This window comes from Punica granatum, chromosome 5 (genome assembly GCF_007655135.1).
Source record: "Punica granatum isolate Tunisia-2019 chromosome 5, ASM765513v2, whole genome shotgun sequence".
Lineage (NCBI taxonomy): Eukaryota > Viridiplantae > Streptophyta > Magnoliopsida > Myrtales > Lythraceae > Punica > Punica granatum.
This window is the reverse complement of record NC_045131.1, coordinates 28,208,976-28,352,808: the sequence shown is the minus strand read 5'-3', so window position 1 is coordinate 28,352,808 and position 143,833 is coordinate 28,208,976. Positions and strand designations below refer to the sequence as shown.

At 38.2% G+C, this 143,833-nt stretch overlaps 9 protein-coding genes, 1 long non-coding RNA gene and 3 pseudogenes across 15 annotated transcripts; 1 reads left to right on the top strand and 12 right to left on the bottom strand.

Moving 5' to 3' along the window:
* Positions 1-2,425: 2,425 nt before the first annotated feature.
* Positions 2,426-4,910, bottom strand: LOC116208416. Its single transcript, XR_004157067.1, has 2 exons — positions 4,633-4,910; positions 2,426-3,967 (listed from the first exon to the last, which is right to left on the bottom strand). It is a non-coding gene; the product is annotated as an uncharacterized LOC116208416 (long non-coding RNA).
* Positions 4,911-15,583: 10,673 nt separating this feature from the next.
* LOC116208411 (G-type lectin S-receptor-like serine/threonine-protein kinase At1g11410) lies at positions 15,584-19,198 on the bottom strand. Of its 2 annotated transcripts, XM_031541826.1 has the most exons (8): positions 18,935-19,198; positions 17,638-18,737; positions 17,412-17,531; positions 17,128-17,318; positions 16,831-17,041; positions 16,496-16,733; positions 16,225-16,375; positions 15,584-16,115 (listed from the first exon to the last, which is right to left on the bottom strand). In XM_031541826.1, exons 1-8 carry the CDS (start codon positions 19,132-19,134, stop codon positions 15,810-15,812), a joined length of 2,517 nt encoding a protein of 838 aa, XP_031397686.1. In that variant the 5' UTR covers positions 19,135-19,198; the 3' UTR covers positions 15,584-15,809. The 2 variants fall into 2 exon arrangements, with proteins under 2 accessions (XP_031397686.1, XP_031397687.1); XM_031541827.1 differs by lacking the exon at positions 18,935-19,198 and having other exon boundaries at positions 17,718-17,890.
* A 1,255-nt stretch (positions 19,199-20,453) lies between these two features.
* LOC116208414 (G-type lectin S-receptor-like serine/threonine-protein kinase At1g11410) lies at positions 20,454-24,130 on the bottom strand. Of its 3 annotated transcripts, none has more exons than XM_031541831.1 (8): positions 23,694-24,127; positions 22,442-23,535; positions 22,191-22,304; positions 21,882-22,075; positions 21,588-21,798; positions 21,266-21,503; positions 21,039-21,186; positions 20,454-20,955 (listed from the first exon to the last, which is right to left on the bottom strand). In XM_031541831.1, exons 1-8 carry the CDS (start codon positions 23,891-23,893, stop codon positions 20,650-20,652), a joined length of 2,505 nt encoding a protein of 834 aa, XP_031397691.1. In that variant the 5' UTR covers positions 23,894-24,127; the 3' UTR covers positions 20,454-20,649. The 3 variants fall into 3 exon arrangements, with proteins under 3 accessions (XP_031397691.1, XP_031397692.1, XP_031397693.1); XM_031541832.1 differs by having other exon boundaries at positions 20,774-20,955; positions 21,155-21,186; positions 23,694-24,130; XM_031541833.1 differs by lacking the exon at positions 21,039-21,186 and having other exon boundaries at positions 20,814-20,955; positions 23,694-24,130.
* Positions 24,131-47,914: 23,784 nt separating this feature from the next.
* On the top strand, positions 47,915-51,244 carry LOC116207105 (annotated as a pseudogene).
* A 4,713-nt stretch (positions 51,245-55,957) lies between these two features.
* Positions 55,958-59,921, bottom strand: LOC116207111 (annotated as a pseudogene).
* A 12,623-nt stretch (positions 59,922-72,544) lies between these two features.
* On the bottom strand, positions 72,545-75,802 carry LOC116207110 (receptor-like serine/threonine-protein kinase SD1-8). Its single transcript, XM_031539967.1, has 7 exons — positions 74,496-75,802; positions 74,240-74,374; positions 73,987-74,141; positions 73,671-73,881; positions 73,341-73,578; positions 73,091-73,241; positions 72,545-72,991 (listed from the first exon to the last, which is right to left on the bottom strand). Exons 1-7 carry the CDS (start codon positions 75,736-75,738, stop codon positions 72,680-72,682), a joined length of 2,445 nt encoding a protein of 814 aa, XP_031395827.1. The 5' UTR covers positions 75,739-75,802; the 3' UTR covers positions 72,545-72,679.
* A 925-nt stretch (positions 75,803-76,727) lies between these two features.
* LOC116207104 (receptor-like serine/threonine-protein kinase SD1-8) lies at positions 76,728-82,873 on the bottom strand. Its single transcript, XM_031539960.1, has 9 exons — positions 82,227-82,873; positions 81,802-82,144; positions 81,225-81,652; positions 78,760-78,930; positions 78,488-78,678; positions 78,184-78,394; positions 77,859-78,096; positions 77,478-77,628; positions 76,728-77,389 (listed from the first exon to the last, which is right to left on the bottom strand). Exons 1-9 carry the CDS (start codon positions 82,771-82,773, stop codon positions 77,081-77,083), a joined length of 2,589 nt encoding a protein of 862 aa, XP_031395820.1. The 5' UTR covers positions 82,774-82,873; the 3' UTR covers positions 76,728-77,080.
* A 13,331-nt stretch (positions 82,874-96,204) lies between these two features.
* Positions 96,205-99,761, bottom strand: LOC116207106 (G-type lectin S-receptor-like serine/threonine-protein kinase SD1-13). Of its 2 annotated transcripts, none has more exons than XM_031539961.1 (7): positions 98,323-99,761; positions 98,008-98,115; positions 97,724-97,917; positions 97,433-97,643; positions 97,113-97,350; positions 96,859-97,009; positions 96,205-96,651 (listed from the first exon to the last, which is right to left on the bottom strand). In XM_031539961.1, the coding sequence occupies exons 1-7, from the start codon at positions 99,599-99,601 to the stop codon at positions 96,343-96,345; spliced, it is 2,490 nt and encodes an 829-aa protein (XP_031395821.1). In that variant the 5' UTR covers positions 99,602-99,761; the 3' UTR covers positions 96,205-96,342. The 2 variants fall into 2 exon arrangements, with proteins under 2 accessions (XP_031395821.1, XP_031395822.1); XM_031539962.1 differs by having other exon boundaries at positions 97,724-97,914; positions 98,323-99,759.
* Positions 99,762-103,201: 3,440 nt separating this feature from the next.
* LOC116207112 lies at positions 103,202-106,718 on the bottom strand (annotated as a pseudogene).
* An 8,684-nt stretch (positions 106,719-115,402) lies between these two features.
* LOC116207109 (G-type lectin S-receptor-like serine/threonine-protein kinase At1g11330) lies at positions 115,403-118,827 on the bottom strand. The gene is made up of 7 exons (XM_031539965.1): positions 117,395-118,827; positions 117,203-117,310; positions 116,936-117,111; positions 116,614-116,824; positions 116,282-116,519; positions 116,060-116,210; positions 115,403-115,960 (listed from the first exon to the last, which is right to left on the bottom strand). The coding sequence occupies exons 1-7, from the start codon at positions 118,674-118,676 to the stop codon at positions 115,646-115,648; spliced, it is 2,481 nt and encodes an 826-aa protein (XP_031395825.1). The 5' UTR covers positions 118,677-118,827; the 3' UTR covers positions 115,403-115,645.
* Positions 118,828-119,814: 987 nt separating this feature from the next.
* Positions 119,815-123,429, bottom strand: LOC116209133 (G-type lectin S-receptor-like serine/threonine-protein kinase At1g11330). The gene is made up of 7 exons (XM_031542690.1): positions 122,026-123,429; positions 121,827-121,934; positions 121,560-121,735; positions 121,254-121,464; positions 120,922-121,159; positions 120,700-120,850; positions 119,815-120,599 (listed from the first exon to the last, which is right to left on the bottom strand). The coding sequence occupies exons 1-7, from the start codon at positions 123,263-123,265 to the stop codon at positions 120,285-120,287; spliced, it is 2,439 nt and encodes an 812-aa protein (XP_031398550.1). The 5' UTR covers positions 123,266-123,429; the 3' UTR covers positions 119,815-120,284.
* Positions 123,430-131,878: 8,449 nt separating this feature from the next.
* On the bottom strand, positions 131,879-135,260 carry LOC116207108 (G-type lectin S-receptor-like serine/threonine-protein kinase At1g11330). Of its 2 annotated transcripts, none has more exons than XM_031539963.1 (7): positions 133,889-135,260; positions 133,697-133,804; positions 133,430-133,605; positions 133,107-133,317; positions 132,775-133,012; positions 132,553-132,703; positions 131,879-132,452 (listed from the first exon to the last, which is right to left on the bottom strand). In XM_031539963.1, the coding sequence occupies exons 1-7, from the start codon at positions 135,171-135,173 to the stop codon at positions 132,138-132,140; spliced, it is 2,484 nt and encodes an 827-aa protein (XP_031395823.1). In that variant the 5' UTR covers positions 135,174-135,260; the 3' UTR covers positions 131,879-132,137. The 2 variants fall into 2 exon arrangements, with proteins under 2 accessions (XP_031395823.1, XP_031395824.1); XM_031539964.1 differs by having other exon boundaries at positions 132,228-132,382; positions 133,889-135,259.
* A 2,299-nt stretch (positions 135,261-137,559) lies between these two features.
* On the bottom strand, positions 137,560-138,182 carry LOC116208702 (calcium-binding protein KIC-like). The gene has a single exon (XM_031542249.1). The coding sequence runs from the start codon at positions 138,088-138,090 to the stop codon at positions 137,755-137,757; it is 336 nt and encodes a 111-aa protein (XP_031398109.1). The 5' UTR covers positions 138,091-138,182; the 3' UTR covers positions 137,560-137,754.
* Positions 138,183-143,833: the final 5,651 nt, after the last annotated feature.

Below are 143,833 nucleotides of genomic sequence, written 5' to 3'. Positions count from 1 at the left end.
CAGGTTTAATCGTGTATAATCGGGTTACACGAGTTCAACCCGATAAGCCATGCTTATTAATCGTGTTTAAACGGGTTGGACCCGTTTAGACCAATTATAAAAAATGTCCAACCCAAACCCGTTTAACTCCGTGTCGTATCCGTGTCGTGTTATCGTGTCGTGTGAAATATTGCCAGTCATTATTGCAACATAATATTTAAAGATAAGTGTTAATATTTACCAAATTTGTTCCATGAATAATTTTATTAATTAAAAACCACAAAAAACCCATATTTTATTAGATTTGATCAAATCAGCAAAAATAAAATTACTTTTCATCTCTAGCTATCGGTTGAATGGCCTGTTTTGACCCGCCCATTTGCTCATTTGCCCTCTAAACCAATTCTCGTGGACATTAGCCTCCTCAGTTATGGTGAGGGGAAATTGCGTCCCCCACTGATACTGTTTCCGTTCGTTTGTACGGAAATGTCATGTGGAGGGCAGGTGACCAAATGAAAAATAATTATAACTTTTTTGTTAGATAATTATAAAAAATTTTAAAATAATATCATACTAATTGGAGATTCTAAATGCAATTATCGTTGTTGTTTTTATTATAACTATTAGATTTTAATAGTTAAAATCTAGACCGCGTCTATATTTTTTTTTAAATATGAAGATTCCTCACTCATATTTGTACTTTTTATATTTTTAATCGCATCATTTTCATGACCCTCAATCGCACTTGAGGATAAATCGATCTTGACTCATATCATTTTTAAATTGATTGTGCCAGTTCATTTAAACAAAACCATAACTTTTTGCCAAAAATGTTGCAATTTTCAGAATGAAAAATCAACTAAAGACTAATAAAAAACCGACTTAAATACAAACCGATTTCGAGCTTGAGGAACAAAAGCGAAAGCTCAGCTCCGACGAACAAACGAATAAACAGAGGACAGTGAAAGAAAGAAAGGGTAGCGTCTTCTTCTCTCCCTATGTCCGTCTCTTTTCTCTCTCTACCTGTCTGGGTTAGTCTCTCTCTCTATACTATTACTTGGGTATCAAAGTACAATGAGAAGCCGCACGAGATTGAAATCTTGGGTAAAGAGAGAGAATGTAGGGAGGGAATGAACAAGTTCAAACATATCTGTTGCAATGGATTGGGGACGGAGGACAAAGGTTGGTGGAGGGAGAAAAGCTTTCTGGTTTTTATGTGTTTGGAGTTGAGTATTGATTTTAATTGGTTTGTAATGATTGCATTGTTGAATTATGAGAAAAAGTGTGAAAAAATAATAAATAGTTAAAATAATTTAATGATTAAGTAATGATTGTGTTATTGAATTGTGAAAAAGTAATGAATAATTGAGAGAATTTAATATTAAAAATTGACTTGAATAATTAAAAAAATTAAAAAAAATGAAAAAAATAACGATTGTGTTGTTAAATTGAAAATAAGTAGAATTGAATTGAGCAGAGTTGAAATTTTTGAACACATATGTAGGTTGGGGTTTTCTGGTTCAATCTTTAATTTGTTTAGAAAATTATGAAATTATTATTTTATTTTATTGAATCGATTAACTTTGCTTTAATTTCAAGCCAGGTTCAACTTGTATCGGACACGACAAAGTGTTATTGAAAAGATTCGTGATTGAATCTATACAAAAGAAAAGTAGGAGTAGAAAATCTTCGTATTATGGAAATATGAACACGTTTACGATCTATATCTCACCTAATAAAATCGAAAGGGTTAAAATAAAAATAAACACGGTAATTGTTTTTTGGTATCAACTGCTATACCATTAGCCTCATACTAATAAACTAAATCTCTGGTTCATAGAAGATATGTGTCACACTAATAATTTTTCCATTTTTTTTATTTGCCATAAATATAAAAAGAATGGAGTTAGATTCTTTCTTTTTATTTTCAAAAATAAATTAAAACATTTTCTTTCCCTTTTCCTTTCTTTTAAAATTTTTTATTAAATTTAAGTATACAAATATTTTTTTTTCCAGCATATACCACTTAATATTGAGAAATCTATTACATCCGACTAATTTAGATTCGATCGCACTCGACCCACTAAGGAAATAAACCTCTATCGATTTCAAATTTTCTCTAATCTCCAGATTTGCACCCGATTTCAAATTTTCTCTAATCACCATATTTGCACCCAATCCCTTATCTAAGGATAACAAGCGACAACTCACATAAAACCAACCAACATTGATAATGACCTATTTCAATTTGTCACTAATTTAAATAACCACTTTTAATTTATGATTTTTTTATGTATATTATTTGATATTTGAAAGTCCTCTAAGTCCAATTAATGTAGATTCAAGCAAATTCGACCTACTAAAAAATAAACTTCTCCTGATTGTGAATTTTCTCTAACCACAAGACTCACACCGGACTGCTTATATAAGAATAACAAACATCGAATCACCTAAAACCAACCCAAAAGAAAAATAAATAAATAAATAAACCAATTCACCCGCTCCAATCAACATCTTTGAGGTGAGGTCCTACACAAGACAAAATTCCGGCAAAATTGTGACACAACACTATAAATCTCTCGTGAGCCTTCCAATAGAGATTAAATTATATGTAAAGCCGGGATATATATAAAAAAAAAACATTTCGCAGAACAATGCCACTGCCAAACCAGGCTTATCCCTCCGATTCCACCAATACTACATCTCCATCGGGAAGTGCGATTGAAAATGGCTTATTTAATTGCCTTGTACATCCTCTAGAGCACTTGGACACTCCCTGTCATGTGTGAGGATGCTCCTGAATCGAGAATCCACTCTACATTACGAGAAATCGATTCCATACCTGAAAGCTTATTATCAGGTCCTGTCATTTTACTAACAAAATTTAGCAGCTCCTGATATTGTTCGTTCGTTAGACCTGGAATTGTTGACGGAGCTCCAGCCATGGCGAGCGGGCCATTTATCAGGGCTGCCCCTGCAACTTGTGGTTGACAAGTAGCCGGCCCTAACATTTGTAGCTTCGGCTCAGTCCACTGCCAGGCTTGCTTATGCTTCTAAGCTGATTGAGCTAGCTGCGGATTTTGGACTGTCTGTGCTCCCGAAGCTCCCCCTGACCCCCAGCCAATTGGGTTAAATTTCAGGTTCTGCTTCTTCGGGTCCCAATCAGTCGGATACCCATGTAATTGCCAGCACGTACTCCTCCAATGGCCCGTTTTCTGGCAGTGATCACAATGGGGTTTTTCCCCATATTTCCTACCAGTATTTGGACCGGTTATGAATGCTGCAGCCTCTACTTGATCATCTCTTCTTGGAGCCATCTCCCTCTACTCCTTTTGGCTAGCCATGAAAATGCATTGCTTACATTAGGAAGAGGTTCGGTGTTGAGACCTTGTGAATGCACTGTACCATATATATCTGCATCTAATCCCATGAGAAATTGGGACAACTTCTCAACCCCCTCCTTTGCTATCTTGACCGAAGCCCTGCATGTGCACCGCGAAGCCTTGGAGTATTCCTCAAGTTCATCCTACAAAGCTTTCAATTTGGTGCAGTATTTAACGACACAACAGGCTCGCTTTCTTGCTCAAGGTGGCTGATTTCTTTCTTCAACTGGTAAATCCTTTGAGCGTTTCCCTATGAGCTCGTTCAACATCTCACAGGCATCATCGATATAGGCGAGACTCCCTTGGGGACCCTTGTCCAGAGAATTATATATCCATGCCACCACCATGTTATTGCACATGTCCTAGGTGTGATAGCTGTCCGACGACTCATCTGGCTTCTCCAACGAACCATCGAAGAATCCGATTTTGTTCTTTGCACTAAGAGCTCGCTTGATCACTTTCGTCCAAGTCGAGTAATTGTCCCTGTTAATTATGGCCGGAACAATTGTGGCCCAAGACTGTCCGAAGGGCTCAGAAAGAAAGGGGATGACGGATCGATCGGCCTTTTCCCGACCGGCATCGCCTTCTCCTACTCCGGATTTTCACTGGACATATTGAACAGAAAGAATATGAGCCTATGGCTCTGATACCGTATCAAATTGCCAATTTACGAGCAATTCTCTTCTGATTCATTGCTGAATACTGCATCTGTTTATATTACATAGGACTAAACAAGCTATATTAAGCAACCTCTAGCTTTCCTGTCCAACTACTAAATCTGCCAAATATAATACAAAGGAATTAATTACAAAATAATAGAAAATCGTATCCTATCTCCAATAGAATTCATACTTGCTGAAAGAAGTTACGAGCTTCATCTTCCTGCTGCCTACTCTTCTCAACAATATAATCAAAGTGCTCACCAGACTTCACATATTCCATCACAACATAGATATATGAAGGTGTCTTGTGACTTCATAAAGTCGTGTGTTAAGTGGATGCATAAAAAGTCTTAGAATATTAATTTCTCGTCTAACTGCAACGAAAGGGGGAAAGAAAGGGACACCAAATCAGTCAACCTTCCAGTCAAGATGCAATCAGACTCTTAAACACAAATTTTAACACAACCAATCGACACAGCCAACAATGCCGGGAACCCCAAAATTGAGAGAAGAACAACAAAATCAAAGAACCCTTCAGCCAATCTCCGGAAAAGTTCCAATAGCCGAGAAAGTTCGGAACTTGGATCTCCAAATTTCAGACGACTTACTTCTACGAGCTGCAGAGCCCATTCACATACACCAATGCATAGATTGAAAGACCACGAGGGAGCACGGGAGCGAGAGCAAACTCGCCGATGAGAGAGAGATCGGAAAAAATAAGTATATTCTGCCACCGGCTCTGGTGACGAGGAAGGTGCGACGAGGGGCGTCGGCCATGGATTGCAGAGACAGCTCAGGCGAGCTCTTCGAGGGGATTCCTCTTAAAATGGAGAAACGAAGAGTAGTCAGCATATGGTGGGAGATTCTCGAGAGTCCGTTTGGTAACTAATGCCTGGTTTGGATTCAAAGATTAATTTTAAAATTTTATCTATTTTAATTTTACTCATAATAAAATAAAATAATTTATACAAAGTGAAAGGGTGAAATCTATTTATATCACTCTTTTTCAACAACAAAACAAAATAATTCATACAAAGTCAAAAGTGAGTCCCACTTATATCACTCTTTTTTAAAATTAAAATCTAATTTTAAAATATTACTTATAAATCAAACGCAGCATAAAATTTTTCAATTCAACAACATAATATTACTTTTCCATTTTTCTTCAATTTTTTTAACTATTCAATTTAATTTTTAATATTAAATTCTCTCAATTATTCATTATTTTTTTCATAATTCAATAACACAATCATTACTTTCTTTCAACTATTCATTACTTTTTTTCACAATTCAACAATACGATCATTACTTTCTCTCAATTATTTATTACTTTTTCACAATTTTTCTCATAATTCAACAGTACAATAATTACAAACCAATTAAAACCAAAACTCAACTTTAAAACTAAACACATCCTAAAATTTTAAAATTTAAGAATCGTGATTAAGAAAGTGAATATTTGAAATTTTAAGAAAAAAAATTTAAAAATGAGTGAATAGGAAGACCTAAGAGTCGGCAAAGGGGTACCTTGGACCACGTAAAAAAAAAGGGTTCGATAAGATTGAGCTTTGCCGACTCTTCTAAGGGTCAGCATAGGTATGCATTTGCCGACTTTCAAAAAGGGTCGCCAAATGTATACAGAAGCTGACCCATTATAAAAGGAAATTAATTTATGTCGATGCATGATGCTGACCTTTATTTTTGGATAGTGAAAAACCTAACCTCGGTTGACCTTTTTCTAAAGGGTCAGTCTAGGCTAGCCTATGACGAACATTTTGGCCGACGTTTCACAAAGGATCGGCAAAAGCCCTACCTTTGGTGACCCTTTTTTTGGGTTGCCCCAAGTCCAATCTAGCTTACTTTTGGCAACCATTCTTGATGGGTCGGCAAAAAGGATCGGAAAAAGTCTCTTTTCTCATAATGTTTAGAATCGAATCGTAAAATCTTAAGTGTCTATGAATAATGAATATAGTGTTTCGAACATAAGTTTAGACATTGTTGTTAATTATCATCTTATATGAGGAAAAATTGAGAATTATTTTACATTCCTACTAATACTTTGTGAGAGAAACCAAGCATTTATTTTTGTAATACTTTCTAAAACGTTGATTTTGCACAAAAATGACATTATGAAAAATTTTAAGTTAGTTCTCCATTTTCCTAAGCCATAAGAGTTAAAGGGTCAATCGATCCCCTAAAGTTAGGGTGAAAATCATAATAAACTAGCATAGTGTTTGACTCGACATAATCGAGCTTCTTGATTTTACTGAATAAACTCACATTTTTATACTAGTCTACCAAATTTAAGTTTCTATCACAAGTTGAATCGTCATGGAAAGTAAAAACGTAAAATTGTAAGTTTCTAAAAGTAAGAATCGAGTTTTTGACGGTATTAATTAGGATTTCTATTTCATTGTAATAGGCTCAAGGACCTCATTTTTCGATGTGAACCTTGGTATCCGAAAGCCCAATTCATGGTCCTCCTTATGTAACTGAAAAAAAAAAAAGAGTTCCAACTTGTAACTAAAAAGAAGAGAGTTCCATGACATAAATAGAAAGTAAAGTTATAAATTACAAGGACAATTTTAGAGCGGGATGCAAAAAAAAGTCCTACGGTGAATACTTAGTTTTATATTACATATTGATCCTTCAAATATTAAGAGTTATATTTTAATCTACAGATGTTTCAATCAGATGTTTCGATTGTGTTACAAAATCATCGGGCCATATTAAAAAAAAATCAAATTTGTTGAATTGATGATGTGTTGCATGGAGACATCGCCACATGTCATATTCAACCTGACCCTATTAACAATTAATGCCCGAACAATTAAAACCCACCTGATGAACAATTAATTGAGTTTACAGCCGACAAGTTTTTAAAATTGATCGGTTTAATACAAGGCCGGTCACAACTAAATATGTTCTATATTATTGGTTTGGTTAATTCTTCCACTTAGTTTTAACATCGAGTCATTCTCTTGAAACACCATTGCTGGCATGACAGCCAGTCATCGCGGAGAACAGAATGACCGTTTTTAGGTTTTCACTGGAGAGAAACAATAAATAATCCAATGAATCAAATGAAGGAGTATAGTTATCTATGTAGAATTTCATCTACGGTTTACATCTAGCTATGCTCTGACATACTAACTATGGTCATTAGCGGTTGTCATTATTGTGCATGTGGATAGGCTTCAATCGGGCAAACAGAAAATGGTGGCCGCCGCCGTTGATGGAGGTTGCCAGTGAAAGCCTGCCACTTTTTTTCGTCGTCCGCAAAAAATACAAAATTGCATTTTTTCATTTTTTTGGAATGAAATTACGTCCCTAATTTAATTTCCTAAAATTATGGAATGTTAGTCTTTTATTGGGATCACTATTCCCAAAAATAAGGAACAATATATATATATATATTAAAACAAAACACTAGCTGAATTCTCACAATCTCAAATCATCAAAAATAAAAAATAGAGCTCATTCGCTTTGCCACATTATTACTTATGTATTAAGAAAATATTTTATCATTAATTATGTAGTGGAATATATATTATTTGCATATAACCTAAATAATATAATAAGAGAATAAAATATGCATTGGACTATATATATTAGTTGCTATTCAGGAATTTTTTTATATATTGGCAATCAAATTTGTTTATATATATTGGAGTTGGAAAATATATACTTATAATATTAACCACAATCAAATTACCATTTATATAATATTGTGTGTTTATAAAATTGCCGGTGAGTTTATATATATAAATTTTGGAGTGCAGCGCCAACGTTGCAATTGAATTGAGAGACTTCATTTGAGTAGAATAAAGATCCTTATACTTTGATTGTTTGCATGATCTTCTCCAAATATTTATTTTGCATGATCTTCTCCAAATTTTTATTTTTATTGATTGAACTTTGATTTGTTGAATGAATGTTAATTCAAATTGAGCTTGACTATTTCGATTTGATTATTTTGACATGATCTCTATTTTAGTTCCATTATGGATGTCCCTTCAAAAATTGTAAGGATTTTCTAATTTATCTAACTTGAATTTTTTTAATTCTTCTTTCATAATTTAATGAAAATTTTTTTTCCATGAATTTCGAGTTTAATAGTTTTATTTATTTAATTCTTTGGTTGAATTTTGATTCGTAGAATGAGTTTTTTAATCATATTTCAATCTAATTGCATCGATATTGATTTTTCAAAATAAAATTATAAAATTTTATTTCAATTTTACTATGGTTGTTGCTTTAGTAATTGAAATATTTTTCTTTAATTCTTATTTCATAGTTTAATGAAATTTTTTTCTCCATGAACTTCAAGTTCAATTATTTTATTTAATCTTATTCTTTGGTTGAATTTTGATTTGTAAAATGATTTTTTTATCAAATTTTAAATTAATTGCGTAGATATTGATTTTTTTGAAAAAGATTTAGTCTAATTTTACCAGGGAAGAATTTGATGTAAAATTTTTTTCAATGACCCAGATGATGCAATTTGCATAAGTTAAGGACGAAATTGCCAGTTTACTCCTCTTCGGGGTTTTTATTAGGTGGCCTAGATGAAATGACGTGAAGATTGTTAATATTGATAAAAACCCAATGCGATATCTCGAGGCAAATTAATGATCAACCCAAGCATGCTAGTGAAAAAATGTCAAACAAAGATGATTGGCTAAGATTGGATCTACAACCGACTCAGGCTAAGTAATTTATGATGAACATTACTTGCCGCCAAGCTACTCTCAGTGGTCGTGGCATGCAGACAATGTCCAATTTATATTTCTCATAATAAATATATTAAAGCATATAGTACCAAAAATATAAACCTGAGCAGATTGTACTACGCTAGAGTCAACAGTAGACTATTTTAAGCTTATTTCTTTCTCCTGCTAAAATAAATCGCTATTCGGCATTGCTAATTGTTGGATTAGTTTGGGCCCTTGCATTTAAAAATAAATGTATTATTATAATTAGACCAATTTATAAATATAAGCCTGAGCGAATAAGACAAATCAGTTTTAGAAAGAAAGTTTAACTTTAGAACAAAATAAGGTTGGAAAATATCCTTAATTTTAGTGAAGAAAATAAAGAAATCACCGTTGCTTTTAAAAGAAAGAAATTATCGTGCGAGGAACCAAAGATATCGTGCGAGCTATTTCCTGAAGATATCTCTTGATACTAGGGAATAAAATCGGGAAGTTACAACATGGAAAAGAAAAAAAAATGACTGCACTAGCGTGACATAGATATACAAGATTGGCTCGACCTTATAAAAAATCGCCAAGGCCAATAATATGGTGATAATGATACATTCGATTAATTTACTCGTCATCTAGTTTTAGCTTGTGTGCATTATAAACATAGGTCTGAGTAAAAAAGACAAATAAGTTTTAAAATGAAAATCTAACTTTGAAACGAAATAAGGTAAGAAAATATCCTTTATTTTAGAAAAGAATATAAGGAAATCATCGTTACAAAAAAAAAAAAGAAAGCCCTCGACAATGATATATTCAATTAGATATTGCGCTAGCTATTTTGTGAAGATATCCCTTGATTTTAGAGAATAAAATCAGGATGCTACACTGTGGGGAAAAAAATTGATTAACATAGCATGACATAGAAGTACAATAGTGGCTTGAGTTGATCAAAAGAACCGCCAAGACAAATTATACATTGATAATGATACATTCAATTAATCTACTCGTCATCTAGTTTGGAACGAAACAAAATTAGAAATTATCTCTTAATTTTAGAAAATAAAATAAGGAAATCATTGTTGCCGAAAAACAAACCTGATAGGCGGCCAAAATGAAAAAGATCAAAATGGCCAGGCTCCGGCGAACTCTGGACGAATTCTACTACTCAAGGCCATTGAAATTCGCTAGCGTGATCCACGGAAGAATCTGGTGCTAGTGGTTTCACGTTGTCAACAAGACATGTTATGACAATTAATTGGCCATCCTTCAGGTAAACTCTACTGCTCATTGCCGTTGACAAATAGCTCACAAGACCGTCAGGAAGCTTTTGGCAACGGCGATTTGACGACGCGAAGCAAAAGCATCTTGATAGGAATTAGCCATCGACATAGAAACTAGATTCTCGTCGTAAAGGTAGCACTTCCGATAGGGGGCAGCCCAGATGATGAACCAAGATGGCAATCGGATTGAAAATGATAAAATGAACCAATGAAAAACCGAACAAATCGGTTGATAAAAGAAAACCAAACCAGGATTGCAAAAAAGATAGAAAACCAGATTATAGGGTTCGGTTATTGACTTGATTGATTAGGTTCGGATATCGCTCATTACCTGACTATATATTGAATTGCAAGTGAACACGTGTGACAATGTGATTAGGCCACGAGTCATATGAGTGTGGAATGACACAAAATTATGATGGCAAAAATTGCTAAATGAATAGGTGAAGGACTACAATATAAGGGACATAATATGTAAATTATGAATGACTCGTAATAAATATTAGAATATCCAATAGATGGAATTAGTATCCCATCATGGGACATTTTTTGGCGTTCCCCACTAGTATCACTCAAATTAGAATGACGGAAAATGAGATAATTGGCTGATGAAAACTAGAGAACTTACAAAAGAAAAAAAAAATTCTATCAAAGAGGGTGCAGCGCAATGAATCACTTCTTCGCCTAGTAATGAGATTCCGGGTTTAATACTCGTTGAGAACTACATGTGCTCTTCTATTAATTATTAGAATTTTGATGTTATTATACCAGTGTCCAAAAATAAACATGCCCTATATTTTTCATCTAGATTTTCTCTGTCCTTTTCTTGACCAGTCATAAGGGATACTCCAAGGTAACTTTTCCTCTGGCTTCAAAAGTACTTCTCATTTTATGTAGAGGGCTGTCGATGAAATTTCCAAAGTGACATAAATCTCGATTTTTGGTATTCTATGATCGACCAGAAATCAACTAGTATTCCTAGGGGTGGAGCTGACCATAGAAGTTGTTCTTTTCTTCTGATGACACCATAAGTGTAGTTAGCCTATTAGTTGGGACTAATTTAATTTAGGCATCAATTACATTCTTGTCATGTGTTTTCAATGAATTTTGAACTCTGCAGTAGACATAAAAATCACATGTCGTTCTATTTCTAATTACGAGGAATTGGGTCATAGCTTGTCCATCAAAGGCCAGCTCATGGGATGGGCCATCAAAAGAACCACATGTGATCCTAAAGAGCTTGTTTGGATCATGGATTATACTAACTCCACCAGGGGTCTCTCCCGGTCTGTAGAGACGCCATGTGGCGTCTCTAGAGACCGCTATGTTGGGACATCTCCCATGATGCGTCTCCCAAATGGGACTCATTCAGTTGTTGTCACATGGCGGCAATGGGCCCCATGCGGCAACATCTGTGTGTGTGTTTTTTTTAAGAGAATCTGGACATGGGGAATAGCCAAATTTAGCCGTTTGGCCCCAACGGCATGAAATCATGCCATTTATTCATTTAGTAATTATTCGTAATTAATTATATAATTAATATTACCATTAATTAATTAATAATATTGTTACACATTAATTATTAATTAATTTCAATTATTTTGTGTTATAGTTATTAGATGATTATAAATGTGTGTGGGCCCTACCAAATGATACCAAGCTCTGATACCAAATGATGCAAATCGTAGCACGACTTCAAGGGATCCAGTTCAAGTTCCAATTGGACCGATTACACGAGCACGAGCAAAGAAGTTTAAAGATGAACTCAACGGCCTGATTCAAGAGGTTCAAGCTCAAGCAAATTCGTGGAGGCCCATTGGACATGAATCACGTGATCAACAAAAATCCATCAATTTGATTCAAGTTATAGAAGATTCCGGACAAGGCTAAATTCAGCAAGTGTTTGAGGAAGCTTCTAGAATAGTTGATGATCAACAGAAGATAACATCAGATTTGTTTGAAGTTTAAATCTCATAGAGATATTCTAGGAGTATATAGATTTTATATCTTTATAGATTATGTCATATCTCTATCGATATTCTTGGTTTTAATTTCCTTATCTATAGGAGGAGATATGACCAGATTAGGATTACTTTATGTCTATATATATTCATCTTAGTCAATTTTTAATGGAAGGAACATTCAGAAAATTGTGAGAGTATTCTCTTTGGTTCTTGAAGAACTAATCGAACTTATCGGAAGTTTCCGTGGCGTTCATCATCGACTTATCAAACGGCTTTTCACCACCGTTTGTGGCGTCTTCATCGACTTATCAAGCGGTTTTCCATTACCGTTTGTGGCGTCTTCCTATATACCGAGGTTCTTGTTTCGCATTAAACAACGGGTTGAGGTCAGTTATACCAAGGTTCTTGTTTTTGTCGTAAACAACGGGTCGAGGGTTCGTCAATCAAATCTGATCGTGGAACGATCTTGGGTTCCTTTAGTTGTCGGGTCTCGTCATTCTTGGCGGGAATCGCATCATTTGGTATCAGAGCATCAGGCTTCAAATCGGGTTTATCCTATCCTTTTTTGTTTCAATTTGCTGAGTTTCGCTTCATCGAAATTGTTCTTTGTGGATTATTAGTAGAAAAAAAAGGGCTGAAAAAAAAAAATTTCGGCTGAAAAAAAAAAATATACAAAGCTGAAAAAAAAGAGCTGAAAAAAAATCGGCCAAAAAAAAAATACAGAGCTGAGAAAAAAAAAAGATCGAAAGAAAAGAAAGAAGACATCGTTGTCAATTTGATCCAAATTTTTTACATCAGACCATTCTAAAGTTGTTATTTCTCGTTCTTTGTAATCTGCATTGATTCTGATCCCATAATTTCATATAACATTCTGGTTTATTTAATCCTTCATAGTAGTTGCCTTTTCTCTTGCTTCTTTTCTTCCTGAAATTTCCTTTGATCATTAATTTTCCTTGATGAGCTCTTGGTGAATTGTTGCTGGAAAATTTGGAGTTGTTTGTTTAGTTCCAAAGGAACTGAAAGAGAATTGTCGAGTGGAAAAAGGCAAGAGCGGTGAGAATATTAGAGGGTTAAAAGCCACATATTTTGTTGAGTGAAAACACGAGTGTAGAGTGATTCACATTCTTGAGTGTAAACACGTAAGGGAGCGAATTGTGAGGTCCATTCTTTCTAACTTTATTTTGCAGCAATCATGTCTCACAATAGTGCTAAGAGTATTCCCGAAGGTGCAATGGAATTGGCTGATTCGAAAATACTTATAGAGGCCATGATGAGTGAGATGAGGCGTGTGATGCGGTTGGAGTTTGAGCAGGTTCATGAACGGATAGATCTGATAGAGAATAAACGTGTGGAGCAGCCACGAAACGCTCCTAATGCACGTAGGAGGGAAAGAGTTCAACCGAGGGAAGTGAGGGTTGAAGATGAAGAGATTTATGGGGCTGGTTTTGATGAAGATGATCGAGATTCGGTTGTTAGTAATAGGAGACATGGAGGGCGGTTTAGAGAAGATAGGAATCGGGAAGATTATAACTTGGGTAGTATTAAGATGAAAATCCCATCGTTCCAAGGAAAGAGTGATCCCGAAGCATACCTTGAGTGGGAGAAAAAGGTGAAGTTTGTATTTGATTGTTATAGTTATTCCGAGCTGAAGAAAGTCAAATTGGCAGCAATTGAATTCTCGGATTATGCAATTGTTTGGTGGGATCAATTGATGATAAATAGGCGAAGAAATAGAGAGCCACCTATAGCTACGTGGGAGGAAATGAAAAGGGTGATGAGGAAGCGATTTGTTCCTAGTTATTACTACCGGGAGCTGTATAATAAGTTACAAAGTCTTAGGCAAGGTAACTGGAGTGTAGAGGAATATTTTAAGGAGATGGAAGTGGCCATGATTAGAGCTAACATAGAGGAGGATCGAGAGGCTACTATGGCAAGATTTTTGGCTGGATTGAACCGAGAAATTCAAAATGCCGTGGAATTACAACATTATGTGGAGTTGGAGGATATGGTGCACATGGCCATCAAGATTGAGAACCAGTTCAAGAGGAGAGGCAATACACGTGCAAGCCAAAGTCCAAGCACATCCACTTGGAAACCGAATCAGTGGAAGAAAGATGAGAAGCAATCCACGTCGATGTTGAAAACCGAGCAAAAGCGAGAAGCAACCAGCCATGTTCCTCAAGGTAAAACCGACATTTCTACCTCCACGAATCGTGACATTAAGTGTTTTAAATGCCAAGGCAGGGGACACATAGCAAGTCAATGCCCAAACAAGCGGGTCATGGTGATGCGAGACAATGGTGACATTGTGACCGACACTGAAGATTCCGACACCGATGACATGCCCCCATTGGAGGACGTTCCCGAAGAGGAATATTTAGCTCCAGATGCATTGACATTGGTGGCAAGGAGAGCATTAAGCTTGCAAACAAAAGGAGTTGAAGAAGTGCAGCGGGAGAACATCTTTCACACTAGGTGCTACATCAAAGACAAGGTATGTAGTGTGATTATTGATGGTGGTAGTTGTACTAATGTCGCAAGTGCAACAATGGTGGAAAAATTAAGACTGCCCATGGTGAAGCACCCTAGGCCGTACAAGCTGCAATGGTTGAATGATAGTGGTGAGATAAGGGTGAACAATCAGGTGTTAGTTGCATTTCGAATCGGTAAATACGAAGATGAAGACGCCACAAACGGTGGTGGAAAGCCGTTTGATAAGTCGATGATGAACGCCACGGAAACTTCCGATAAGTTCGATTAGTTCTTCAAGAACCAAAGAGAATACTCTCACAATTTTCTGAATGTTCCTTCCATTAAAAATTGACTAAGATGAATATATATAGACATAAAGTAATCCTAATCTGGTCATATCTCCTCCTATAGATAAGGAAATTAAAACCAAGAATATCGATAGAGATATGACATAATCTATAAAGATATAAAATCTATATACCCCTAGAATATCTCTATGAGATTTAAACTTCAAACAAATCTGATGTTATCTTCTGTTGATTATCAACTATTCTAGAAGCTTCCTCAAACACTTGCTGAATTTAGCCTTGTCCGGAATCTTCTATAACTTGAATCAAATTGATGGATTTTTGTTGATCACGTGATTCATGTCCAATGGGCCTCCACGAATTTGCTTGAGCCCGAACCTCTTGAATCAGGCCGTTGAGTTCATCTTTAAACTTCTTTGCTCGTGCTCGTGTAATCGGTCCAATTGGAACTTGAACTGGATCCCTTGAAGTCGTGCTACGATTTGCATCACTACTAGAGATTTAAAATCAAAGATTGTGACTGGAGTGGTGAGTCTCTTTTTTTGTTGAATTTGTCTCTGTACGTGGCGCCTATGTGAGAGTATGGGGTCCAGATCAGAGATTCAAAAGAGAAACCGAGGATGGAGAGAGAGTTAGGACTGGCTATGGAGGGGTGGTTATGAAATATTATTATATATCCTCAAGAACTTGTTTGATTTTTTCCTTTTCCATTCAACATTTTATGTTGATTATAAACTAACACAATTAATCATGTTGCCATTGTCAGCATTCATTTTTTTCTTGAGTGAGCAAAATTTCACTTAATTGAAAGAGAACAGACACCACAGAGTTTTAGGTCCAAAGATTCACTTGCATAAAAAAGCTGCACAAACAGAAACAAACTTCACGAATACAATTCTAGTACAAAAGCGACTTCTTAGATATCATACTATCTAAACATATATTATATACTTGTATTGTTTTCCAAACTTCCTGTACACCGAGAACTCTTCTTAATAGGACCAACTAAGCTAATACATTTGCTTCATGTACCAATCCTAGTAGAAAATTGCATCTCAACGAGCTTCGACAGCAGTAATGGACATGTCGTTTACTGAGTTGGTCCTTTCACCAGAAGAAGAGGTGTCGGCTCTGCCGGGTGTCCTCTTGAAAGCAAAAGCGGGCTGCTTCGGAGAAGGAAGTGTTGCATTGTTCCCCAGCATGAACACAACTGTGGACATAGTTGGTCTATCCAGTGCAAATTCTTGCACGCACAGCAATCCGATCTGGATGCATCTCAGGACTTCTTGCTCAGAATACGCGTCCCCTATTGATTGGTCGACAATGTCCAAGCACGATCCTTCTTTCCATGACTCCCATACCTGTGATAGTGTGATATATATATTCTCAGTGATCAAATTTGAAAATTAAGGTGTGATACACAGCAGATTAATTCCAAGGTCAATAGATCGGTATATATTGCTCCCTTACATGGCCAATCAGGTTGGAAGAAGAATTCCCCTGGTAAAAGCTGCTGTTTCTTTTTCCAGAAATGATCTCCAACAACAAAACTCCGAAGCTGTAAACATCAGATTTTATTGAAAACTGCCCCTCCATAGCGTACTCTGGTGACATGTAACCGCTGTGACAGCACAATGAAAAGTTTAGAGCAACGACTTCAAGTTTGTATTTTGCATGACAAAAGTCTAAGTGATTATCGCTAAAGAAATATCTGGGTGTGGATAAGAACAAAGATACTTACTACGTCCCAACAACTCGTCTAGTATTTCCTTCTACTTGGTCCCCTCCGCATATCCTCGCCATGCCGAAATCAGAGATTTTTGGATTCATGTAAGCGTCGAGCAAGACGTTGCTCGCTTTCAAATCCCTGTGGATGATTCTCAACCTCGAATCCTGGTGTAAGTACAAGATTCCTCGAGCTATCCCGGTAGCAATTTCCAAACGTTTTCTCCAGTCAAGCATAGATCTCTTCTCTTCATCTATACATCGAGTAATCAAAAAGCATCACCCAATTATAGACAAATGCATATAGTGACTACAATGTTCATCGACTAGTTCACTAGGAATAGGATTTACCGAAAAGAAATGAGTCCAAGCTTTTGTTTGGCAAGTATTCATAAATCAACATTTTCTCCTCTCCTTGAATACAGCAGCCAAGAATTTTCACAAGATTTCTATGCTGCAGCCTAGCGATCAATGTGACCTCGGTCTTAAACTCTTCAATCCCTTGTCCCGAGGATTTCGACAATCTCTTAACTGCTATTTCCTTTCCATTATCGAGTACTCCCTGCAAATTAAGTATATCTCAACATTCTGCCAGGGAAAGCAGAGTTCGAAGGAAACATTCAGAATTTTAAGAGCGGGGAAGGATACCTTATAAACGGAGCCGAATCCACCTTGGCCAAGCTTGTTGATGAAAGAGAAATTGTTCGTGGCAGCAGCTATAGTGCTGAGATCAAAGAATGGCAAATCTGATTTTCCACTGTCTTTGAGATCCTGCACGCTCTGAGATTCATCATCATGAAAATATGCAGCACTTGAGGCAGCAGACAGCCTCCTTCTCCCTGATTTTAAAAACAGTACCGTATGATTAGGATAGAACAATGTCCAAGGCTGCTATTTTCACAGAGGAAAGCGAAGAATTACAGCTCTCGTACCTCTCCTCTTCTTCATTATAAACAAGAAGATCGAGAGCAGCAACACCACTATCACGCCAGCAGATATGATTGCCCCCATAGACCACTTCCGATGAGAACCTTTCTTCTCCGTCAAACGAGCTGCACTCAAGAAAGCACTCTTATGAGGGCTCGAGGTATGAGCAGAATGGTTCAGAGCTATCGATATAATGGACAGCAATTTGAACAAAAGTTGGTTCTTAATCACCTAAAACGGCTGCATCAACGCGTATATATAAGTCCTGTCCTACATCAGCAAATGTCCTTATGTCTAAAAGATCATCGTACCATGCCAAGCACCCAAACCCTCCCCTGCTCTCATCAGCGGTCGTATAGGCGGTGCAAGAGCAGTTCTTCAAGCACTCTCGCTCACACTCTTTGAGGCTCATGCTCATGTCAGCTTGGGCCTGAGAAGTGTCTGGGACCTTTACACGGGCCAATTTGATGAACCCTTCTCCACTCTGGCATGTGGAGGCCCCAGGGGACCTCACACATCCGCCAGACCCATCTCTAAGGAACCAATCTGCTGGTGACCTGGGCTCAAATCCAGGGAGGCAAGTGCAAGCAAACTGATCCGTGTTGTAGGGGTTGCAGTTGCTATTAGGTCCACAATCCCCATAATAGTCGCACTGCTCCATGGGGGCAGCCCAGAATTGGGTCCACCGGCCACCCTTGTCATGCCAGGTAGAGCGCTGGATCAGGCCTGATGGGTCCAGCACCATCCTCGAGATGATCGATTCGTTCCTTAACCCATACAAAATCGAGACCTCTTCCTGGTCATTCACAAAGCTGACGTTGAAGATGTAGGGGTTGATCATCTGGGGCACGCCACTCCAACGGAGCCCCGTCCATGGCCCTGCCCTCCAGTGCGGCACCACCCCGCTTTTGTAGAGAAATAGTTGAGGGAAACCCATTGGGTTGATCCTATATGAGAAATTCCCCGGTGCTGGGTCATCCTTGGACTTCCAAGAAGTCAGGAATCGATCCATGCCGGTTCTTCTGTCCAGCCCGAGTTTCATGAAAGGCATCATGGTATCTGTCAGGTAATCAAAGCTCTGCCACAAAACACGATTGCTATTCTTTTCGAGCAGAATAAAGTTGCCTGTGTCTTGAAGCTGAGCACTGGTGGTGGCATTTCCCGAATTTTTTGTTGACATGGTTGTGGACCAAAGGGGTGAGCTTCCATTGCTGCAACAACTGAGAACAAGGTGTCCATGGGAGTTGATTGAGAGAACCCCAGAGGTGTCGTTGATTGGCCTGTCTCTGTTGGCCACCCAGAAAACTGTCTGCTCACTGACCTTGTGGTACCTGTTGAAATCAAAAGCAGGACAATCTGAGCAAATAATGGACACCATAAACAAACGAGTATGAAAAGAACTATTTTGCAAAACCCGAAAAAGGAGCCAGTGCTCTGGTGCCAAGTCTGGCTGCAAATCGTTCTTGTGAGAGATTAAAACTGATGTTTAGTCATTATCAAGGAAAAAACAAGCGTATTTGAATGGTACCAAATTCCAATGAAGCGGCGGGTAGAATTTCCGGGGCTGAAGAACCCGAAGGCGAAGTTCTTGTTCTCAGAGAGCAAAACGTCGCCGTCATGAAGGGGAAGGCTTGGGTTGATTGTGTTGAAGGTTTTGCTGTGGGATCGCTGGAGGAGTAGAAGCAAAGAGTGGAGAAAGAAGAGCAGTAACTGTGTCGAAGCAGCCATGACGATCTTTGTTTCACATGATGCCTGATGGAGGGTATCAGTTAGGATATATGTGTGGTTCTTCTAAGGTAGTAGCTGGAACACGTTGCATGTAGTTGAGGTCCTTTAATTACAGAGGATGCCCACCATTTTGCTGCAATTTAAGAAGTCAGTTGGGGACCCTGACCCCCTGCATTAATTCATGCACTTAACTGAATGACATCGGCAGATCGTACAAGCCAACAGACTGTTCCACGCTCTTACTGTCCGATGTTTTTGTTGGAGGGAAATTGACGGTCCAGCCCACCATCGGTTGTGGGGACTATGTTAAGAGAAAGGACGGCGGGTCTCACTTGAGTCATTAACTGCACTTCGAATCATATCCATCATGCAACAAATTTTAGATCTTCTCAACTAAATATCTTTCATGAAAATGCAAAGAATCCCTTTTGAGTTGCATTTGACAGCTCTTGGATTGGCCTTTGTTTTTGTATTAAAGATAAGACGTTAACGCAAGTGCATCTATTGTATACATTCCTTATGATTGGTATTCATGTCATCTCTCGCTCACCGAACATTGTTGGCTTTTTGAGCAAAAGCGTTGCAGTATGCATTTATTCATGAACCGAGGTCAGAATCAATTTTAATTCGGGGAAAAAATGAAAGGGATTAAAGGCTGATGTGAAGACTTCGGAGCCTGGACATTGTCAAAAAAGGTTGCTTCCACCGGCAATTCCTACTGAACCTTTCATCAACATTGAACATAAAAAAAACAGAACTTCCTCTCGCCCAATGCTCCATCATCTCTGTCCGAATCGCCTTCCCGGGCATCGACCTCACGTCCTTATTGCTCATTCCCCGAAGCCAAAACAAGGCCAGGTTTCTTGTCAGGCTCTCAAACATGATCGCATCCTTGTCCTAGTCCATCAGTAGGCAAAATCCTTTGCCCCAAATTTTCTTGACCATGGTAGGTAAGTAATCAACAAACAGAACCATAGCAGACACTGCAATAGAACTATCACGGGAACTACCATGTGATCAGTTCCTGTCAGAACTAATTACTTACGCATGGTTTCGACATGAGGGAAATGGAGGGGAAAAGAAGGGGACAGGAGAGGAGAGGAGGGAAAGTTGTAGAAACGATTCCGCACACAAATTTTCCTTCCCTCTCCTTCCTCCATCCAACAGAGGGTTAATGTTTTCCATGTCATACAAGGTCCTCAGTACATATAAAATTCTTTTTTATCAAATAAACTACAGTGAGTCGGGGCATTAATCACCACATTCGTTTGATAAATTAATACATTGGTAGCAGTGAAGAAGAAGATGAAGAATCAAGGGAGTGGAATTTTGGATTTGCAGAAATACTGTTAGTTGACAGTACGAATGAATCAATAAAGAATCAAGAAGAAGATAAAAAATCAAGGTTCTCGGTACATATATATCCTCTCAGTAATTTCAAACCCAGCTACTTGAGCACGACCAAATGGTACAAATACATTTGCTTAATGTACCAATCCTAGAAAAAAATTGCACTCAACGAGCTTTGACAACAGTAAGGGACATGTTGTTTACTGAGTTGGATCTTTCATTTGATGAAGAGGTGCCGGCTCTGCCCGGTATCCTTGTAAAAGCAAAAGCAGGCTGCTTCGGAGAAGGAAGCCTCACGTTGTTCTCCAACATGAACACAACTGCAGACATGGTCGGCCTATCCATTGCGAATTCTTGCACGCAAAGCAACCCGATCTGGATGCATCTGAGGACCTCATCGTCAGGATACATATTGCCCATTAATGGGTCAACAATGTCCAAGCACGATCCTTCTTTCCACAACTCCCAAACCTGTAATAGAGTGATATATATATATTCTCAGTGATCAAATTTGAAAATTAAGGTGTGTGATCTCAGCTGATTAGCTCCCTTACACGGCCAATTAGGTTACAAGATGAATTATCCTGATAGCTGCTATTTCTCTTCCCAGAAATGATCTCCAACATCATGACTCCGAAACTGTAAACATCAGATTTTATTGAAAAAAAACCTTGCATCGCGTACTCCGGTGACATGTAACCACTGCGACAGCACAATGAATAGTTTAGGTATAGGAGCCAGTAGGAACATTTTCCGTCATTAACTCATTGAAGATACTTACTACGTCCCCACGACTCTTCTGGTATTTCCTTGGATCTGGTCCCCTCTGCATATCCTAGCCATGCCAAAATCAGAGATTTTTGGGTTCATTGAATCGTCGAGCAGCACGTTACTTGTTTTCAGATCCCGGTGGATGATTCTCAACCTTGAATCCTGGTGTAAGTACAAGATCCCTCGAGCTATTCCAGAAGCGATCGCAAAGCGCTTTCTCCAGTCGAGCAGAGCCTTCTTATCTTCATCTATAGATCCAATAACCAGAAAGCCTCCTCGAATTATATTAGAAAAATACATATATATATAGTTTAGCTACGAAGAGGATTTACCAAAAAGAAATGAGTCCAAGCTTTTATTTGGCAGGTATTCATAAATCAGCATTTTCTCGTCTTCTTGGATACAGCAGCCTAGTATCTTCACGAGATTCCTGTGCTGCAGCCTAGCAATCAACGTGACCTCATTCTTAAACTCTTCGATTCCTTGCCCTGAAGATTTCGACAATCTCTTAACCGCTATTTCCTTTCCATCATCAAGTACTCCCTGCAAATTAAATTTAACTCAGCATTCTGTTCAGGTAAAAAGATTTGTAAAGAAATTCAGAATTTTATGATGAACAGAGATACCTTATAAACGGAACCAAATCCACCTGGCCCGAGCTTGTTGATGAAAGAAAAATTGTTTGTGGCAGTGGCTATGGTGTTTAGATCAAAGAATGGCAAATCCGAGGTTCTGCTGTCATATTTGAGGTCCTGCACATTCCGAGATTCATCAACCCAATAATGTGCAGCGCTTGTTGTAGCTGAAGGCCTTGTTCTCCCTGATTTGAAAACACAGTTAAATCAAATGAACAGAATAGAACAATGCTCAAGTACGGTTAGTTTTTCAGTCTTGGATAATTTTCACGTGGGAAGCAAAGAATTCAATTCACTTACGGTGCCTTTTCTTCATTATAAACAAGACGATGAGCAACACCAGAATCACTCCAGCTGATACAATTACCCCTATTAACCACTTCCCAGGAGATCCATTCTTCTCCGTCAAATGAGCTGGTCAGTTGCGATAGTAATCATATAAGTGCAAGTAGCTTGATTATGTGCGTTTCTGAGATTCTTGCAGAAAGATCCCAAGCTATTGATATAATTAAAGGACAAGAAAGTTTAAGTATATGTTAGTTCATAAGTACCTAAACTGGCTGCATCAACCCGTATATATAAATCCTGCCCAATATTAGAAAATGTCCTTATATCCAGCAGATCACCGTACCATGCCAAGCACCCAAAGCCTCCATTTCTCTCATCAGCGCTTGTGTAGGCTGTGCATGAACAGTTCTTCAGGCACTCCTGCTCGCACTCTTTGAGGCTCAAGTCCATGTCGACATAGGCTCGGGAAGTTTCGGGGACTTTCACAAGGGCCACCTTGACAAATCCTTCTCCGCTCCGGCATGTAGAGGCCCCAGGGGACCTTATGCATCCACCAGACCCATCCCTGAGGAACCAATCTGCCGGCGACCTGGGCTCAAACCCTGGAAGGCAAGTACATCTGAACTGTTCTGCGTTATATGGGTTGCAGTTGCTGTTAGGCCCGCAAGCCATGTAGTAGTCGCAATCTTCCACAGGTGAACTCCATAACTCATTCCACCGGCCATCCCGGGTATGCCAAGTGGACCGCTGGATCGTGCAGCTGGGTTCTATGACCAACCTGGAGAAGATCGAAGCATTCCTCATCCAATAGGAAAATGAGACCTCTTCATGGTCATTCACAAAGCTGAAGTTGAAGATGTAATTGCTGCTCATGCCGAAGAGGCCGCTCCAACGCAGGCCCGTCCATGGCCCTGTCCGCCAAAGTGGAGCCGCATTCTTGTAGAGAAATATTTGCGGGTAACCTGTTGGGTCGAACCTGTATGTGAAATTCCCCGGTCCTGGGTCATCCTTGGACTTCCAAGAGGTCAGGAATCGGTCCTTGCCGGTTCTCCAGTCCAGCCCAAGTTTCATGAAAGGGCTCATGGTATCTGTGGGGTAATCAAAGCTCTGCCACAGGACACGATTGCTTGGCCGTTGGAGCAAAATTAAGTTGCCTGTGTCTTGTAGCTGAGCAGTTGTGGCATTGTCTGAAACTGTCGTCCGCACATTGGTGGACCAAAGGGGTGAGCTTCCGTTGCTGCAGCAGTGGAGGACAAGGTCTCCATGGGAGTCGATTGAGAGAACCCCAGAGGTGTCGTTGATTGGCCTGTCTATGTTAGCAACCCAGAAAACTGTACGTTCACTAACCTTGTTGTACCTGTTGCAATGAAAAAGCAGGACGAATCCCCATAGAATATCTGATTGAAGTATGTGACCAAAAATTGGTACAATTAACAAAACAAGGGCGGAAAACTGAATAAAGCTGATTTTTATTAGTTATCGAGGAAAAAAAATTTATAAATATATGGATTGTACCAAGTGCCAACGAAGCGGCGGGTAGAATTTCCAGGGCTGAAGAACCCAAGTGCGAAGTTCTTGTTGTCAGAGATCAGAATGTCGCCGTCATAAAGGGCAAGGCTCGGGTTGATTGTGGTTAAGGTTTTGCAGTGGGATCGGTGGAGGAGTAGAAGGAAAGTGTGAAGGGAGAAGAGCCATATCAGTGTGGAAGCATCCATGATCTAAGAAGTCTGTTGCAACAATTCCATGCTCTTATCTTATGACTGTGTTGGAAGGAGACAGAAGGATTAGGAAAATGGAGGAGACTACATAGAAAATTTTATGTATGCGCATCATCCAACAAATTTGAACTTTTCTTGTTTCAACTTTCAAATCGCATTCGAGAGTGTTCGTTCTCTTACAGTGGATTTCGAAATCCTGTGTAACGCAGTTAAAATTCACTCATTATCTAACCGTGTATTTTGTTGATTGTACCATGCCTTATGATTATTATGATCAAACCGTTGACTCTTATCGTTTTGGCAAAGAAATGATATGTTGCTCGATTTAATGTGTAATGATCGGTGACTTTGATGGAGAAACCAGATGTTATTTCTTTCTTCGTGGTATTCGATTCCAAATTGGTCACTACTTTGACGGAAATTACCCAAAAATTCAGAGAAGTATCGATTTTCTTTTGGTGTCGCTTTCTAGCCGTCCAATTCTTAACCATAAGAAAGAAGAAGAGAATCTCACCGAAAGAAAGAGGAAAATAGAAACAGCGGACTAGATCAATTACCAAATTGATTTTAGAATTATATGTACTTATATGCAACGTTATCAAAATCACGTTTTTGTTAACAAAAAAAAAACACATTTTTAAATCATAAACTGGCACGTGTCAGCTCACACTGATCAAATTTTATTTTATTTATTTTAATTTAAGCCAGTAAAATAGTATTGTTTTTTTTTATTTAAATGGCCAACTCGTAGTCTGGCGGGCCATTGGGATTTCTCTTCCAACTGGGGCCATTTTATAATCATTTTTGATGCTCCCACTTGTTATATATACTTGACCGGTGTGGCACAATGACTGAGATTTCATCAAATAGCAGAAGTTATATGGGCATCTTACAAATTCTCTGGAAGTATATAACCGAGAGGGTAATAACAACAATACTAATGTCCCCAGTACCTTTCGATGCCAGAAAAAAAAGGACCAAAAATCTAAGAAGCAACATACTTGATTTACCTAGTTGTGAAGTATTAATTGATAGTTAAATAATGAATTTCGCACCTTGAAAAGGGAACTAAGATTTAATAGTTCTTAGTGAAATATAATATAACTAATTATAAGCAATTGGAGAAGAAAGTAGGGCACCTCTGTTCAGTTGCTGATGAAGTCTCCATTCAATTTATAAACATTACTGGGACAGTAATACCCTCATATTTAAGGCCATGGACAAGTGCTGGCCATCCCTAGAGCCTTGCGATCCATACAAATCGTCCTTCTTTCTCTGCGGCTCAAAGTTAAACTATTGCGTGTTTCCAAAAGAGAGTTGCATAAATGTCAACGTTGTGCCATATCATATAAATACACATATCGATAGCTCGGGTAATATATTGATCAAGAAAAGCAAGGAAAACTTACAGATTGTAATACCCAGCACACTAAAGAGATTTGGCAGTGACAAGATGTGAGCTTGCCAGGCACTGACACAGTCATTAGTAAAGTAAGAGCATACGCAGCTTTGCGCAATGTATTCTTCTCAAATTCTTAGGTGTGCATTGCACTACTACTCCACTGCAGTTTCAGAAGACACAAACATATCAGTATTTTTCTCTTGCTAACTTTTCATGGAAACAAAAGAGTCAATTACGAAAAACAGTCCTATTTTGTAGTGTCTGCTTCCTGTCGCTCCTGTCAATGTAGTTTTCAGTTAGCAACATATCTACTCACAGAGAGTCGTTTGTTGAATTCTCCTACAATCGACATAAATCAATCAACGGAAAATCCATTGAACCCTTAACTGTGTGCTGGATGGTTACAAAATGACAAACCACATGAATCCTTTTTTTTTTGTTACAATTCAAAATCATGACATATTCCTAAGCAACCCGAAAGTATGGGAACTTTATGCTAATTTACCAGTAAATGCACCTATAATGGCATTCAATTATCAGGACAGGATTTTCAAAAAATCGGTTGACATAAAGTGAGTGCATTGAAGACCTTTAGGGGCAAAAGGTCGTCAAAGTAAAGAGCTGAAGCTTTCAATAGGATCAGATTCTTCAAGCATCGAAGCCGCCTGGAAGCAGAATCCTGCATCAGCTATATGACCATCCTCTTTATGGACGAAGCCCAAATATTATCAAAGCATTTTGTTGGTGGACATTAACCTCAACGCATCAGCAAATAAGCCTCTTGCAAAGTGCATCGCCAAGGGTCCCGTCTTGCAGAGCACGGCTCCAATCAACAACTTATAGGACACATAGGATAGCCCCAGCAAGAGAGCATTGATGTAATGGAAGCAAGAGCTTCAATAAATCCCCGTCTCTCATGCATCATACCTAATACATGAACAAAGAAAAAAAGAGACACTTTCCAAAATTCTCTCTTGAGGCATGAAGTTGAACATTGCAGCATTGTCAGAGTTATGAATATGCTAATCATGCACTCCTTTGCCGAAGGCCACTCTGGACCTAGCTCGATTTATGTAGGATAATGACCAAGTGTTGCGGAAAATATACGATAGTAGAAGACAATATGAACGAAAAAACAAAAGGGACACATTGAATTGATTACCCAGTTCGTCAGATCTCGATCCGAATTCACAGTACTTCAGGCTCCATAACTCAACAATCTCCCACTTGGAGACTGAACACGAATGTAATTATCTCTTCATCTTCATAGTCAACAAATAACCCATAAATGACGGCGGCGCCAATCCTCGAACTCCTCAAGTTCCGAGGCCAATTGAAGCCATGCATAGCTTCAACCTCTCTAAGGTCACAACCTTAGTTAACATGTCAGCAGGATTCTCGCTTCCACGAATCTTCATCAGTTGCAAAGCCTTCTTTTCCAAGAGATGTCAAATGTAATGATACTTCAACTCAATGTGCTTCGTTCTCGAATGAAAAGCTAGATTCTTAGCTAAGAAAATAGCGCTCTAACTGTCGCTGTAAAGAATACTGTTCTTCTGCTCTTTCCTTAGTTCACACAAGAAATTCTGTAGCCATATCATTTCTTTACTAGCCTCTGTCACTGCTATATACTCCGCTTCGGTAGTAGACAAAGCCACTGTCTTCTGCAACTTAGAAGCCCAAGAAACCGATATACCACCGAAAGTAAACACGTACCCAGTTGTATTCTTCCTTTTATCAAGATCACCTGCCAAGTCAGCATCGACATAACCATTCAAAACCATGTTCTTGCCTTCGAAACATAGAGCCCTCTCTGTGGTACATCGCAAGTATCTGAGGATCCACTTTACTGCTTCCCAATGCTGCTTACCCGGATTACTCATATATCTGCTCACAACTCCCACTGCATGCGCAATATCTGGTCTAGTACACACCATAGCATACATAATACTTCCAACTGCTGAAGCGTAGGGAACTTTCTCCATATTAGCACTCTCTGAATCACTTTTAGGTGAATCTCTTATTGATAGCTTAAAATGGCTACCCATAGGAGTGCTCACTGGCTTTGCTGTATCCATACGGAATCTCTTCAAAACGTTTTCAATGTATTCAGCCTATGAAAGGAACAGCTTTCTTGCCACTTTATCTTGATTAATCCTCATACCTAGGATCTGTTTAGCCTCTCCAAGATCCTTCATTTCAAACTGTTTAGACAATTGCTTCGTCAACTTATACACCTCTTGAGCACAAGAGTCTGCTATCAACATATCATCAACATATAATAGCAAAATAATAAAGCTATTGTCAAACCTCTTGAAGTAGCAACAATGATCAGCATTGCATCTGACAAACTCGATCTCATGCATGAACCCATCACACTTCATATACCACTGTCTCGGGGCTTGTTTCAAACCATACAAACTTTTCTATAGCTTGCACACAAGCTCACTGCTACTTTCGGACAAGTATCCTTCTGGTTGCTTCATATATATGTCTTCGTTAATATCACCATGAAGAAAGGCTGTTTTTACATCCATCAGCTCTAACAATAAATTCTCTGTAGCAATTATGCTCAAAACTAAACTGATAGTAGTTAGCTTCACAACAGGAGAGAATATATATGTATAATCAATACCTTGTTTCTGTTGAAAACCCTTCACAACCAACCTTGTCTTGTAACGCTTGCTTCCATCCGCCTCTTCTTTAATTCTATAAACCCACTTGTTATGCAATACTTTCTTACCCTTTGGAAGTTCAACTAGTTCCCAAGTGCTATTGGACATTAAAGAATTCATTTCATCTTCCATTGCAAGCTCCCACTTGCTCGAGTACTCACTCTGCATAGCCTTTGCATAACATTCTGGCTCACTACTATCAGTCAATAGAAGATAGTGTAAAGAGGGCGAGTACCTTTCCGGTGCGTGATGTTGTCTTTCTGATCTCCTCAACGGAACTACCGGTGTACTTGGTTCTACCTCAACAACCTCCTGGTCATTCTGAATTTTGCTAACACGTGAGTTTGGAATATCCAATTCAACAAACTGAGGGCTTTTAACCTGAGTACCTGAACTATCAATGTCTGGTGCACCCGACCTGTCTTTGTACAGAACATGCTCATTAAATATGACATCTCGACTTCGAATTATTTTCTTATTCTGATCATCCCAAAATCTATAACCAAATTCATCACCGCCATATCCAATAAAAGTACACTTCACAAATTGTGCATCCAGTTTCCTTCTAGTAGTAGCATCAACATGAACATACGAAACACAACCAAAAACTTTGAGAAATGATAGGTTTACCTCTTTACCACTCCAAACCTCCTCTGGTATGTCGTTATTCAAAGGAACTGATGGTCCTCTATTAATTAAGAAAGCAACAATGTTAACTGCATTTGCCCAAAATGTCTTCGGTAACCCACACTTCAATCGCATGCACCTAGCACGTTCATTCAAGGTTCTATACATTCGTTCTGCAACCCCGTTCTGCTGAGGGGTTCCTCTAACAGTTTTCTCCATGCGAATGCCATTCATAGCACAGTACTCTTTGAACTCATCGAGCTCCCATTCTCCACCATTATTAGATTTCAAACATTTCACCTTCAGGCCTGTTTCATTTTCTACCAAAGCTTTCCACTTTCTGAAAGCATCAAAAGCGACAAATTTACGTTTAAGAAAATAAACTCATACCTTCCTCGTGGAGTCGTCAATGAAGGTTATGTAATATGATGCGCCACCAAGAGATGTGGCCAGTGCTGGTCCCCATAAGTCACTATGTACCAGCTCCAATTTCTGCTCCTTCAAAGTTCTACCAGCTTTCAAAAAACTGACTCTTTTCTGCTTCCCGAATACACAATCCTTGCATAATCCAAGCTCAACTGTTTTTAGACCTGGTAGTTTGCCCTTTGAACATAACTGTTTCATCCCCTTCTCACTCATGTGGCCAAGCCTACAATGCCACAAATCTGTATCGCTGTTTGCACTGGCGAGTGCAATGTTATCATGGTTGTTCACGGTCATGTACAGTGTACCCTCCTTCTTACTTCGAGCCACCACCATGGCCCCTTTGATTATTTTGCAGGAACTAGAGCCAAATGACAAGTCATAACCCTCGTCATCCAACTGCCCTACAGAAATCAGATTCCTCTTCAAACAAGGAATCTGCCTCACACCACGCAACTGCCATACGAGTCCATTCGGTGTTTTAATCCAAACATCTCCTTTCCCTGTGATCTCCAAAGGCTCATCATCAACAAGATAAACCTTACCAAAATTACCAGAAGTATAATTCTCCATAATATCGGCATTAGGGCAGGAATGAAACGATGCTCCAGAATCCAAAACCCACGATTCCAACGGACTACTGACACTCAAGATCAATGCGTCACTATTCTCCTCTGTTGCCACGTTCGCTGAGTTGTCGTCTTTCCTTTCCTTTCTCGGTGCCTTACACTGATTCTTGTAATGACCACGTTTCTTACAATTCTAGCACTCAATTGAATTTTTGTCTTGTCCTGACTTAGATTTATTTCTCGACTTCGATATGCCTCAATGTGAATTCCCTGATTCTGATCTGCCTCTATTTTCTGTACTCAAAGCTGATCCTGAAGTTTTCCCTGATTCTTTTCTGCGAATTTCTTCACTAATTATCAGATCTCGAACTTCATCAAACTTTAATTTCGCCTTCCCCGCTGAAGCACTAACAGCTGTGACCATTCCGCTCCAACTTTCTGGTAGAGACGACAATAAAATTAGGGCTCTTACTTCGTCATCAAAATCGATAGCGACTGAGGTCAATTGAGCCGTTATCAAATTGAACTCATTTAGATGTTCGGCAACAGCAGTACTCTCCGACATCTTTAGGTTAAACAGCCGCCGCATCAGATGAACCTTGTTCGCTGCTGATGGCTTTTCGTACATATCGGCTAAAACCTTCAGTATACCTTTGGTGGTTTTCTCCTTCGCTGTATGAAACGCCACGTTCCGCGACAGCGACAAACGAATCACACTCATCGCCTTCCTATTCAACACCTTCCATTCCGCTTTTGTCATCCCGATCGACTTATCCTCTAGAGGTTGCCACAAATCTTTACCGTAAAGATAATCTTCGATCTGCATCCTCCAAAACCCGTAATCCGATCCATCGAACTTTTCGATCATCAATTTTCCTCCGTCCATCGTAGATTGCTCCGATTCAAACCCGAGCTTTGATACCAATTGTTGCGGAAAATATACGATAGTAGAAGACAATATGAACGAAAAAACAAAAGGGACACACGGAATTGATTACCCAGTTCATCAGAAATTCTAACTACGTTTGGGGGCGCCGCCAAGCCAGGTATTCCACTATTTTGAGTTAGGATTACAAGAGATATATACTACTGTTTATAAAGAGAACAAACCCTAATTATATCACCAATGGGCCGAATACAACATGGGATATTCGAACTTGAGGCTCCATAACTCAACACCAAGCCCAAGCAATATTCTAACTTGGCGATGGGCAAACACTTGGTCATCATATCAGCTGGATTATCATCTGTGATAATCTCCTGAACTTGAACATTCCCCATAAGCCACCACATCTCGAACGAAGTGATACCTGATGTCAATGTGCTTCGTCGAATCGTGATGCATTTGATCCTTGGTAAGATGTATAGCACTCTGACTATGGCAATACACAACAATTGCTTCTTTTCCCATAACTAGCTCCCTTAATAAACCTCTCAACCAAATGGCTTACTTCACAGCCTCTGTGACCGCCATATACTCTGCTTATGTAGTCGACAATGCTACCATAGCTTGTAGAGTGATCTTCCAGCTACTAGCATAATCGCTAAAGGCAAACAGATAACCTGTGAGAGATCTTTTTCGGTCTAAATCTCCTGCATAATCAGAGTCTGCATAGCCAACTAGACCCTTCGAACTTCTCCCAAACTCCAAACAAATATCAGAAGTGCCCCTCAAATACCTCAATATCCACTCAACAGCCTGCCAGTGTAACTTCCCAAGCCTAGCCATGTATCTACTTACTACACTAACAACAAGTGAAATATCGGTGTGAGTGCAGACTATTGCGTACATCAAACTACTGATTGCACTGGAGTAGGGAACCTTAGACATGTGCTTTTCTTCCTCCTCTGTCTATGGTGATGCTGAAGACAAAAGCTTAAAGTGTGCAGCTAGGGGAGTATTAGCCGGCTTAGAATCATGCATTGCAAAATGCTCAAGGACCTTCTCGATGTATCTTTGTTGCATTAGAATAAGCTTTCTTGAGCGCATATCTCTCGAAATCTCCATCCCCAAAATCTTCTTGGTTACACCAAGATCCTTCATCTCAAATTTAGAGTTAAGCATGGCCTTCGACCGGTCAATCTCATATGAGTCCTTGGCAGCAATTAACATATCATCCATGTAAAACAACAAATACGTGAAAGACCCATCATCAAGGCGATGCAAATAAATGTAGCTATCATATTTACTTCTAACAAAACCAATGCTTAACATGAAGGAGTCGAATTTTTTATACCACTATCGAGGAGAGTACTTCAGGCCATATAAGGATTTTCCCAAGAGGCAAGCATGATCTTCCTTGCCTTCAACCTTGAAGCCTTTAGGCTGCTGCGTATAGATGGCCTCTTCTAGATTACTTTGTAGAAAAGCAATCTTCACATCTAACTGCACTAACTCAAGGTTGTGTAGTGCAACGAGAATAAGTAATGCCCGAATGGACGTGTGCTTCACCACTTGACAGAAAACATCATGGAAATCAACTCCCTCCACCTAATTGTAGCCCTTCGCAACCAGCCTTTTCTTATATCTAGTGTCTTCAAGACCCCGATCCTTCTTTCTTCTTATACACCCACTTGTAGTCAACAATCTTCTTCCTGGTGGGTGGTTTAAAGCTGTCAAGTCCCGTTTTTCTGTAGGGACTCCATATCCTCTTCCATAGCCACAAGCCACTTGCTAGAATCAAGAGCTTGAATCGCCTCAGAGTAACTAGTTGGATTGGCTAAATCAATGCTCTCGGGGATGCTTAAGGAATGTGCAACCATATTTTCAAAACCAAGCCTTTGAGGTGGATTGATCCGTTGTCTCTCCCTATCTCGAGCTAACATGTAATTCTGTAGTTGAGGGGGAGAAGATGATTGTGAGCTATATGGAGCCTCTGTTTGATCCGGAGTATCCGCAACAATCTCATGCTACTTAGGAGAACTTCCAGCCTCAAGCTCCACCTTGCTTGAAATGCCCTACTTTCCTATGTCAACAAGATTAGGCAACTCCTTTCTCGAGTGAAGCATCATAGATTCATTAAAAGTGACATTTGTACTAACAATAAATTTCTTAGTTTTAGGGCTCCACAATTTATAGCCCTTCATACCGGATGCGAAACCAAGAAATACACATTTAATAGCCCCAGGTTCTAGCTTCCAATCATTAACATGTACATAAGCAGGACAGCAGAACGCTCTCATATGAAAGTAATTAGGAGGAATACCTTACCATAGCTCTTCCAGAGTCATCAACTCCAAAGATCGGTGTGGTAAATAGTTCACCAAAAAGCATGCCAGGTTGACAGCTTTTGCTCAAAACTTCTTTCTTAAGCTTGCATTGGAAAGAATACACCAGGCTCTCTCGAGTAGAGTTTTGTTCATCCTCTCTGTGACATCATTCTGTTGTGGGGTACCAACAACTGTGCAGTGTCGGTCAATTCCCTCTTTATGGTAGTATTCATTAAAATCAGGCCCACAAAACTCGAGACCATTATTAGTCCTCAACCTCTTGACAGTCTTCCTTGTCTGCTTCTCCAGTAGATACTCATTGACCATTGATCGCTCAGATGGTTATCCCCACAATTCTCACAAACCATCACGCAATGCGCTCCATTAATACTCAGGGCTTTGAGTCTCTTATTCATTGTCGCTAGCTGTGCTTGAATAGTTGTCATTGCATCAAGCTCATGCACCCTAGTTACTTGCTGACGAAAAGTTTATTCAGAATGCCAATTTAAACTACTCTTAGCCATTGTCTCTAAGAGTTCTCGGCCTACCTTATAAGACTTCCTCATGAAAGACCCATTTGCTATTGCATCCAGATTACCTTTTGTCTATCCTAACAATCCATTGTAGAATGATTGCAGCTCCATCCAATCCGACAAACCATGGTAAGGGCATCGTATAAATAAATCCTTAAATCTTTCCCAAGCTTTTGCAAGTGACTCGAACTCATGTTGCCTGAAGGTCATGATAGCGTTTCTCATCTTGGCTATCTTTGACGGTGGAAAATACTTAGCCAGCAATGCCTCTTCCATTTCAGCCCAACTGGTGATCGATCCATCCGGCAATAATAAAAAGCCAAGTTCTGGCCTTACCCCTTAGAGAAAGTTGGAATAACTTCAATCGCACTGCGTCCTTAAGAACTCCATTCGGTCTGAATGAATCGCTAATGTCCAACAACCTACTTAGATGCTCGTGTGGATCCTCATTCGACGTTCCCCTAAATGTAACAGAACTCTGAATCATCTGCATAATGAATGGCTTGATTTCAAAAGTACGAGCTTGGATTGCAGGTGACTGGATACTTGACCAATTAGCAAAAGCTCTAGCGATAGCAAAATCTTCCATTGGCCTTTCCGCAGGATCATTCACATTGGCTTGCACCAGTTGGTTCTGTTGATTGTTGTTATTTCCTCTGTTCGCCATATTGCCTGCTTGTGCACGAGCTGCTTCTCGTCGGAGTCTATGGAGTGTCCTCTTGATCTTAGGGTCAAAGGGTACTAGCTCTACACTTCGACTCCGCCGGTTCCATCGCATACACCTGTAGACAACGAAACAAAATGAAAATAAAAATTAAAGCTTGATTGTCAACATATTACTCGCTATCAAAAAGTAGCAAAATTTTTAGAAAATGAGCCCCGGCAACAGCGCCAAAAAAAACTTGCGAATTCAGTTTTTAAAGTTAAATTAAAAGCAAGAAATAACTCAACGAGAAGTTCATTCAATGGACAAGACCTAGGATTATGATTTCCCCCAATACTTCACTAGACTGTCCAATACTCTTTATCATTTATTTATCAAGAACCCGTTTACTAACCTCAATTGCCTTAGTATTTCCTAAGTATGTTCCGAGTTGCTTAGAAAAAATATTTAACTTAACCAACCCCTATATTCTTACGGGAACCGTGACAAAGCTAAATTCATCACGATCTAACTTGAATTGGCTACCTAATGTATGTAAGTGTATTCCTATCTTACCCACTAATCGACTTAAATCCTCAAGATCGAACTTAGGCTATCCTATCTTAGTTCTAAACTAATTAATACTATAGTTAGCTAGACATTTACAAGCATTAAATTCAAGATGGGATAAGTAAACGGAATTGTTGATGCATAAATTCAAAAGAGTATAAAAAATCTAGCTACATGTCGAGTTCCATCATAACCCTAGAACGATGAAGTTAGCTCATGACAATAAAACCAAAAGAGTTCATCCTAAGCATGATTCTAAGAGAGAAGACAGAGAATTCGATGAAAATAGTAAGTTTCTGCCGAGTCTTGATCACGATCCTCTCTCAAAGCTCGAAGAAGTCACGTCCAAGAAGTCTCTCCCCAAAGTGCTGAGCGTCATCCTCTGCTCAGCCGCCGCTCTCAATGCTCCTAAAAACGTCCAAAACAATCCCCCAAGAATCTCTCTTAAAACCTATAATCTTGTTTCCTAATTAGGATTCATAATTTCCTCCATTAAATGTCTAGAGATATCTCACAAAAATAGTCACTAATTCAACCAATAATCTCTCTCCTAATTTCCTTCCTTAACCTTGGGACCCACTAAAAATATTGGAACAAGTGAACAGTGGCCGAATGGGCCGATCTAACACGGTCTAGGGCTTCGATTTCATGACCTGGGCACTCTCAATTCAGTAAAACAATTTCGCGCGCCGAATTTCGATCAACCATATCTTCTTCATCCGGGTTCCAAATCCCGAACCGTTTGAAATGCTTCACTCCTAACTTGATGAGCTTTCTATCCGTAGGCAATTTGCATCAAAAGTTAGAGGTTGCAAGAGATCGATCTACTAAATAACTCCAAAAATCACCTAAAAACAAATAAAAACTCCTAAACTCTTTAAGCATACACATGAATGAAAAATAAACTAAAAACCTACTCAAACTAACCTAAACTCAATGAACTAGCTCCAATTATACCCGTTAGAAGTGCCGAATAACTCTATTTTCATGGAGTTAACAACTAGTCACATTGCACCATGGGGGCCGCCCAGAGCTAGATCCATTGGCCATTCCGGTCATGCCACATAGACCGGCAGATCAGACCTGACAGGTCCATCACCATCCTTGAGAAGATCGACGTGTTCCTTAACCTGTATGATTCTCAGACCTCTTTATGGTCATTCACAAAACTATCGCTCAAGGTTTCGGGGTTAGTGATCTGGGGTATGCCACTCCAGCGTAAGCCGGTCCATGGCCCTGACCTCCAACATGGGTCCCCGTTCTTGAAGAGAAATAACTGCGGATAACCTGTCGGATCCATCCTGTATGTGAAATTCCCTGGTCCTGGGTCATCCTTGGACTTCCAAGAAGTCAGGAACCGGTCCATGCCGTTTGCCCATTCCAACCCAAGTTTCATGAAAGCCATCAAGGTATCTGTCGGGTAATCAAAGCTCTGGTAATCAAAGCTCTGCCACAGGACACGGTTGCTAGTCTTTTCGAGCAGAGTTGGATATGTCTTGAAGCTGAGCAGTGTTGGTGGTATTGTTGGAAATTGTTGTCGACATATTCGTGGACCAAAGGGGTGAGCTTCACTGCTGCAGCAGTGGAGGACAAGGTCTCCATGGGAGTTGATCGAGCGAACCCGTAGGTGTCATTGATTGGCTTGTCTCTGTTAGCCACCCAGAAAACTGTCTGCTCACTAACGTTGTTATACCTGTTGAAATCAAAAGCAGGACGAATCCCCGTAGAATATTTGATTGAAGTGTGTGAGCTAAAATGAATACAATTAACAAAACAAGTGCGGGAAAGAACTCTGTCCAACAGCCGGCTGCGGATTCTCCGGACAGATAAAAAACTGTTTTTTTATTAGTTATCGAGGAAAAAAAAATATATATATATATATGGATTGTTCCAAGTGCCAATGTCGCCGTCATAAAGGGCAAGGCTCGGGATGATTGTGGTTAAGGTTTTGCAGTGGGATCAGTGGAAGAGCAGAAGCAAAGAGTGAAGGGAGAAAAGCCTTATCATTGTGGAAGCATCCATGATCTTATCACAGCAATTTAACAAGGTTTTGGCCATTTAAGAAGAAGTCAGCCCACGGACGATCCCCTCCTTCTCAAGGAAATCTAAGAATTAGTCTGTCGAGGATGCTGATCCTGTACTAATTCAGGTGGATAAGCAACCACATAGCTGCCATGCTCTTTATCTTATGTTTTTGTTGGACGGAAATTGAGGGATTAGGAAAAATGGGGAGACTATATAGAAAATTCTAATTAGAACATTCATTTCCCCTCCAGTGGGCCCTACCTAGAAAATTCTATGTAAGCATCATGCAACAAGTTATGAGTTTTCCTTTTCAACAGCCCCTTTTACATTGCATTTGACAGTGTTTGTGCTCTGTTGACTTCAAAACCGTGACTCGGGTCAGATGGTGCAGGCGTACCAAAGGCAAAGAGGTCCCTCATATGATGCAAATGATATAAAATCTAACTTCTATCAAAAAGACGGGGAGTGTCAATGCGTTGCTATGCCAAAGGACTTAGGATTTATGAAAACTTGAAAGAGATCTGTGAAGTAAGACAAGTGCAATAATTTAAAATGGTGAGAAATTGGATTAAAGATGCTTCACTAAGTAAAAATGAGTATCTACAACTACAAAGAGCTGTACTTTTCGAAACAATGGAAAGAAAGACCAACTGTTAAAATAGAACAAATTAAGTCCTTGTCTGATGTCCTAATTCTAACGATAAACTAGATGAAAACCCGCACATTACGCGAATAATTACTAAGGAATTTAACGATGGAAATATTGAAATATCAAAACTTATTCGTATTGTTAATTAATCTGAATTTTGATCTTAATATATCGGGATTATTACGCCAGATATCCCATGGTATTACCCATTTCTCAAATCTATCTCATGGTTTAAAAATTACCTAGAAAGGCCCATGGTTTACATATGATTCTGAATCTATCATGGCGTTAATTTCTCCGTCAACATTTAACGGTGTTGTTGACGTGGAACGTAAGTGGGCCCATTCTTGCACTGTGGTCATTTACCCGGGATAGATTTGAGAAAAAAATTAAAATGATAGGATAGGTTTGGATCCTACTTATATTTCATTACTGGATAAATTGACGGCATGATAGATTCGGAACAAGATGTAAACCATAGGCATTTTTGGATAATTTTTAAAGCATGGGATAGATTTGAGAAAACGGTAAAATTATCGGATATAGGACATAATAACCCCTAATATATATATATATATATATACATATAATTGTAATAGAGATTATTAGCATATCTTGTATTTTAGGAGTATTCCTAAAATACAAGATATGCTAGTAATCTCTATTATACCTAACTTTACTTTTAGTTAATATTTTAAAATCAAATTTACAAATTTTTTCAATAATGATATATACCAGATATAAAAATTAATTAAGTTTTTAGATACTTTTAAAATGTAATAATAAATAATTACATATATTTCATTTACTATTCTGGTGAACTTTTTCGCTAATATATGGATAGGATATATATATATATATATATAATATTCGGGAAAATGCCACTAATGGTCCTAAAAGTTTGCCATTTTTTGACATTGAGTCTGAAAAAGTTTAACTTCGAAAAATCAATAACTAAAACGTTTGTAAATGGGGCGACAATGGTCCTTTCTATCACTGCCCTTCACCGAGCTGCCTACACGGAACAAATGGCATTAATTTCGTCCTGGTGGCTGTTAAATCAATGACGTGGCACGTAGCCTCCCCGACTGGACCTGAGTGGAAGACCCAACCACCATTTCAACCCCGCTTGAACCCGACCCGACAAGCTAAAAAACTGAGAAAGAGAAAGCACTGTTCTTGTTTAGGTGGAAGGCGCTAAAACATGAGAAACAAGCAAAGGAGGAGAGGAGAAGAGGTAGCAGGAGAATAGTACACGAAGAAGAAGAAGAGGAAAGCTCAGGTACTGTTCATTTACTAGGTAGAGGAGAGGAGGAGAGGAAAGGAGGTTGCGAGTGTGGATTAGCATACTTGACCCGAAGAAGAAGAAGAGGGAAGCTCAGGTAGCAAGATCAACATACCCGACCCGAAGAAGAAGAAGAGGAAAGCTCTAAGCTTTCCTTAGTACTGATCATTTACTAGGTTTCATGTTGAAGGTTTTAGTAGGTACTATTCATTAATTGTTGAATTTTTTGGGCAAACCGTGTTTTAATGAAAGATTGTCAATATTATGATGCTTGTTCTATTACATTGGTCTTGTAGAATGGATGATTTGGACTTTCACAACTTGAACTATCATGGATACACTCTTGAAATACACCATGGCGGGTCCTTTAAGGAAGAAGGAGGAGAACTATTGTACAGTGGGGGTGAGATATTGCGTTGGGATATTGACCCAGACAAAGTGTCTATTACTCATATGGTGAAAGAATTGGAAAATATGGGGTATAAAGGTAATTTAAAGGTGGTCTTGGTAAGGTCCATGGGAAGGGGTTAAAAGAGGGATTATTTGAGGTGTACAAGGCCAGTTTTTTCATTCAAGTCATAGGGCAGCTGTTGGAGCATAAATATTGCCAACTATATGTAAAGCACATAACATGTAAATGTTGAGAATAGATTTTAGTAACCTAAGGTGGCTACTGAGGGAGGTGCTGAGGAGACTTGTCATGGGACTGCATATGGTAGTTTAGGAAAGAAGGGAGTTGATGCTATTGTAGATCCAGCTGTAGAAGAAAGTGAAGAGAACAATAGTGGGAGTGAGAGTGATTTTGCTTATGGGGATGTGCCTGTGGATCTAAGTGAAGAAGATGATCCTGAGCTTCAAGACATCAGATCCCAAGTTCAAATTGTGAAGAAGAAGATAGCTGGAAAGTAGAAGAGTGTGAGGCTACAGAAGGATGCAGAGACTATTATATTGGAAGCAAGACAAAATACGCAGAAAGATAAGGACAAAGAGAAAGGGGGCGCTATTGGTATTGGTGATGCAGCATATGAAGGATATATAACAGATTATCCATCTTCTAATGAAGCCTGTAGCATTAACTTTGGTGAATCAAGTTCAGAGTTTGGGGATGATGAAGACACATTGAGAGAGAAGCAACCCAGATGTTATTTCAGAAAATCATGTACATTTCCTCAATATGAACCGACTTGTGAGTGACATACTTTTACTGTAGGTCAACTGTTTGAAGATGGAAAACAGTTTAAGGATGCAATTTGTTTGGCTTCTATGAAGACCCAAAGGAACCTATACTTAAAAAAAATGCAAAGAGTATATAAGAGTGAGGTGTAAAGAGAGGAACTGTCATTGGAAGATAGTTGCTAAATTCATGAAGAACCTTGGTGCTTACCAAGTGAGGAAAATTTTTGACAATCACACCTGCAATATCACTTAAAAGAATAGTATAGTGAATAGCCAATGGTTGGCTAGACATTATATAGGCACAATCAAGTCACTTCCATCCATCAAGCTAAATGAATTCAAAAAGTTAGTGAATGAGCATCTAGGTGTGGAGGTATCTAGATCCCAGTGTAGGAGGGCAAAGGAAAAGGTCTATGATTTGTTGGTTGGTGATAGTAAAGTAGAGTTTGATGTGGTTTTATGCTGATGAATTGAAGAGAGCAAATAGGGATTCCTCTGTCAGTATGATGGTTCATAGGCCAATACCAGCTGAGCCACCTATTTTTGATAGATTTTACGTGTGCTTTGAGGCTTTGAAGACATGATTTGTAAGGGGCTATAGGCAAATAATTGGTGTTGATGGTTGTTTCCTGAAGATAGTTAAGGGTCAACTGCTAACTGTCATTGGTAGGGATGGGAACAATCAAATATTTCCCATTGCTTGGGCCGTAGTTCAAGTTGTGAGTAGAGATACATGGTTATGGTTTTTTATTCTACTTAAGGAGGATTTAAACATAACTGATGGCTTGGGTTGGTCAATCATATTGGATCAACAAAAGGTAATGTAAATAATAGACATACATATTAATTAATCCCCTCATGTTATTTTTAAAAAGTGCTAATTTTTATGTTTTTTTTAACATAAGATTTGGTACAAGCAGTAGCTCAGTTGTTCTCTTATGTAGAGCATAGAATGTGTGCAAGGCACATTTATGCTAATTTGGGTGGAAGTCCTAAAGAGCCAAAGATACAGAGGCAATTATGGAACATTGCCAGAATGAGGACTTCTTGGAAAGACCAAATCCCAAGCATTGGTGTAAGGCTTTCTTTAATCCCATGATTAAATGTGACATTATTGATAATAATCTATGTGAAGCCTTTACTGGGAAAATACTTGAAGCAAGGTGTAAATCCATTTATTTGATGTTAGAGGACATTAGGAAGTTGGTGATGAAAAGGATCCCTACTCAGAGATCAAACTATGAGAAGTGGACGAATGATTTTGGTCCTAGGATTGAAAAAAAATTGCAAGAAAATCTTAAAGTTAGTAGGTATTATCATGTTACTTGGAATGGTAAAAATGGTTATGAGATTGAGGCTTGGGGCACCAAGTTTGTGGGTGACATCAAGAATATATCATGTGATTGTGCATTGCAATTTTATGGATTTCCTTGTTGTCATGCTGTCTGTACTTTGTTAGACAAGGGTTTGGACATAAGTGATTGTGTTCATAGATTCTATAAGAAGGAGTTGTTTTTAGAAGCTTATGGCAAGGTGATGGTGGAACCTGCGAGGGGCCCCAAGTTTTGAGAGAGAACTAACATGCATGAACCACCTATCCCTCCAAAGTTAAAGAAGAAGAAAGGCATACCAAAGAAACTGAGAAGAAAGATAGTGTTAGAGATTACCATTGGAAAAGATGGGGTTGAACAAATGTCTCGTAAAGGTACAACTAATACATGCAGCCTCTGTAGGCAGCATGGTCATAATAGGAGGATGTGTAATCTAAGAGGCGAAGACAAACACTGAACCAATAAGGTCATTTGAACTTTAATGGATTTATGGATTTCATTATTTGTCTAAGTTCATTTGAACTTTAATGGATTTATGGAATTCATTACTTGTCTGTATGAACTAAATTTGGATTTTGGTTAGTAGGCTATCTGTGGATCTGTAGGCCCTCTTCCTACAATGCAACAAATGTCAACCTAACAAAGCACAATGGTATGTTCGACAATGATATGTATGGTACTACATACTAGATATCCAATATAAGATTCATGATATCATTTTATTTGTCACTTTAAGCATCCATAATAATTAGGGGTAAAAAGAAGTAGAAAAAAATCCAACTCACAGAAGTGGAGATCAGACCTTCAATGATGAACTACAGATATCAGTGCAACTACATATGAAGGCCACGCATCCTCAAGTCATTAGAACTAAATAGAAGCATTGCAGCAACAACCGCAACTATTAATAGAGAATACATTGTAATGAATGTGAGTAAATTACTGTAGTGCAAGTCATCCTCTGATTAATTTTACCATATTATTTGTGGTTTCATACAAAAAGCTATCCTGGAAATAATGGACACATATTTGAATAACACATCTCTATGTAAGTATAGCTTGGAAGTGTAGGAGAATTCTTCGTGACTAGGGAAGCCGATCATTCAAGGCAGACAGTGATAGTCAACCAATGTCAAGCCCAAGCACAAAGGAGATCAAACCATAAAAAGTCAAAGGAAAGCACAAAAATAGGACTGCAATCATCTCAAGGAGTTCATCTGGAAAAAGTGTTTAATGGAATTTGTGTTTGGTTTCTGTTTTTGATTGTTTGTGTTTTTGGTTGTGCTGATGTCTGATGGGAAAAAATCTGTATGTGTTTGGTTTCTGCAACATTATGAGATCTGCATAGTTTTTGTTGTATTTTGAGCTATTAAGATGCAAAGAATTCTTCCAATATTAGTATGGTTATGTATGAACATAGGTTATAGTTATAAATAGATGTTATGCACATATGTCATGTTTGGGATGTTCCTGACATATGTAACATTACAGTGTGTTTTTAGTGTGTTCTTGAACAGAACACTACCTTTGGCAATGCAAAATAGTTAAGTTATTTGGCCAACATTACTTTGTTAAGTTATTTGGCCAACAGTACAGAGAACAAAGAACAATCTGCATAACTATACAGAACAATAACTTTGGCAATGCAGAACAATTAAGTTAATTGGTTCACATTACTTTGTTAAGTTATTTGGCCAACATTACAGAGAACTATACATAACAGTTAACAACATTGGCCAACATTACTTTGTTAATTTATTTGGCCAACATTACAGAGAACAATTAACAAATACGGAATGGTATCCCATATAACAGATAACAAACTGCATAACAGTTCACATATTTGGCCAACATTACAATCTACATAATAGATAACAACTTTGGCAACATTGGGCTACAATCTGCAGACAGTCCATGCATATGGCAACATTGGGTAACAATCTGCCGACAGTCTATGCATATCATTGGCCACACATTTGGCCATTACAATTTGAGCATATCAAGGCAAACAATTCATGCATATCAGTTATCAGAAGCCTACTCATTTGGCCATTGCAACCTGAGCATATCAAGGCAAACAATTCATGCATATCAGTTATCAGAAGCCTACTCATTTGGCCATTGTAACCTGAGCATATCAGGGCAAATAATCCATGCATATAAGTTATTGGGCAACAATCTGTAGACAATCCATGCATATCAGTTATCATTGGCAACATTGGGCAACAATCTGCAGACAGTCCATGCATATCATTGGCCACGCATTTGGCCATTGCAATTTGAGCATATAAGGGCAAACAGTCCACGCATTTGGCCATGACAATATGAGCATATCAGGGAATGTGGTATCACAGTTTGAGGGTTGCGTTAATGTGGTACTGACCCGAACAAGGGAAACACACTACATGAGATTTTGGGGCTCACCGACGATGGAGGCCATGTCTCCTAATTGATCAACAAACTTGTGCCAAATATTACAAAAAATGGAAGAGAGATAGGAACAAGATTGTTCAGGACATGACAGTTTGTATATGGTTATTAGCGCCTTTCCGTTTTAAGAAATAAGTTAACAAACAAATATTAAAATGAGGAAATGATACCGTGCATCACAGTTTAAAAATAATTTTCACAGTGCATCATATTTTCATTGCTAGGTGGAACTCAGATGCTAAGTAAGCAAGGTCACATTGGCATCGTTTGTCCAAATAACGTGCCATGTCAGCTTTCCGTCTATCAATTGACGGAAATGATGCATGGTGAAATTTTTCAAAATTTTTGTGATGTACCATGTTAATTTTTCGAAATATGATGCACTGTGATACTTGTTTTCAAACTATGATGCATGGTGTCATTTTCCCAAATAAATAAGACCAAGAGTTTCTTCTAGCTCCTAACCTCTCTTTATGGGACATTTAGATGAAGACACATGCCATTTTTTTAAATAATCGGAGCTAAGGACTCCTCAAAATATTGTTTCCTTATATATCCTCCCATCAAAAGGATATTCTTTGCAATCCACAAGATATGGAATATCACACTCAAATCACAGAATATATTATGACATGGGAGCCGCCTAATTGAGAGATTATTTCCTTAATTACGTAAATACATAATATATATTCTTACACAGTATTCACGTTTGGAACCGCGAATGGGGCTGGCCTTGTTCTAGGAGGAGATAGGTCCACTACTGGTCGCTTTCCTTTGTCTTGAAACGGGGCTGCTTCTGGGGCATTGTTAGCGGAGGATCTCCCCTCAAAAGCAGCAATCCTTTTTGCGATTATGGTGTCCATCCGCTGCGCGAACTTCTGGCGCAAGTGATGCCAGAATTTGATCGGCATCTGTCCTTGGGATGTTCTCCGGCATTGGTGGATCATTAGCTTGCGACAAACTTGGCTGAAGATTCTCCACAATTTCGCCTTCTGTTGGAGAATTTTCGTTTCTCTCAGTCCTACGTGCTGCACTCCGAAGTTCCCACAAACGGTGCCAAATGATGTCGGATATGCTATGGGGGTGCCTAACCATGTCGTATTCAGACCGAAACCTCCCTCATTTTGAGGGCAGATCGTTCCCATTTATCGAGCATGGAGGGAGATAACTGTTCTTGGATGGACTCGTGGGCTTGTGTTTCGACTGGACTTTCTTTGGGTCGTTATTATATAGATCTTTTCGGGAGCCCCGATAATGAAGCCCATCACTCTCAAATCAGTGGAGTGGCTTCAGATGCATTCTTACTATCTTTAGCAATATAGCAAAATGAAAGGAAACGAATGACGAGGCCAAAAAGAAGATATTACCAAATTAGAAGGACCTGAAAAAAAAAGTGTCTTAACGTATGCAAGTTAAACCAAAAAATGGATAAATATTGGGTTTAGGTTCAATTAATCACAACAAAGAAAAACATTGATGAAGGGCATCAAAGTCCTCGGCATAGATAAAGTTCTTTGTTCTTGTTCGGTGCGAACCCCGGCATCTGGAAACACGAGTCCCAACTAATGCAGTCAAGCCGGATTGACCCACTAAGGAATAAAACTCTCCCAGTGTGAATTTTTTCCATTCACAAAACTCGAGTCTGAGACCTTGCTTAAGGAAACAAATACCGAATCGCTTGAATCAATCCACGTTGGTAGATAAAGTTCTTTTATACGATAAAATTACACTGATTAAGGAGCCTGGATGCATTTGCAGTCCAAAACCAATTTATGAGACACCTAGAAGCAATATACCCTCTCAATGTTAGTGTCTGAGTACAAACCCAGCCATTCTAGTGCAACCGAATGGCATGAATAAACTTGCTTATTGTACCGATCCTAGAGGAAAATTGTAACCAACGAGCTTCAACTGCAGCAAGGGACATGTCGTTTGTTGAGTTACTTCTTTCATTTGATGAAGAGGTGTCTGCGATGCACGGTATCCTCCTGGAAGCAAAAGCAGGCTGCTTCGGAGAAGGAAGCCTCACCTTGTTCCCCAACATGAACACAACATGCAGACTATCGATGGTGAATTCTTGCACACACAGCAACGTAACCGATCTCAGGACCTCATCGTCAGGATACATATTGCCCATTGATGGGTCGACTATGTCCAAGCACGATCCTTCTTTCGACAACTCCCAAGCTGTAAAATACCCACTTGGGCCTACATGGACTTGAGCTCATCTGCAACTCAAAAGCTTAAGCTGATAGGTTACTGGACCCAAGCCACATATAAGCTTGTATTTCTTTCTCAATTTTTCGATGTGGGATAACATATCTCAACACCCGCCCTCACGTGGCAACGTGTGGTCCAACACGTGCCACGTGCCTTAAACACCCGGCCCCTCTTTCGTGCTCGGGAAAGGGGAGACAAATACCAAACTAGCCTCGAGCTCCACACTCGGGCCTAACTAGAGGTGCACCTTTAGCTACCTCGGAACTGGACCGGACCACTCTTGGGCCTAATTAACATGAAGCGCACTCTTGGCTACCTAGAAATCGAATCTGGCATAGTGTGAGCCCACATGAGTGCGCGGAAGCATAACATGCTCTAATACCATGTAAAATATCCACTTGGTCCTACATGGACTTGAACCCATCTGCAACTCAAAAGCTTAAGTTGATAGGTTATTGAACCCAAGCCTCATATAAGCTTGTGGTTTCTTTCTCAATTTTTCGATGTGGGACAACATATCTCAACACAAACCTGTAACAGCTTGATATTTTTTAGTGATTGACTTTGGAAATTAAGGAGCGAGGACTGTTGTTACTTAGTTCCAATATATATATATATATATATGTGCTTGATTATTTGTTGATACATACGATATATTAGTTCATTTTGCTTTGGAATTTGTACTCATTGAGATGCATTGACACTCAACATATATATTTCCAGATGGATATTAGAGAGTAGCATGGCTCCGCATGAAGAATCACTTTGATATCGGGGATCAGTTTAGAAAACTTGTAGGGAGGTCTTCATACATTATAGGTATTAAAGCTATGTGTAGAATGCTTGTAATATGTTAGGACTCGAAAAATTTTGATTAGTTGTTAATGAGTTGTGAGAAATATGCTAGATAGTTCTTTGGATGACAAATTATTCTTATAAACATATATATATATATATATGTATGTATGAACGATTGGCCTAAATAGTTTTTTTGTTTTGGGAGATTATTGGAATAGTTAATATGTTTGGAATATTGACAGAAGAAAGAAAAGTAGAGGAAATGCTGTCGAATTTCGAAATAGTGGATGGCGCAGCGTCCCATATCATTTTCCGTCAAAAATTTAATGGAGTTGGCTTCTTGGGAAGGGTGCAGCGATTAATCTTCTTCTACTACTAATGTAATCGAAATAAGAACCAATCAAATTAATCAACAAGCAGTAAAGAAAAAGAACACCAACAATTTTACGTGAAAAATTCTCAATGGGGAGTAAAACCTCCGGACCAATTCCGAATCAATAATTCACTATCAATGAAGATTACACAATGTTTTTCATCAAGGGTAAATTCTTGGATCATCAAACTCAAGAGAACAAACTCTTGGATCACCCAAACACTGAAATTCATCACTCACAACGGGAGGATTACAAAGTCAGCTGAAACAGTACCTACAGAGCTTGAATAGAAATTTTGACTGTTCATAACTTAGCTCCACAGGTTGTGAAGCCGCTGCCAAAATTTCGTCCCGTTGGTTTGACATCCCGATCGAGGGTTGATCTAGCTCTGGTCACACAGGAAAAAAAACTGCTTTGTCCTCTGTATTCTGTCTGTTCTGCCGCCGTTTCTGTTCTGTTCTGAAACCCCCACCGCTGCCTTCTTTCTCAGCTGTTTTGCAGAAAAAATTAACACTAATAAAAGTAGGCCCTTGGATCTATTAAAACTCAATAAAAATTCAACACGATTTGAGCTCAATTTCTTTCAAATTGGAGAGATATCCAACAGATACCATGCTAGATTTAAAACAAGAATAAAACCACATGCTTTTACATAAAAATTTTCAGACACGTTAAATTTTGGGGGGGGAAGCAAATCATGTCATATCTGACAACTTACAATTTATCCAATAAATAATAAACCATATCATATCTGACAACTTACTTTCTTTTGAGCGAAACAATTTTGACTTTTTTGGAGCGAATGGATGTGATCACTATTAAAAAACCCCGTTTCCTGATAAAAATATCGGAGTTGCAAGTTTACCTGTATAAAACACAGTAAAAGGTCGTCACATCTATGAAATTGATTTGATCTTGGGAAAATAATTGAGAACCAGTTTGGGTTGGTCTACTAGTACAAAAGTATTTAATGCATTGAAGGAAACAAAATATCTACCACAGTACATGGAATGCTTCTTTTTTTTTTCCCTCCTTAAATCAGATTCTAGCAGACATTATCCTCTATTCAATTATTTTAATGTTCAAACTTATTAAACAAGTTAACCTAGCCAGGAGAATCATGGGGGTGCTTCCAAGATCCAACTTCATGTTCTTGATTTCAATCTACATATTGATCAGTGCAACATTCTGCACTAGCACGGACACCATCAGTTTGGCCCGATTCATCAAGGACCCGGAAGCCATAGTCTCGAAAGGCAATGTCTTCAAGCTCGGCTTCTTCAGCCCCCCAAACTCCACAAAACGGTATGTGGGAATTTGGTACAATGTCAATCCTGTTTCCTCTGTCCTCTGGGTCGCTAACCGAAACAGACCCGTAAATGATTCCTCTGGGATCTTGAAACTGTCGATGGATGGAAACCTTGTCCTCCTAAATAGAAGGAACGAGACTCTCTGGTCATCCAATGTTCCAAATACCATGACAAACAGTAGTTCCGCCCAGATCTTAGATTCCGGAAATTTGGTATTGCGAGGGATTCAACTTGGTACAAATGGGACCGGTACTGGTACCTTATGGGAGAGTTTCAAGACTCCTACGGACTCGTTCCTGCCAGGTATGAAGATAACTACCAGAAAGGAAGCTGAGGGATCATTCATCTCGTGGAGAACCTCTTCAGATCCTTCTGTTGGGAGCTTCATGGGGGGTCTTAATGATGTCGGCATACCGGAGGGCTTCATTTGGAAGGAGGGGAGTCCCAATTGGAGGACAGGCCCGTGGAATGGACAAGTCTTCCTTGGAGTGCCCGTTATGAAATCTTTCTACATGGACGGGTTCAACCTCGTGGATGACAAGCAAGGAACAGTATACTTTTTTTATACCCCCGCTAAGCCGCAAAAGTTTTACTTCCATTTAAATTTCAAAGGGAACTTAGAACTGATGATTTGGGATGCCACTACAAAAAATTGGGTGCTCTCCTGGTCGGCCTTAGAGAATGAGTGCGATGTGTATGGTAAGTGTGGAGAATTTGGGAGTTGTGATTCTAAACTATCACCAATCTGCAGCTGCTTGAGTAGCTATGAGCCGAAGAATTTGAGCGAGTGGAATGCCGGGAACTGGACAGGCGGATGCATCAGGAGCACACCGCTGCAATGCGAAAGGACAAACTCAGATACAAGCTCAGAGGGAGAAAATGGGAAATCGGATCGGTTTCTGAAGCTTGCGAACATGAAGTTGCCCGACACAGCCATATGGATGTCACGTGAGAAGAGCGATTGCGAGAGCCACTGCTTGTCGAACTGTTCTTGTACGGCTTATGCATATGATGAGGGAATTGGGTGTATGGGTTGGTATAGGAACTTGGTGGACATACAGAAGTTCCCTAATGGAGGAGTGGATCTTTATATTCGAGTTGCAAATTCTGAGTTGGGTATGATGTTCTTGCCCTCTGCATCAATTTCTAGATCATATATGTCCAGGTCTATTGCCTAATAAGTGTGTCTGTTAATTTTTTCATGTCAGAAACTGGTGGCAAAGGGGCGAAGAAAGTGATAATCATTGTGGCAGCTATAATAGGAGCAATTGTTTTTCTCCTTTTTGGGTATTTCGTATGGCAATGGTTTACTAAAATTAGAGGTAAACCAAGTCATGAGACGATTTCAGCATATTCATGTAGAATTATCATTTATCAGTTAACTTATAGAATTTTCTTTCTTCAGCAACCAGGCCAAAGACGAAGAAAGAGATGTCGCTCTTCCAAGGCATGCCAAAAGGGGAAGTCGAGCAATCGAAGCTCGAAGATCTACCGTTATATGATTTTGATAGTTTGATGACTGCAACGAACAATTTCAGCCAAAGCAACATGCTTGGCAAAGGAGGATACGGTCAAGTGTTTTGGGTATGGCTCGTAAAAGTAGGACTAGGGTGAGGAGCGATATTAATGAATGTTAGAATGTTGAATTCCCTCATATTGTTATTACTTGTCAGGGAAAACTGGAAGATGGGCAGGAGATTGCTGTAAAGAGGCTCTCGAGGTTCTCAGGGCAAGGCCTGCAGGAGATATGAATGAAGTGGTTGTTGTCTCGAGGCTTCAGCATCGGAATCTTGTCAGGCTCCTCGGTTGCTGCATTGAAGGAGAGGAGAAGACCCTGATATACGAGTACATGCCGAACAAAGGCTTAGATGCTCTTCTCTTCGGTAAGATCATGTTAGCAAATCATGAAAAATAGATTCATGATACTCTATTCTCATCCCTATGTTGTTCTGCTCTTTTAATTGGCTTAGATGAATCAAAACGAGGACAGCTCGATTGGCAAAAACGGCGAATCATCATTGAGGGAATTGCACGAGGGCTGCTATACTTGCATAGAGATTCTAGGCTGAGAATTATTCATAGGGATCTAAAGGCAAGCAATGTTTTATTGGACAACGATCTCAACCCGAAGATATCCGACTTCGGTATGGCAAGGATTTTTGGAGAAAATGAAGACCAAGCAAATACAAAGAGAGTAGTTGGAACATAGTAAGTTCTTTCCTCCTTTGTCGGCTAAACTCTTTCAGACAGATAACCACGAACTAATTGCAAGATCCTATATGCATGCTTAAAATACATATGCAGCGGGTACATGTCTCCCGAATATGCCATGGAAGGTCGATTCTCTGAGAAATCTGATGTGTTCAGTTTTGGAGTGTTGTTACTAGAGATCCTAAGCGGGAGACGAAACACGAGTCCGAGCCTCAATGAGCAATCTCCTAATCTCCTTGGAATGGTAAGTCATGAGTCAGATTCTCGCATTTTTTCCTCACATATTATCAACTCCCGGAATTGCTGCTCTCATGATCTCAAATTGTTGTCTATAGGCATGGCGGTTGTGGACCGAGCACAACATGGTAGCATTCATAGACCCCGTGATATTTCACTCGAACATTCAACAGTCGATTTCAAGGTTTATGCAAGTGGGGTTGCTCTGTGTCCAGGAATTAATGAATGACAGGCCAGGCATTGCCGCCATCATTTCAATGCTCGACAGTGAAGTTAGTGATCTTCCCATCCCCAAGCAGCCCGCATTCACGAGTAATCAGATCGCTTCTTCAAACATGCAATTGTCCCAACAGAGTCAGAAAGTCGGTTCAATTAATGACATCACTATAACTCGCGTAGAAGCCAGATGAAATTGGCTAAGGGAGACATGTCGCAGACAGGATATCTGCAGTTAAGGCAGGAGCTCGGAACCAACCCTGACCCCTCCTCCCAAGTACTTGTAAGAAGGTAGGATTTTCTGTAGGTTTCAGTTTATTTTTATCAGATTTGGCCTCTAAATTTAAAGCTCGGGTGCTAGCAGATTCTTGCATGCAAAGACATCCATATATAATCCTGTAAAAGTTCTTTTTTGATAAATATAATCTAGCAAAAGTTATTGCTTTATGTGGAGTGACGTTTCATTTAGTTATAAGGGAGTGTTATTATAATGAAATAAAAATCTTACCAACGTGAATTGGTTCAAGCTGTTCGACACTTGTTCCCCTTAAACAAAATCTCGAGTTTGACTTTCGTGAATAGAAAAAATTTATATTGAGAGAGTTTTAACCCCTCAGTGAACCAAACAAGCTCGAATTAGTTGGGGCCCGATTAGCTTCCAGACACCAGGATACACACCAAAAAAATAATAATCCTAATAGCTAATAATGGGTAACCACGATAATGGAATTTGGAACCTCATGTTTATTAGGCAACGGATGTGCAATGCTGCGTTACACACTCTTTCTCAATTTGGTCCTATTTTAGCTTGCTAAGCCAGCTACGATCCTTCCAAACCTTGAGTAGGCTAATTACAGTTTCTCAGAAATTGCAGGACATTTTTTCGTCAAGGTAAAATTACAGTGGTGATCCTAATAGTTTGCCCTTTTTAAAAAGTGAGACATGAAAGTTTCATTTGAAAAAATGAATCCCAAACGTTTGCTAAGCGAGACACTTTTGATCCATTTCGTGAATTGCCATTACAGTGCTGCTAACTTGGACTCATGCCGTTGATATATTATAGCTGGGCGTCAAGCTTGCTAAAAAAAAATAGAAAAAAATACAACATCAAAGAAAATTCAAAAAAATTTAAAAATTATAGAAAATTCAGAAAATATTTTAAAAATTATAATGCATAAATAATTTTAAAGGTAATAAATTAAACATAAATAAAATAAAATAGTGATAATTCAGAAAAGTTTAAAAAATTAAACAAGTTCATAAATAATTCAAATAAAATTAAATAAAATTCAGAAAAATTAAAAGCATAAGTAATTAAATGAAAATTATATAAAATTAGAAAAATGATACAATACTAGAGATGTTGGTAAAAAAAATTTAAAAAAAAGATCTCAGAAAATTTTAAAAATTAATAAATCAAAGAAAAAACATAAATTTCAAATAAAATTTCAAAAATTAAAGCGTTTCATAAAGAAATTCATAAAAACATAAATAAAAGGAATTTTTAAAAGTTTCTTTGAATTTTTTTTTTTTTGAATCTTTTGAGGTGACATGGGATAATTGGTCCATGTGCCAATTCTAAAAGTCAGGTATTCTAAATTCTAAATATATTCTAAAACATTAAAGTTGGTCCGTCCTCCATTAGCGGTGAGTAGGGGAAATTTCCCCACTTGCAAGGGGTTCTCCCTTTCTAATTTTTAATTTTTAATTTTTTTTAAAATTGGTCCGTCCTTCATTAACAGCGAGTGGGGAAATTTTGAAGCTGGTTCATTCTCCATTGACCGCAAGTAGGGGAAACTTCCCCACTTGCAAGGGGTTCTCCCCTTTTTTATTTTTAATTTTTTTTAAATTGGTCGTTCCTTAACGAGTAGGGAAATTTACTATGAATGGAGAGTCCATAACTTTTATATATAAGTAGTTTTATTATTAGTTTCGGTTATACTGAATATTAGTTATTACACAAACTATTACGACAAAAAAAACGACGAGATAAATACATGAAATGAAAGAACGACAAGATAAATACATATGCTAACCGAGTTTTTCCTCATGCAGTGCTGATAATCACGGTAACTGCTTACTGATGAGGTTTATTATTTGCCATGTTACTTGATTAGAAGCCAAGGCCTAGATAGCTAGCTAGCCTCATCAACTATAGTCCAAGTAACCGAACATGGAACAATCGCTCTCGACCAAGTGCTTGAGTTAAGCTTGCCTGTAATGACCGGGGTCGGTAAACTAAAAATTAATCAATTACTTGAACAATGATGCATTAATTTATTAGCTCGACCCGTGAGATTAATCTCCTCGATTTCTATGAAAAAAATAATACAATTATGACTAATGCAACAATTAAACCTTTTGGGGAGGGTCGGCTGGTTTGCTTAAAACATATATATGTAGCTAGGTTGGGAAAAAGAGTACTAAAGCAGTGATTATGATCGACCACTGTCTGTTACATTGGTTATCAAATAGTCTAATCGATGTCGAGATGTTCCTTAATCGGGGTACCCACCATGGACATTTTTTATTATGGATGTGATAAAATATGTCACCAGAATGAATGATCTCTCCAATGTCCGTTTTACAGAGAGTTGCTATACATGAACCATGAAAAGGGCAATCCCGGAATTGACATGGCCCGTTTGTTTAGCATGAATAGGGATCCGGATCCGGTCCAATTGCGTCCGGGTTGCCATTCCTTGGTTTGTTTGTTATTTTGGGCCTGAAATATATTACGGATCGGCCCACTATTCCGGGAAAATGCTGAATTCTCAATCACCTTGTAGGCCTTATCGAAACATCCCTGACCCATCTTGTTCCGGGGGAATGTCGCTGAGAGAAAATTCATCATCATCTCATACAGTAAAATCGTCCACATCCAATTAAAAGCAATATGACTGAAACCTCTTTAGTTAATTTAGTTTTCATACCTCTCTTCCTCTCCCTCCTCTTTCAGAGAATGAGCCAGACGGTGAATCCTATAGTAAGCAAACCACATACTACTACTGACAAAGTTATGCTGATAGCCCATCTGATAACCCTTCTCCTCTTAGCATCTACTAATGCATCTGATCATTCAACAATCACATATTTTTACAACCAGGAATCAGATCAAAGAACAACTAATTGATCAATTAAGTCAAAGCATCGAATTTCTAAGGAACTGTTAAGCACACATATATAGCTTAACTAGTTCAGCACGAGCCATCCTTATGTACAGGACATCCCCACCATCAGGATAGTTCTTCATATCAATCAATTCCTCGAACCAAAGCACACAATCGCCCCCTTTCCCGTGAATATCGATCCTAGTGAATGCTGTGCAAGAGAAATTGTTTAGACACTCCATCTCGCATTCCTCGAGGCTAAGGCTCCGATTTGAAGAGAGGCGGGAATTGTCTGGCAACTTGAGATCCTTGTATTTTACGAATCCGTCACCATTCCCACAGTCCAATTCCCATTTTCTTGTACAACCGTCCGTCTAATCAAGAGAATTCCAAATTCTGCGGTGATGTCGGCACGAATCCCTGCAAGCACTTGCAGATCGTGTCACCGCTGTAGCCATAGGGACCGTACTTCCGTAGCTATTGCCCTCATCCCTCTGCAGAGTTACCATCAAAACCCACTGGTTGTTCTTCCTCCACGAGAGGTACTGATTCAGCAAGTACTGAATCAGGCCTCTGCAGAGTTACCTTCTAAACCCAGTTGTCTGTACAATAAAAGCTCACCTTATAGAAAGAAACAATGTGAGGGAGAAAAACATTGATCAGGGCATACCCACATTGCATTTGTTCTGCAGCAAATGCAACCATCAGCATTACTACATTACTTGTAACTGCAGCTTGCATAAATATGCAATGGAGCAACCTTTTCAAGACTTCCCAGTACTAGGATTACCTTAAAATCAATAGGCAAGTGGATAAAATCATAAGTGCTACGGTGATTTTCGTCAATTGCAGCAGCCCAACATCTTCGATGTGTACATAAAAGGAAGCACAATTACAAAAAGTCAAAGTGAACTCAGTACAAGATTGTGGAAACCACAAATTTTGTCTGTAAGAAACATAAAGATGTCCGTACTTAATGGGGATGTTCTTAATCATGAGGTTAGCACGGCAAACTCTCCCATGGGTGGGGCTAGGGTTTGATCAGCATAGGGTCCGTCAAGACATAACCTTTCAGGGGAGCTGGGGTTTGACTTGGCCATTCGGGGGATCCGCAACCAGTAGCCGAAGCCTGAGCGCCCGTCTCCATCTCCGCCTCCGCCTAAGCCATTTCCATCCATGTTGTCCAGTCAACACTTCAACGAGGTGGTGAAAATTGTTAGTCTTTATGATCTCTTTTTGTTTCACCTGCTATTGGGTGTCAATTATTAATCACCAATGATTCTTAATGATGAGCTGCTCAAGTTATTTTCTAATTGTTGATTAGCAGTTACTCAATCTTATATTTCTTTGATAAGCAGTTTCATTTACTATCTCGTTCAAGGCACCGCCTTCTTTGATATGGGTGGAATGGATGGAGGAAGAATTTGATACAAAGAATATTTAGAAGAGGAGGATCAAGAATTGAGAGGAAGACAGAAGATGGAAAAGAAGAGGAGAATGGCAGGAATCATCTCTTGTCTTCCTTGGACGGATCAGTTATACTTGCAATTAGAAAGGGAAAAGCCAGGAAATATGAGGCACTTCGTCTATGAACATAGATGGTCAGTAATCACGACATTTTATACTCATTTTTCATACAATTAGTCATTCTTTATTTCATGCATACAGATACATTTTATAGGTCCTCCTCCCCCTCACATCTTTTTGAATGGTACTTTCTTTGGTCGCAATTGGGCATCTTCATGACTTGGTGGCGAATGTTCATTTGACGTTTCTTTTACTTGGTATTCTTTCCATTCCCATGAACAAAAACACAATTAGCCTTCATGAGCCAAGGCCCAGCAAACCAGGGTAGAACACTAGTATTGGGCGGCGCTGTGGGAATGCAACGCCCTCGGGTGGTGTTGAGGTAGAGGCAAGGTTTTCAGAATCGCGATTCTAGGTAGAATCGGTCGAGGGTCGTAGAATTGTGAATCGCGATTCGAATCGTGAATCGTAAGATTATACCTGTAATTCAAAAAAAATTAAAAATATTGGTGAGACCAATTAAATAAGCCGATTCCCTTATTTACGAATATTCCCTTATTACGTTCTTGGCTGGCCCAGCCCATAGTCAAAACAAGGAGGCCCACGCTTCTCCCGCTGCTTCGCCCCGGTCGACGGCGGCTTCGGCTGCTCATCCTCCACTCTTTGCTTCGTCTCCCCTTCCCCTCTCTCTCGCTCTACGCAGTCTTCTCTCCGTCCCCGTAAAGAGACCGACGCCATGCCCATCTCCCTGTCGTCCATGTCTTTGGAATCGTCCTCTGCAGTTGCAATTCCTCCAAAAGCCTCTCCTTGCTCCCACACTCCTTGCCCTCCACCTCCCCCCCGTTTGTCCATCTCCCACCGCCGCACCGGCGGAAGAAGCTTTTCCGCCGCTCTCAATAACCACAGCCCCCTCAAAGCCCAGTCCAGAAAACCCCTTCTTCGCCCCCTGCAGCTCTCTTCTTCTCTCCACGACCAGGCTGCCGGAGGTCAGTCGGACTCGGAATCAGTCGCCCAGCAAGCCCTGTTGGAATACCTACAAGGAGAGCTCGGATTACTGGAGGAGGAAGCGGCGAACATCGTGTCGGGTGCGCCCAAGTACCTGGGGACCTTGATAGACGAGGTGAAGGAGTTGGATGAGCTGCCGGAACTATGGGGGGAGTTCAGTTATCGAAGAGGACAGACAGTAGAGCAGAAGACGAGAGGGAAGACGGTTATGGGAAGATCCAATTCCAAATCAGGCGAAACAGCAAAATTAGGATTTCGACGGCGGTGTTGCAGAAAACCGATGCGGTGAAGCTCGGACTGAAACTCGGAAGTCGGAAGTCGAAACTTCAGAAGCGAAAGTCGGACTGAAACTTGGAACCGGAGATGGCTCGGAAGTCGGAGAGAAACTCGGAACCGTAGATGTGAGCTTGGGCTGAATCGTCACAGAGGACCGCCGGAGAGAAACTTGGAATCGGAGATGTGTTAGGGTTAGGGCACTCAATTTCGCGACTCGGGGAGAAAGGGGATCCAGAGAATAACGGGGAAAGGGGGGGTGTGGGGGAAGAAACTGCTGGGCTCAGGGCAAATGGGCTGGGCTTCGGCCCGACTCCCACCGACGGCCCGAATGAGGCCTGGGCTTTGCCCCAGTCTGGGCTGGATCCAGAATCGCAGAATCGGCCCGATTCCGCGATTCCGCGATTCAAAGCCCATGATTTTCTTCCCGCTCACAATCTCTAGTACTAGTATCCCGAAGCTGAAGACATCTGATTTTACTGATATATGCCCTCTTAGTGCATACTCGGGAGCGATATAACCACTGCAGATGGAGAAGATCATATAATTTACTGATTCAAGAGCATATAGAAGTATCGTAAGAACATAGCTAGGCGTGCGAAATTGAAGTGGAGGGACTTACTATGTTCCGAATACTCTTTTTGTTATTTCACCGGTCTGTTCACCTTGAAATATCCTTGCAATGCCAAAATCCGATATCTTTGGGTTCAACTGGCTGTCCAGCAATATGTTGCCAGGTTTGAGATCCCGATGGATGATTCTGAGCCTTGAGTCTTGATGGAGGTACAAAAGTCCACGCGCAATACCCATTATGTTGTTAAATCTTTTATCCCATGATAGCAGCTTGCTTCTTTTCTTGTCTGAAAATGAGAAGCAATAATTTTAGTTTACCCTGTAATACGGTGAGAACCAAATGACATATTAAGCTAATACATTGTTCCGAAAGTCGGACCGAAAAGGTGGTGGTCCAAGCTTTTGTTGGGCATGAACTCATAGATCAACATTCTCTCTTCTCCTTGAATGCAGCATCCCAAGAGCTTTACAAGGTTCCGGTGCTGAAGTTTCGCGATCAGAGTGACTTCGTTCTTGAACTCTTGAATGCCTTGTCCCGAGTCCAGAGAAAGCCTCTTAACAGCTATTTCTTGCCCGGAAGACAATGCACCCTAACAGAAGCTCATCATATAGAAAGGCTATCATTTATCAAACTATACATGAATAGACACTGAATGAACATAGCAGCAAGAAAAGGACAGTTAAGAATCAATTACCTTGTAGACCTTACCGAAACCTCATTGACCGATCTTGTTCTCGGAGGAAAATTCATTAGTAGCAGAGTTGATGGTAACGAGATCAAAAAGGGGCAATTCTAGGTCTTCCTCGTTCCTCTCCGCAGGACTTTGGTTTAGCATTCTTTCGAATGCCGCTGAGAGAAAATTCATCAACATCTCATACTGTAATTATGAGTTAATTAAGTTTTTATACCTCTATTCCTCAAACTCTTCAGTTAATTAAGTTTTTATACCTCTATTCCTCAACCTCTTCTTTCGGAGAATGAACCAGACAATGAATCCTATAGTAAGCAAACCACATACTACTGACAAAGTTACGCCGATAGCCCGTCTGATAAGCCTTTTCCTCTTAGCATCAGCCAATTCATCTGATCATTCAACAATCACATATTTTTATGGCAAAGAATCAGATCAAAGAACAACTAATTGATCAATTAAGTCAAAGCATCGAATTTCTAAGGAACTGTTAAGCACACATATATAGCTTACCTAGTTCAGCACGAGCCGTCCTTATATACAGGACATCCCCACCATCAGGATAGTTCTTCATATCAATCAATTCCTTGAACCAAAGCACACAACCGCCCCCGTTCCCCTGAATATCGATCCTAGTGAATGCTGTGCAAGAGCAATTGTTTAGACACTCCATCTCGCATTCCTCGAGGCTAAGGCTCCGATTTGAAGAGAGGCGGGAATTGTCCGGCAACTTGAGATCTTTGTATTTTACGAATCCGTCACCATTCCCACAGTTTAATTCCCATTTTCTAGTGCAACCATCCGTCCAATCAATGGAATTCCAACTCTGTGGTGAGGTCGGCACAAATCCCTCCAAGCACTTGCAGATCATGTCACCGCTGTAGCAACTTCCGAAGGGACCGCACTTCCTATAGGTATCGCACTCATCCCTCTGTAGAGTTACCATTAAGGTCCATTCGTTGCTGTTTCTCCATGAGAGGTATTGAATCTGGCCATCCCAGGTCAGTAAGAGCCGGGACAGGACAGAGTCCTCGACAACCTGGTAGGAGTAGTAAACTTCCTGAGGGCTCGAGTTAAAAATGGGATCAAAGACAGGGTTGGCCCTCAGCTCGCTGGTCCCGCTGAACCGGACCCCATTCCACGGGCCCCACCGGTACAGCTTCTGACCATCTTTCCGGAGGACCAGCTGAGGGGACTCAGGTGGGTCAAGGCTGAAAGTGAATTGGCCTGAAAACGGGTCAGTAGACGAAGCCCACGAAGTCATGTTCCGGACTGACCCCGTCTCGAGGTTCCACCCGAGCTTCATCCCTGGCAATAAGGTGTTAGTTATGTTGTCATAACTCTGCCACAGATAGTTTCCCGAACCATCCTTCAGTACAAGATTTCCATCGTCCAAGAGCTGCAACGAAGCTCCAGCTGTTGTGTTCACAGACAAGTAACTGGTCGAACCATTACGAAGAGAAAGTGATCCGTCTTGGGTTAGCGCTAACTCTGCGGTGGAGTTGACGATCGGGTCATTCCGGTTGGCAACCCAAACATAAGTTGGGGTCGAGTTCCTGTACCACATCCCAAGATAACGATTCCGGGAAGTTCCAGGACTGAAGAACCCGAGCTCAAAGACCTGCCCCAGTGAAACCAAAGTCTGCCCATCGCTGAGAGTTTGGTTAACTGACAGAGTGTGGGAGGACTCCGCAGCACCGGACGAGACTACGAGAATGGAACAGTGAACTAGGAGCAGAGGAAAAGGAAACCACATGTTTATGCTCAAATCAATGGTGGGAAATGAGGACTGCTGTTGATGATTCCTAGAAATCCCTTTTCGTCTCAGTCTCGGCTTAGAGATGAAACGTGACGGAAGGAGTACGTTAACGAATTTATGGCCTTCAGCAGCTGTTCATGTTCATATGTGCAGACCCGTCTGATAAGCCTTCTCCTCTGAGCATCCACTAATGCATCTGATCTGTCACGATCCGAAATTTTAACAGAGTTTTCCCTATATTTTCCTTAATATCTATTATCACAAACACTATTAATATAAAACTTTGTTTTCACACTTCCAAACATATAATCAATTCAGCAAACTCTAATATGTATATACCTCTAAAGAGTGTAGTTTTTCTCAACCACAACACTAAATCAACTAATCAAAAGTTTCAGGTTATAACATAGCTATAGCATTCTCCAAGAACTTATTACTTATAGTATGAGGGGTCTATTTCCAAAAATCATTCACGTTGATCCCCGTTATCCAAAAAGTGCTATTGTGCGGCTAATCTAGCTCCTAGCTCATCTGAAAAATATATGCAGGGGCTGTGAGCTGCATCTTAATAAGTACTATATTCCAACGTAAAATAAACTAATATACAATCACAATTCACAAACAATCAGTCATATATATATATATATATATACATATTCTACCATAACACCAAATCCAATACCAACATAATCCTTTCATACAACTTATTCGACCAACAATCTCAAGTCACCATAATATAGCCATAGGGTCGCCTTCCTCGCGATAAAGTTATGACGGTGCCGTGACCTCGCATATCTCAAATAAATTATTTGCATAGCCTCATAATATATCTCATAAGCGAGGCTGCCTATTAACCTCTGACAGTAAGAGTTGACCTCAATTTATATTCCGTTGAGTCTCGCGGCCGATCAGGCCCCTTTTTCTATTCCGTCAGGTCCAGCGACCGATCAGACCCCTATTTATATTCCGCCAGGTCCAGCGGCCGATCTGGCCCATTTTATATTCCGTCGGGTCCAGCAGCCGATCTGGCCCATTTTATAATCCGCTGGGTCCACGGTCTCATGGCTATAGTCAAACAACAATCACAAGCATACTCAACAAATATATCATACATATTCCTCAACTCATTTAGCCATGTCCACATCTATAACAATACATATACATATTGGGGTTTTTACTTAACATGGCTCATGGTTTATCTGTTTTGTCAAATCTATCTCATGTTTTTTTTGTCAAATCTATCAAATGGTTTACTTTTTGCATCAAATCTATCCCGACATTATCTTTTCTGTCGACATCTAACGGCCGTGCTGACATGGTGCCCACGTGGCAAATGTGGCCCACTATCTCTCCACGTGCCACGTCAGCACGGCTGTTAGATGTTGACGGAAAAGATAACGTCGTGATAGATTTGATGCAAAAAGTAAACCATGGGATAGATTTGACCAAAAAAAACATATGATAGATTTGACAAAACGGATAAACTATGAGCTATTTTAGGTAAATTCTCCTATAAATATTTACTATCATTTTACGATAGAAGCCCAGCCCCCCCCCCCCCCCCCCCCCCCCCAAAAAAAGATAGCTTAATAAGTCGAGCCTTCCAGGTGTATAGTCTCGGTCTCTTCAGCCCCTATTAAGTTCAAGCATAAATGTTAGATAATATACTAAATAAGAGTCTAGATATACATCAATTCAATTCTACTGTTACTTCATTTATATAGCCATAATATAAGACTTTTATAATTAACAAGTGTTTTTCCCTATCCCTTTTGGTTTCCGACTAACTCTCCAAATGGAGTACAAATGCAAATGATATGCACATGTGTTTCTCAAATCGTATCAACTTAGAATATGTTGCAAATCATATCAAACGGTTGACCAATTCAAATAGCCAAGTTCAAGCAGAGGATGGAAGAAATTCTAAGTCCTTCCCTTATTCTAAAATACATATAAACAAGAGCTTAGTCACTCAATCCACCACATAAGATCACCATAATGCATGATAAATTCTCAAATCAGCTTAATACATACCCTGTTCTCAATGACAAGAAGTCAACTTAGCCAAAGAGCACACAAATTTCCGTTAGTAAGATCCATTTCCGCTAAGACACCTATATATGCACTAGAAAGCTAACAATTCAATCAAGAAATTTGCTCCCTGCCTCACGACTGAAATTTTTTTTTTCCAGCTCATATGGGTGACCAAACTCATCCTAACAACAAAATAAGATTAACTCCCAATATATCCAACTCAATTTACATCAATTAGGAGAAAACTAACCAAATTACAGCAACCAAACTTCTTAAACCTGAACAAGTTGGGATGAATGCAAGGAGAGCCATAATCTATGGCAAACCTAGTGAATATGAATGTTTAAATCATAGACAATCAACTTACAAATGAAGAACTCCAAACTTAGTCTTCTTCCTCTTCTTCTTCTCTAACGGTTTCCTCAACTTAACTCGCTTTTCTCTTTCTCTCTCTTTTTCTCTCTGTTTTCTTCTTTGACCATACCAGCAGAAAACAAAGTAGCAAAAAACAGAGCAACAAAAGAAACAAAAAGAAAAGAAAAAGAAGAAGTCAACAGCGGTGGAATTGCTAATAGCAGGAATGAAGACCACGTGGGCCCTTTCTACACTTATTTTTTTTAAATACAATTAAAGCTCCAGCCACATACACTATAATATATAATATACATGTATCTTACGTGAGCGTGCCTCTGTATATGTTGTATATATGCATGTTAAATCAATACTGTGTCTCATAATCTCCCCCACTAATAAAAATTTCGTCCCCGAAATTATTTACCTGATATCGGAAAAAGATATGGATATTTAACTCTCATGGAATCCTCGAGTTCCCAAGTGGCCTCTTCTCTCAAATGACTTCTCCACAACACCTTCATTAATGGGATTCTCTTGGTTTGAAGAACCTGCTCTTTCCTTTCTAAAATCTCCACTAGTTCTTCCTTGTATGTCAAGTCCTCATGTAGCCCCACTGGTTGATAACTCAGAATATGGGACGAGTCTGGCATATACTTACGTAACATTGACACATGAAACACGTTGTGAATACGGGATAGTTCAGGGGGTAGAGCCAACCGATATGCCACATTCCCAATGCTCTCAAGAATCTTGTATGGCCCGATATATTTGGGACTAAGCTTTCCTTTCTTGCCAAATCTCATAATACCTTTCCATGAGGATACTTTTAAGAAAACTCGATCCCCTTCCTGAAACTCGAGATCCTTTTTTCGTTTATCCGCATAATTCTTCTGTCGCCCTTGAGCCGTCTTTAATCTTTCCCTGATAACGTTGACCTTTTCAGCTGTTAAGTCGACTATTTTCGACCCAGTTAATTGCCTCTCTCCAACCTCATTCCAACACAAAGGTATTCGACAAGCCCGACCATAAAGCGATTCGTAAGGAGTCATTCCAATACTAGATTGGTAACTATTACTATAGGCAAATTCCATCAGAGGTAGATAATCATCCCAGCTACCTTGCAATTCTATAACGCACGCCCTTAACATATCCTCTAATGTCTGAATGGTCCTTTCGCTCTGCCAATCTGACTCATGATGAAAAGCAGTGGTCAAATTCAGCTTCATACCCATGGCATTAACAAAATTATTCCAATACTTTGAAGTAAAATAGGAGTCTCTATTTGATACTATAGATGCTGGCACACCATGCAACCTCACAATCTCTTTAATGAACAATTATGACAATTGATCAGCACCAAATATTGTTTTAACTTGTAGGAAGTGAGCAGATTTAGTTAGTCTATCAACTATCACCCATATAGAATCATGTCCCCTTCGTGTTCGACGAAGTCTCGAAACAAAATCTATTGTGATCTTTTCCCATTTTCATTCAGGAACCGGAAGAGGCTATAATAACCCGAATGGGTGTTGATGTTCTGCCTTAACCTGTTGACACACCAGACACTTAGCAACAAATTTAGCTATCTCCTTTGTCATGTTATTCCTCTAATAACTTCCATGCAAATTATAATACATCTTAGTGCTTCCCGGGTGCATCGCATATGGTGAGCTATGGACCTGTGCAAGAATCTCTCTCTTTAATTCAATGTCGTCAGGCACACAGATTCGATTCCCGAACATAAGTGTGTCATCCTCTTTTGAGAGAAGTTCAAATTCTTGCCTTCCTTTACCTTACCTTCCTTTGTTTTGTTTTTCATCTCTACCAAAAATGGATCTACTTATTGCGCTTCTCGAATTCGATCAATTAGCACTGGTTTCACATCATAGATAGCCATCAATGGTCCAGATCCGGTCATCTCTAGTTTAACTTCCAATGACCTAAACTCGTTAATAAGTGTGTCGTGAACACTCCATATACCTGTTAATCTTGCTGATGATTTCCAACTCAGTGCGTCTGCCACGACATTTGCCTTTCCTAAATGATAGTTGATCGTGCAGTCGTAATCTTTAATTAATTCCATCCATCTCTTCTGTCTGAAGTTGAGTTCTTTCTGAGTAAACAAATATTTCAAACTCTTGTGGTCTATATAAATCTCACATCTTGCTCCATACAGGTAATGTCTCCAGAGTTTGAGAGCAAACACTACTGCTGTCAATTCAAGATCGTGCGTTGGATAATTCTTCTCATGGTTCCTTAGTTGCCGATATGCATAAGCCACCACTCTGCCGTTTTGCATTAATACGCAACCTAAGTCTTGATGGGATGCATCACTATAGATCACAAACCCTTCATCAGTAGACGGAATAATAAGTATTGGGGCAATAATAAACCTTTTCTTCAACTCTTGGAAACTCTGCTCACACTCCACTCAAACTTCACACTCTTTCATGTTAACCGAGTTAAAGGAGCAGCAATAAGGGAAAATCCTTCCACAAATCTCCGATAATAACTAGCCTAGAAAACTCGTCACCTCTGTTACACTTGTAGGATGACTCCAATTCAAAATAGCTTCAATCTTCGTAGAATCCACTGATACACCATCACCTGAAATCACATGCTCGAGGAATCCGACCTGATCTAACAAAAACTCGCATTTACTAAACTTACCATAAAATTTTCTTTTCCTCAAAATCCGCAACACGACTCGAAAATGTTCTTCATGCTCATCCTTGTTTCTCAAGTATACCAATATATCATCGATAAAAACTACCACAAACTGATCAAGATATGGCTGGAAGACTCTATTCATTAAATCCACAAAAGCTGCAGGAGCATTCGTTAACCCAAAAGGCATCACAAGGAATTCATAATGTCCATACCGAGTGCGAAAAGCAGTCTTGGGAACATCAGAGTCCTTTATCTTTAGCTGGTGGTATCCCGATCTAAGGTTGATCTTCGAGAAGACGGTGGCACCTCGGAGCTGATCAAACAAGTCATCTATCTGGGGTAAAGGATATTTATTGCGCACTGTGACCCAATTCAGCTGTCGATAATCTATACACAATCTGAGCTTCTTCTTCACAAACAAAACTGGAGCACCCCAAATAATTCTTGTAGCTGGACTTTCAATTCCTTGAGCTCTAATGGGGCCATACGATACGGTGCGCGAGAAATCGGGGCAATACTAGGCTCTAACTCTATAGTAAATTTAATCTCTCTATCAGGAGGAATACCAGGTAAGTTATCAGGAAAAACAACTGGAAACTGGCAGACCATTGGAATTTCACTAAGTTTCGGTGAGTCGACCTCAGTAGCAACTACATGTGCCAAATATCCTTCACACCCCCTTTTAAAAAATTTCGTCACCTCGAGGAATGATATAAAATTGAATGGAACACCCAATTGATCTCCATGAAACTTAAATTCAGGCTCATTCGGTATTCTAAAGATAACTTCTTTCTTGTAACACTCTACAGAAGCATGGTGAGAAGCAAGCCAATCCATCCCGAGGATAACATACAACTTCGATACACTTCCCCAACTACTACACTCTCCCCAGTCGGTTTAGCTATGGACATACGACTGTCTAATAACTCTCATGGTTTATCAGAATGCATGGCATATGACAATGAGATGTATGAATGAGTGGAACATGGGTCTATAAGTACATGAGTATGCTTATTAAAGAGATTTAACGTACCCGTTACTACAATAGGAGTAGCATCTGCATCTCGCTTTGTTAAGGTGAACAATCTACCCTCTATTAGCTTGGCTTACTGAGCTCACCATCGATCCACCCCATCGGCTTTGAAAACTCTTATTACTGCTCATCTGTCCACGGCCTATCATCGTCAATGGCCTGTTGCCCACATTAGCACTACTAGATGTCGATATTATAGGCTGCCTACAGTTCCTCTGTACATGTCCTTTCATGCCACATCTAAAACGAGTAACCCCTTCACTCCTTAATTGCGGGCAATTATTTCTCAAGCGATCACGACGTCCACAATGAAAACAACTTCTAGATTGCACTTGACAAGCACCAGAATGAATTCGACCACAATTCTGACGTCTCGGAAGGTTAGCTCCACCAAAACTCCCCTCACTCTGACTTCTCATGCCCTTATCTTCATGAGACCATTGCGGAACCTACTGATAGGTTGATTTCCCTCTATTGAAACTCTGAATAAACCGACCTCTTTTTAGGGGTCGGTAGGAACCCACTACAACTGAGCTACTAGACCGAGTTCTGCTCTATTTCCTATGAGAAATTTCCTCTCGTAAGTCCTCTTCAACGATGATAGCTTTATTATATAGGTCAGAAAATAATGCGATCTCCAGAATTGAAAGACGCGACCTAATGTTGAGGTTCAATCCATCCAAGAACCTACTACATTTTGAAGTTTCATCACTTACCAATGTAGGGGCAAAACGTGACAACTTGGTGAATTTTAATTCATTTTCAGCTACGCTTAGTTCCCTTTGCTTCAAATTCAGAAATTCCCACTCCTTGGTGCACCGAAAAGAGGTTGGAAAGTACTAGTTATAAAATGCTTGTGTAAACTCGACCCAAGTGACAACGTGTAAGGAGTTCGAGTCCAGTCATCTCTGGGTAGCCTCTCACCAGTACCGAGCATCCCGTTCTAGCATAAATGACACAAGTGCCATACGTTGGGTGTCTGAAACCTCCATGATTGAGAAAATCCTCTCCATTCCAGCTATTTAATTCTCTGCTTTTATGGGATCAGCACTTCCCAAAAAATTAGATGGACCATATTTCCTAAACTTTTCATACGGCGTCAATTGTAGATCCATATGAGATGTGGATACACTCGGCTGTACTGCTTGTCTCTGGAAGAAAGCTCTTTGCTACTCAACTAGATGAGTCATCACTGCTAGTGTTTGGTGGATTGGCGGATCTTGTTCGATGGGAGCTGCAGTGGCTTCTTCTGTCATAGGTTGAGGTGCATTCGGATCAACTAAATCCTCGACTACACGGTACCTATGCCGTCCCCGACCCACACGCTTGGGTCCCATTGTTAATTTTCCTAAGCAAAACACAAGTTAGTCGAGCATTTAACAACCACAATTATAAGATATATCCCGCCTTGGGACTGCAACTAATAAAAAAAGAACGGGGATCAGGCACACTAAGTCTATAGAACCCTATAACCTTTGCTTTGATACCAAAAAGGTCACGACCAAAAAATTTTAGCAAATTTCCCCTATATTTTCCGCAATATCCATTATCACAAACACTTAATATAAAACCTGCTTTCTACACTTCCAAACATATAACCAATTCAGCAAACTCTAATATGTACATACCTCTCAAGAGTGTAGTTTTTCTCAACCACAACACTAAACCAACTAATCAAAAGTTTCAGGTTGTAACATAGTTATAGCATTCTACAAGAACTTACTACTTATACTATGAGGGGGTCTATTTGCCAAAAATCCTTCATGCTGACCCCGTTGTCCACAAAGTGCTCATGTGCGGCTAATCTAGCTTCTAACTCATCTGAAAAATATATGCAGGGTCTGTGAGCTGCATCTCAGTGAGTACTATATTCCAATATAAAATGAACTAATATACAATCACAATTCACAAACAATCAGTCATATATATATACATATTCTACCATAATACCAAATCCAATACCAACATATTCCTTTCACACAACTCATTCGACCAACAATCTCAAGTCACCATTATATAGCCATAGGGTCGCGTTCTTCGTGACAAAATTATGACGGTACCGTGACCTCGCACTTCTCAAATAAATTGTCTACATAGCCTCATAATATATCTCATAAGCAGGGGCTGCTTATTAACCTATGACAGTAAGAGTTGACCTCAATTTATATTTCGTCGGGTCTTGCGGCCGATCGGGCCCCTTTTTCTATTCCGCTGGGTCCAGCGGCCGATCTTGCCAATTTTATAATCCGTCGGTCCAGCGGTCCCATGGCTATAGTCAAACAACAATCACAAGTATACTCAACAAATATATCAGACATATTCCTCGACTCATTTAGCCACCTCCACATCCATAACAATACATATAAATATTTACTATCATTTTATGATGGAAGAGAGTACTCACAAAGACCCCCCAAAAAAATAGCTCAAGGAGTCGAGCCTTCCAAGTGTATAGTCTCGGTCTCTTCAACCCCTATTAAGTTCAAGCATAAAAGTTAGAAAATATACTAAATAAGAGTCTAGATATATATCAATTCAATTCTATTGTTACTTCATTTATATAGCTATAATATAAGACTTTTATAATTAACAAGTGTTTTTCCCTATCCCTTTTAGTTTCCGACTAACTCTCCAAATGGAGTACAAAAGCAAATGATATGCACATGTATTTCTCAAATTGTATCAACTTAGAATATGTTGCAAATCATATCAAACGGTTGACCAATTCAAATAGTCAAGTTCAAGCAGAGGATGGAAGAAATTCTAAGTACTTCCCTTATTTCAAAATACATATAAACAAGAGCTTAGTCACTCAATCCACCACATAATATCACCATAATGCATGATAAATTCTCAAATCAATTTCATACATACCCTGTTCTCAATTGCAAGAAGTCAATTTTGCTAAAGAGCACACAAATTTCCATTAGTACGATCAATTTCCGCTAAGACACCTATATATGCACTAGAAAGCTACCAACTCAATCAAGAAACTTGCTCCTTGCCTCATGACTGAATTTTTTTTTCAGCTCATATGGGTGACCAAACTTATCCGAACAACAAAATAAGACTAACTCCCAATATATCCAACTCAATTTACATCAACTAGGAGAAAACTAACCAAATTACAGCAACCAAACTTCTCAAACCTGAACAAGCTGGGATGAATGCAAGGAGAGCCATAACCTATGCCAAACCTAGTGAATATGAATGTTTAAATCATAGACAATCAACTTACAAATGAAGAACTCCAAACTTAGTCTTTTTCCTCTTCTTCTTCTCCAAGGTTTCCTCAACTCAACTCACTTCTCTCTCTCTCTCTCTCTCTCTCTCTCTCTCTCTCTCTCTCTCTCTCTCTCTCTCTCTCTCTCTCTCTCTCTCTCTCTCTCTCTCTCTCTCTCTCTCTCTCTCTCTCTCTCTCTCTCTCTCTCTCTCTCTCTCTCTCGACCATACCAGCAGAAAACAGAGCAATAAAAGAAACAAAAAAGAAAAGAAAAAGAAGAAGTCAATGGCGGTGGAATTGCTAACGGTAGTAATGAAGACCACGTGGGCCCTTTCTACACTTTTTTTTAAATACAATTAAAGCTCCAGCCACATAAACTATAATATATAATATACATGTATCTTACGTGAGCATGCCTATGTATATGTTTCATATATGCATGTTAAATCAATACCGTGTCTCACATGATCATTCAACAATCACATATTTTTACAACTAGGAATCAGATCAAAGAGCAACTAATTGATCGATTAAGTCTAAGTATCAAATTTCTAAGGAACTTTTAAGCGTACATATATAGCTTACCTAGTTCAGCACGAGCCATCTTAATGTACAGGACATCCTCACCGTCGGGATAGTTCTTCATATCAATCAATTTCTAGAACCAAAAGTACACAATCACCCCCGTTCCCGTGAATATCAATCCTAGGGAATGCCGTGCAAGAGCAACTGTTTAGACACTCCATCTCGCATTCCTCGAGGTTAAGGCTCCGATTTGAAGAAAGGCGAGAATTGTCAGCAACTTGAGATCTTTGTATTTTACAAATCCGTCACCCTTCCCGCAGTCCAATTCCCCTTTTCTTGTGCAGCCATCCGTCCAGTCAAGAGAATTCCAAATTCTAGGGTGACGTCGGCACGAATCCCTGCAAGCACTTGCAGATCGTGTCACCGCTGTAGCCATACGGATTGCACTTCCCGTAACTATCCCCTCATCCCTCTGCAGAGTTATTATCAAAACCCACTGATTGTTGTTCCTCTACGAGTTGTTCCTCTACGAGAGGTTTAGCAAGTACTGAATCAGGCCTCTATAAAGTTACGTCAAAACCTAGTGGTCTATACAATAAAAGCTCACCTTATAGAAAGAAACAATGTGAGAGATAAAAACCATATTGCTCAGGGCATACCCCACATTGCATTTGTTCTCCAGCAAATGCAACCATCAACATTACTGCATTACTTGTAACTGCAGCTTGCATAAATATGCCAATGGAGCAACCTTTTCAATACTTCCCAGCACAAGAATTACATTAACATCAATAGACAAGTAGATAATATCATATTTTCATCAATTGCAGCAGACCAACATCTTCGATGTGTACATAAAAGGAAGCACAAGGGGCAGAGTCAATGTATTGGCAGGGGGGCAATTGCCCCCTTGAACTTTGAATTTTTCAAAATTTTATCGTAAAATTATATTTATTTATGAGTTTTTCTATGTAAAATTAGTATTTTGCTACCTTGAAAAAAAAATATTTATGTACTATTTATATCAAGTAACGTTTTTGCCCCATCTGAATGAAAATCTTGGTTCCGCCCCAGGGAAGCACAATTACAAAAAGTCAAAGTGAACTCAGTACAAGATTATGAGAACCACACATTTTGTCTGTAAAAAACTTAAAGATGTCCATACTTAATGGGGATGTTCTTAAACACGAAGTTAGCGTGGCAGATTCTCCCGTGGGTGGGGCTAGGGTTTGATCAACATAGTGTCCGTCAAGACACAACCTTTAAAGGGAGCAGGGGTTTGACTTGGCCATTTGGGGCATTTGCAACCAGCAGCCGGAGCCTAAGTGCCCGTCTCCATTTCTGCCTCCGCTAAGCCGTTTCCGTCCATGTTGTACAGTTAGCACTTCAACGAGCCGGCGAGAAGGGAGAAGGGTTTAAAGGGCTTCAAAAGGAGCGGAGGATGAGAAACGTAACATGTTTCCGAATACTAGTTGTCGGAGAAGAAGGTAAGCTAAAGGCTTGATAAGGCGAATAGCTTGAAACCCACCCCAAATTATTGTTCTCGTGGATCATTATACAAATTATCATGCAATTTTAATTTCCTCAAGGACCATTCAATAAATTCAATGACTTAAAGGGTACTGATGCAAGAATAATAAAATAATATAAAACCCTATGATCTGATTCGACCACGTTTGCAGCAAGTCAAGCGGGTACTAAACTCCCCATATAGGGAAGAGTACCATAGCAGTTACCACATGTGTTTTTCAAAAAAGCAAATTAGATCATATTTTTAAATAGATATTTTGTATTATACATTATAAATGGGGAATATTATGCATAAAGTTAGACAGATTCATTGAGCATTTTTTTTTAACTTCTGATTTTGGATCTCAAATATAAATACTGAGATATTCGGATTTTTTCGTCTTTTCTGCAATGATTTGCGAGTTCTCCATGGAAATTGTTAGTCTTTATGATCTCTTTTTGTTTCGCTTGTTATTGGTGTCAATTATTAATCACCAATGGTTCTTAGTGATGAGTTGCCTAAGTTGTTTTCTAAGTGTTGATTAGCAGTTACTCAATCTTATATTTCTTTTATACACTTTTTCATTTTCTATCTCGTTTAAGGCACGGTCTTCTTTGATATGGGTAGAATGGGTGGAGGAAGAATTTGATACAAAGAATATTTAGAAGAGGAAGACCAAGATTGAGAGGAAGAGAGAAGATGGAAAAGAAGAGGAGCATGGCAGGAATCATCTCTTGTCTTCCTTGGACGGATCAATTATACTTACAATTAGAAAGGGAAAAGCCAGGAAATATGAAGCACTTCGTATATGAACATAGATGGTCAGTAAGCACAATATTTTATACTCATATGTCATACAATTACTCGTTCTTTATTTCATGCATACACATACATTTTGTAGGTCCTCCTATCACATCTTTTTTAATGCTACTTTCTTTGGTTGCAATTGGGCATCTTCATGACTTGGTGGCAAATGTTCATCTGACGTTTCTTTTACTTGGTATTCTTTCCATTCCCATGAACAAAAACACAATTGGCCTTCATGAGCCAAGGCCCCCTAGTAATGGGCGGCGCTGCGGGAATGCAATGCCCTCCGGTGGTGTTGAGGTGCAGGAGAGGAAGAGAGAAATCTTGTAGGGAGAGAAAGTAGTGGTCTTCTAGATAGAGTGAGAAAGTTGATGATCGAATTCTTCAGTTAGTTTTTCCATGGTTAGGGTATTGCTATTCATTGGCAGAGCTTGGCACTGATGGAGTCGAAGACGAGGAAGCAAGAGGCCAGCGGAGAGGCTCAGGTGATCAATCCGAGCCTTGCGCAAGGGCCGGGCTACAGGCTCTTATTGCCTTATTAGGGGCCCAGCCCAGTCTGCAATGATGTTGTCCTTTTGGGCCAGGTCTATATCAGGCCTCCTACTAACGATAAATCGTAATTCAGATTATATCAAGTAATTGGAATAAAAAAAAATTCAAAATGAGCCAACTATAATGAATGAAAAAATGCACAATTTGTGACGAAACCTCTCCTATATACCTTACAATCATATCTTTACATATATTTTCATGCAGGAAATTAAAGAATCTCTGTTATCTTCCATCTAAATTTGTGATGGTAATTTCGTTGAAAGTGTGCAGGTTATTATTGGCGCTTGACGATGAGTCTGAACCAATAAACATGCTCTCGTTCTTGAATCCCGGTTCCTTCGGCTGGGGAACCTCAAAATTCTCATTTCCTAGCATAAGTACCACAGTGGACATCATGGGCCTGTCTTCGGCTCGTAATTGAGCACAAAGTAGGCCTACTTGTATGCATCTCACCACTTCTTTCAAAGGAAAAGGTTCCCCGATTGCTTCATCGACGAGTTCGAGTGGGTTCCCTTCATTCCATAGCTTCCACGCCTATTGCAATTTGAAATCATCGATCACATAAGAACGTTAACATTAATAATGAAATACAAATAGAAACCGAGTGAAAGTATAGCGTTTATATATACATACATATCCCAAAAGGTTGAGATCATTGTCGGGTTGAGAAAAGCCCATGATTTTCTTCCCGCTCACAATCTCTAGTACTAGTACCCCGAAGCTGAAGACATCTGATTTTACTGATATATGCCCTCTCAGTGCATACTCGGGAGCGATGTAACCACTGCAGATGGAGATGATCATATAATTTACTGATTCAAGAGCATATAGAAGTATCATAAGAACATAGCTAGGCGTGTGAAATTGAAGTGGAGGGACTTACTATGTTCCGAATACTCTTTTTGTTATTTCGCCGGTCTGTTCACCTTGAAATATCCTTGCAATGCCAAAATCCGATATCTTTGGGTTCATCTGGCTGTCCAGCAATATGTTGCTCGGTTTGAGATCCCGATGGATGATTCTGAGCCTCGAGTCTTGATGGAGGTACAAAAGTCCACGCGCAATACCCATTATGATGTTAAATCTTTTATCCCACGATAGCAGCTTGCTTCTTGTCTTGTCTGAAAATGATAAGCAATAATTTTAGTTTACCCTGTAATACGGTGAGAACCAAATGACATGTTAAGCTAATACAGTGTTCCGAAATTCGGACCAAAAAGGTGGTGGTCCAAGCTTTTGTTGGGCATGAACTCGTAGATCAACATTCTCTCTTCTCCTTGAATGCAGCATCCCAAGAGCTTCACAAGGTTCCGGTGCTGAAGTTTTGCGATCAGTATGACTTCATTCTTGAACTCCTGAATGCCTTGTCCCGAGTCCAGAGAAAGCCTCTTAACTGCTATTTCTTTCCCGGAAGACAATGCACCCTAACGGAAGCACACCATATAGAAAGGCTATCATTTATCAAACTATACATGAAAAGACTATGAATGAACATAGCAGCAAGAAAAGGACAGTTAAGAATCAATTACCTTGTAGACCTTACCGAAACCTCCCTGACCGATCTTGTTCTCAGAGGAAAATTCATTAGTAGCAGAGTTGATGGTAACGAGATCAAAAAGGGGCAATTCTAGGTCTTCCTCGTTCCTTTCCGGAGGAATTTGGCATAGCATTCTTTCGAATGCCGCTGAGAGAAAATTCATCAACATCTCATACTGTAAAATCGTCTACAACCAATTGAAAGCAATAAGACTGAAAACTCTTCAGTTAATTAAGTTTTCATACCTCTCTTCTTCAACCTCATCTTTCGGAGAATGAACCACACGATGAATCCTATAGTAAGCAAACCACATACTACTGACAGAGTTATGCCGATAGCCCGCCTGATAAGCCTTTTCCTCTTAGCATCAGCTAATGCATCTGATCATTCAACAATCACATATTTTTATGGCTAAGAATCAGATCAAAGAACAACTAATTGATCAATTAAGTCTAAGCATCGAATTTCTAAGGAACTGTCAAGCACACATATATAGCTTACCTAGTTCAGCACGAGCCATCCTTATGTACAGGACATCCCCACCATCGGGATAGTTCTTCATATCAATCAATTCCTCGAACCAAAGCACACAATCACCCCCGTTCCCGTGAATATCGATCCTAGTGAATGCTGTGCAAGAGCAATTATTTAGACACTCCATCTCGCATTCCTCGAGGCTAAGGCTCCGATTTGAAGAGAGGCGGGAATTGTCCGGCAACTTGAGATCTTTGTATTTTACGAATCCGTCACCATTCCTACAGTCCAATTCCCATTTTCTTGTGCAACCATCCGTCCAATCAACGGAATTCCAATTCTGGGGTGAGGTCGGCAAGAATCCCTCCAAGCACTTGCAGATCGTGTCACCGCTGTAGCAACTTCCGAAGGGACCGCATTTCCTATAGGTATCGCACTCATCCCTCTGTAGAGTTACCATTAAGGTCCATTCGTTGCTGTTCCTCCACGAGAGGTATTGAATCAGGCCATCCCAGGTCAGTAAGAACCGGGACACGACAGAGTCCTCGACGACCTGGTAGGAGTAGTAAACTTCCAGAGGGCTGGAGTTAAACATAGGATCAAAGACAGGGTTGGCCCTGAGCTCGTTGCTCCCGCTGAACCGTACCCCATTCCATGGGCCCCACCGGTACAGCTTCTGACCATCTTTCCGGAGGACCAGCTGAGGGGACTCAGGTGGGTCGAGGCTGAAGGTGAATTGGCCCGAAGATGGGTCAGTAGATGAAGCCCACGAAGTCATGTTCCGGACCAACCCCTTCTCAAGGCTCCACCCGAGCTTCATCCCTGGCAATAAGGTGTCAGTTACGTTGTCATAACTCTGCCACAGATAGTTTCCCGAATCATCCTTCAGTACAAGATTTCCATCGTCCAAGAGCTGCAACGAAGCTCCGGCTGTCGTGTTCACAGACCAGTAACTGGTCGAACCATTACGAAGAGAAAGTGATCCGTCTTGGGTCAGCGCTAACTCTGCAGTGGAGTTGACGATTGGGTCATTCCGATTGGCAACCCAAACATAAGTTGGGGTCAAGTTCCTGTACCACATCCCAAGATAACGATTCCGGGAAGTTCCAGGACTGAAGAACCCAAGCTCAAAGACCTGCCCCGATGAAACCAAAGTCTGCCCATCACTGAGAGTTTGGTTAAATGACAGAGTGTCGGAGGACTCCGCGACACCGAACGAGATTACGAGAATGGAACAATGAACTAGGAGCAGAGGAAAAGGAAACCACATTGTTTATGCTCAATGATGGGAAATGAGGACTGCTGTTGAATGATTCCTAGAAATCCCTTTTTCGTTTCAGCGCTTTGAGATGAAAAGTCAAAGACGGATGGAGAGGGTTGATGAATTTCTTGTCTTCAGCAGGCGTTCATGTTCCCACGTGCAGCCCCCGCTTTGAACCAGTTGATCGATATGTCTATCCAAACGTGTGAAAAGTCTTAAGCTAGCATTACTATGACGGCGTGCATTGACCGAGACAACCTTGAGCAAATTCATTGGACCGATGATCAAGGCCGGTGACAACAAAATTACTGAACATGGGATCGTTGTGAGGCGCACGATCCCCTTCGGGTCGATGTTGCGGTTCATGATGAGCCAATTCTTCATGCTAGCTACTAGATATCCAGTGTTTTCACCAATGCCGGGTCTACTAATCTGATGATTCCAGTTCCGGCAAGGTATCACAGCACTACAAGGTCTCAATGAGCATCTTTCCGCCACCCTCTTGAATTTGGCCTCCATTTCAGCTTCAGCCTTTGAAATATTCGGTTACTTTTTTCGGTTACAGTTTTGAAATTTCACTTTGACACACGAGACATGAGACTATCTATGCTAATATGCTCTCAGTTTCAGCTGCCTTATCTGAATTGAAGGAGAAAATTGCAGACACGGTGTGAGCATGATATTATTAAGAGTCGATTTTCCGCCCCCTTTCTTTTTCAAACAGGAACCAAGCTTGAAAATTGCACGAATTCATAACCATTTGTGGCTATTCATTCCTTTTATAGCTTGTCTAGGAGCAGGCTTTCATGAAATGGCATGGTAACATCATTGAAAGTTCATTATTTCTAAAGAACCCTTCCGTAAGAAACTCCCAATCGTGGACAGTTTTCATAAATTCGGCGACCACAATGAAAGAAAAGAACTGCCCAGAGTAAACTGATAACAGAAACCAAAGTTTGGCAACCACAATGAAATTCTCTCTCTCTTTTTTTTTGGTGTTCATTAATCCCAAAGATTCCTTGGCAGAGCTACATGTGAACTACTTAGGCAACACTCCCAAACAGTTATCTACAGCACTTACGGTTGCAACTCGGAAATGCTTCTGTTTCGAATAGAGACCACTCTAAGATAGTTATGCCAGTTTAATGAACTGTATTCATATAATGTGAAAGAACTACTTTGAACTTTTCTTCAATCTCAAAGCCGTCACAAAATTTTGCTGTAAGAGAGGAAAAACGAAAACTAGAGAAAAAGGAATGGTTTTACATATAAACAATGAATCACTGAAGCCTCGCTCAACAGGGCAGTATCCTCCTGGTAAAATTCCGTGCCAAGCACATGACTATCTGGACTACCTTCCGCGAAGCATTGTAACCGTGACATGGTTCACAGTAAATGATTCGTCCTGCTTGCTCGAAGATGAACTTGTATCTACATTCCTTCCAAGACAAAAGCCCGGGTTTTTGGGCTGAGGCATTGTGGCGGTCTCACTTCCCAGCATCAACACAACATTAGACATTATGGGCCGGTCTTCTGCATGTTCTTGGACACACAAAAGTCCAACCTGGATGCATCTAAGCACTTCTTGAGAGGAATATGAGACCCCGACTGATGGATCTAGCACTTCCATTGCCTTTCTTTCCTTCCATAACTTCCATGCCTATTTGGATAAGTTCGGTTCAATGAGCATAAACGAATAAACATTTTGACAGTTGAAAAATCGTGTTTAGAGGAAGTCTTGTTCTTACATGACCAAGAAGGTTTAGCTCGTTGTTTGCATAGTAAAATCCCCTGTTCTTTTTCCCGCTTACGATCTCCAACACTAAGACACCAAAGCTGAAGACGTCAGACTTTACTGAGAAGAGCCCATCCATTGCATATTCGGGTGCCATATATCCGCTGCAGATGAGCAAAATGTGTATTAGATTGAAGCTCTGTACTTATATTCATCGTCTTATTATTACCATATGCTAAGTGCCCGATATTCCCAAAAGCTTTGGATAATAAACTATTGCACATGCAATTTGTGACGAGCAAAGTCTAGAACTCAAGTCATACTCGTGAACATGAAACTCAGAATTATGGGGATGAAAAATAGCAGTGCGGTAGATTTTTCTTTAGGTACTTACTATGTTCCCACCACTCTCCTTGTATTTGCATCAACCTGATCTCGGCCAAAGATTCGTGCCATGCCAAAGTCTGATATTTTAGGATTCAACTCTCCATCGAGCAGAATGTTGCTCGCTTTCAGATCCCTGTGGATGATTCTGAATCTCGAATCCTGGTGAAGATAAAGAAGCCCCCGAGCTATCCCACATATAATATTGAAACGCCTTGGCCAATTTAGTATCGAGCTCTTCGACTTATCTGAAAATAATTAAATTGTCAAGATAGAAATTAACACGAGCACCAAGTAGATTTATCTCCACGTTTTGGGATGCTTCAGGGACTTACCGAATAGTACGGAATCAAGACTCTTGTGTTCCATAAACTCGTAGACTAGCATCTTCTCATCCATCTCAATGCAACATCCGAGAAGTCTCACAAGGTTTATGTGCTGAAGCCTCGCTATCAACCTAACCTCATTCTTGAACTCTTCGATCCCTTGCCCAGAATTCTTTGATAGTCTCTTCACTGCTATTGCGAGACCTTCATCCAACATACCCTAATAAAAAAGACATTTCATCAGTGATTCCTCTGGGTCTGCAAATGTTCAATATAGTTCAAATGGTTATCGGAAAGAAAAGTAAAAAGTTACCTTATAAACACAACCAAAACCGCCCTGCCCGAGCTTATTCTTCTCAGAGAAGTTATTGGTTGCCTGAGCTACAGTGTTGAAATCAAATAGTGGTAAATCGAGCTCATCGGGGTTAGTTTCGCCAGAATACTCTCTCTTACTAGTAATGACTGCCTCATTCATCAGCAAATCTTGGCTTCTCTCTTGGATTCCTGAGCAAAAGAAAAAAATATAGATGAGGCCAAATTCATGACCGCCTGCATAAAAGTGGGTACAGGAAATATCTGAGTTACCTCTTTGCTGAGTTTTCCCTCCGAGCATACTTTGGAGTCTTTTCCGCTTCCATATGAGACAGGCTGTTAGTCCTAGAAGCAAAACTCCGCTGGCAACTGAAACTCCCGCAACAAGAGCTGGTGCAGGTGATTTTTTTGAATCGTTTAGTGAGGCAATACCTCCATAAGCGGCTGAAACAATCAAGAGAGTCGCGGCATTGAGAAACGAACCATATGATATCGACCTGCACTACTACTTGAGTATGATTAAAGTCTTCGGCTAGGCCAAATGTCAGTCCAAAAGGTGAATACAGAAAATCCTGTTATGTTGTCATCAGATCAATTTTTAACAGTCTGCTGCTCGATCATCAAGCTGCTGTAAGTCGCAGCGAACAATATTGACCCAGCAAGATAGCAGATTTGCCAGTTTGGAAGTTGGCCCGCAAATTAATTGACCCAATAATTTGTTTCCATGAAGCTGAGGTTGCATCCGCATCTGCTCATCAGGCAGAACTGCAGATCTTTGTAGGTCTCTCTGTTATGTTTGAGCCAATTTATATAGCCATAAATAATGGTGACTGATTTTATATGGATGATGGATCTTTATCATCTGTTTAGGAGACTATACCATATCAATTACACATACATCTGACGGCGCACAAATAATAATAGTATTTGTTGTCCGACTGAACAAGCATTGAAATGGATGCAATATGATCATTGTAATATGACATATCCGACCCTCATGTCAGCAAGCTCCATATCCTTTGAATGCGTAATGTGCGAATTATGGATCAATCAGGATTTAGTCATTGGTGTTCAGCATGCTTTACGACATGTCCAACTTCCTGCAGCCAAGAAGGTCTAAGATTTGATTTTTTTAGTTGACACTTTTGTACCCCTTCACTTTTCCTATTTCTATCCCCACATAGTCAAAATATTTCTTCTATACCTAAATAATATCTTTCATCTTTTGTGACACCACAAGATGTACTCAGTAGATTCCAAAACCAGCAACGTAATGCAGGTAAATTTTGTCCATTTGCAGCTCAATTTGCCCATATCCTCTTCAGCAAAAACGGTTTTTTCATTTTTGGGCATTTCTCATTGTCTCCGTAGCTACCAAATTTGACTTCTCCTCCTTCCACACCTCACCTCAGTCGATGCTTCATGGAGCCCAAAAATTGAATGACTTGTATGGAAGCCTAGCAGGTTCCGATTATATATTTCAAAAAGTAGATTTTGTCAATAAATTTTAATTTCTTAAAAAGCAGAGAGTGAAAAGGACTTCCTATCACCTAAGCCGGCCCACATTGATCGAACCCGCCGGTCAAAGTTGTCGGCCCCCCCATTTCTATGCTAATTAAATCACCACGTGGGCCCACAAATCCTACAATTGCTCAGTGGTGGGCCCACCGGAATTTAATCGGCAGTCCCGCAAATGAGAATCAAAGGTGGACGGCAGAACTCCAACTACAGCGGACCGGTCGCAGTAACTCTCACAGACATCCTCAATAACACGTTCCCGACTGCTATGCCTCAGCCCCACTCTCTCTCTCTCTCTCTCTCTCTCTCTCTCTGTGCGGGGCCCGCACGTGTGGGTGATGTTTCAAGGTAGCCCGTCAGCTGTGACGTTAGCAAGTTGCAGTAGCCTATCGGTTTCACGCAACTCTCCTGGGCCCAGCCCATGGGCAGGAGGGGCCCACAAGAGCATCATTTTGGGATTGTTGTTGGCAGAGAACTTTTGTACGAAATCTTAATTCTATGATGAATTCGAAGGCTATCATGAGATCCTAATCTTTTCAATGAAAAATGAGATATTGCCGTGATTCTACCTTGCCATATGGCACGAGAAAATCACAATTTACTAATTATTCAATTAATTATGGTAAATTTTTTTAATTAAATCAATCTTATTAATTTTTTCACCGTATCATTATGAAGTATGTTCATTCAAAATTTTCTCATAAAAAACATTTGATATTTGAAAATTGTTTCGATCTCAGTTAATGCAACTTTTCATTGTCGAAAAGAGATTTCCGACAACAAAGGCCCACGATTTTAGCAGGGGACAAAAGAAAGGAAAATAAGGGAATACGACACTTCCAGTGAAGAAATTTGAGCTAAGGGATAAATGTCATTACAACAAACTCCTCTTTCTATGTTGAAAGATTTTCAAATGCTTCCCGCTTTGTACTCATATAGTGTTCCGACTTTTGTGAAAAGAGTTCGAGGAGGATATAGCCACCAACGGAGTTAGAAAATGTTGATTTTGGTACGTTCACATCAATTATTTGTTATTTGTAACTAGTTTTTAGTCTAATTAATTTTTTTTATCTAATATCCATATGAATACTTAAATCAAAAAGCTTGACAAACGGGAAAGCTTGCAAAGAAGGAAATAGATTTCCCCGTCTATCATCACGGCAAGAAAGAACGAGTAAGATGTACGTTTTGAGTAAGATGGTGGTGTTGGATGCGCTTACCGATGTCAGAAGCAGCCAATCGCACGTACATATCCTGCCCACCCTCCACATAGTGCCTCATGTCGAGCAGCTCGTCGGTCCACATCACACACCCGGTCCCTCTGTCGCTGATGTTCGCACTCGAGAAGGCCGTGCACGAGCAGTTCTTCGCACAGGCTTGTTGGCATTCTTTCAGGTTCATCGTCTTATCCACATATGCATTTGTGCTGTCGGGCAACTTCATCCCCTTTAGTGGTAGGAACCCGTCAGTCGAGCAGTCAAGGCTGGTCTGTCGGACACATCCGTCAGACCCATCCCGGAGGTTCCAAGCCTGCTGGTTCTTGGGCTTAAACCCCCATGTGCAGTTGCACACCGGCGAGGCATTCGTGTCACAAATCCCATACGGACCACACTCCCGGTAATCGTCGCACTGATCCTTGGGAGCATACCTTTCAGGAATTACGCAAAAATCGTTAGCTACTTATGGTCATGGTAATCGTGACACTGATCCCGAAATCGTCACGCTTGATATAAAACCGAGTTTAGCGTTCCAGTTGAAGTTGCCAGCAAAAGGGGGGAGAAAAGAGATGTCACATACCAAAACAAGCTCCAGGACTTGCTGTCCTCGATCCAGGTCATTCTCTGGAGAGAACCGGTTGAGTTCACGGTGAGTCTCGAGATCAGGCTCGAGTCGCTCACATGGTAGGAGTAGTAGACTTCATTCTGGTCGAAGATGAAGGTGAAATTCATGTCTGCAGTGGATTTCATTTCCGGTACGCCGCTGAACCTTAGCCCGTTCCATGGCCCACTCCGGTATATCCGCATGTGCTGTCCATTTTCCAGGAAAACCTCTGGGAATCCGTGGAAATTGAGCTTGAAGGAATATCCCCCAGTCGATGGATCAGTTTTGCTCTTCCAAGAAGTTATGTACCTGTTTAGCCCTGAAAATACAAAAGACCGAATGATTTATACGATACGAGACGCTGTTCATTGAAATGAACATTCCCGGCTGCGGTGTCCCACCAGAATTTAGATCCCATCCTAGTTTCATATCCGGCAAGAGGGTATCGGTCGGGAAGTCGAAGCTTTGCCAAAGGAAGTTCTGCTCATCGCTGGCTTCTCGGACAACCAGGTTCCCACTGTTCAGGAGCTTCGCGACTGGATTGATCGGATTGGCAGCCGCTGTCCGGTTGGTCGACCACAAAAGGGACCCCGCAGAGGTCGACCCCTCCCCATCTTCTTGAATCACGAGGTTCCCCCCAACCCCTATCCTGAGGACCCCGGAGGACGAATTCTTCAGGGGCCTCTCCCGGTTCGCGACCCACACGTAGGTTTTATCGGGGATGTTCTTGTACCAGATCCCGAGAAACCAGTTCGAGTTGTCGAGCGTGAAGAATCCCAATTGGAAGACATCGTTTGACGACACGAGGGTCTGGCCCGTGGTGAGGGATTCGGAGGAGTTGATTGTATCAGCAGAGGAGGATTTAGCAGGGAAGGAAGTGAGGAAGAGGAAGAAGAAGGAGAGAAGAGTGGTTAGGGAATGGAGGGAAATAGGTATGATCCCACCCATCCTCCTCCCCTTAGTGCTCTGCTTGTCCTATGGAGTCTCTGTTTCTTCATTTTTTAAGACATTTGGTGTCGTTCGATAGGAAGAGGAAGAAGGAGGTAGACAATGTGGAAAGGACAAAATTATTGACCTTAAGGTTGTTTGGTTTTAGGTCCTTTTATTTATTTATATTTTTTCTTCCGTGGTGAGATTACGGTGTAATAATAGTTTTCGCTTAGACATCGGATCCGGCAAGATATTTTTAGTGAATTTTGAATCCTATTTGCAAATAAAGTTGGTAGACGTAGAGCTTATTCTGTTAGCTCTGATACAATTATATTTTGGGTAAATTGCACCGGTGGTCTAAAATATTTTACGAATATTTCATGATGGTCCAAAAAGTTTTTTTGCTACATGATGGTACAAAATGTTTCAAAGTTGTTTCATGATGGTACAAACTGTCAACTCGAGCTAACGCCGTTAACATTTTGCTGACGTGGCGCGTTCTATGTGTCACTTTTGTTACGTGGAATCAATCATAGTGCGCCACGTCATTTCAGACAAAATAAAATTTTAAAAAATCCAAAAAAAATACAAAAAAAGAGTACAAATTTTGAAAAAAAAAAAAAATATATATTTTAAAATTTTGAAATTTTAAAAATTATTTTTAAATTTTAAATTTTTTTAAATTTTTCTTCAAAAATATAAAAAATACAAAAAAAAGAGTAAAAATTTAGAAAAAAAATAAAAAAATTATTTTAAAATTTTGAAAATTTTGAAAATTATTTTTAAAAAAATTAATTATTTTTAAAAAAATTTTAAATTTTTAAAATATTTTTTTTGTGCTATCATGAAACAACTTTAAAACATTTTGTACTATCATGTAACGAAAAAAATATTTTGGACCATCATTGAACATTTGTAAAACATTTGGACCACCGGTGCAATTTACCCTAATTTTAATATTAAATTTTAAATTTTTATAAAATTATTTAAAATTATTTTTAAAAAGAAAAAAAAATATTTAAAAAAAGGAAAAATAATTAAATTTTTAAAAAATAATTTAAAATTTTTAAAAAAATTAAATTTTTTAAAAATAATTTAAAATTTTCAAAATTTTAAAATAATTTTTAAAAATTTTTTCTAAATTTTTACTTTTTTTAATTTTTTTGTATTTTTTATATTTTTGAAAAAAAATTAAAAAATTTTAAATTTAAAAAATTTTAAATTTTAAAAATTTTAAATTTAAAAAATTTTAAATTTAAAAAATTTTAAATTTAAAAAATTTTAATTTAAAAAAATTTCAATTTTTTAAATATGTTTTTATTTTTTTTCAAAATTTGTACTCTTTTTTTGTATTTTTTTAATTATTTTTTGTATTTTTTTGGACTTTTTAAAATTTTATTTTGTCTGAAATGACGTAACGCACTATGATTGGTTCCACGTAACAAAAGTGACACATAGGACGCGCCACGTCAGCAAAATGTTAACGGCGTCAACTCGAGTTGACGGTTTGTACCATCATGAAACAATTTTGAAACATTTTGTGCCATCATGTAGCGAAAAAAAAATTTTGGACCATCATGAAATATTTGTAAAACATTTTGAACCATCGGTGTAATTTACCCTTATATTTTATACAATTTGAAAAGATTATGTTTGGTAACAAATAATTATGCAATTTAGATTTGATTTCATATAGGGGTCATGTCAATTAGAAAGTTATATTTTACTATTTCTCTCACCACTTACTCTATATAACAACTGAAGTTGGGCAACTGTAAATTCTTTTACTCATTTTATATAGTTATTATCACGTGCACTATACATCATAGTTTTCCTTTTTTCTTTTTCTTTTTTATTTCGAGTTATAAAAGGGTGTCTATGAATTTAGTGTAATGAAATAAACTACATATTAGCTAATAAAGGAACGCAAATAATCGAGTATTGAATGTAAAATACCTTAATTATCTCATTTTAAACTAGGGAAAAGAAGTTAAAAAAAGAAAACAAGGAATTTTCACCGAAAAAGGCAAGAAAACAAGGAATGTTTAATGTTGAAAAAACTGGGCGCCTTTCCATGTGGGGAACACTCGGGGGATGCTGTGGTCAGATTAGGCAGATTACCTACTCCCCCTTTTATAATAAATTCCAAATCAGACATATCCAATCGAATTCGAAAATGCAATTGTTCCCTAATCGAATCAACATTTACCATCCATAAGACAGGCCTGTCAAACGATGAGGCCGAAACACGGACTACCTCAAAACTGCGGGGAAACTGCCGTGGGCGCAGGGCGAGCAACTCTTACATGTACGTCTTTGGGACTAAAGTTTTTTTTGTAGGTAATAGAATGTGGAAAGCATTTAACACATTGGTGTGGTTGGTTCAATTTTAAGGTTATGTCTTGATAGAAAGATGATTTGAAACGTTGTATATGGAGGTGGGCCCACATTCGTCAACGGTTTGATATTGGCTTGAAGAGATTGAAAGTTAAAAAAAAAATGGTGTGTAATGACGTACATTTTTATCTGATAATCAGTAGATTTTAAATTCGATTTTAATTATGGGACATTATTCGTGTTCTTTTCGTAAATTTTTATTTTCTCGTACTGAATTTACGGGTCTTCCCCGTAACTGAAAAGAGATGATGGTTGCTAGATTTTCCACCCTCCCTTGTCTATCATTCACAGTCGAGAAGAATTTTATCGTTTAAGAAAAAAACAACATGCGCATGTCAATATAGAAGACTCGGTCCGAATACTACCCGCCTGGGATCTTTCGGCTGTTGGAATCCACGAATTTTCCTTCAAAATTGATTTTCTCTAAGCCCTTTTGATTCTTGATATTAAATTCGGTTAATTACGATCTGGTTTATCTGCGGGACATTTTCCTTTGAAATTAAATGAAGTGCAAGAATGGTAAAATTCACCAAACACGTAAAAAAAAATAGTTATAATAATTGGCAGTATTATCTACCTTTAACCATTCATCCACCATAAATCACGGGCCCATGCTGAGATTAGGGGAAGATAACTATAAGCCCTTCCGAAGCAATGTGCAAACGACATTATTTATGGCCTCATCAAGGCATTTGCAAAAAAATGGGAAGTACCTTTCATGAGTCTTTTCAAAATGTTATACGGCGGACCCGCATATCACTTGTCATATCAGCAAAAATGGTATATTTTACGGTTGACACCCAAAAAAATAATTATCACAATTATTTTACTTATGACCGTCAAATTTTCTTACTTAAAATCCTAACCGTATACGTGTCTTAAATTTTTTTAGTAAAAGAGTCATCCCTCAAAGCTTAACTATCTATATTTTCGCTCACGTATCTTTTCATCAACTCTCGATCTCATCCATGAAGGAGCACTAACGTTCCCCTATTATTTAATTTAACTGCAAATATTGGACATTAAATCTGAAATAATATTTCTTTTTTCTTTGGGGCTGTTCGTCATCAAAACACTATCTTGTCATGTAGAGCTCTCTGCTTTTCTCTTCAATGGACAAATTTTGTTGCTTGCTTGCTACCGCTACTGATTGCCAAAATTTACTTACACAAACAGATAGATCTGATATATTCCTGAATGCAAGCCCACGAAAACGAACCCACTCCCCCGCTAGGAACATAGCATCCCACAATATTGATAATGATATGCTCTTCTGATATGCCCTACACTATATATATATATATATATATATATATATATATATATATTTATTTATCCGTTTCTGTGTTTGTGCCGTGCGCAAGACAATTTCAACTCAATACCCTAATAGACGATTGAACCCAACATATAATCGAACAAGAGACGATTGAACCCAACATACAACCTCGAAGACGACCGTCACTGCCGCAAGATCGTCATGGATCGTCTTCTCTTCCTCTTCTATGGTCGAACAAGAGATGATTGAACCCAAATATACAATATCTAAGTCAAAGACGATCGTCACCGTCCAAAGATCGTCATCGATCGTCTTCGACTTCGAGATTGTATGCTGGGTTCAATCGTCTCTTGTTCGATTGGAGAAGAGGAAGAGAAGGCGATGTACATTATTGCTTTATTTTTTTATGTAATTAAATTATTTTTTATTAGATTGAACCGGTGCAATTTGATTCAACTTAATAAGAAATGGATCCGGTTTGTTCCAGAGCGAGACCGAGAGTCAATGAAAAGACACATGACCAAAAATATGGAAAATCAAATTATGAGAGGTGAATATAGAACTAAAAGAATTTAAGACAAGTGTATGCTCACGATCTTAAGTATGGAGATTTGACGGTCAAAAATAAAATAACCTGTTAGGAAAAATCCACAGGCCTACTTCGAACTCGAGCCCATCCGTAACTCAAAAGCTTAAGCTAATGAGTTATTAGATCATTATCTCTTATAAACCTATGGATTTCCTCTCAACTTTTCAATGTGGGATTACCTTCAACACTCGTTCTCACCATTCTCTATATATGAGAGAAACCGTCCCAACAATTCTCCCCCTTCTCGACTACGTGGAGGACTTCGAGCCGAGCTTTCACTTCCGGACTCGGATACCAATTGTTAGGCCCTTCACTTGCCACGAGTTCCACACTCGGGCCTTGGTGCGGTGTGGGTTTCCACGCATAACATGTGCACTTCCACAGGATCGTTACCTTTGGCTCTGATACCACTTGTTAGAAAAAATCTATGGGCCTACTTCGGACTCGGGCCCATCCGTAACTCAAAATCTTAAGCCAATGAGTTGTTAGACCATTATCTCTTATAAACCTATGGATTTCCTCTCAACTTTTCCATGTGAGATTACCTTCAACACTCGCTCTCACCATTCTCCATATAGGAGAGAAACTGTCCCAACACAACCATGGTGTTTTTTTTTGTGCCAACTTCTGTAGAATTTCCAAGAAAAGTTACTGTAGCAAAGGCCTAACTCGGCGACCCAACTTTGCAGCACACACGGAACCATTTGGATAAGAAGTTATTGGGTGATCCTATCTCGTCACGTGGCGTGAGGAAGCTCCAATTAAATTACATTAAATAGAAAAATTGATGTTAATCACTCAGATAATTGTCATAATTATTTTTATTAAAGAATTTTTATTAATGCTTTCTCGCTACCACAATATAGATATGATTATTTTAGATTTCTCCATCCCGACAGATTTATAATCTCAATTGTGCAAATGATTTCAATATATATATATATATATATATATTTATTTATTATTTCCATTTTTAGCCCTTTAATTTTAGTTAAATTTTACTGCATCGGCCATTGTTTACCTTTACTAAGTTTAGAAGGTAATTTCTATGAAAATTCTAAAATAGTCAAGCACGGAGAAATTCATTGTCATAATTTAAATTTCTCCTTGTAAATTAAATCTTATTTAATTATAAAAGAATTCTAGTCTTCTAGACTATATAATGTGACCCTGAATCTTTCTACTTATAGTTTCACCCCTGCAAAATTTTGGATCAGCAATATGCAATATCCCGGGTAATAAAGCCTTTGTTCGCTTCCTGTAAATGGTGATCGGCGGCGTAGCTGGCGTCCACCAGGATCGATGTATATAGCTTCATCACACATAGTGATTCAAACTTATGTGAACAAAACTGGAAATATAGATGTATACAAACTTAATGCATGGATGAGATTTAAAAAGATGGATACGACCTTTGTGGAGGTGTCAACTATATAATAGTCGGTTTCTAGCATGAAACATTGTGAATCACCCGAATTACTATGTTAAGCTACTCTGTCGTATGCCTTGCCTGATTGATCTAGAGATCACAGGTTCGATATCTAGTGAAACTATACGTGTCCCTTTATTAACTATTTAGGAATTCTTTTTCATTATATTAGGTCATATGTCTCCTATGTAACTGAAAAAATTTAGTGGCCATTCTCCCCAGCTTTATAATTAGAATGTGCATTTTCAGTTCGTACGTACTGGAAAAATGGGGCAGCTACAACATAGCCTGCGTTCATTTATTAGGGATGAGCTGGAATTATATACGTTGGCTATTGGAGCTTTTGAGGTTTAGGCTGATTGAGATCAATTAATGCGACACCCGACAACAAATTGAAAATTCTACCGCAAATTCCAGAGGTAGGCAAAGGTTCAGCTCCGAGGTGGTTGTTCTTCGTAGAATAAAGTGAACACGAATTGAATGTCTTGGAAATGGACACAATCCAGTGCTTGTTAATTCCTTGCTAAAAGTATAATATATCAATCACCCCAATTGCAATTTTTTTTCCTTTTTTTCGTTTTATATAGGAGAGTACATAGGTTTCACTTAGTTAAAGTCCGTGAGATAGTCTAATATGAAATATTCTCTTGTATGAGTTTATATGAACTCAAAGTAGACTTTTACAAAGAGAGTCGCGTCTTTTGATCGCCACTAGCAATTTTCTTCGGTTGAATATGTAATTCTTAATTCAGTCAATTAAATCGTAAGTTTTCTTTATAATAATATTTTCTGCTATTTAAAATTTATACAGTCTATTCTGGTCATCGGTTTCCATTGAGATTTCAAAGATCACGTATTATTGTTATTATTATTATTCAATTGGGATAATAAAGAAGTTGATGATGATATGGTTTTATATATAGGAATGTTCTTGTTGTATCTTTCTTCAACACATCGAAATGTACAGATCAACTAAAATTTTATAGTAGTCTCACCAGCACAAACTACAATTATTATAACGAATCCCTATTTGTTTTCGAAGACAAAATATACATATGAAATTCCTGCAATTTGAAAAATTTCATCGGAAGTCGTTCTTGGTTGGGGCTACTTTACTAACTTATTATTAAACTTAATTAATTTCCCACACAAAACGATTCCATGGATTTTCTCTTCTTTCATTTCTTAAATGTAAAAGTAGTCTTGGCAACACAAATGAAGACTTGCGGCTGGATGAAGGGGAAATTAGAATTGGGAACTGCAGGGATCAAAATTAAAAAGCGTTGAAATAAAACTACTGAAAAATAACCAATGATTTTAGAATAAATTTAAGTTGTTAAATTACTTGAGAGATACAAATTCAAAATTGGTAAAGTTAAAGTATATAATTGGTTAATGCTTGAAATACAAAATTAGTAGTACTTTTTATAAATACTTATTAATTTATTGGAGTAAATCACTTTATAAATTAGAATTCAAATTATGATTTTACCAATACTGTTTTTGCATATAAAAAAATAAAAAAAGTGTTTATAAAATCTCCCACTAGATTTGCCACGATATGTTACCTGCATTTTTTATGTAACTAGCTTAACCCATCTTAGTCAATTCAAATTAAAACTCAATAAATAGTGCAATTTCTAAAAACTTGATTACAAGAGGATTATAAAAGACACTAATGAAGTGGCTGCGTTAGTGCTGGAAGTAATACCTTGAGAAGACACTGATGATTAATTGAAATCTCCTTTATAATCACTCTCTGTCTCTCTCTAAATCTATATTCAATATATAATGCCAATACAAAGGGAAATAATGAAAGTGATTTCACCAAAGGTTACTTTTGACTTCACCAGAATTTGTCATATGTCACTTTTGACTGCTCTAAATCCTACCACGTAGAATCTTCTCAACCCTTACTAATGCAAATAAATTGATCTCCATGTGGCATCTTCTATACCCTCCTTACTATATCTTTTCAAATTCGATTAATTAGAATTAGTTTCTTTTCTCATTTTTCAATTTTACAAATGCTTAATTATATTTTTGAAATCATAATTGGATTATTTCGTTCAAAAAGGATGTTGAAATACTTTTTAAAAACTTTTCACGCAAGTAATTAATTACAAAATTAATTGTAATTGTAAGGATTTTTAGAATATTCAATAACCATTCCATGTTTTGTATAAATATTTATTACACTTAGAAAAAAAATGATACTACAAGAATTGATTTCTTTTTTCTTTTTTGGTGTTAACCTTGGTATCTGAAAACTCAATTAAGCTCTGACTAATCTAGTTAAGCCGAATCGGCCCATTATGGGGTAAAACACTCCTAACGTGAATTTTCTATATTCATAAGAACTTGAATCTGAGATCTTATTTAAGCGAAACAAGCGCTGAACTGCTTGAACCAACCCACGTTGGTTAAGATAATTGATTTCTTTAGAAGTTCGTAAAACGAATGGAGTAAATTTAGACTCCATTTTTATTAAATTTACGTAAGTTGAAACATATTTTTTGAGTGATTGACGAATTTTTCAGTGAGCTACGAGTGATTTATTTTTGTATAAAAGATATATATATCTTCTACGATATCGATGTTGAAAATTAAGATTCTTTTTAGAAACTAAAAGGTTTAATTATTACCTTAATTTTAATCAAATTAATGTTGTTCATGCTTTTACTAATCTTATCTATAAAATATATAAATTAATACTTTTATATAAATGATATAGTTTCTTATGTCTATAGGATAAGTTTAACAATTTTATTTATTGTTATTTTGACAATTATCAAAGGGTTAATTCTATAACCATAAGCTAATTAATATTTTTAAAGACACTTTATAATAAAAATATACAAATTTCTATTACGATAAGCAATCGCGAACAAAGCGTGGGTGCAATGACTAGTTTTATTTTAATTTTCAACTAGGGAAATAATCTGTGTTTTGCTGCGCGGCAAATATACTTACGCTAGCTCAATAATAAATATTTTTTTGGGAGAACGTAATAATAAATATTTGTTTAAGTGTCATCTGTTTTTTTTATATATAATTTTATGAAACGTTTACCTATTTATTATGTTTTTTTTTGGCTCGTGCATTGCATGGATTTAACTACAAATATAATTGTATTTACCTAATTCGAACTTTAATTGTTTTTAGTTAAATTTCAAAATTTTCATAAGCATTTTTCTTTTTTCAATAGTATATAATATAGTTATATCCAAATATCTTAAAGAGCTATGATTAATTTTTATATTACTACTATGTTGGATAAGGAGTAGTGATGTAACTTTTTCAAAATTATCATTTCTCTAATCCATAAGTTTTGAGGATAATTTTGCAATTATCATAAGTTTTGAGAATATATTAAAATTAAATATTTCACATCCAAAATATATTGTATGCTTATAAATATATATATTTTATGCTTATATACTAAAACTATTATTAATTTTATTTATAAACTCTTAATTTATATGTATTCATTAATTTAATCTTATTTAATTCTAATTGCATATATATTTACTATTAGACCAATATTTACTACACTGTATTTATATTTTTATAATATGTAGATGTAGTACTTTATGTTTTCGATGAACTTTATCTAGTATTTTAATTATGATATCATCACGATACTTGTTATGTTAAAATATAAGGGGGTTTTTACCTAAAATGGTCAATGGTTTACCTATTTTGTCAAATCTATCATATGTTTTTTTTTTGTTAAATCTATCCCATGGTTTACTTTTTGCATTAAATATATCCCGACGTAATTATGATATCATCACGAGCTAATTTATAGAGACTGTAGGAATCTCTATTAGGATATCGTAAACTGTATTTAATTACATATAACAAGTAGACATAGTTGCTAGATATAGGGTTAGATATAGAATAATATCTCATGAAGATATTGATAGAATATTGTAGAATGTCTAAGAGATATATTAAGGATATCACTAGATACACAAGAGATAATCGTGGAGATATACTCATAAAAGGATTTTGTTACCGATTTGGGTGTATCAAGGTGGGCCGCAGATGCTAAATCGAGCCCAGTGAATCGAGTTAATTTTATGATCTCTAACATAGGCCCCCACTCCCGTGAGCTCGAGAGGTCGCAGGAGTAGATCAAATGTCAAGAACAACCATTGTCATGTCGTAAGCAATGTCTTGGCACGAAGGTAAACTTTGTGTCACTTGTTTAGTCCTGCAAAGGGAAATTATGGTGTTGTTTATCGGACGATGTCGCTTCCGCAAGGGAAGGCTTCGTTCTTGGTTGTCAGACATTCTTGCTTTCATGAAGGAGGGTTCTGTCCTTGGTTGTTAGAGATCCTGATTTTTTTAAAAATTTTAATTTTTTAAATTTTTTTAGTATTTTGTTAACATTGTTAACAGTAAGGACTATAATGATGGACCGAAGCGGAGCTAAGGAAGTTTTTTATGACAATGAAAGGTTGAGGACTAAATTGATGGCTGCTTCAAACATCAAGAACTAAATTGTTAATACACGTATTAGTCTATCCTAAATTAAGTAATTAATCAATATTTAAATATAGATTTAATATAAGTAAATCTTTTAAACATTTATTAGTTTGTTGACGAAAATTATGAACAGTAAAAAACTTAACCCAAACTGATTTGAGAATTTACGACCAAAGATTCTTTCCGCATATAATAAAAATCTAGAAAGTGCTTATAGTCACCGCAATCACAAACTGCATTTTTGTATGACTAAATTGACCGATTTTAAACAATGAAAATTAAACTCATTAAATTATTGCAGTTAGTAATAATCTGATAACAATTAAATATGTAGCTTTGGTCGAATGATCGAAGATAATTAGGCCTTTCTTTTATACTTTTCACCTAGTTGACACTTTGACTACGTTCAAATTTTGAACTTGACTCTGCTATCCATAGTCGTTTCCGCTCACGGATTTGTGATAGAAAATGAGATGGACTGAAATTTCAACGACGATGAGCCGAATGTATAATCTATACAAAATGACTCAAATTCCGAACATAGACCCTACTTTGAAATCTCTTTTACATTAAAAGCGAAGAATTTTTATTCTATTCTATTATATTCAAAATTGTCATTTTATGTTTTTGAATTGTGAGGAAAATTTGACTTGATCTCTCCATAAGTAATCCACTCTTCCATTGTTTTAAGTGGTTCGTCGGCACGAGATAGTGACCAATTACGTAGCTGCATTAATTATTGCGGCAATACCTTGAGAAGACACTAATGATTAATTGAATTCAAATTTCTTTACTCTCTCTCTATATTTTATTCTAATTCTGACGAAATCATGTAGTAGAAATTCCAATTTCTTGGGTTTCCAGATGATGACGAAGGATAATGGAATTAATTATACTATACAATTAGAAAATCGCAATGTCTCTCTGACAAGCTCGTGCTGCAAAATAATTCCCAAATCAACCCCCGCGATTGTTGCGAATTGGTTTAGTAATAAAAATGGAAAGATTGAACTAATAATCTTGCGTTAGTTTTTTTTTCCTTAGTGGAATCTTGCATTAATTTTGTCTTGGACCTAAATACTATTGCATTGATTTTTTCTTTGTCATAAATACTTCCAAATGAGTGATGTTGGTCTTAACCTGAATAAATAGGATATTGTAGTTGATGAAAGGATTATAATGCGGTGCTACAAAATATTGGTTCAGAATCAAGAGGTCTTAAGTTAGGTTCTCATCAATGGCACTTATGTGCTCCTTTATTCGGTTCGGTTTTATTTTCTATTTTTGTACTAGGCCCATTGGCTCCTTATAACCTAAGAAAAAAAGGAAAAAAGGATATTGTTACAAGAAATTATGACCGATGTTTCTCTTGACCTGAATAAAGAGGATAGTTTTACATGAAGGCAGGGAAAGAGGCAAGTTCACTATCTCGGGAACCACTTGGGATGAACGTAGAAAGAAAAGTGAGAAGGTTAGCTATGTATAAACTCGATCTTCTGGTCTGATCCCTGTATTCAAATTTGTTTGGTCTAAGGCATAGTTTTATTTGTTGGGTCATCATCAATGACAAACTGCTTGCTATGGATAAAGTGAAGAAGTGGATCTGCTTAGGCGTAAATCAAGATATCATCTTTTCTGTTCCTGCTCAGCACACAATTTTTCGTAAATGTGGTATTAACAGGGAGCATAGGAAGCTGGATTTACGAGCTTAGCCATGCCAGGCTTCCAAGAATTACTTGAGGAAGAGCAGTAGGGACGATTGATCCCCTACAGCAGCTGTTGTTAGATAGGGGTGTAAATGAAATGAGATGGTTCGAGCTCGGCTCGATAAACACTTGAATTTTTCTCAACCTTATCGAGCTCGAGCCCAAGCTCGGTTGCCGTGCTCAACGGCATTCGATTCATGAAATTCGCAAGACTAAACGGGCTTTTTAATTATATATAATGTATTATCTATTATATAGCCTCACATATAAAATCCATAAGTGTTGGGTTGGCCCAACCTCTATGTTGGTTTTAGAATTTTTTTTTAACTATACTCCACTTAACTCCATTTATCTTCAATTCAACAATTCATTTATTACTATTCCCTTTTTCTTTAATTTTTTTAACCATTTAATTCAATTTTTAATATTAATTTCTTTCGATTATTCATTATTTTTTCCACAATTCAATAATACAATCATTGCTTTCTCTCAACTATTCATTACTTTTTCTCACTTTTTTTCATAATTCAATAACACAATCATTACAACTCCAAATAAATAATGATATATTATTTTTTAGAAAAATAACAAAATTATTGAGGTAAAAAAATTGAACCCCTGCCCTAGTTGTGGAACTTTTGAGTTGCCAAATGTTGTATATTTTGATTGAAGATGATGTGATTTGAATGTGATGACTATCAAACTATGCCAAGTTGTAATTAATATCATTTGAATTATACTTATGTTGTTGTTGTCTAGCTCAGATAATTGATTTCGTTTGGAGTCAAAAAGAGCCGGAGCCTGAGCGTGTGGAGCCCAATCCTGGGCTTGTGCTTTTCTACTGAACTTGGCCGAGCCTTGCCGAGCTTGAGCCGAGCTCAAGCTGGGATGTTTAGGATCGACCAAGCTCAAGCCCAAGCCCAAACTTAGGAGCCCATTGACAAGCCCAGCTTGAACCTTATAGATTCGGGCTCGGTTCGGCTCGTTGGCACCCCTAGGAATGGGGAGTTACTGTCTAACCCTCCTTGCTATTTTTGTTTCTGCTTTGATCAGGCTTATCTGCTGGGTCCAATTATGGGTTTAGGTCATACTATAACACACAGGGACTGCGTGCCTTCTATTTGTTAGGCCTGCATGCCTGTTCAGATTGGGTCTAGCAGATATGGGCTCTTTCTTTGGTTATATGATCTTGAGTTATTAATATGAGAACCACTGATTCTGATTTTTTTTTTAAAAAACGAAGTTTCCAGTCGACCTAAAAGGGTATCGATTTACCCATAAAAAAAGTATCGAATTAAGAGGTTATGTTCATCACCGAGACTTCATCGGTCCATTGGTCACTCTTAGCAGAAATTTCTGATGCTGTATGGAGGTATATACTTTACAAGAAAAGCTTAAATTGCCCTACCTCACAATGACATGGTGAGGAAGAATCATTAAGTACAATTAAAAATAAACATGGTAATTATTTGAGTGATTAACACTTATTTTCCTATTTGTTACAATTTAATATGCGTTTTTTCATGTCACATCATGAGGTACGATCGAATTGCTCGTATTTTACTAATTTATACAATTTCATTTATACGTGAAACTTTGTTGAGTTAATGCTTGTGCCATCAAAAGATTTCACAAAACTTGCTCCAAGAATTTTTCCAGAAGACATAATCACATCAACATCTACATTTCTTCTTAATTACCGTCCTTCGATTGTGGTAATTGTAATGTGGTTGATCGAACGTGTCCCTTCACTCTGTTCAGAGGACTCTGTGTCATGGGTAATTTGTCTTTCTGTAAACGCAGGCCTTTTGGGGATCCGGAGATCCGTGATTTCACTATTGAGCATCGAAATGACGGTTGATGTAGTCGGGCGATCATTGCCGAGTTCTTGCGTGCACAGAAGCCCCACATGTATGCATCTTCGAACCTCGATCTGATGGGAATTATTGGATATTACAGGGTCTACTAGCGCCATGATGTTGCCTTCATTCCACAGAGTCCATGCCTGAAAGCAGAGATGTATGTTTTGGGCCTTTATTAGCAGACAATTATGTTCTTTCGCTAAAGTACGATAAAGAGCACAGCTTATGGAGGCAACTATCTGGTCCGTGTCAATGGTATCTATAATGACCCTCTTGATCGTGCCAGGGTTTGCGTCGGCCAGTCCAACCGGACCCCCTTTAAAAGAAAAAATGAAGCATAATATACTTACAAATCCTAGAAGGCTGCAGTACTGCTCTTCTTGACTGAAGCTTGTGTTCCGTCTCCCACTGATGATCTCGAGTAATAGGACGCCGAAGCTGAACACATCAGACTTTTCTGAGAAAAGACCTCCCATTGCATACTCCGGAGCCATATAACCGCTGCAATTCATCGGCCAGATTGTAAGAACAAATTTTGTGAACTCAAAGTTGAGTCTGAGGATAAATTTGATTGTATTAAAAATTTAAAAGATAATCTACTCACTATGTTCCCACAACTCTTCTAGTATTGGCTTGATCTTCCTTCGCCCCAAAAATTCTCGCCATCCCAAAGTCTGAAATTTTGGGGTTGAGCTCTTCATCCAAGAGAATGTTACTCGCCTTGAGATCCCGGTGAATGATTCTTAGCCTAGAATCTCTGTGAAGGTACAGCAGACCCCGGCAGATCCCATCGATAATTTTAAACCGTTTACTCCAATCCAGTTTGTCCTTCTTCACTGGATCTACAGAGATTAAAAGATAAGCCATAAGCAACAAGCAAAACGATTTCTGCTCTGAATTGGTGGCTTTTAGCAAGAAATTTACCGAATAAAAATTCATCCAAGCTTTTGTTCGGCATGAACTCATAGACCAGTATTTTCTCTTCTCTCTCAACACAGCAGCCTAGGAGTCTAACTAGATTTCGGTGCTGAACTTTCGAAATTACAACCATCTCATTCATAAATTCTTCGAGCCCTTGGTCTGAAGCTCTGGATAGTCTCTTAATGGCTACTTCTTGTCCATCCAATAACTTCCCCTGCAGAAGGTACTACTAAATAAGCAATCCCGACTCAAATCCGATGCAGCAATAGTTCATGGTGGTATGAACTATATTACCATGTACACGGGACCAAAACCGCCCTCTCCAAGTTTAGTGGCCGAACTGAAAGAGTCTGTTGCAGTTGACAACTCTTCGAAGCTGAGCAGCTTAAGATCCTGGAGTTTAAGGTTGTCCTGAATCCTCTTCCCGCTAGAAATTATTGGAGATTCTTCTCGGTCTGAGGTAACCGTTTCCTGTAATTTTGTCACTGCTGACCCAAGGAGAATTATGTCAAGTTATCATATGCAAACCACAGTACTTGGACTGTTTATTACCAAATTTAATGGTTCTAATGAATTACCTCGTCGTTTCCTCGCACGCATCCACAAAAGTAGCACAGATAGTGTGATGAAGACTACTCCGACACTCAATGTAACTGCCAAAACTAGTTTCAAATCCCGAGCCTTACCTGCCAAAGAGTACCCAACAAAATGTGATATTTCGGCTGTCTTCATATAGTCGGGGATTGGTTACTCTTACGTTTACAATACGAAGGAGAAATACAATAAGCTATCCATCTGACTGCAGAAAACCATCCGGTTTTCTGTTTTTTATTTGAGAAAATGGAAAACTGGGAAGCTTCTCAGGAGCAGGACGAAATTTTTAAGCCAATTACCAAGTTCTGATCTGGGAAGTCGAATGTGAATGTCAACTCCTGCATTCGAGAACTTTTGCATGTCAAGTAAATCTCCAGTCCAACTCATGCAACCCACGCCTTCAGTATAAGCATATGCCAAACATGAGCAATTACTCAGGCACCGCTTCGCACATTCATTTTCAAGTGGAAATGACCACTCAGGGAAAGCCGGAACTTTCATCTTCTGCAACCTCAGGAACCCGTCCCTTTTGCTGCTATTCGAGCTCCCACAGTTTGTTGGAGTCTCCCGTACACATCCGGCAGTCCAATTTCCTCGGCTCCATTCTTCTAAATTTCCAGGCTTAAACCCTCTCGGGCAGCTGCAGATAGGGGACTTGGATGGATCGCATATTCCATAAGGCCCGCACTTGCCATAAACATCACATTCGGTCTCATAGGATGACCAGGGAAGTCCTCGATCATTCTCCTCCTCCCCGGAGTACACTTGCAAAAGTGTCCCGTTCGGTTGCAAGAGATAGTACGATATGTAAGCCATAGCATACTTGTATGTCAAGGAAAAGGTTCCTTCATTGTCGTTCTGGAGGCTGAAGCCATCGAGGTAAACTGATTCCATTGAGGCCAACCCGATGAAGATCTGACCATTCCAGGGCCCACTCCTCCAGTATGGGCGGGTTCCATTCCATACGAAAGCTTCCGGAATATTTAGCGGGTTGATACCCCCAGAGAAGGGCCCCGGAGAAGGATCGGAAGAGCTCTTCCATGAAGTGAGCATTACACTAACATTCGTTCTGGCATTGCTGCTGAGCTTCATCTTCGGAAGGAACGAGTCAGACACGTGTTCGAAACTCTGCCATATTACCTCATCACTGGTGCTCGTATTCGCCTCGTGCAGTACAAGGTTTCCAGTATCTAAGAGATGAGCGGTTTTGTTACCTCGTGCCGAGGTTGTCACATTGGATGACCAGACGACATCCTTCTTCCCATCCATAATCACAAGATTCCCATCCTCGGATATCATCACTGTTCCCAAGGAATCCTCTATGGGCCTCTCCCGATTGGCCACCCAAACCGGATTAAACTCAGGATAGTTGTTGTACCAGATCCCGACATACCGATACTTGGAGCCCTTAGGGGTGAAGAACCCCATCCTGAAGACACTGCCATTGGATGTTATGCTTTCAGGGTCTTGGAGGTACCGAGTCCACGAGACAAAGTCCGTCGCAGTAGAAAACTCAGAAGCGAAACACGAGAGTAAAAGCAGAACAAACAATAAACTCGCTCCGCCGATGAGCATCATGGTTTTCCAGATTTGCTATGCATAATCAGATTCTGTAGTATCATTTGAGTTACGATTGGAAGGCTGTTATCAGAAGAAGACCAAAGACGTTGATTATTGAGGTTTAGAATAATTTTTCTTTTCGGCGATTAGAATTTGGTGTCTCTCAGTGTAGAGAGGGAACAGAGTCAACAAAGACAGCAATTGGTTCCTGTCATTGGCTGACTTTCGTTCAACCTGTGTGGGGGGACCCAAGCTTTTGTGCAAAATCGGCCACTCATGTGGCTGCAATACATAGTACAATATAATTAATATTGTAATTGAAATTATAAAAGATAAAAAAAAAATACAAATATAATGATGATGATAATAATAATAATATAATAACAAAACTAATAAGAATCGTGTTTTTTTCTAATAAGTAATATCATTGTGATATTAATATTGATAGTAATGGTTTTTTTGATCTGCTCGAAAAAATTGAGGATAAGATTAGGAGTAGATCCTGTAAGAGACGTCGCAAATTGCGGTCACAAACGCTTCCCCTGATCAAAATAATGGGTCATGACTCATGAGATGTAACACATTGTTGTCCATATGTTTCTAGTATCAAAAATAGAATAGGACCCAGGCTATTGTTAAAAATCGACAAATGTGTAATACTTCTCTTAAAAAACTAAAAAACTAAATAAAAATATATAAGAATTTTTCGTAGGTATAATAATTTTTTTTTTTAATTACAGGAGAGCCATACCAATAGGGATGAAGGAAAAGAAAATAAAAGAAAACGGCAATTCCACTGAAGCGGATCAATTACAAGAAACATGTGTTACACAACACTTCTTTTGTCGTTAGAGTAAAGAATCTTTTTGCTCGTGATATTGAGGTGATGGCTCTCCGAAGGCTCGTAAGGGAGACTTTGTGGTGAGACATGACGTTTGTTCACACTTTTGGCCGTCAAGAAATATCTATTAAATTTGGAAGTAATGGTTATTTATTTTTCTGTGTGTACCGACATAATTGGATTGATGATCTTAACGATTGTGAAAAAAATCCAGCTAAAGCAGCAGGTTCTGCACTGGTTAAATCATTCAATTAACTCCAAAAGCACTAGCTGTAGCATATGAAGCACTGGCCCCTATTGTTCTTCCGATTCTATTTCCCGGTTTTGGGCTCGTAAAATTGTAAATTATGCCAAGCATAGAGATATTTTCTCTTGCCCTTATCTCGACTCTTGGATGACCGTGTTCTTTATCTTATGCATGTGCAAGAGTTATAATGATGTTAATAATTGATGATTTGGCTGTGCAGTCAAATTTCAGACTTGAGACAGCTCGACTTGGTTTGCCCCTTGTACATGATTTTCTAACCTTGAGAACCAAAACGGCCAGAAACGGAGAGTGCGTTTGGATTTTGAGTTGAGTTGAGTTGAGTTTTGGTTTTAATGGATTTGTAATGATTGTATTGTTGAATTATGAGAAAAAGTGTGAAAAAGTAATAAATAATTGAGAGAAAATAACGATTAAATAATGATTATGTTGTTGAATTGTGAAAAAGTAATGAATAATGGAGAAAATTTAATATTAAAAATTGAATTGAATGGTTAAAAAAAATTAAAAAATGAAAAAAAGTAATGATTGTGATGTTGAATTGAAGATAAGTGGAGTTAAGTAAAGTTGAGTTAAACAATTTTCAAAAACCAAACACACCCGAATTTCTTTGGTTTTTCGCAATCGAAATTTTCTTGAAACTGATGACTTCACTAAAAATAGGAAATCACTTGATATTTATCTATGTAATACTTTAGGATGCTTCTAATATCAGTATGATTAACTAAAACTTGCTCCAAGAATTCGCCCAAAGAAAGATTTTTCCTCATATTAAAAACCTAAAATGGGTCCGTAGCAAATTTAGCTTGCCACGTCACCATTTTTTTCTTTTCTCATTTAAAGTAATTGGTGTGTACCCATATATATATATATATATATATATATATAATACATACCAGCATTCAAACCCGTGTATTGTACAGGCTTATTTTTAATAATTAATTTTCACAATTTTTTAAAATAAATTTACTCCTTATAATTAGAAGAATTAAGAATTCCATAATAATCATAATATATTCGGTATTGTTAATATATGGTACATTCTTGTGATTATCAAATTTTGATAATTAACATCTATGCATAATTAATTGTTTTTTAGCCAAAAATATTTCAATATCTAGTTTACTTTTCTTTATTGATTTAATTTGTTGCTAGGATTATTACAGGTTTTTTTAGGGAAATAAAATTTGATATGACCCATATGTGACTTGTCAAAATTTTTCTTCTCATATGACCGTAGGTTTATTAAATTTGTAACTTCTGCAAATTTTTTTAGATTAATAGTATTATTACATAATGTTCTTTTGAATGCAACATAATACATAGAATTTAAAAAAACATAAATCTACCAGAAACCACAAACTTTGATTTTGCTATATTTTAAGTAATTTTTTATTTCAAAAATTAGAAACTTTGTTTGGAGAAGTGCGAAATTTAAATAGTCCTAAAAAACTAAATTATTTTTTAAATATTTAATTTCATTAACTTAATAGCATTTATTATTACTCAAATGAATTTTACTCATTAGATAGATAGATACCTTTATCTCCTTCACAATAAAAAGTGTGGAATTAATCCCAGATTTTTATTATTCCAAAATTGCCCCAGCACCCTGATTGCGTCCTTCGCTCCCTGTGCCTCATTACCCAGCTTTAAAACCTTCTCTCTCTCTCTCTCTCTATATATATATATATATATGAATTACACTTTAAAACAAGTGAAAATTTCAAAAGTGATTTTGTATTTTCACATTCTTAACCGTTCTCTCTATGGACTATTTCTTCTATCGCGAACCCCTTTTCTTCCCACCAGTTTTTCTCGGCAAAAGGTCAGGTCGTTACAGAACATTCATCATAGGAATCTACTCGATCTTTACTTCCCACCAGTTTTGCTCCCACGAAATTCAAAGTGTAGTGTCATTTCAATCCTCCCTTTCGGGTGACATCAATCACCTCATGCTAACATAACGCTAAACCTCCCTCGTGTTTCATCATCAGGCATCATAGTCACGCTCAAGGTTGTTAGGATCTCGAGTCGGCTCTTAAGATGTTACGATTTTACGATTCACGAGCAAGCTTTCAATCCCGATCTTACTTTGAGGATCTAATTTGTAGGATCTTAGTGAATCTCAATCCGACTTCTAAGATTATAGGATCTGTGCGATTTTAACGATCTTATAATATATAAATTTTTAAAAAACTGGCCCAAGCCCATGCATGTTAAGTTTAGTAGTGAATCTACACGTACATTGGACATGAAAGATTTCTCGATTAAGTGGCAACACACAATAAAGTATATAAAAAATTTAATTTCATCCAAAATATATATATTTACTTTACAAGAAAAGCTTAAATTGTCCTACCTCACAATGACATGATGAGGAAGAATCATTAAGTACAATTAAAAATAAACATGATAATTATTTGAGTGATTAACACTTATTTTCCTATTTGTTACAATTTGATATGCATTTTTTCATGTCACATCATGAGGTACGATCGAATTGCTCGTATTTTACTAATTTATACAATTTCATTTATACGTGAAACTTTGTTGAGTTAATGCTTGTGCCATCAAAAGATTTCACAAAACTTGCTCCAAGAATTTTTCCAGAAGACATAATCACATCAACATCTACATTTCTTCTTAATTACTGTCCTTCGATTGTGGTAATTGTAATGTGGTTGATCGAACGTGTCCCTTCACTCTGTTCAGAGGACTCTGTGTCATGGGTAATTTGTCTTTCTGTAAACGCAGGCCTTTTGGGGATCCGGAGATCCGTGATTTCACTATTGAGCATCGAAATGACGGTTGATGTAGTCGGGCGATCATTGCCGAGTTCTTGCGTGCACAGAAGCCCCACATGTATGCATCTTCGAACCTCGATCTGATGGGAATTATTGGATATTACAGGGTCTACTAGCGCCATGATGTTGCCTTCATTCCACAGAGTCCATGCCTGAAAGCAGAGATGTATGTTTTGGGCCTTTATTAGCAGACAATTATGTTCTTTCGCTAAAGTACGATAAAGAGCACAGCTTATGGAGGCAACTATCTGGTCCGTGTCAATGGTATCTATAATGACCCTCTTGATCGTGCCAGGGTTTGCGTCGGCCAGTCCAACCGGACCCCTTTTAGCTTTTAAAAGAAAAAAATGAAGCATAATATACTTACAAATCCCAGAAGGCTGCAGTACTGCTCTTCTTGACTGAAGCTTGTGTTCCGTCTCCCACTGATGATCTCGAGTAATAGGACGCCGAAGCTGAACACATCAGACTTTTCTGAGAAAAGACCTCCCATTGCATACTCCGGAGCCATATAACTGCTGCAATTCATCGGCCAGATTGTAAGAACAAATTTTGTGAACTCAAAGTTGAATCTGAGGATAAATTTGATTGTATTAAAAATTTAAAAGATAATCTACTCACTATGTTCCCACAACTCTTCTAGTATTGGCTTGATCTTCCTTCGCCCCGAAAATTCTCGCCATCCCAAAGTCTGAAATTTTGGGGTTGAGCTCTTCATCCAAGAGAATGTTACTCGCCTTGAGATCCCGGTGAATGATTCTTAGCCTAGAGTCTCTGTGAAGGTACAGGAGACCCCGACAGATCCCATCGATAATTTTAAACCGTTTGCTCCAATCCAGTTCGTCTTTCTTTACTGGATCTACAAAGATTAAAAGATAAGCAATAAGCAATAAGCAAAACGGTTTCCGCTATGAATTGGTGGCTTTTAGCAAGAACTTTACCGAATAAAAATACGTCCAAGCTTTTGTTCGGCATGAACTCATAGACCAGTATTTTCTCTTCTCTCTCAACACAGCAGCCTAGGAGTCTAACTAGATTTCGGTGCTGAACTTTCGAAATTACTACCATCTCATTCATAAATTCTTCAAGCCCTTGGTCTGAAGCTCTGGATAGTCTCTTAACGGCTACTTCTTGTCCATCCAATAACTTCCCCTGCAGAAGGTACTACTAAATAAGCAATCCCAACTCAAATCTGATGCAGCAACAGTTCATGGTGGTATGAACTATATTACCATGTACACGGGACCAAAACCGCCCTCTCCAAGCTTAATGGCCGAACTGAAAGGGTCTGTTGCAGTTGACAATTCTTCAAAGCTGAGCAGCTTAGATCCTGGAGTTTAAGGTTGTCCTGAATTCTCATCCCGCTAGAAATGATTGGAGATTCTTCTCGGTCTGAGGTAATCGTTTCCTGTAATTTTGTCACTGCCGACCCAAGGAGAATTATGTCAAGTAATCAAATGCAAAGCACAGTACTTGGACTGTCTATTACCAAATTTAATGGTTCTAATGAATTACCTCGTCGTTTCCTCGCATGCATCCACAAAAATAGCACAGATAGTGCGATGAAGACTACTCCGACACTCAATGTAACTGCCAAAACTAGTTTCAAATCTCGAGCCTTACCTGCCAAAGAGTACCCAACAAAATGTGATATTTCGGCTGTCTTCACATAGTCAGGGATTGGTTACTCTTACAGTTACAGTACGAAGGAGAAATACGATAAACTATCCATCTGATTGCAGAAAACCATCCGGTTTTCTGTTTTTTATTTGAGAAAATGGAAAACTGGGAAGCTTCTCAGGAGCAGGACGAAATTTCTAAGCAACTTACCAAGTTCTGAGCTGGGAAGTCGAATGTGAACGTCTACTCCTGCATTCGAGAACTTTTGCATGTCAAGTAATTCTCCGGTCCAACTCATGCAACCCACGCCTTGAGCATAAGCATATGCCAAACATGAGCAATTACTGAGGCACCGCTTCGCACATTCATCTTTGAGTGGAAATGACCATTCAGGGAAAGCTGGAACTTTCATCTTCTGCAACCTCAGGAACCCGTCTCTTTTGCTGCTATTCAAGCTCCCACAGTTTGTTGGAGTCTCCCGTACACATCCGGCAGTCCAATTTCCTCGGCTCCATTCTTCTAAATTTCCAGGATTAAACCCTCTCGGGCAGCTGCAGATAGGGGACTTGGATCGATCGCATATTCCATATGGCCCGCACTTGCCATAAACATCACATTCGGTCTCATAGGATGACCAGGAAACTCCTCGATCATTCTCTTCCTCCCCGGAGTACACTTGCAAAAGTGTCCCGTTCGATTGCAAGACATAGTACGATATGAAAGCCATAGCATACGAGTATGTCAAGGAAAAGGTTCCTTCGTTGTCGTTCTGGAGGCTGAAGCCATCGAGGTAAACTGATTCCATTGAGGCCAACCCGATGAAGATCTGACCGTTCCAGGGCCCACTCCTCCAGTGAGGGAGGGTTCCATTCCATATGAAAGCTTCCGGAATATTTAGCGGGTTGATACCCCCAGAGAAGGACCCCAGGGAAGGATCGGAAGAGCTCTTCCATGAAGTGATCATCAGACTAACATTCGTTCTGGCATTGCTGCTGAGCTTCATCTTCGGAAGGAACGAGTCAGACATGTGTTCGAAACTCTGCCATATTACCCCGCCACTGATGCTCGTATTCGCCTCGCGCAGGACAAGGTTTCCAGTATCTAAGAGCTGGGCGGTTATGTTACCTCGCCCCGAGTTTGTGACGTTGGATGACCAGACGACATCCTTCTTCCCATCCATAATCACAAGATTCCCATCCTCGGATATCATCACTTTTCCCAAGGAATCCTCTATGGGCCTCTCCCGATTGGCCACCCAAACCGGATTGAACTCAGGATAATTGTTGTACCAGATCCCGACATACCGATACTTGGAGCCATTAGGGGTGAAGAACCCCATCCTGAAGATACTGCCATTGGATGTTATGCTTTCAGGGTCTTGGAGGTACCGAGTCGACGAGACAAAGTCTGTCGTGGTAGAAAACTCAGAAGCGCAACGCGAGAATAAAAGCAGAACAAACAATAAACTTGCTCCGCCGATGAGCATCATGGTTATCCAGATTTTCTATGCATAATCAGATCCTGTAGTATCATTTGAGTTACGATTGGAAGGCTGTTGTCAGAAGAAGACCAAAGACGTTGATTATTGTGGTTTAGAAAATTTTTTTTTGGGTGATTCGAATTTGGTGTCTCTCAGTCTGAAGAGGGAACAGAGTCAACAAAGACAGCAATTGGTTAATCTCATTGGTTGACTTTTGTTCAACTTGTGTGAGGGGACCCAAGCTTTGGTTCAAAATCGGCCACTCAAGAGGCTGCAATACATGGTACAATATAATTAATATAGTAATTGTAATTATAAAATAAAAATAATAAAAAATACAAATATAATGATGATGATATTAACAATAATAATAACAAAACTAATAAGAATCGTGTTTTTTTTTCTAATAAGTAATATCATCGTGATATTAATATTGATAGTAATGGTTTTTTTGCTCTGCTCGAAAATATTGAGGTTAAGATTAGGAGTAGATCCTGTAAGAGACGTCGAAATTATGGTCACAAAATCTAGAGTAAGCTTCCTCTGATCAAAATAATGGGTCATGACTCATGAGATGTGACACATTATTTTCCATATGTTTCTAGTATCCAAAATAGAATAGGACCCAGGTTATTGTTAAGAATCGACCACTATGTAATACTTATCTTAGAAAACTAAAAATCTAAATAAAAATATATAAGATTCTTTTTTTTGGTAGGTACAAGAATTTTATTTTTTTAATTACAGGAGAAAGCCATACTAATAAGGGATGAAGGAAAAGAAAATAAAAGAAAATGGCAATTCTACTGAAGTGGATCAATTACAAAAAAAAAAGTGCGTTACACAACACTCCTTTTGTCGTTAGAATAAAGAATCTTTTTGCTCGTGATTATTGAGCTGATGGCAATCCGAAGGCTCGTAAGGGAGACTTTGTGGTGGGACATGAGGTTTGTTCACACTTTTGGCCGCCAAGAAATCTCTATCAAATTTGGAATTAATGATTATTTATTTTTCTGCGGGAACTGACATAATTTTATTGATGACCTTAAGGATTGTGAAAAAAATCCAGCTAAAGCAGGAGGTTCTGCACTGGTTAAATCATTCAATTAATTCCAAAAGTTCTAGCTGTAGCATATGAAGCACGGGCCCCTATCATTCTTCCGATTCTATTTCCCGGTTTTGGGCTCGTAAAATTGTAAATTATGCCAAGCATAGAGATATTTTCTCTTGCCCTTATCTCGATTACTGTATGACCGTGTTCTTTATCTTATGCATGTGCAAGAGTTATAATGATGTTAATAACGATGATTTGGTTTGCTCCTCGTACATGATTTTCTAACCTCGAGAACCAAAACGTCCCAGAAATTGGATTTCTTCGGTTTTTCGCAATCGAACTTTTCTTGAAACTGATGATTTCACCAAAAAAAGGAAATCACTTGATATTTATCTATGTAATGATTTAGGATGCTTCTAATATCAGTATGATTAACCAAAACTTGCTCCAAGAATTCGCCCAAAGAAAGATTTCTCCTCATATTAAGGCCTGAAATCTTGTCATGTGGTAAGTTGGTCATTATGATATTCAGGGACGAAGCCAGAAAATTATGTCCCGGGGGTGGGGGTGGTGGGGTTGTTGTGGGCGGGGGCGGGGGCAAATTCTTCTCTTAAAAAGCTATAATGGGTCCGTAGCAAATTTAGCTTGCCACGTCACCCTTTTCTTTATTTTCTCATTTAAAGTAATTGGTGTATAGTATACCTATATATATATATATATATATGTATATAAATACAAACTATCGCTCAAACCCGTGCGCTGTGTTGGACTATTTTTAGTAATTAATTTTTGCAATTTTAAAAAAAAATTTACTCATAATTAGAAGAATTACGAATTTCATAATAATCATAATATATTAGGTATTGTTAATATATGATACATTCTTGTGATTATCAAATTTTTATAATTTACATATGTGCATAATTAATTTTTTTTAATCCTAAAATATTTTAATAATATTTTACTTTTCTTTATTGATTTACTTTGTTGTCAGGATTACTACAAGTTTTTTTAGATAAATAAAATTTGATATGACCATATGTGACTTGTCAAATTCTTTCGTCTTATATAACCATAGGTTTATTAAATTAGTAACTTGTGCGAATATTTAAATTATTATTATTATTACATAATGTTCTTTTGAATGCGACATAATATATAGAATTTTAAAAAATACAAATTTACCAGAAACAACAAACTTTGATTTTGCTAGATTTTAAGTATTTTTTAATTCCAAAAATTAGAAACTTTGTTTGGAGAAGTGGGAAAGTTAAATTAATTATCTCTAATTTCTAATTACATAAACTCAAGCATGTTAATTATTATTTGAGTGACGTTTACGATACGTATAAATATTTGTATTTATAAAACGTTTACTATATCTATATGAACGTATTTTTAGTTCTGAAAAGTGAAATTATTTTTTCTAAATATTTAATTGCATTAACACAATAGCATTTATTATTACTCAAATGAATTTTACTTATCAGATAGATAGATACCTTTACCTCCTTCACAATAAAAAGTGTGGGATTAATCCCATATTTATTATTCCAAAATTGCCCCAGCAACCTGCTTGTGTCCTTCGCGCCTTGTGCCTCATTATCCAGCTTTAAAACCCTATATCTATATATATATATATATATATATACACACACACTACTATAAAACAGGTGAAAATTTCAAAAGTGATTTTGCATTTTCACATTCTTAACAGTTGTCTCTATGAACTATTTCTTCTATCGCGAACCCCTTAACTTCCCACCAGTTTTTCAAGCCAAAAGGTCAGGTCGTTACAGAACATTCTTCATCATAGGAATCTACTCGATCTTTACTTCCCACCAGTTTTGCTCCCACGAAATTCAACGTGAAGTGTCATTTCAATCCTCTTTTTTGGGTGACATCAAGCACCTCATGCTAAAGTAACGCGAAACCTCCCTCGCGTTTACTCATCGAACATCATAGTCACACTCAAGTTTGTTAGGATTTCGAGTTGGCTCCTAAGTTGTTACAATCTTACGATCCACAGGCAAGCTTCCAAGCTTGATCTTACTTTGAGGATCTAAATTCTAGGATCTTAGTGGGATCTTGATCCAACTCCTAAGATTATAGGATATGTGCGATTCTATCGATCTTACAATATGCGAAATTTTTAAAAAATTAGCCCAAGCCCATGCATGTTAAGCTCAATAGTGAATCTACATATGAGTTGCACATAAAAGGTTTCTCAATTAAGTAGCGACACGCAATAATAATAAAATACTAGAAAATATATAAAAAAATTAATTTCATCCAAAATATATATAATTAATTATATAAAATCATTAATAATCTTATTAGTTGGTTTAAAAATACCAAATCAATAAATATGACTAACTTAATATCATTAATGTATATTGATAATTTTTTTTATTTAAATATAACATTATTGATAATATAAAAATTATAAATAATAAATTCAATTTTTTTTTGCGAGAATAAATTTGACTTTCCTTTAAAAAATAAGAAGTAAAGATATAATATTTTAATATTGCATATTTTCAAATTATTATATATTTGTTGGAATTTTGAAGTAGTTAATTGAAACAAAAGAAGAAAAAATTTTCAATTCTAATGTTTAATAAAAAAGAAATTATAATAAATATTCATTTTAAGTAATATTCTTGTCGTATTACACATATAATAAATTTTAAAATAAGTAAAAATAAAAAGTGAGTAATAATTAATTAATATAAAAAGCCTCAGTAGATTACATGATTAAAATCATGATAATCAAGAGTAAAAAGAGTAAACACTATTCAGGGAAAATGAGAGAAAATAAAGATAATAAAAAAATAATCCAATTACCTATAATTATAATATATCGTAAAAAATTACCTCAAAAGTAATAAATAATTATTGATAATCTTCTTTTATCTGTAAATCACATATACTTTTAATTTGTTCTCAATTTTCATTTGGAATAAGTACCGAAAAAGATAAATACATTTGAAACATTTTTCTTTTAGACCAAAAGGTTTATTTTTGCATAAAGGGACATAACATTTGTTAATATTTTAATAGGTCTTTTTTGATATTTTGAATTTTTGATGTTTCAAAAGTTAAACCTAAAATCTGTAAATTCTAAAAAATTACAACAATTATATATACACACATAAATAACAAACTCATGATATCAAAAAACGAAAGAGAAAGGCAGATGGGGCCGATAGAGGTTCGTCGAAGGGCACCATAGCCCCTAGTGAGGTCGTCGGCGGGTGCTTGTTGCCGACCAAAGGCCCTTACCGCTTATTTGTCTGCTTCCTATAAAAATATGATAAAGAGTACCAAGAAAAAAGGGTAAATTACAAAAAAAAAAACCCAAGTTTTGTAAAATGTATCAATTTTGTCCTAAATTTTGTTTTGTAACAGAAAAAACCATAAGTTTTCTAAAATGTCTCAAAAATGACATCCGTTATGACTTCCGTCAATTTTTTCCTACGTGTGACCTACGTGGACTGTTAAAGGGACCCACCATCAGCAGCAAAAATTGACGGAAGTTATAACGGAGGTCATTTTTGAGACATTTTAGAAAACTTATGGTTTTTCTTGTTACAAAATAAAATATAGGACAAAACTGAGACTTTTTACAAAATTTGGGTTTTTTTTTTTATAATTTGCCTGAGAAAAAATTAGAAAGAAAACGATAAAAGGCAATGAAATAGTATCTCCAAATATAAAAGGGATACTTATGATATCCTAAAAAAAAGAGTAAAATCTAAAAGAACAACAGATGAAGAATGCCTCGAGAATCATACATAAATATTCTCTATTAAAGACTAATAAAGAATCTATAAATTATAAGCTAATAGATATTTTATAAGAGATTATATACCTTTTGAAATATAAGAACATGGCCATTGAGATTTTTGGGCAACAACATCGAGAATCTTTTGAGACTTCTTAATGAAACTATTAAAAAGAAAATTTTTAGAGGGAGAAGGGAGTTCAAATGTTTTTTTATAGGGAAAATAGCCCCATATAGTACAGTTTTTGCCTTATTTTCACTTCCTAGTACTTTTTTAAAAGTTATCACGATCTAGCATGAATCACCATTATATTCCCGGATCTAGTACACCGTTAAACTCCGTCTAAAAACTGTTAAACACCATTAGATGAAGTTTAACAGTGTGCTAGATTCAGGAATAAAATGGTGATTTGTGTTAGATCGTAACAACTTTAAAAAAAACGTGCTATGAAGTGAAAATACGGTAAGAACTGTGCTATATTGGGCTATTTTTCCTTTTTTTATTTGAAGATTCATCGCCTAGAAAAATATGAAAATTAGTGTGGAGCTGTATAATAATATTGGGAACATTGGTTAAAAGTTTCAGGTATTTTTTAGATCGGATGATTCACAAAAACTATCAAAATTAGAATACCGAAAAAAGGGATAAATATTTTTTATCTGAAGATTCACTACCCAGAAAAATCTGAAAATCTGTGTGGAGCTTTATAATAATATCAGGAACATGGGGTAAAAGTTTAATCTCATTTTGAGATCGGGCGATTCACAAAAACTATCAAAATCATAACACCGAAAAGATAGGTAAATATATTTTATCTGAAGATTCGCGGTCCAAAAAAATATGAAAATCTGTGAAGAGCTTTATAATAATGTTAGGAACATGGAAAAGAAGTGTCATCTCGTTTTGAGATCGGACGGGTTCACAAAAACTATCAAAATCAGAGCACCGAAAAGAAGAGTAATTATTTTTTATCTGAAGATTCACCACCCATAAAAATTTGAAATTTTGTGTGGAGCTTTATAATTAATATCAGGAACGTAGGGTAAAAGTTTCACCTTATTTTAAGATCGGACGATTCACAAAAGCTATCAAAATCACAACACCGAAAAAGGAGATAAATATTTTTTATCTCAAGATTTACCATCCAGAAAAATTTGAAAATTTGTGTGGAGCTTTATAGGAACATCAAGAACATGGGGTAAAAGTTTAACCTCGTTTTGAAATCGTACGTTTCACAAAGACTATCAAAATCAAAATATCGAAAAGAGGGGTAAATATTTTTTTTTGAGAAAATAACCCCATATAGCACAGTTTTTATCTTATTTTCACTTCCTAGCACGTTTTTAAAAGTTGTCACATTTTAACACAAATCACCATTTTATTCCCGGATCTAACACACCGTTAAACTCCATCTAATGGTGTTTAACGGTTTTTAGACGAAGTTTAACGGTGTGCTAGATCCGGGAATAAAATGGTGATTCGTGCTAGATCGCGAAAACTTTTAAAAATGTGCCAGAATGTGAAAATAAGATTAAAACTGTGTTATATGGGGCTATTTTCCCTTTTTTATATGTTTATTGGAAAACTAGAAGGTATATATAGCAGAAACAAATACAACTTTTTAGTCACATCTCCTTAACAATTACATATTTTCACCGAGAAATTATTTCACCAAATAAGAAATAGCATTTGAAGATTAAATTTATCTATACTAATTTAACTACTAAATTTATCTTCTTGTTAAATTATAGCTTTCTCTTTATTTTTCTGATCGGATCTATATACTTTTTTATTATAATAAAGAAGATGTAATTTTCTAATAAAAATAAAAAATTAAGTGATATATAAATTTCATTTTGCCTTAGGGATGCGTGATCTCTTGAAATATTGTTTGAAACGTTGTTTCCCTTGTATTGTTTGAATGTAGGGACATTTACTAAAAAGTACAATGATTTTAAGAATTAATTTTGTTTTGTTAATTATGTAAATGAGCAAATTTGTACTATCATTGTTTAAGTAAGGGCAAAATAGAAAGAATAATTGGAAAAATACCTCATACTTTTATGTTTACCATTGAAAGCGTGAAAGGGTTTAGGAGACGACTGTGTGAAATCACTGGTTAACGAACATATTATACAACAAACCTTTGAAATTATAAATCGATATGAAAAAAATGGGACAAACGGACTTGCAAAAAGGACTAACTCGATTGAAATGGATTTGAGAGAAAAAAATGTCAAAAGTCAATCATTGTTATCATGTTTATGTTTATTTGACATTTACTGTTACGATCATGAGCCAAACTCCTTCATCTAGGCCTCAATAGAACCTAGTATTTTTTTATAAAATTGTGAATTCTTTACTATATATCTATTGAATTCGATTGAATTGATTATTCTATCTTGTTCTTAATGCGATTAATTGCCTCATCACCAATTAATTTGACTAGGAAATCTAGATAAGCTTGGAAGAGGATTCTAGTTTAAGCCATTGATAGGATAGTCTAAGTTTATTTTAAATTGGAAAATCTAGTAATTCGTAGGAGGGATAGGAATATACCCGAACGCCTTAAGTAGTAAATTAGGGTTGATAATTAATGGGTTTTCACTATTAATTGCCTAGGAATAGAGTGATTAACTCAATACAGGTATGTAGCCCTCGGAAGAGGCGTAGAAAGATTATAGAACCCTAGGTTAGTAATCGGAAATCTGTTAGAATAGAGAAAGAATGATCGATATTGTATAAAGTACTAGGGAAAATTGAAAGTTCCAGGATCATCTCCATTGATTCCACTCGTATTTATTTTGTTGCTTTAGTAAGTTCTTAGATTTAGTCTTAACCACTTTTTTGGAATCAATTATAAAAGCTAGTTGTGATAGTTTCGGTATCTAGTGAGGTTTAGACCAGTCTCTATGGGACGATACTCTTAGCCACTTTTTATTACTTGAGGTAATACATATACTTGCGTGTTCATTGTTAGATTTATCGCAACACTGAGTTTACGTAATTAATCCGATTTGTGTGAGATTTTAATTAAAAATGACATTCCACAATTCAAAACACACAAACATGGTCACACACAATCATGTCAATATTTAATTCATCGATTTTAGGCTCAAGAAATAATTAGGCAAATATAATATTTTTAATCGGTTTTACTCGTTAATTTCGAATAAACATGAAATTCAATTCGTGCGGATTCGTTCTCATTTCACACAAGTGGTTTTAAATCCAATCCTTTTTAAGTCAAATTTGCGCTTGATTCGGTTCAGATTACACGTCCCAATTTTAAGAGTCCAAGTTTAGTATAACAAACCGTTTTGTGCTATTTTCGGCCAAAAAAATTATTTTATTACGCCGTCACCAAAATCATCAAATCAACTGATAAAAGGAGCCCAAACGTGCCACTAAGTTCGAGTTTTGTGCCTCTTCCAAGTTAGTGTTGGGAATAACCTGGCAACACTTCAAGTTGCCATGAACCAAGATCGGATTGGGCCGGAACTATGGGAACTAAGTGCTATGCGGACAAAGTGCTACACTCGACAGACTAGATGGGAGCCAGCTCTTGAATCGTAGGAGCCACCTCAAGAATCATATCTATCTAGTGAAGTGTCTTAGGTCTAGCTTGATAGGACGTCAAGCCTTTGAGTGGGGGAATATTGTAACACCCCAACCCAATCCTGCATTGATGGGAAAGGGAATTAGTGAATAGTTAATAAGAACCGACCTATGAGATTACTAGCAACTTGGGGCCAATTGTTAGGCTTGACATGTTTCTAGGCCAGTTCCGTAAATTGAGTCTGGTCGTTATATAACAGCTACATCAATCATACTTCTTACTTGCCATAAACATCACAGGCACCCGGAGGAATCGTCAAGGAGTATGTTCGGTTAGCGACCAAAACGAGCTAACAGGTAGGCAGTAGTATCAAATGTCCTTGCACCACATGTTTGAACTCAGAGAGGCTGAACAATCGAAGTTCAATAAATTTCCAGTACCGGTCTCTGATACATACCTAGAGGCAGATGTAATGGTACCTATGCTACTGCAAAATTCTACATTAACTTTGTAGAGCACTAGAAGACCTAATAACAAGAATTTGGTATGACTGTAAGCATTCCGGTGCTCGTAGCTTGTTGTTTCATAGAATGGAAAAGGAAAATCATCAATGAGTATTTTGTTCAGGTTTGACATTCCATTTGTTTCTTATCTTGCTTGTATAATGCTTATGGTAACGCTATTAACGGAAGAAACCTTCTGACTCTGTTGAGGCGATTCCATGTTCGAAGCCATCAAGCTGTTTAAGAAGGCAGGCTGATTCGGAGCAGGGAGATCGACAATTTCACTCTCGAGCATTGAAACAACGGTGGACATATTTGGCCTATCTTTCGTAGATTCTTGAACACAGAGCAATCCCATGTGCATGAACTTCAGGATTACCGGTTGAGTGTCTGCATCAACAATCAATGGATCTACAAAATTGACCATCCCGTCCCTGTCATCTGTCCATAATCTCCATGCCTAAACATGATATTCAGGAAAGCTCATTAATTCGGATGATGTAATAGTAAGGAAAGGCAACAAATTAGTGCGAGATGGACACAACAGACGGACACATACATAACCGAGGAGGTTCAAGAACTGCTCATCGAGGTAGAAACTCGTGTTGCGTCTCCCACTCAGGATCTCCAGTAACAACACTCCAAAGCTGAAGACATCGGATTTCTCAGAAAACTGCCCTTCCATGGCATATTCCGGAGACATATAACCGCTGCAGAATATTTAGAATCAGTTGATTAATTTTGCCACAAGGGAGCCTAGAGAAAGGAGAAAAGTGCTTACTATGTCCCGACAACTCTTCTCGTGTTTGCCTGATCTTCGTTAACGCCAAATATCCTTGCCATGCCAAAGTCTGATATTTTCGGGTTGAGATCTTCATCCAATAAAACGTTGCTTGCTTTCAAATCTCTATGAATAATTCTTAATCTAGAATCCCTGTGTAGGTAAAGTAGTCCTCGAGCAATTCCCGCAATTATGTTTCGCCTTTTTTCCCAATTGAGCTGCCCCCTATTCATCGGATCTAAGAAATGATAACACAACGGTGAGTTTACAACAGAATAAGGTAGAATTTCACGAGCCTATATTCTCACTCTTATCTCCTAACAGGAGCTTACCGAATATGAGGGCATCTAAGCTTTTGTTTGGCATGTACTCGTAAATCAAGATCCTTTCGTCTCCCTCAATGCAGCACCCGAGAAGCCTGACAAGATTCCGGTGTTGAAGCCTTGAGATGACCAGAACCTCGTTCATGAACTCCTGCATTCCTTGTCCCGAGAATTTCGAAAGTCTTTTAACTGCAATTTCCTGCCCGTCTGGGAACCTTCCCTGGAGGATCAACAGAATTTATTATGAGATCTGATCAAACATTAAAAAATAAAAAATAAAAAAAATCAGCATTTCTTTTTCTTATTTAATTTATAGATTTTGCCAACCTACCCTATGCACTTGACCGAAACCTCCTCGACCAAGCATGTTGTTCGAGCTGAAATTGTTGGTAGCATTGGCAATCTCATTAAAGTTATACAGGGGGAGGTCTTCGAGTTTCACTTGCTTGGGGTCATCTCTAGGCAAGCCTCCGATAGGTGATCTCTGTATCCTTGTTTTCCCACTTTCTGATAAATTATCGCAGCAAAGAAACCAATATGTGATTGTGACATTCATATAATCAGGCTTCAAATACGCTAATTTTATTGAGTTGCTCACCTCTACTTTTATAAATCCATCGCCACATGAAATACCCAGAAAAGGCGAGGCCAATCACACCGACTATCAATGCTACTATGATTTTCACTCTGCTTACCGCATTTTTATCTGCAGAGACAAGGGAACACATGAAAACTAGTCGATCTCAAGAGAAGTTGTGATAGGTGAAAACTGAAAGCAACGAACAGGTACCTATTTCAGAAGCTGCCACTCGTATGTAAAGATCGATCCCACTTTCAGAGAACTTTTGTATATCTACTAAGTCCCCGTACCACACCATACACCCAATACCACTGTCATATGCATAAGCCCTGCACGAACAATTCGACAAGCATCGTGTTGGACACTTGCTTTCCTCTTCGGACAGCCACACTGCTGAGTCAGGAACCTTCATGTTGCTGAGTTTAAGAAACCCATCTGATTCACCACTTTCGCCATTAAGGCTCGTGTTCATCTGATCACACTGTTGCGCAGCGCTCCTAACACATCCACTAGTCCAATTCCCACTGTTCCATTCCTCCAATTTCTTTGGCTTATAACCCCTTAAACAGCTGCAGATCGGTGACATTTTAGAATCACAAGTTCCGAATGCCCCACATTTGCCATAATAGTCGCACTCGCTCTCTCTGACCATCCAACTGATCTCCCATCTCTCCTTTTCATCGTACCAGGACAACTTCACCATGTTCCCTTCATGGTTCAATTGGAAGTAATCCAAAAATGACTCATTAAAAGAAGAATAGGTCAAGTATGCAGTCCCTTGATCGTCATTGGCAACACGTGTCCCTTGCAGGTAGACAGGATTCATATGAGGCACTCCAATAAAGACCTGACCGTTCCACGGACCACTCCTATAGGATGGGCTTCCCTCCTTCCATATAAATATCTCAGGAATGCCCGTCGCAGTATCAATCCCCATCGAGAACTTCCCAATTGAAGGATCAGAGGGGCTTCTCCACGAAGTGAGCGCTGTCTTTCCTTGGCTATGGCTGATTCTCATGTTCAGCAAGAATGAGTCCGAAGGAATCTCGAAACTCTGCCACAGAGTATTGAGCTGAGCTCCTCGTAAGACCAAGTTCCCTGAATCTAAAATCTGGGCACTCGTGCTGTTCGCCCCAGTAGTCGAAACATCCGATGACCATAGAGTTTCATTTTGTCCATTCTGGACCACAAGGTTTCCGTCATCGGATAGTTTCAGGATTCCCGAAGAATCATCGATGGATCTGTTCCGGTTTGCGACCCAGATGACAGGAGAAGGGACACGATTGTACCAAATGCCCACATAACGTTCACTTGAGTTAGGCGGGCTGAAGAAGCCGAGCTTGAAGGTACTGTTGTTGGAGATGATGGATTCCGGGTCTCTGATGAACTCAGTCCTACTTATGCTGTCTCTGCAGATGCAGAACTCCAGAGCAACCGTATTGAGTAGAAGAAGAGTCAAATATAAGAAGTTGATTCCTGCAGGGATTCCCATTGCTGTTGTTCTTCATGTTCTTGGTGTCGCAATGCTAGATTAGAGTTTTAGGGAGTAGTACTTTGTAAAATTATTCATCTGCATTGGTGAGATATTTCCGTCAGGGGATTGAAATTTGGGCCACAAAGTCCTTAGCCGCCCATTTTGACTTGTACACACTCTTGACGTGTCCATCGCCTGACTAATCCGCAGCCCCATAAACTCCCGATTGTAAATTTTCTCTTCATTCACAAAAAAAAAAAAAATTAAACTCAAGATTGTTTTAAAAGAGAATATACGTCGAATCACCTAAATCATCTTAGATTAGAGAGTTCCTCAATATTGGCCTCATGACTTTTCTTGAGAATATTCGGAGAGTGCCAAAAACTTGTTGCTTCCTTTCCCCAAAAAAAAAAAGAAAAAAAGAAAAAAAGAAAAAGAAGAAAAGGCAAGACCTGCAGGCGGGAACTTTCTTAGAAACAGGACACGTTTGTGGCATGTGTCTGAAATTTGGGCGAAATAGAAGAGAAAGAAAACCTTGATTATTAATAAACCCGTATTAGGAACATGATAAAACCTCTTCTAGTAAGATATGAGAGAAATTATGGTTTCTATCAAGAAAAGAAAATGAGAAATTATGATTGATCAATGAGATGCGACGAGCATGCATCTCCCGATATTGACCGATCTCTTATGTTTCATTTATTCAGCAGTTATGTGAATTTATTCTGATCTATGTGTAATTCTACTCTAGAAGTAGGATGATCACGGTTCGGGTTAGGTCAATTTCGAGGTAAAATTTCGAGGCACCCTGTCATCGGTTCAGAAATTTTAAACCTGTCCCCGAGAACCAAAACCGAAATTAAGAAAATAACCGACCCTTACGGATATAGGCTTTCACAAGTCGATTCTCGGGTTACTCGAGAAAAACAACATAAGAGAGACGGAGTAATACCTCTTGGAAAAGCTTTTGCTGACCCAGCACAGTGGAATGCAAACCTTCAAACTCCTTCTGGTGTTGGATTTGAGCTTCCTGAACAGCCCTTAAGGAATCATCGAGAACCTTGAGGCCAGTACCCTCTGCCATCAAAGTTGAGAACGCAATGAAAGCACCAATGAAGGGAATTCCTTCAGTAACAGAGTCTCGATGGAACAATACTCAGAGAAATCAGCAACAAAGGCAGTTTATGTATTTACTCAGCAATTCTTAAGGGAGAATTGCAATCCTCACATCAGAACATTCACGGCAGAAGGGGATGAGAATTCAGAGAAGAAAGGGATGAGAATACAGAGAGAAAACTAGGAGATGAGAATAAGGAATATAGCTTAACAGATTGATACCCCTCACTACCATTCACCCCCTTATTATAACGACTCACTCCTTACCCGTATATGCCAGCACATCCATCTCTAACTAACACGAGCCCTAGATGAAATCATCAGACCTTCTAGAACGTATCCTCTGACGTGAGCTCTTCCTCTGTGCATTTTGCTGACCACCACCTTCATCCCTACTGGTACTTGCTCCCTCATTCACAACAGTAAGCATTCCGATGCTCGTAGCTTGTTGTTTCATAGAATGTAATCATCAATGAGTATGTTGTTCAGGTTTGACATTCCATTTGTTTCTTATCTTGCTTGTATAATGCTTATGGTAACGCTATTAACGGAAGAAGCCTTCTGACTCTGTTGAGGCGACTCCATGTTCGAAGCCATCAAGCTGTTTAAGAAGGCAGGCTGATTCGGAGCAGGGAGATCGACAATTTCACTCTCGAGCATTGAAACAACGGCGGACATATTTGGCCTATCTTTCGTAGATTCTTGAACACAGAGCAATCCCATGTGCATGAACTTCAGGATTACCGGTTGAGTGTCTGCATCAACAATCAATGGATTTATAAAATTGACCATCCCGTCCCTGTCATCTGTCCATAATCTCCATGCCTAAACATGATATTCAGGAAAGCTCATTAATTCGGATGATGTAATAGTAAGGAAAGGCTACAAATTAGCGCGAGATGGGACACAACAGACGGACACATACATAACCGAGGAGGTTCAAGAACTGCTCATCGAGGTAGAAACTTGTGTTGCGTCTCCCACTCAGGATCTCCAGTAACAACACTCCAAAGCTGAAGACATCGGATTTCTCAGAAAACTGCCCTTCCATGGCATATTCCGGAGACATATAACCACTGCAGAATATTTGGAATCAGTTGATTAATTTTGCCACAAGGGAGCCTAGAGAAAGGAGAAAAGTGCTTACTATGTCCCGACAACTCTTCTCGTGTTTGCTTGATCTTCGTTAACACCAAATATCCTTGCCATGCCAAAGTCTGATATTTTCGGGTTGAGATCTTCATCCAATAAAACGTTGCTTGCTTTCAAATCTCTATGAATAATTATTAATCTAGAATCCCTGTGTAGGTAAAGTAGTCCTCGAGCAATTCCCGCAATAATGTTTCGCCTTTTTTCCCAATTGAAATGCCCCCTATTCATCGGATCTAAGAAATGATAACACAATGGTGAGTTTACAGCAGAATAAGGTAGAATTTCATGAGTCTATATTCTCACTCTTATCTCCTAACAGGAGCTTACCGAATATGAGGGCTTCTAAGCTTTTGTTTGGCATGTACTCGTAAATCAAGATCCTTTCGTCTCCCTCAATGCAGCACCCGAGAAGCCTGACAAGATTCCGGTGTTGAAGCCTTGAGATGACCAGAACCTCGTTCATGAACTCCTGCATTCCTTGTCCCGAGAATTTCGAAAGTCTTTTAACTGCAATTTCCTGCCCATCTGGGAACCTTCCCTGGAGGATCAACAGAATTTATTCTGAGATCTGATCAAACATAAAAAAATCAGCGTTTCTCTTTCTTATTTAATTTATAGATTTTGCCAACATACCCTATGTACTGGACCGAAACCTCCACGACCCAGCATGTTGTTCAAGCTGAAATTGTTCGTAGCATTTGCAATCTCATTGAAGTTATACAGGGGGAGGTCTTCGAGTTTCACTTGCTTGGGGTCATCTCTGGGCAAGCCTCTGAGAGGTGATCTCTGTATCCTTGTTTTCCGACTTTCTGATAAATTATCGCAGCAAAGAAACTGCCATGTGATCGTGGCATTCATATAATCAGACTTCAAATACGCTAACTTTATTGAGTTGCCCACCTCTACTTTTAGAAATCCATCGCCACATGAAATACCCAGAAAAGGCGAGGCCAATCACACCGACTATCAATGCTACTATGATTTTCACTTTGCTTACCGTGTTTTCATCTGCAGAGACAAGGGAACACATGAAAATTAGTCGACCTCAAGAGAAGTTGTGATAGGTGAAAACTGAAAGCTTTGAGCAGGTACCTATTTCAGAAGCTGCCACTCGTATCTACTAAGTCCCGGTACCATACCAGACACCCAATACCACTGTCATATGCATAAGCCTTACACGAACAATTCGACAAGCATCGGATCGGACACTTGCTTTCCTCGTCGGACAGCCACACTGCTGAGTCAGGAACCTTCATGTTGCTGAGTTTATGAAACCCATCTGATTCGCCACTTTTGCCATTAAGGCTCGTGTTCATCCTCTCGCACTGTTGCACAGCGCTCCTAACACATCCACTAGTCCAATTCCCGCTGTTCCATTCCTCCAATTTCTTTGGCTTATAACCCCTTAAACAGCTGCAGATCGGTGACATTTTAGAATCACAAGTTCCGAATGCCCCACATTTGCCATAATAATCGCACTCGCTCTCTCTGGCCAACCAACGGATCTCCCATCTCTCCTCTCCATCGTCCCAGTACAACTCCACTACGTTCCCTTCATAGTTCAATTGGAAGTAATCCAAAAATGACTCATTAGCAAAAGAATAGGTCAAGTATACGGTCCCTCGATCATCGTTGGAAACACGTACCCATCGCAGGTAGACAGAATTCATACGAGGCACTCCAATGAAAGCCTGACCGTTCCATGGACCACTCCTGTAGTATGGGCTTCCCTCCTTCCATATAAATATCTCAGGAATGCGCATCGCAGTATCAATCCCCATCGAGAACTTCCCAATTGAAGGGTCAGAGGGGCTTTTCCACGAAGTGAGTTCTGTCTTTCCTTGGCTATGGCTGATTCTCATGTTCGACAAGAATGAGTCCGAAGGAATCTCGAAACTCTGCCACAGAGTATTCAGCTGAGCTCCTCGTAAGACCAAGTTCCCTGAATCTAAAATCTGGGCACTGGTGCTGTTCACGCCAGCAGTCGAAACATCCGATGACCATAGAGTTTCATTTTGTCCATTCTGGACCACAAGGTTTCCGTCATCGGATAGTTTCAGGATTCCCGAAGAATCATTGATGGATCTGTTCTGGTTTGCGACCCAGATGACAGGGGAAGAAGGGACATCATTGTACCAAATGCCCACATAACGTTCACTTGAGTTAGGGGGGCTGAAGAAGCCGAGCTTGAAGGTACCACCGTTGGAGATGATGGATTCCAGGTCTCTGATGAACTCAGTCCTACTTATGCTGTCTCTGCAGATGCAGAACTCCACAGCAACTGTACTGAGTAGAAGAAGAGTAAGATATAAGAAGCTGGTTCCTGCAAGCATTCCCATGGTTGTTGTTCTTCCTGTTCTTGGTGTTGCAATGCTCGATTAGAGTTGTAGGGAGTAATACTTTGTAACACTATGAAATTTGGGCAACGCTCGAAGTCCTTAGCCGCCCATTTTGATTTGTACACACTCTCTTAACGTGTTGATCGCCTGACTAATCCGCAGCCACATAGTCTCCCAATTGTGAATTTTTCTCTTCATCGACAAAAAAAAAGCTTGAACTCGAGACTTTTATTAGGGAGAGTAAATGCCGAATCACCTGAACTAACTTGCGTTAGAGAAACTAAATGATTTTTAATAGATTTTCAAAGGATGATTATTCAAGAGTTCCTCAATATTGGCCTCATGACTTTTCTTGCGAACATTCGGAGAGAGTAACTTGTGTCTTCCTTTCCCAAAAAAAAACATAGCAAAAAGGACAAGACCTGCGGGCGGGAACATTCTAAGAAACATGACACGTTTGCGGTATGTGTCTAAAATTTGGGTGAAATAGAAGAGACAGAAAACCTTGACTATTAATAAACTTGTATCAGAAACATGATAAAGCCTCTTCTACTAAGATATGAGAGAAATTATGATTTCTATCGAGAAAGGAAAAGGAGAAATTATGATTGAACAATGAGACGCGACGAGCATGCATCTCCCGATATTGACCGATCTCTCATGTTTCATTTATTCAGCAGTCATGTGAATTTATTCTCATCTATGTGTAATTCTACTCTAGAAGTAGGGTGATCACGGTTCGGGTTGGGTCAGTTTCGGGGTAAAATTTCGGGGCACCGCTTTCATATGTTCTGAAATTTTAAAATCCCTCCCCAAGAACCGAAACTGAAACTAAGAAAATAACCGACCCTTACGGATATATGTTTTCACGGGTCAGTTCTCGGGTTACCCGAGAAAAAACAACATAAGAATAAAACTAAAAACCATCAGTGCAGAGAGTGAACAAATGAAAAAGATCTTCAAGAATCGAGAGTTGTCCCCTTCGGCCTTCGTGATTGTGAGGCTCAGCCACATAGGGGAGGTAGGAGGAGATGAAGAAAGGTAGGGTTAGATGTGGAACTGAGAATGATAAACAATCAGATGTTGACTTGGTCTGGGCTCATATATTAAGTATTAAATATAATAGATTGTGAATTTTTTATATATATTGTTATGTAACCTCAGTTCGGGACAGGATATTCAGGTATGTCATTTCCAAACCCTAACTCGTAACCAAAACCGACAAAAGGATGAGTAACCGACCCTAGCACTGAACCGTACTCTAGAAGAATCGAAAATTTGAGGCTGTTCGGCTCGGTCTGATCGGGTTTTCCCGACATACCGATACTTGGAACCATTAGGGGTGAAGAACCCCATCCTGAAGACATTGCCATTGGATGTTATGCTTTCAGGGTCTTGGAGGTACCGAGACGACGAGACAAAGTCTGTCGCAGTAGAAAACTCAGAAGCCCAACACGAGACTAAAAGCAGAACAAACAATAAAACTCGCTCCGCCGATGAGCATCATTGTTTTCTAGATTTGCTATGCATAATCAGATTCTGTAGTATCATTTGAGTTACGATTGGAAGGCTGTTGTAAGAACAAGACCAAAGACGTTGATTATTGTGGTTTAGAATAATTTTTTTTTTCGGTGATTAGAATTTGGTGTCTCTCAGTCTGGAGAGGGAAGAGAGTCAACAAAGACAGCAATTGGTTCCTCTCATTGGTTGACTTTTGTTCAACTTGTATGGGGGGACCCAAGCTTTTGTTCAAAATCGGCCACTCAATTGGCTGCAATACATAGGCAATATAATTAATATAGTAATTGTAATTATAAAATTAAAATAATAAAAAATACAAATATAATGATGATGATAATAACAATATAATAACAAAACTAATAAGATCGTGTTTTTTCTAATAAGTAATATAATCGTGATGTTAATATTGATAGTAATGGTTTTTTTGCTCTGCTTGAAAAAATTGAGGATAAGATTAGGAGTAGATCCTGTAAGAGACGTTGCAAATTATGGTCACAAAATCTAGAGTAAGCTTCCCCCGATCAAAATAATGGGTCATGACTCATGAGATGTGACACATTGTTGTCCATATGTTTCTAGTATCCAAAATAGAATAGGACCCAAGCTATTGTTAAAAATCGACCATTATGTAATACTTATCTTAAAAAACTAATTAAAAATATATAAGATTCTTTTCGGTAGGTATAAGAATTCTTTTTTTTTTTTTTCAATTACATGAGAGAGCCATACTAATAAGGGATGAAGGAAAAGAAAATAAAAGAGAATGGCAAATCTACTGAAGTGGTTCAATTACAAAAAACGTCAGTTAGTGTGTTACACAACACTCCTTTTGTCGTTAGAATAAAGAATCTTTTTGCTCGTCATTATTGAGCTGATGGCTATCCGAAGGCTCGTAAGGGAGACTTTGTGGTGGGACATGAGGTTTGTTCACACTTATGGCCGCCAAGAAATCTCTATTAAATTTGGAATTAATGATTATTTATTTTTCTGTGGGCACTGACATAATTGTATTGATGATCTTAACGATTGTGAAAAAATCCAGCTAAAGCAGGAGGTGCTGCACTGGTTAAATCATTCAATTAACTCCAAAAGTTCTGGCTGTAGCATATGAAGCACTGGCCCCTATCGTTCTTCCGATTCTATTTCCCGGTTTTGGGCTTGTAAAATTGTAAATTATGCCAAGCATAGAGGTATTTTCTCTTGCCCTTATCTCGATTGCTATATGACCGTGCTCTTTACCTTATGCATGTGCAAGAGTTATAATGTTGTTAATAATCGATGATTTAGTGTGCAGTCAAATTTTAGACTTGAGACAGCTCGATTTGGTTTGCTCCTTGTACATGATTTTCTAACCTCGAGAACCAAAACGGCCCAGAAACTGAATTTCTTTGGTTTTTCGCAATCGAAATTTTCTTGAAACTGATGACTTCACCAAAAAAAGGAAATCACTTTATATTTATTTATGTAATGATTTAGGCTGCTTCTAATATCAGTATGACTAACCAAAACTTGCTCCAAGAATTCGCCCAAAGAAAGATTTCACCTCATATTAAGCCCCGAAATCTTGTCATGCGGTAAGTTGTTAATTATGATATTCAGGGACGGAGCTAGAAAATTATGTCGGGGAGGGGGGGGGCCAAAATCTTCTCTTAAAAAGCTAAAACGGGTCAGTAGCAAATGTAGCTTGCCACGTCACCCGTTGTTTCTTTTCTCATTTAAAGTGATTGGTGTATACCCATATATATATATGCATACCAGCGTTCAAACCCGTGCATTGTGGGGTTATTTTGAATAATTAATTTTTGCAATATTTAAAAATAAATTTACTCCTTATAATTAGAAGAATTAAGAATTTCATAATAATCATAATATATTAGCTATTGTTAATATATGGTACATTCTTGTGGTTATCAACTTTTGATAATTTACATATATGCATAATTAATTTTTTTTAGCCGAAAATATTTTAATATCTATTTTACTTTTCTTTATTGATTTGATTTGTTGTTAGAATTAGTACAGGTTTTTTTTAGGAAAATAAAATTTGATGTGACCATATGTGACTTGTCAAAATTTTTCTACTTATATGGCCATAGGTTATTAAATTTGTAACTTCTGCAAATTTTTATAGATTAATAGTATTATTACATAATGTTCTTTTGAATGCAACATAATATATAGAAATTTCAAAAACACAAATTTACCAGAAACCACAAAATATGATTTTGCTATATTTTAAGTTTTTTTAATTCCAAAAATTATAAACCTTTTTTGGAGAAGTTGCAAAAGTTAAATTAATTATCTCTAATTTCTAATTGCATGAACTCAAGCACGTTAATTATTATTTGAGTGACTTTTACTATACGTATAAATATTTGTATTTATAAAAGGTTTACTATATCTAGATGTACGTATTTTTTGTTCTTAAAAGTTCAATTATTTTTTATAAATATTTAATTGCATTAATACAATAGCATTTATTATTGCTCAAATGAATTTTACTTATTAGATAGATAGATACCTTTATCTCCTTCACAATAGAAAGTGTGGGATTAATCCCATATTTTTATTATTTCAAAATTACCCCAGCACCCTGATTGTGTCCTTCGCGCCCTGTGCCTCATTACCCAGCTTTAAAACCCTATACATCTATATATATATATATATAGCACTATAAAACAAATGAAAATTTCAAAAGTGATTTTGCATTTTCACATTCTTAACAGTTCTCTCTATGAACTATTTCTTCTATCGCGAACCCATTTACTTCCCACCAGTTTTTCTCGCCAAAAGGTCAGGTCGTTACAGAACATTCTTCATCATAGGAATCTACTCGATCTTTACTTCCCACCAATTTTGCTCCCACGAAATTCAAAGTGGAGTGTCATTTCAATCCTCTTTTTTGGGTGACATCAAGCACCTCATGCTAACGTAACGCCAAACCTCCCTTGTGTTTCCTCATCGGACATCATAGTCACACTCAAGTTTGTCAGGATCTCGAGGCGGCTCCTAAGTTGTTACGATCTTACGATCCACGGGCAAGCTTCTGAGCCCGATCTTACTTTGAGGATCTAAATTGTAGGATCTTAGTGGGATCTCGATCCGACTCCTAAGATTATAGGATCTGAGCGATTCTAGCGATCTTACAATATACAAAATTTATAAAAAATTAGCCCAAGTCCATGCATGTTAAGCTTAGTAGTGAATCTAAATATACATTGCACGTGAAAGGTTTCTCGATTAAGTGGTAAGACGCAATAATAATAAATACTATAAAATATACAAAAAATTTAATTGCATCCAAAATATATATAATTAATTATATAAAATCATTAATAATCTTATAGTTTGGTTTAAAAATACCAAATCAATAAATATGACAACTTAATATCATTAATGTATATTGATAATTTTTTATTTAAATATAACATTATTGATAATATAAAAAATTATAAATAATAAATTCAATTTTTTTGCGAGAATAAAGTCGACTTTCCTTTAAACAATACAAGAAGTGAAGATATAATATTTTAATATTGCATATTTTCAAACTATTATATATTTGTTGGAATTTTGAAGTAGTTGATTGAAACAAAAGAAGAAAAAAATTTCAATTCTAATGTTTAATAAAAAAGAAATTATAATAAATATTCATTTTAAGTACATTAGTAATTTAATATTCTTGTTGTATTACACATATAATAAATTTTAAAATAAGTAAAAATAAAAAGTGAGTAATAATTAATTAATATAAAAAGCCTTAGCAGAATGCATGATTAAAATCATGATAATCAAGAGTAAAACGAGTAAACACTATTAAGGGAAAATGAGAGAAAAGAAAGATAAAAAAAATTCTCCAATTGCTTATAATTCTAATATATTGGAAAAAGTTACCTTGAAACTAATGAATAATTATTGATAATCTTCTTTTATCTGTAAATCACATATACTTTTAATTTGTTCTCAATTTTCATTTGGAATAAGTACCAAAAAAGATAAATACATTTGAAACATTTTTCTTTTAGACCAAAAGGTTTATTTTTGTATAAAGGGATATAACATTTGTTAATATTTTAATAAGTCTTTTCCGATATTTTGAATTTTTTATGTTTCAAAAGTTAAACCTAAAATTTGTAAATTCTAAAAAATTAGAAAAAAAATATATATACACACATTACGACATCAAAAAACGAAAGAGAGGCAAACAGGGCTGATAATGGTTCGTCAAAGGGCACCATAGCCCCTAGCGAGGTCGTCGGCTAGTGCTAGCTGCCGGCCAAAGGCCCTTACCGCTTAATTGTCTGCTTCCTATAAAAATATGATAGAGTACGGAGAAAAAATTAGAAAGAAAACGATAAAAGACAATCAAATAGTATCTCCGAACATAAAAAGGATACCTATGATATCCTAAAAAAAGAGAGTAAAATATAGAAGAACAATAGATGAAGAATTCCTCGAGAATCATACGTAAATATTCTCTATTAAAGACCCATAAAGAATCTAAAAATTTATAAGCTAATAGATATTTTATAAGTGATGATATACCTTTTGAAATATAAGAACATGACCATTGCGATTTTTGGGCTACAACATCAAGAATTTTTTGAGACTTCTTAATGAAACTATAAAAAAAAAAAAAAGTTTTAGAGGGAGAAGGGAGTTCAAATTATTTTTTATGTGTTTATTGGAAAACTAGAAAGTATATATAGTAAAAACAAATACAACTTTTTAATCACATCCCTTTAGCAATTACATATTTTCACCAAAAAATTAATTCACCAAATATGAAATAGCATTTGAAGATTAAATTTATCTATACTGATTTAACTATTAAATTTATCTTCTTGTTAAATTATATCTTTCTCTTTATTTTTCCGATCGGATCTGTATAGTTTTTTATTATAATAAAGAAGATGTAATTTTCTAGAAAAATAAAAAAAATTAAGTGATATATAAATTTCATTTTGCCCTAGGGATACAAGGGTCTCTAAAAATATTGTTTCAAAAGTTGTTTCCCTTATATTGTTTGAATGTAGGGACATTTACTAAAAGGTACAATGATTTTAAGAATTAATTTGGTTTTGTTAATTATATAAATGAGCAAATTTGTACTATCATTGTTTAAGTAAGGGCAAAATAGAAAGAATAGTTGGAAAAACAACACTTCATACTTTTATGTTTACCATTGAAAGTGTGAAAGGGTTCAGGAGATAACTATGTGAAATCGCTGGGCAACGAACATAATATACAACAAACTTTTGAAATTATAAATCCATATGAAAAAATAGGATAAACATACTTGCAATAAGGACTAACTCGATTAAAATGGATGTGAGAGGAAAAAATGTCAAAGGTCAATCATTGTTATCATGTTTATGTTTATTTGATGTTTACTGTTACGATCATGAGCTAAACTCCTTTATCTAGGGCCTCAATAGAATCTAGTACTTTTATATAAAATTATGAATTCTTTACTATATATCTATTGAATTCGATTGAATTGATTATTCTATCTTGTTCTTAATGTGATTAATTGCCTGATCACCGATTAATTTGACTAGGAAATCTAGAAAAGCTGGGAAGAGGATTCTAGTTTAAGCCATTGATAGGATAGCCTAAGTTTAGTTTGAGATGGAAAATTGACTAATTCGCGTGAAGGATAGGAATATATCCAAACGCCTTAGGTAGTAAATTAGGATTGATAATTGAGGGGTTCCCGCTTATTAATTGCCTAGGAATAGAGTAATTACCTCAATACATGGAATACGTTTCTATAACCCTCGGAAGAGGCGTAGAAAGATTATAGAAGGTTAGTAATTCGGGAATATGTTAGAATAAAGAGAGAATGATCGATTTTGTATAAGTTACTAGGGGAAATTGAAATCCCTGGGTTCATCTTCATTGATTTCACTTGTGATTATTTTGTTGCTTTAGTAAGTTCTTAGATTTAGCCTTAAACACTTTTCTGGAATCAATCGTCTGGATAAAAACTAGTTGTGATAGTTTTGATACTTAGTGAGGTTTATACCAATCTCTGTGGAACGATACTCTTAGTCACTCTTTATTACTTGAGGCGATACGTATATTTGCGTGTTCACTGTTAGATTTATCACAACACTGAGTTTACATGATTAATCCAGTACTTATGAGATTTTAAATAAAAATGACATTCCACAATTCAAAACACATAAACATGGTCACACACAATCACATCAATAGTTAATTCATCGATTTTAGGCTCAAGAAATCAATTAGGTGAATTTAATATTTTTAATCGATTTTATTCGTTAATGCCGAATAAACATGAAATTCAATTCGTGTGGGTTCATTCTCATTTCACAGAATTGGTTTTAAATCCAATCCTTTTTATGTCAAATTCATGCTCGATTCGGTTCAGATTACACATCCCAATTTTAAGAGTCCAAGTTTAGTATAATGAACCAGTTCGTGCTATTTTCAGCCAATAAAATTATTTCATTATGCTGTCACCAAAATCATCAAATAAACCGATAAAAGGAGCCTAAACGTGCCACTAAGTTCGAGTTTTGTACCTCTTTGAAGCTAGTGTCGGGAAAAACCTGGCGACACTTCAAGTTGCCAGGAACCAAGACCGGATTGGGCCGGAACTGTGGGAACTAAGTGCTATGCGGACAAAGTGCTACACCCGACAAACTAGATGGGAACCACCTCTTGAACCGTAGGAGCCACCTCAAGAATCCTATATGCCTAGTGAAGTGTCTTAGGTCTAGCTTGATAGGACGTCAAGCCTTTGAGTGGGGGAATATTGTAACACCCCAACCCAATCATGCATTGATGGGAAAGGGGATTAGTGAATAGTTAATAAGAATCGACCTATGAGATTACTAGCAACTTGAGGCTAGTGGTTGGGCTTAACAAGTTGTTAGGCCAATCTCGTAGATTGAGTCGGGTCATTACATAATAGCTGCACCAATCTTACTTCTTACTTGCCGTAAACATCACAGGCACCCGGAGGAATCGTCAAGGAGTATGTTCGGTTAGCGACCAAAACGAGCTAACAGTTAGGCAGCAGTATCAAATGTCCTTTCACCACATGTTTGTACTCAGAGAGGCTGAACAATCGAAGTTTAAGAAATTTCCATTGGAGGCGACTGCTTCCAGTCTTGGTCTCTAATACATACCTAGAGGTAGAGGTAATGGTATCTATGCTACTGCAAAATTCTACGTTAACTTTGTAGAGCACTAGAAGACCTAATAACAAGAATTTGGTATGACTGTAAGCATTTCGATGCTCGTAGCTTGTCGTTTCATAGAATGGAAAAGGAAATTCATCAATGAGTATTTTGTTCAGGTTTGACATTCCATTTGTTTCTTATCTTGCTTGTATAATGCTTACGGTAACACTATTAACGGAACAAACCTTCTGACTCTGTTGAGGCGACTCCATGTTCGAAGCCATCAAGCTGTTTAAGAAGGCAGGCTGATTTGGAGCAGGGAGATCGACAATTTCACTCACGAGCATTGAAACAACGGTAGACATATTTGGCCTATCTTTCGTAGATTCTTGAACGCAGAGCAATCCGATGTGCATGAACTTCAAGATTACCGGTTGAGTGTCTGCATCAACAATCAATGGATCTATAAAATTGACCATCCCGTCCCTGTCATCTGTCCATAATCTCCATGCCTAAACATGATATTCAGGAAAGCTCATTAATTCGGATGATGTAATAGTAAGGAAAGGCAACAAATTAGCGCGAGATGGGACACAACAGACGGACACATACATAACCGAGGAGGTTCAAGAACTGCTCATCGAGGTAGAAACTTGTGTTGCGTCTCCCACTCAGGATCTCCAGCAACAGCACTCCAAAGCTGAAGACATCGGATTTCTCAGAAAACCGCCCTTCCATTGCATATTCCGGAGACATATAACCGCTGCAGAATATTTAGAATCAGTTGATTAATTTTGCCACAAGGGAGCCTAGAGAAAGGAGAAAAGTGCTTACTATGTCCCGACAACTCTTCTCGTGTTTGCCTGATCTTCATTAACGCCAAATATCCTTGCCATGCCAAAGTCTGATATTTTCGGGTTGAGATCTTCATCCAATAAAACGTTGCTTGCTTTCAAATCTCTATGAATAATTCTTAATCTAGAATCCCTGTGTAGGTAAAGTAGTCCTCGAGCAATTCCCGCAATTATGTTTCGCCTTTTTCCCCAATTGAGCTGCCCCCTATTCATCGGATCTAAGAAATGATAACACAACGGTGAGTTTACAACAGAATAAGGTAGAATTTCACGAGCCTATATTCTCACTCTTATCTCCTAACAGGAGCTTACCGAATATGAGGGCATCTAAGCTTTTGTTTGGCATGTACTCGTAGATCAAGATCCTTTCGTCTCCCTCAATGCAGCACCCGAGAAGCCTGACAAGATTCCGGTGTTGAAGCCTTGAGATGACCAGAACCTCGTTCATGAACTCCTGCATTCCTTGTCCCGAGAATTTCGAAAGTCTTTTAACTGCAATTTCCTGCCCGTCTGGGAACCTTCCCTGGAGGATCAACAGAATTTATTATGAGATCTGATCAAACATTAAAAAATAAAAAATAAAAAAAAATCAGCATTTCTTTTTCTTATTTAATTTATAGATTTTGCTAACATACCCTATGCACTTGACCGAAACCTCCTCGACCGAGCATGTTGTTCGAGCTGAAATTGTTGGTAGCATTGGCAATGTCATTAAAGTTATACAGGGGGAGGTCTTCGAGTTTCACTTGCTTGGGGTCATCTCTAGGCAAGCCTCCGATAGGTGATCTCTGTATCCTTGTTTTCCCACTTTCTGATAAATTATCGCAGCAAAGAAACCAATATGTGATTGTGACATTCATATAATCAGGCTTCAAATACGCTAATTTTATTGAGTTGCTCACCTCTACTTTTAGAAATCCATCGCCACATGAAATACCCAGAAAAGGCGAGGCCAATTACACCGACTATCAATGCTACTATGATTTTCACTCTGCTTACCGAGTTTTTATCTGCAGAGACAAGGGAATACATGAAAATTTGTCGACCTCAAGAGAAGTTGTGATAGGTGAAAACTGAAAGCAATGAACAGGTACCTATTTCAGAAGCTGCCACTCGTATGTAAAGATCGACCCCATTTTCAGAGAACTTCTGTATATCTACTAATTCCAGGTACCATACCATACACCCAATACCGCTGACATATGCATAAGCCCTGCATGAACAATTTGACAAGCATCGGGTCTGACACTTGCTTTCCTCTTCGGGCAGCCACACTGCTGAGTCAGGAACCTTCATGTTGCTGTGTTTAAGAAACCCATCTGATTCGCCACTTTCTCCATTAAGGCTCGTGTTCATCCTCTCGCACTGTTGCGCAGTGCTCCTAACACATCCACTAGTCCAATTCCCGCTGTTCCATTCCTCCAATTTCTTTGGCTTATAACCCCTTAAACAGCTGCAGATCGGTGACATTTTAGAATCACAAGTTCCGAATTCCCCACATTTTCCGTAATAATCGCACTCGCTCTCTCTGGCCAACCAACCGATCTCCCATCTCTTCTTTCCATCGTCCCAGTACAACTCCACTAAGTTCCCTTCATGGTTCAATTGGAAGTAATCCAATAATGACTCATTAGCAAAAGAATAGGTCAAGTATACGGTCCCTTGATCGTCGTTGGCAACACGTACCCCTTGCAGGTAGACAGAATTCATACGAGGCACTCCAATGAAGGCCTGACCGTTCCATGGACCACTCCTATAGTATGGGCTTCCCTCCTTCCATATAAATATCTCAGGAATGCTCATAGCGGGATCAATCCCCATCGAGAACTTCCCAATTGAAGGATCAGAGGGGCTTTTCCATGAAGTGAGTGCTGTCTTTCCATGGCTATGGCTGATTCTCATGTTTGGCAAGAATGAGTCTGAAGGAATCTCGAAACTCTGCCACAGAGTATTGAGCTGAGCTCCTCGTAAGACCAAGTTCCCTGAATCTGAAATCTGGGCACTGGTATTGTTCGCCCCAGCAGTCGAAACATCCGATGACCATAGAGTTTCATTTTGTCCATTCTGGACCACAAGGTTTCCGTCATCAGATAGTTTCAGGATTCCCGAAGAATCATTGATGGATCTGTTCCGGTTTGCGACCCAGATGACAGGGGAAGAAGGGACACGATTGTACCAAATGCCAACATAACGTTCACTTGAGTTAGGCGGGCTGAAGAAGCCGAGCATGAAGGTACTGCTGTTGGAGATGATGGATTCCGGGTCTCTGATGAGCTCAGTCCGACTTATGCTGTCTCTGCAGATGCAGAACTCCACAGCAACTGTACTGAGCAGAAGAAGAGTAAGATAAAAGAAGTTGGTTCCTGCAGGCATTCCCATGGTCGTTGATCTTCTTGTTCTTGGTGTTGCAATGCCAGATTAGAGTTTTAGGGAGTAATACTTTGTAAAATTTTTCATCTGCATTGGTGAGATATTTCCATCGGAGGTTTTAAATTTGGAAAAGGTCAACGCCCTTAGCCGCCCATTTTGATTTGTACGCATTTTGATTTGTACACACTCTCTTAACGTGTTGATCGCCTGACTAATCCGCAGCCACATAGACTCCCAGTCGTGGATTTTTCTCTTCGTCCACAAAAAAAGCTTGAACTCGAGACCTTTTATGAGGGGAGTATATGCCAAATCACCTTAACCAACTCATGTTAGAGAAACTAAATGATCCTTAATTGATTTTCAAAGGATGATTATACAAGAGTTCCTCAATATTGGCCTCATGACTTTTCTTGCGAACATTCGGAGAGAGTTAAAAACTTGTGTCTTCATTTTCCCCAAAAAACCAAAAATAAAAAAATAAAAAAAGGCAAGATTTGCAGGCGGGAACATTCTAAGAAACAGGACCCGTTTGTAGAATGTGTCTGAAATTTGGCTGAAATAGAAGAGAAAGAAAACCTTGATTATTAACAAACTTGTATTAGGAACATGATAAAGCCTCTTCTAGTAAGATATGAGAGAAATTATGATTTCTATCAAGAAAAGAAAAGGAGAAATTATGTTTGATGAATGAGACGCGACGAGCATGCATCTCCCGATATTGACTGATCTCTTATGTTTCATTTATTCAGCAGTCATGTGAATTTATTCTGATCTATGTGTAATTCTACTCTAGAAGTAGGGTGATCACGGTTCGGGTTAGGTCAGTTTCGAGGTAAAATTTTGGGGCACCACTTTCATCTGTTCAGAAATTTTAAACAAGTCCTCGAGAACCGAAACTGAAATTAAGAAAATAACCGACCCTTACGGATATAGACTTTCACGGGTCGGTTCTTGAGTTACCTGAGAAAAATAACATAAAAAACTAAAAACCAATAGTGCAGAGAGTGGAGAAATAAAAAAAAAAAAAAAAAAAAACTTCAAGAATCGAGAGTTGTCCCCTTCAGTCTTCGTGATTGTGAGGCGCAGCCGTGTAGCAAAAGTAGGAGGAGCTGAAGAAAGGTAGGGTTAGATGTAGAATTGAGAATGATAAACGATCAGAGCGGAAGAGAGAAATATAGGTTTGAAGTAAACGGTGAAATGTGATGTTTGGATTAGCTTGGTTGCACTAAGATATTGATCCGGACTTGGCCTGACCTCATATATTAAATATTAACTATATAACAGATTGTAAATGTTTTACATATATTGTTATGTAACCTCGCTTTGGTATAGTATGTTCGGGTATGTCATTTCCAAACCCGAACCCATAACCAAAACTGACAAAAGGATGAGTAACCGAACCGTGCTCTGGAAGAACCGAAAATTTGAGGCTGTTCAGCTCAGTCTGAACGGGGTTTTTGGGGCAACCGATTTTTTTATCAGCCCTATCTAGAAGTAGGTAATTCGCTCCATGCGGTTTACCCAAACTATGATTAATTAATGTAGTTAACTCTACGTTATTCATATGTAATATAAGTACTTTTACTCGATATTTCTAAGTAATTTATTTTGAATGTACGGTACTCATCCTGAAGGCTTTACAATTCTTCATTTACCGCTATGTTTTGTTATTATCTATTTCTGCGTTTAATTTTATTCGACTTTCTCCCCTAATTCACCGAAAAGACAATATTGGTCATCCTTTTTTTAGCCCTAAATTTAAGAATTTCTCATTTTAGTCCTTCCTTTTCCTTTATTTCAATTTGTCCCCTTCAATTGCCTTTGTTTCAGGTTGTAGAATTTGAAAAATTAACCAATGTGCGAAGGTTTAGATAGTTCAACACCTATTTCTCTTATATAAGGTTTCAGATTTAGTCTTTTGAGAGAAGAAATTGTATAATTTGGAGAGTTATATCTCTTAGTGGGTCAATTCAATTCGAAACTGTATTAATCGGACCCATGGGGCCCCCGATGTCAAGTGGTGTATGCCGGAATTTTTTTTTTAAAATAGTAATATTATAGTTTAGATGCAGGTATACATATCTCTCTCCCCCTAAGCCCAAACCTTTTCTTTTCCAAGCTGCAAGGTCACCTTTATCTCATCTAATATCTATCGGAACGAAGCAAATGATGAATTTATTTACGCAATTCCAAAATCCGCTGAAATTGAACACGCCGCATTTGTATCATGTTTATAAACTCTCCAAAGCTCTCTTCATGGAATAATTCGACCGATGTGTGCGGATGCGGAATGCAAGCTAATAACTATCTCAACCTACCGGACATACCTATTCGGGGATGGTATGCTTAGTGCTTACAACCTGGAGCTAATCGAATACCTTGATGACAGATATAATTGGTTTTTCAAAATGGTTGGGGTATTTCCAATTGAATGAATAACCAAAGGATTATTCTAGTAGATGGAGGAAATATACATATAGCAGGATACATGGCTCAATTAAAGCAAAACCGATCGGATCAGATGCATAAGAGCAAACTTGATAATCAGAGCCCATACAGTGTGTGTATATATATATATATATATATATGATCATAGATCATGAAAGATGGCGTCCTCCAACAGTTCCTCTGAACTTTTCATTAACCCGGGGCTCAACCTAAACATTAGAACACAAAATTCTTTCTTATCCAATGCACCGTCCCCGTCTAAGTCGCCTTCTCGCAGCATTGACTCCACGTCCTCATCGCTCATTCCATGTAGCCCCAGTGAACCCAAGTTCCTCTTCAGGCTTCTGAGCGTGATCAACCCATTGTTGCCGTCCGTCAATAGGCGGAACCCTTTGCTCAACTCCTCCATGAACCCGTCTATCCCAAGCTTCTCCACCATGGTCGGGAAATAATCTTCGAACACAACCTTAGAAGCCATATTCTTCTCAAATCAACGAACGTGATTCGGTCGAATATACGTGCGTATGGTAGCTTACGTGAGATGGAGAAGGTTAGCTGATCTTCTAAGAATTCTTCGAATGTCAAAATGTTCACCAGTTGGCTTCCCTTTATATAAGATGGCAAAAAGGTTCTTCAATGCCAAGGAAAAGAACAAAGAACGTCGCAACCGTCCTTTCGGAGTAATGGTATTTCCCGACCCCCACTTTGGGAAAAATATTATATGAATTTCTTAATTACTACCTAACGGCTGTTATTATTATTTTTTTTTTCGGATGAGATCACAGGTGTCATTAGACTATTGACGAAAATAAACTCACGCTTAGGTATCAACTTGCCTTGGCTACTTTCAGTGAACTTCATTGTAAATAAAATCGGCCCATTAACACAATAGTTTGCAAGTTGCATCATTCCTCATTGTTGCTATTATAGATTTTTAAAGTTACGCTGCTAATGGTCTGTCGTGAACCATTATTATTCTCTGGTTTGCAATCACCTATTTATTCAATTTTTATGTCGAATTCATCATTTCAGTGTATCTCAACCTCTAATGCTGATATCAGTGGTACGTGTCCATATACTGAAACGCTTCGAAAATGGAAAAATAGATGATATGATAGATCTAGCTGATCGAATATGTATGCTAGAGAGGGTAATTGCCCAAATACTTCATGTAGTGTTCCGCAAAGTGATTTAGAGATCTCGCGGAAAATACGGGTAATACCGACGCGAACGATCAAGGAAAGTGAGAGGATGGTATAGGTTGATGACAACGAAGGTACAGCTGTGAGAGAAGATTTAGTTGGTATATTGATTTTGCTGGGGAATTTTTCCTTTTGTTCATGAAATCTTCGTGCCTGACCGTTTCAGAAGACTGCAAGTTTCCTCGAAGTTGCATGGGAAGGTCCCCATAAAGAATTAAAGCATCAGAAGAAAATAGAAGATAGATATCTCTTTTAGTTTTGTGGGGTTCGTTTCATTAAATGTGGAAGCTCAAACAATTTTCATTTGGATGGAATAAAGGGGTTGTTTGGACGGCAATTCAACTTTAGAAACGTCCTTCCAATTGATTAAGATATGATCCGTGCAGGGCATATGATCATTGATGCCAAATCCTGTCCTATAATTAATTAACTCAGTTTCTAGGTGTTTGCTACGTACTGGGACATTACGTCATGTATGCAGGTTACAACAATGCTTCACTCTTCTTACATATTTCATACCACAATAGTATATCACTAAATTTCGTTCAGGCACTGGATTGACTTCGCGGCAGCTTTTTTCTGAACACAATATTTCCAATAAGTTTTGAATTGCTTGTGTTGCTGGTAAAATTCGCTTACTGGCAGTGTAACAAATTGTATATATAATTTTTGATTTACACCATTTAGTATTCGAAAAGTTTAAAAGATCCCAATTGATTCATATTCGAGTTTTGATCGGCCCACTAAGAGCGAATAAAGCTCTTCTAACAGCGTCAATTTTATCTATTCATAAAAGTTGAATTCGAGATTTTACTTAAACATAAAACGGATGGAGTCACCCCACGAAACTTTCATCTATATATATATATATATTTTTTTTTGATATATATTGATGTATTGGGTTTATCAGAGCTTTTGGTTGGGGGGGATATTTTTAGCCAAATGAGGAAAGTTGCTTAGGAAACTTCCTCGAAGTGACGAGATTCGTCTATCTGCCAATATCTGTGATTGCTTATTCTTAGAGCACGACATTCGAGTCCGGTGGAGACGGACTCCATTAATACCTTCGGGTCATTTCTTAAACCAAGGCAATATAAATTTGAAAAAAAAAAGTTTTGACTTATAATCAAGAGATTCCACAATTCTCATCGATCTGGGGTTTTCAATGTCCATTTATTTCTCTTGTCATATCATTTCACTAGATTCATGAGTTTCTCTTGTAACTGAAATTACATTAATTAAAATATACTTTGATAGAGTTTTATTCCTTAGCGAGCAGACCCGACTCGATTGCATTAAACGGGTGACTCCATTGAAGCTTCCGCATACCTGAGTGCACGCCAAAAACTTAAAAGGTCGGTTCTAGAATATGTTTAGATTTAAATTATTGACTATTAATTTGATTTTTCTTGACCCGGTAAGAGTATCTGAAAGAAATCAAGCCTGATATTTCTATATAGAAGCCCTGGGCCTACTGAGTATTATCGGGCTTTTCTGCTGTAACAAGCATCGGCTTAGGTCTACCAGGGGGTTTGGTTTTCAACTTATTTCCCCAAAATGGGCCCTTTAATCCCCTCAAAATGGTCTAATCCTAGCCTAATTGCCTTACTCCCGAGCTCGTCTTTTTTTCCACCCTTAAATCTGCATCACCTGATATTCGAAATCTCAAATTGCCTATAAGTCCAACAAATCTAGATTCAAGCCGTGTAGATCCACTTAATGATAAATCTCTCATGCTCTGGATTTTATCCAGATCTATAAGATTCAGAACTGAGATTGTGGAGTCCCGTAGACAATCGACAGGGGGAAAAAAACAAAAGAAAAAGAAAAGAAAGGGTGAGTATGTTGTCTTGGTAGTCCATTTATGACTGACAATTGTAACACCAAATTAATGGATACACAACAACAAAAAATAGCCTCTTTCATAGAAAATTCCTTGGTGAGGCCTTTACTTGGAACTTGGAAGGTCCCCGGCACAAAGTTGGATCCTATTAAGAAAAGTGCATGGGCACAAACAGTGCAAAGAGTCAGCATTTGTCCATCGAGATTCGATCTTGTAGTGTTGTTCGGAGATAGAGTACGTGTCACAATGTCCCATTTTTGTATTGCTTGACTTTCCCTTTAATGCATTTGATCTCAGGTCTCATTTTTAGAAAAAGAATGAAAAACTACAAATTAGATGTCTATTCAAAGTGTTCGTATTTATTTTTTTCTTTATTTTGGTAAAAACTCTGTTTATGCCTTTTTTTTTCAATTAAAAGAGAGATCATGGGTTTATAATGAAATATAAATCATAATAACTAATAAAGAGGTACGGATAATCTCACAACGAGAATCGAAATTACAACCTCTTAATCGACAAGCGACTTGCAAGAATATGCGCCACTGCATTACAATATCTTTTTAATCACACCCATTTTTAGTACCATGGGGACGAGTTGGAACATGGGATGAGTCAAATGGGCGAAAACACACCGATGGGCCCAACTAATGGGCCGAACTGCGTGCAAAGGGCCAGTGGGCCATCTTTAGGGAACACGACCAGCTATATGCGTACCAAATCTTGTACTGGCATCTCCAGAAGGCTAACTATTGGCATCACCATGCAACCATTCACCTAGCTGGTTTTGTAATGTTAGCAATGTCACGATAGACAGAGTATGGAAACATTCAGTATAACGATCACGTGCTTCGCCTTCACCCGCTTATTTTTTAGATCTCAAGAACTATATATATATATATATATATATATATGTATGTATGTATGTATCAATTTCTTTTGTCTTAGAACATTCACATGAAAGTTTTTCCTCGAGAGCACAAGGAGGACGCCTTCCTACTATATATATACATAATGTAACGTGGCTAGAAGGTAATGAGAAGTCCTTCCTGGTCATTGCCCAACTGCCAAGCTAGATCAGAAAAAAGATCAGTTAACAGCGATGCATTCTCTCGACTGCCCATATAATATTCTAGGAGGAGCTATTTACGATATCTATTTAGGATGGTATTGCTCATTGAAATAGCTATCATTGTTTGGTAGAGCTTGCTTTCATGCAGGCCTGGCTTCGACCTCTTGGGCAAGGAGCATCCTCCGCCAAGGTTGGCGTCCGAGAAAATTGAAATCATTGATCACCGGTGTGGCCCTAGATGGCCATGAATTTTTGGCAGGATGGTTCAAGGTGAGATCTTTTCATTCAGTTAATAATGCAGCAAAAGTTTGGGTAGCAATCATCATTTCATGTTAGAAGTAAAAGGAGTGAGTTGAGAAAAGGGATAAACTTTGGGGGTGATAGTGAGATTTTCCTCATTTCTTTCATTTAGCTCTGGTTTCTGGCTTTAAAATCCTCTTCCATATCATCAGGATATGGTTTCACTGTAAATTGGTACCCTTTATCTCAGGTGTAGAGGTTCGAAATGCTCAAAAAATATCATGTGATCTAGATCAAGTCGGTACCCGAAAAGAATTAATTTCAATTATTAATAAATTGATAGTCAAGGTCTTAGTGGAAAAGGAAAAAAAGAAAAAAAAATCTCTTCCACGCGTAGAGTGGCGTCCACAATGTGACATCAGCTGTGGTTGTGAACGATCAAATAGAAAATGCGGCTGCCCTTGGAATTAATTGGGGTATAAATTTAATATAGGCGTGTCCACACATTAAGTTGATAATTGTTTATTTAATGATGCCCCCACATGTTTCAAGATCTACCAGATCGATTCAAGCAATGACAACGGACTTCTTGGAAACATAGACTATAGATCCGGTCATCTTTGTCTTAGATCCATTTGCCGATGCGACAGTCCGAAAATAGGCCTTCCAGTAAGATCCTCTCGAGTCCCTGAATTATGAATTCTTCACGGTAATTTCAATCGAACTCAATTAGCAATACTTTGTACGATGCAAGAAACACCAGGGGCTTTCCAATTTGTGTTCGTGGAGAAAAAGACATTCTTTACGTCTCAAATTTGGTCCATGGTGTGCTGAATCTGTAATTTTTCAATTCTAAACTTACATTATTTTCTTGGATAACCCGAGAACCGACCCGTAAAAACCCATACCGGCAAAGACCAGTTATTTTGTTCATTTTGGTTTCGAATCTCGGAGGAAATTTCTGCAACGATGAAAGCGGTGCCCCGAAAGCGTCCCCACCCGAACCGTGATCACCCCTATCTTCAAGACTTCAACAACTTTTGCAATTAATTGAATCTTTTTTATTAATTAATTAATATTAGATGCAACATATTTGCACCACGTGTAGAACTACTGGTAAAAACAAGTTAAAGTGCAGTTGTAAGTATATTGAATTATTCATAGAAAAGAAATATTTATTCAAAAAAATATTTGTGCTATTTGAATCACAATACTACTATTAAAGAAAAATTATATAATATTGCACGTACGGCGAGCAAACGATCTTATATTAGATAAACATAACATGTGTTAATTGAATTATCAGATAAACATAACTTATGTTAATTGAATTTCAAAAATAAAGTATGTAAAAACTATATTATTATCGTATATTATAAGAAAAATGTATTTATTTATTTTTATTTATTTATACTAATATATATCATATATAATTTATAGTAATATATATTTATTTTAATATTAATGTTTATGTGATTAGATTTTAATATTTTATCTTAAGCAAAGATTCAACATTATCAAATATTACATAGATAAGTAAGCCTTCTCAAGAAGTTTCAAAAATATTATGTTACATCAGTATTTTGTGACAAAATATTGGTTCAGATTTAAAAGTTTTTATACTTTGTTCGGATTTTAAGTAGAATAAGAACTCCAAGAAATACATCAGTAATTTACGATCCAAGAAATACATATTATATTATATTATATTTTATTGAATTTATATTAATAATGTTACTTGAGTTTCACCAATAAAGCAAATAAAAAACTATATCAAGAATTGCCTGAGCAACCACTTATTATCAGAAAAAAAATATATATTCATACAATTATATTATTATTAATAAATTGATACTCAAGGTATTAC

Coding starts and splice junctions, on each gene's coding strand:
- LOC116207110 (XM_031539967.1), bottom strand. CDS start 75,738: ATGTGGTTTCCTTTTCCTCTGCTCCTAGTTCATTGTTCCATTCTCGTA. Junction 74,142..74,239: donor GATGAGGTTGAAGAAGAGAG/GTATGAAAACTT, acceptor ATTTTCTCTCAG/CGGCATTCGAAAGAATGCTA. Junction 72,992..73,090: donor ATCTCAACCTTTTGGGATAT/GTATGTATATAT, acceptor AAATTGCAATAG/GCGTGGAAGCTATGGAATGA.
- LOC116207108 (XM_031539963.1), bottom strand. CDS start 135,173: ATGGGAATGCCTGCAGGAACCAACTTCTTTTATCTTACTCTTCTTCTG. Junction 133,805..133,888: donor AGTGGCAGCTTCTGAAATAG/GTACCTGTTCAT, acceptor TTGTCTCTGCAG/ATAAAAACTCGGTAAGCAGA. Junction 133,606..133,696: donor ATGGATTTCTAAAAGTAGAG/GTGAGCAACTCA, acceptor ATAATTTATCAG/AAAGTGGGAAAACAAGGATA.
- LOC116209133 (XM_031542690.1), bottom strand. CDS start 123,265: ATGGGAATGCTTGCAGGAACCAGCTTCTTATATCTTACTCTTCTTCTA. Junction 121,465..121,559: donor GTTTCGGTCCAGTACATAGG/GTATGTTGGCAA, acceptor TTGATCCTCCAG/GGAAGGTTCCCAGATGGGCA. Junction 121,160..121,253: donor CTTAGAAGCCCTCATATTCG/GTAAGCTCCTGT, acceptor ATCATTTCTTAG/ATCCGATGAATAGGGGGCAT.
- LOC116208414 (XM_031541831.1), bottom strand. CDS start 23,893: ATGGATGCTTCCACACTGATATGGCTCTTCTCCCTTCACACTTTCCTT. Junction 22,305..22,441: donor GGTTGATGCAGCCAGTTTAG/GTACTTATGAAC, acceptor GCAACTGACCAG/CTCATTTGACGGAGAAGAAT. Junction 20,956..21,038: donor CTTGTAACCTAATTGGCCGT/GTAAGGGAGCTA, acceptor ACTCTATTACAG/GTTTGGGAGTTGTGGAAAGA.
- LOC116208702 (XM_031542249.1), bottom strand. CDS start 138,090: ATGGCTTCTAAGGTTGTGTTCGAAGATTATTTCCCGACCATGGTGGAG.
- LOC116208411 (XM_031541826.1), bottom strand. CDS start 19,134: ATGGCTGCTTCGACACAGTTACTGCTCTTCTTTCTCCACTCTTTGCTT. Junction 17,319..17,411: donor TATAATGAAGAAGAGGAGAG/GTACGAGAGCTG, acceptor TTTTAAAATCAG/GGAGAAGGAGGCTGTCTGCT. Junction 16,376..16,495: donor AGACGAGTTGTTGGGACGTA/GTAAGTATCTTT, acceptor GTGCTGTCACAG/CGGTTACATGTCACCAGAGT.
- LOC116207104 (XM_031539960.1), bottom strand. CDS start 82,773: ATGGGTGGGATCATACCTATTTCCCTCCATTCCCTAACCACTCTTCTC. Junction 78,395..78,487: donor GTTTTGGTTGTGTTTATAAG/GTAACTTTTTAC, acceptor CTTTTTTATTAG/GGTATGTTGGATGAAGGTCT. Junction 78,097..78,183: donor TCTTGATTCCGTACTATTCG/GTAAGTCCCTGA, acceptor AATTATTTTCAG/ATAAGTCGAAGAGCTCGATA.
- LOC116207109 (XM_031539965.1), bottom strand. CDS start 118,676: ATGGGAATCCCTGCAGGAATCAACTTCTTATATTTGACTCTTCTTCTA. Junction 117,311..117,394: donor AGTGGCAGCTTCTGAAATAG/GTACCTGTTCGT, acceptor TTGTCTCTGCAG/ATAAAAATGCGGTAAGCAGA. Junction 115,961..116,059: donor TCTTGAACCTCCTCGGTTAT/GTATGTGTCCGT, acceptor TATCATGTTTAG/GCATGGAGATTATGGACAGA.
- LOC116207106 (XM_031539961.1), bottom strand. CDS start 99,601: ATGATGCTCATCGGCGGAGCGAGTTTATTGTTTGTTCTGCTTTTACTC. Junction 98,116..98,322: donor ACTTCCCAGATCAGAACTTG/GTAATTGGCTTA, acceptor ACTCTTTGGCAG/GTAAGGCTCGGGATTTGAAA. Junction 97,918..98,007: donor GCGTGCGAGGAAACGACGAG/GTAATTCATTAG, acceptor TCCTTGGGTCAG/CAGTGACAAAATTACAGGAA.